Genomic DNA, 144,179 nt, shown 5'->3' with positions numbered 1-144,179 from the left:
GCTGATCACCGAAGAATTGATGCATTTGAACTGTGGTGTTGGAGAAGACTCTTGAGAGTCCCTTGGACTGCAAGGAGATCCAACCAGTCCATTCTAAAGGAGATCAATCCTGGGTGTTCATTGGAAGGACTGATGCTAAAGCTGAAACTGCAATACTTTGGCCACCTCATGCGACGAGTTGACTCACTGGAAAAGAGTCTGATGCTGGGAGGGATTGGGGGCCGGAGGAGAAGGGGACGACAGAGAATGAGATGGCTGGATGGCATCACCGACTCTGTGGACATGAGTTTGAGTGAACTCCGGGAGTTGGTGATGGACAGGGAGGCCTGGCGTGCTGTGATTCATGGGGTCACAGAGAGTCGGACACGACTGAGCGACTGAACTGAACTGAATCTCATGGCTGCAGTCACCATCTGCAGTTATTTTTGAGCCTCAAAAAGTAAAGTCAGCCACTGTTTCCACTGCTTTCCCATCTATTTGCTATGAAGTGATGGGACCAGATGCCATGATCTTAGTTTTCTGAATGTTGAGTTTTAAGCCAACTTTTTCTCTCTCCTCTTTCACTTTCATCAAGAGGCTCTATTTCTTCTTCACTTTCAGCCATGAACGTGGTGTCATCTGAGTACCTGAAGTTATTGAAAATAAATAAAAATTAAAAAGATAACCAAGAAAGGCTTAAGGTACAGCATGTGTCCCCCCCACCACTTGAGACCACCAAGCTTCAAGGATAAGATCTCACCTAGCCATCACCTTCTTACAATGGTCTTTAACTGAGCTCTAAAAACTTGCCCAGCATCCCATTTGACTCACTCCCATGTGGACCATCCCTGTCAGACACGCCAGGATGCTTGTAAATCACATCTTCCCTAATGTGGATGGGTGATCAGGACACCTCAATGGATTCTATTGATGTGAGGGTAAACCTCACCTTTGAGTTAACTGTAACTGTATAACACTATCTCAATATTTCCTACTGAGCTAGGAAAAATATTTCCCCTATTACACCCTGATTGCTATTACTACAGTAACTGCTGATTTTTTACAGGCTATGCTCCAGGCTCGCTATTTCATCTCAGAGCCATCCTTTGATGCAGATATATTTTCTTTCACGTGATTGATGAAAAAACTGAGTTGCAGAAAGGGTCAGTAATACAAGGATTGCACTGCTTATGAATGCAGAATTGGACTTGTGAAACCAGTGCCTGATGAACTATTAACAGCTCCAGGATACACAGCACAGTTCTCACTCTGGCTGCATTGTAAAGACAAGCAATGGAAGAGACACATTCAAAACTGAGCCAAAGCAGGTTAAGAATGGTTATCACGTTGTAGGAATAACAGTGATTAATCACCTCCTACAAGTTGTCCACTAAAATATGACATTATTAATCATCCTGGTGTTATTTTTACTCACTTTGATATGTGGCTGGAGTCTTGGGTTTCCGAGCAGGAGTATCAGATGCCCATTTGAACGTCGTAAGACCAATGGGCTTTGTTTGTGCCTTTCCTTGCTCACCAGAGCTATTAGGGCAGATTCATGCGCTGTCATTCCTTGTTCCCTTTACAACCTTTATCTTGATAATATGGCACAGTGTTGGAATTTTAATGGCTCATATATTCGGTGAAACATGATGGTAATAAACTGTAACGCTTTGACCTCAGCTTCTTACTCTCTGATGCATTGTCCATTCCCAAACCACCTACCTCCCTCCTTTCCTGATACTACTTAAATGGGGATGAGGTGGCATGGACCGTATGTCACTCAAGCAGAAAGCATTTACCAACTGGAATGTGTGTGTGCTCAATCGTGTCTGATTCTTTGAGACCTGGTGGATTGTAGCCCTGCCAGGCTCCTCTGTCCTTTGGATTTTCCAGGCAAGACTACTGGAAGGGTTTGCTATTTCCTTCTCCAGGGAATCTTCCGGATCCAGGGATTGAACCTGAGTCTCCTTCATTGGCAGGCGGATTCTTTACCACTGAGCCACCTGAGAATACACTTGTGTATAAGCCTCTTAAAAGTGTATAGCCCTTCATGTTCTATTTCGAAAAGAACAAATCACCACCTCTCCTCATGACAGAAAATGAAACCATAAAACTTGAACCAGCTCTTCTTTGAAAGATTATAGCAAGCACATAAAATGACACATTCAGCATCTATTCTGGGGATAATGGTTAAACTGAGAGCTTGAAGGCACTGTAGATGTGACTTCCTCCTCCCTGAGGTTGGCTGCATATACCTGTGGAAAAAGTAGAAAATATTAGAAGGTAAACCAAAGATAAATTCAACATTAAAGAACAGCCTCGTTGGTTATTTAGAACCCACATCGTGATTCACATATGACCCAGGAACTTCATGGAACCAGCCAAGAAGCACCTTTGCTGAAAATAGTCATTGAATCATATACATCACCGTTTGATCTGTTACTTGAGATCTCTCTATCTCTTTATCAGAGGGCTCAGAAGGCAAAGACTACAATTATTCTTGCAGCTTTCCATGAAAAATGAAGTGCAATGTTCTTCTGATACCAATTATGTGCCTGTCACTTTTCTACAAAGTGGTGATGTCAAAATGAAAAAGTTTGCCCCCTGAGAAGATATTGACGTTTAAAGGAAAGTCATTGGGGAAGTAGAGAGGGCTAGCAGAGTACAGCGTGTTATCTTGGAGTATTGACCATGCTTTGTGGTTTAACCCTCGGTTTACATATACCCAGAAACTCAATTTTGAATCCTCCAGAGTTTATCAGGCTCGAGTTGACTTAATCATGCAAGATGCTGCATGCTGCAGTATAAGCAGAATGCGAATTTATTCATTTATAAAGAGAAATATTGCTACATGCTGACTCCAAAGTTTAATTAATGGGATAACCTGAAGATGCACCCATCTGCACACCAGGGAATTCCTTCCAGAGATTAGCCAGGGCCCTTCTCTGCCCCAAGAGAATTATTAACCATTCTTCTTTAACTATATTCCTATGCTTTACTGTTGATCATTGTACTTTTCTTGATAGAAATCATTTTTACATTTTTTACTGCCTTGTACACTGGGTGGGCTTCCCTGGTGGCTTAGCAGTAAAGAATCCACCTGCCAATGCAGGAGATGCAGGTTTTGATCCCTGGGTTGGGAAGATCCCCTGGAGAAGGAAATGGCCACCCACTCCAGTGTTCTTGCCTGGGAAATCGTATTGACAGAGGAGCCTAGCAGGCTACAGTCCATGGGGTCGCAAAAGAGTTGGACACAGCTTAGGCACTAAACAACAAAAACAACATAAAACCATGGTTGATGTTTTCTTTTGTGAATTGTTACCCACCCTTGGAATGTTAGTGGTGTTCTTAAATGATTTCAAGAATTACTTATATACTAAGACTACTAAAACCATGTGCTTTATTTGTTATAAATATTACTCTGAGTTTTTACTTGCTTATTCAATATTTTTATCTCTTCCTTTAGGTGAATAATAGGGCTTCCCTGGTGGCTCAGTTGGTAAAGAATTCAACTGCAATATGGGAGACCTGGGTTTGGTCCCTGGGTTGGGAAAATCCCCTGGAGGCGGGAATGGCTACCCACTCCAGTATTATTGCCTGGAGAATGCCATGGAGAGAGAAACCTGATGGGCTACAGTCCATGGGGTCACAAAGAGTCAGACATGACTGAGCAACTAAGCACATTAAGTAAATGATTATTATTGTATTTTATATTTAACTCTTTCAAAGTAAAATAATATGCAAACGTGATCATGTCCCTCCCTTAGGGATAAATCTTCAGTGGCTTCCCCGGTGACTCAGTAATGATCTGTCCTTTCCAAACCCTCTTGACAGCCCTCCCTCTATCTGTATGGCTCATCAGCTTTTCTTTCGTTGTTTAAACAACAAACAAACCCAGGGAGCGAACTGGCATCTCTTGCATTGGCAAACAGATTCTTTACTACAAGCTACCTGGGAAGCCCATTAACTTTTCTCATTCCTGTTTATCAGTCACTAAGGCCATGTCTGACCCTTTGCAGCACTATGGACGGCAGCACACCAGGCTTCTCTGTCCTTCATTATCTGCAGGAGCTTGTTCAAACTCATGTCCATTGAGTTGGTGATGCCATCCAACCATCTCATCTTCTGTCATCCCCTTCTCCTTCTGCCTTCCTAGGAGGGATTCTGGGAATCTCTCCCAGTATCAGGGTCTTTTCCAGTGAGTCGGCACTTCCCATCAGGTGGCCAAAGTATTGGAGCTTCAGCTTCAGCCATCAGTCCTTCCAATGAATATTCAGGGCTAATTTCATTTAAGATTGACTGGTTTGATCTCCTTGCAGTCCAAGGGACTCTCAAGAGTTTTCTCCAGAACCACAGTTTGAAAGCATCAGTTCTTTGGTGCTTAGCATTGTTATGGTCCAACTCTTATACCTGTTCATGACTACCGGAAAACCATAGCTTTAACTATATGGACCTTTGCCAGTGAAGTAATGTCTCTGTTTTTTAACATGCTCTCTGGGTTTGTCTGGAGAAGGAAATAGCAACCCACTCCAGTGTTCTTGCCTGGAGAATCCCAGAGATGGGGGAGCCTGGTGGGCTGCCGTCTATGGGGTCGCACAGAGTCGGACACGACTGAAGCGACTTAGCAGCGGCAGCAGCAGCAGCTGGGTTTGTCATAGCTTTTCTTCCAAGGAGCAAGCATCTTTTAATTTCATGGCTGTAGTCAATAAGCTTTTCTTAGTTACGTGTAATTCTCTTTTTTTAAAAAAAAGGTCTGCCTCTCTTCTGACTGATTCATCCCTACCAAAAAATGTCCCACTCACCTCCCCACTGGGAAAGTCTCTCTCATCATTTAAGATTCAGTCCAAGTGGAATGTCTCCATTCTCTCTGTATAGCATCCTTTGCTGCCTCTGATGAAAAGTTCTGGCACTGTGTTTTAGTCACTCTCTCTCTCTTCCGCTGGTCTAAGAAAGCTGGGCTTTTCCTATATCTATTTTCTGAGTTCAGTGCATTTCCTGGCACATAGAAGACTTCGATAAGCATCTGCAGAATGAATAGATGAACTAGTGTGAATGAGTGTCCAGAAGGAAATATGACTAACTCTGCCTAGAAAGATAAAGAAGAGTTTTATAAGAGAAGGTGATATTTTCAATTCAAAAATATTGAAGCATGAGTTGAGAATTGTTAAAAAGATAAAGAAAAGGTGTTTAAAATATAGCCAGAAGTCAGAATCTACTAGTTACTTTTCTGCTAAATTGGAAGGAACATAGAAGAATTGGAAGGAATCTGGAAGTAAACTCTCTTAAGGCAAGTGTTTCTGGATTTCCCAGGTGGTTCAGTGGTGAAGGATCCACCTGCCAATGCAGGTTCAATCCCTGGTCCGAGAAGATTCCACATGCTGTGGAGCAACTGGGTCCATGCGCCACAATTACTGAGCCTGTGCCCTTAGAGCCCAGGAGCTGCAACTACTGAAGCCCAGGCGCCCTGGAGCCATGCTCTGTAACAAGCGAAGCCACCGCAATGAGAAACCCGTGCACCCCAACTACAGAGTAGCCCTCACTTACTGCAACTAAAGAAAAGCCCAAGCAGCAATGAAGACCCAGTACAGCTGAAAATGAATAAATAAATAATTTTTATTTAAGATAAATATTTTTAATGCAGATGTTTAGGTCCATGGTGCCATTCCATGATGAGAACAATTTTTTTTTTAAAGAAGCAGAAATATTAAAAACTGCATTCCCTCTAAAATGGAAAACATACCCACACAGGTCAGAGGTGCTAAAGGAACTCAGTGGAGGTAAGTTTAAAAGAATGAAAGACTTGACAGGCTGACAGAGTGATCCGATCAAGATCCCTTCTCATCATTTTAAATAACCATATGTAACATTTCAAGAAAGCAGTTTACTATTAACATCAAAGGAAATTTTGCCTTGAAGTGAGATGAGATGAATCAAGCAAGATTGGAAACTGGTCCAAGATAAATATTTTAGCATGATATGAAAATATTTGGGACATTTGGGGTAGGATGAAAAGGAATTAATGGCTTGCTGCTGAACTAAGGGCAAGTCAGCAAAGATATTAAAGAAAACGTCTTCAAGGAGCTGATTCTAAAAGGGATGTGATAAATGATTCTCGAGCATGATCGGAGAGCAGCGATGCAATACCAAGGTACAACATCGAGTAGTTTGGAGCGATGATTCTGTATGTATGTGCGAGTACTCAATGGCTCATATATATATGTGTATGAGTACTCATTGGGAATTGGCGATGGACAGAGAAGCCTGGCGTGCTGCAGTCCATGGAGTTGCAAAGAGTCGCACACGACTGAGCAACTGAACTGACTGACTGACTCACTGGCTGGCAGAAAATAAAGCATATGTTTCTGGTCTCTGTTTGATTTGGTTACATGGGGTGCCACGATCTGGGATAACCTGATGCAAAGAATGCATGACCTCATATGCTTTTTCTCCCCCTGTCCTGAAAATCCCTTAGCTTCTTGTTGTCATGCTTTCAGCCCCCATCAGCTTTCCCAACCCAGAGCCATCCGGACTCTGATAGAAATCACAGTATATCACCCAGATCTTTGCTACAGAAGTCATTCTGGGATTCACTGGCCAAAACTTCTGACACTGTTAACCTTTACCATCTTTTCTGGGGTTGCCCTCTGGGAGATGCTTCACTCAAGGTTATGCCCTCCGCTTGTGGTAATGTGAATCAAAGACCTAGCATACTATTTGAATTTGGGACAATCAGAAATGGCCAGCCCAGCTGCAGACTACCTCATGTTCTTTGCCAAGGTCTAATTTGAGTCTGTATCACAATCCAATTTCTGCTTTTACCCAAGTTTGGCTCCATTATTTTCTTACATATGTTATTTCTGAATATAATCCCCCATATATACCCTATACACAGATTTTCTTCTCAGACAATGCCCATCTTCAGAGATCTGTGACAAGAACTGTGTGGAGAGGTCCTAGAAAGCAGAGCTTAAAATAACATTTTTTTTTATGATAATGTGAACCCGTTCACCCTTGGTTTGTGATGTCCTCATAGGTTTGCTATATGCTATCAGCTGTGGTTGCCATGTAGCCATATGCTATAGCTGTACAATTTGTTAAGACTTTCATCAGAGGAGAACCGGAAGAGATACTGTTCGACAAGAAGATGCCAGCTGGTATACTACTTCATGTGCTTGAGAGATATAAGGGAAATAGTCATCATAAAGACGATGAAGCTGGGTGGCACTCACCAACTGCTGCCCACGTGTTGCAGAAAGACAATGGAAGGTTGCGAGTGAGTGTCATGGTATCTACTGCTCTGTAACCAGTCAGCGTAAAACTTCGTGACAACAATGACCATATTTATTTTGTTCACAAATCTGCAGTTGGGCTGGACCCAGAAAAGGCAGGACATCTCTCTTCCTCTCAGCGTCGAATGAAGTGGCTGAAATGTTAGAGATTGGAGTCATCCAGGGACTTGTCGAGTCATGGGTCTGGTAGTTGATGCCAGCTGTCAGTGGAGGAGCTATGTGTGGTCCTTCCTTCCATGTAGCTGCTTGGCTCACTCACAGCGTGGTAGCTGAGTTCCCAGGACAAAGATTCCAAGAGGGGAAATAGTTAAAGGAAGCTGTGTTGATTTTTTTTAAATTGTATTTATTTATTTGCTTACTTGCTTCCCTGGTGACTCAGATGGTAACAAATCTGCCTGCAGTGTGGGAGACCCAGATCGATCTCTGAGTTGGGAAGATCCCCTGGAGAAGGAACTGGCAACCCATTCCAGTATTCTTGCCTGGAGAATCCCATGGACAGAGGAGCCTGGTAGGATGGTATTCATGGGGTCGTAACATGGACATGCACACACACTTACTTACTTACCGATTTATTTGGTTGCATTTGGGTCTTGGCTGTGAATGGTAACCCGCTCCAGTATTCTTGCCAGGATAATTCCAGGGGCAGAGGAGCCTGACAGGCTACAGTTCATGTGATTGCAGAGAGTTGGACACGACTGAGCGACTGAGCACGTGGCACACAGGATCTTCGTTGCATCATTCAGGGTCTTTTGATATGATGCAAAGACTCTCAAATTGTGACACGCAGGCTCAATAGTTGCAGCACAGGCTTAGTCGCTCCCCAGCATTTGGGATCTTACTTTCCCGACCAGAGACCGAACCTGTGTCACCCACATTGCAGGGCAAATTATTCTTAACCACTGGACCACCAGGGAAGTCCCTGTATTGCTTTTTATGGCTTGGCTTCAGAGGTCAGGCAGCATCAATCTGACCGCATTTGATTTGTTAGAAAGGAATCACGAAGGCTGGCTGGTAAGTCAAAATGTGCTGATATGTTTAAAACCACCAGAGTGATTAATCACTGATATAAGGTGAATTGTAAAAGTCAGATGGCCTCATTTATGGCACATAAAAAGACTCTCATCTGCTCTACTGCTAGAGTATATAAAAAAAAAAAACACTTAGGAACAATCCTAGGGCTACAGAGATTATTAGATTCTCAACTCCAATAAGTCTGCTATGTCGAGGTCAGGGTCTTGATTAGGAAGAGGGGGCTGAGATTTGGGGTGGAGACGCCTGGGTCTACACTCAAGAACCTTGAAACCTCTGGTCATCTTGAACTCACTGGGCCTGCAGAAGTGGGCCATTCCTTCCTTTCAGAGTGTTGCTCCCCTCCTCACCCTACAAAGATGATGCAGAGGCATCTGCCCTGCAGCACTGACCCAGCTGGGAAAACATTGATCCTCATATACAGAAAACAGACCAGCCCTGAAGAAGCTCTAGGACCCCAGTGAACAAGAACACAGGATCTGGGACAGCACTGGGGACCAGATCCAGGGGAGGCAGAGTATCAATCATATAAGAGAATTTATCAGTGTGGGTATACTCTCCAGAGACACAGAACATGGCACTCTAGCAAAGAGCTCATGAGACAATGAAATTATGCTAGTACCGTCTAGTCAAGGCTATGGTTTTTCCAGTAGTCATGTATGGATGTGAAAGTTGGACTGTGAAGAAAGCTGAGCGCCGAAGAATTGATGCTTTTGAACTGTGGTGTTGGAGAAGACTCTTGAGAGTCACTTGGACTGCAAGGAGATCCAACCAGTCCATTCTAAAGGAGATCAGTCCTGGGTGTTCATTGGAAGGACTGATGCTAAAGCCGAAACTGCAATACTTTGGCCACCTCATGTGAAGAGTTGACTCACTGGAAGACTCTGATGCTCGGAGGGATTGGGGGTGGGAGGAGACAGGGACGACAGAGAAAGAGATGGCTGGATGGCATCACCGACTCAATGGGCATGAGTTTGAGTGAACTCCGGGAGTTGGTGATGGACAGGGAGGCCTGGCGTGCTGTGATTCATGGGGTCGCAAAGAGTCGGACACGACTGAACGACTGAACTGAACTGAACTGAATTTAGCTCTCGAAAGCTTTGGAGAAATGATGGCTTACACTAAATGAAGTAGAAATGCCAGAATGGTTTTGGCAAACAGTGGTAGAAGGAATCAAAAGACTCAGAGAAGTGGGTTTACTAGAAAGAATATACCATATAAAAGTGGAAACCACAACTGCCTACAGGCAAGGGGAGGACCAGAAGAAAACCAGCCTCACTGAGAAGCTCAGTGGTGTCTTTCGTCTACAGGCTTGGCTGATGGTAGGAGATGCTGTTACAGAACTCTGTCCCAGATAGCAATGGGGAGGATACGATACTGAAATAATGGAGGCCAGTTGATACTGCTTAACATCCAAAAGCAAGTGAATAAATGTATCATAATAAGTGCTCAGGTCATGTGGCAACCATGAAGGTGTGACCCAGAGAAAGCTCTGGAGATGGTTAATAGGAAATGGAATCCCTAAGGACAAGATGGATGGGCAGCCAACAAGTTTACTACTCAAGCTATAAAACCAAAAGAAATTGAAGAAAAAGATCAAGAGGCTGGGGCAGCTGCCCCCTTAAAAGTTATGATCCCTTGCCCAGTATCTAGACTTGAGCCAGAATCAGAGTGTATGAGTCAGGGGGTCCTGACCCCCATGTCATTCCTTGCTATTATATCACTGCCAATGTTTCAGCTCACATCTACTGCTGCATACGGGGGTCCCCAGCTGATAGAGGAAGAAAAAGGACCAGATTTGGCTTAAGAATGGGTAGTCTCATTACATGGGCTTCCCAGGTGGCTCAGTTGATAAAGAATCTGCCTGCAATGCAGGAGACCTGGGTTCGATTCCTGTGTCAGGAAGATCCCCTAGAGAAGGAAATGGCAACCCACTCCAGTATTTTTGCCTGGAGAATCCCACAGATAGAGGAGTCTGGCAAGCTACAGTACATGGGGTTGCAAGAGTCAGATAGGACGTAGTGACTAAACCACCACCACCAGTCTCATTACATAGGTCAAAGCCAAACATAAACCTTTGTTTTTATATAACACCACCCCCAAATGGTGCTGAAAGACACAGGTGATGGAAAATCCTCCCAATTACCAGAAATATGTGGGAAGGATCCCAGATTACCTGCTTTATGAAGAGAAAGGTTCTGCCATAAATACATACAAGTATTGATAAATATATTCAGTGGCGAATGGCTCAGTTTATAAGTTAGGGATCTAGGAGGGGAAAGACAGGTAGAAAGAGGTCTGGGAAGAGGCATGTGGATGCCACCTAGATGTGGGCACAAAATATGAAGACCTATATAGGCATCACAGGTTGGCACCCACCTGAGAGTGTTCGCCATCGTCAGTTAAGTCACTCAGTCATGTCTGACTCTTTGCGACCCCATGGACTGCAGCACATCAGGCTTCCCATCCGTCATCAACTCCCGAAGCTTGCTCAAACTCATGTCCATTGAGTCCTTGATGCCATCCAACCATCTTATGCTCTGTTGTCCCCTTCTCCCATCTTCAATTTTTCCCAGCATCAGGGTCTTTTCCAATGAGTCAGTTCTTCCCATCAAGTGGCCAAAGTATTGAAGTTTCACCATAGAAGAGGCACTGAACTACCAGGCAGACAGAATGCTCTGTCGGTTGATGTCTTCCCCCCCCCATTGCTGGCACAATACAGCCATGAAGTCAGAGAAGAAGGCTATACATGGTTCCAATAGCATGAGCTGTCACCGTAAGGTTGATGTGTTTCTGACTCTCTAAATGTCCAAACTGCCAGCAACATATTAGTAGATCAGTGCTCAGTCCTTGATATCCTATGCCTGGAGGAAACTACCCCTAGGTAGCACCATCCCTAGAAGGAACAAATCAGCCATTTGGCAAATTGGCTACATTGAACCTCTTTCATCCTAGAGGGGAGGTTGATTTATTTGGGCTGGAAATAGTAACATATTCGAGGTATGAGTCTGCCTTTCTTCTTCTGGGAGCCCCAGTGAGCACCAGTCCCTGAAAGCTTACAGAATTTTGATCTACTCATGTGAGAGAAATAAACTAATCCACTGTACTGTTTGCAGACTCTAGGGTGGTTCTGGTCGAGTTCAATGTCATATTTCCAGTTCTCAGTTCCTTGCGTGTCATAGATCCAAAGCACACAACGTCCCATCTTCATTTCTATTTCTAACCTGCTCCTCCTGCTTCACACTTCATATCTTTTTTGTTTGCTGACTTTACTCACAGTTCTTTATTTTTTATTGAGAGATAAGCAGTGCATAAGGTGAATTAATAATAATAACGCAGTTTGACGATTTCCACGCATGCATATATTTCTGTAATCAGCATGCTGATGAAGATATAGAACATCTCCAACACCCCACCAGTTCCTCTCATGTTCCTCCCCACTCTAGGTCTGTCTCCCACCCCCAAAGAGAACCACAGTTCTGAATTTTGTCATCATTGGTTAGTTTTGACACTTCTTGGACTTCAAATGAATGAAACCTCATAGGAGGTGACTTTTGGTGTCTGGCTTTTTTCAGTGAACTTAATTTCTGTGAGATACATTCATACTGAAGGATATTTCAGTATTTTGTCCTCTTCATCACTATGTAGTTTTCCACTGTGTGAATATGCTACTACTAATTCTTCATTTGCTGGGCACTTGAGTTATTTCTTTTTTTTTTTTTTCACTTTCTTTTATATATATAAATTTTTAATTTTTATTTAATAAATGGTACAAAGCACAATGCCATAAACATTAACAGTTAAAGTTTCACCAAATGAAAAAAATACTACAGAATCAGTTCAGTTCAGTCATGTCTGACTCTTTGTGACCCCATGAATCACAGCACGCCAGGCCGCCCTGTCCATCACCAACTCCCAGGGTTCACTCAAACTCACGTCCATAGAGTCGGTGATGCCATCCAGCCATCTCATTCTCTGTCGCCCCCTTCTCCTCCCGCCCCCAACCCTTCCCAGCATCAGAGTCTTTTCCAGTGAGTCAACTCATCGCATGAGGTGGCCAAAGTATTGCAGTTTCAGCTTTAGCATCAGTCCTTCCAATGAACACCCAGGATTGATCTCCTTTAGAATGGACTGGTTGGATCTCCTTGCAGTATAAGGGACTCTCAAGAGTCTTCTCCAGCACCACAGTTCAAAAGCATCAATTCTTCGGCGATCAGCTTTCTTCACAGTCCAACTCTCACATCCATACATGACCACGGGAAAAACCATTGCCTTGACTAGACGGACCTTTGTTGGCAAAGTAATGTCTCTGCTTTTTAATATACTATCAAGGTTGGTCATAACTTTCCTTCCAAGGAGTAAGCATCTTTTAATTTCATGGCTGCAATCAGCATCTGCAGTGATTTTGGAGCCCCCAAAAATAAAGTCTGACACTGTTTCCACTGTTTTTCCATCTATTTCCCATTAAGTGATAGTAATACACAGTTGCAAAAAACTACATTGTTATTTTACAACTGCCTCAAGCTGCAAAAAGAAAAAAAACCCAATGCCATACCTAAGTTATCCCTCTCTCAAAATAATGCCATTTATATTATAAACCACAAACTCCCCATCAAAAGACTGGAACTGCTTTTGTTAATTCATATATATATATATATGACTGTATCACTTTGCTATACACCTGAAACAAACATAACACTGTAAATAAAATATAGTACAATATAAAATAAAAATTAACACACATATATATAAAATTAACATATATATATGTTAATTCATATATATATATATATATGACTGTATCACTTTGCTATACACCTGAAACAAACATAACACTGTAAATAAAATATAGTACAATATAAAATAAAAATAAGTAACAGATCTTTGGGGCTTTACACTAAATTAGAGTTCCTATCAGAGGGATAACAGCACCACAGCCGCACTGGATCCTTATGAAAGAGGCACTCGAATGAATGGGTTACAAGAGTTACAGGAATGAGAGCTGCTCATTTCCCAGAAACTAGAGCTCACAGAAAACCAACAAAGGCACGAGATACAGACCACTCACTTATGAATGTGTAAAACTCAAGAAAGTCCACATCACTCCTACAACATGTTGAAAGTGCCTCAGAATTCACACAATACCAACTTTCTCATGGTTCTGGTTAAATTACACATACCATTTTATAACAAATGGCAAAATCTGTAACTCTGTTCAAAGTTTTAAAAGATTACTTAAGAATAGTTTCTTGTATTTCTATGCCACCTTTATAGTTCTGGTTTCTCATTTCTTAATTAGCAAATTCAGCGTGCAGGTTCTATCCCAGGCTACACTTCTGGAAGGAACGGCCTCTTAAATCCACAGAGTGTTGAGGTGGGGAGCCCCCAACCACGTCACATTCGTTTCACATATGATAATAAACATGTTTCAATCCATTCTCCCAAATTATCCCACCATCGCCCTCTCCCACAGAGTCCAAAAAACTGCCCTGCATATCCAAGTCTCTGCTGTTGTCTCGTATACAGGGTTATCGTTATCCTCTTGCTATATTCCGTATATATGTGTTAATATACTGTATTGGTGTTTTTGTTTCTGGCTTACTTTACTTTGTATAATAGGCTCCAGTTTCATCCACCTCACTGGAACTAATTCAAATGTATTCTTTTTAATCGCTAAGTAGTACTCCATTGTATAAATGTACCACAGTTTTCTTATCCATTCGTCTGCGGATGGACATCTAGGTTGCTTCCATGTCCTGGCTATAATAAACAGTGCTGCGATGAACATTGGGGTACATGTGTCTCTTTCAATTCTGGCTTCCTCGGTATGTATGCCCAGGAGTGGAATTGCTGGGTTGTATGGCAGTTCTCTTTCCAGTTTTTGAAGGAATCTCCACACTGTTCTTCATAGTGGCTGTACTAGTTTGCATTCCCATCAACAGTGTAAGAGGGTTCCCTTTTCTCCACACCCTCTCCAGCATTTATTGCTTGTAGACTTTTGGATAGCAGCCATTCTGACTGGTGTGAAATGGTATCTCATTGTGGTTTTAATTTGCATTTCTCTGATTATGAGTGATGTTGAGCATCTTTTCATGTGTTTGTTAGGCATCTGTATGTCTTCTTTGGAGAAATGTCTGTTTAGTTCTTTGGCCCATTTTTTGATTGGGTCGTTTATTTTTCTGGAATTGAGCTGCAGGAGTTGCTTGTATATTTTTGAGATTAATCCTTTATCCGTTGCTCCATTTGCTATTATTTTCTCCCATTCTGAAGGCTGTCTTTTCACCTTACTTATAGTTTCCTTTGCTGTGCAGATGCTTTTAATTTTAATTAGGTCCCATTTGTTTATTTTTGCTTTTATTTCCAATATTCTGGGAGGTCGGTCATGGAGGATCCTGCTGTGATTTATGTCAGAGAGTGTTTTGCCTATGTTCTCCTCTAGGAGTTTTATAGTTCCTGGTCTTACATTTAGATCTTTAATCCATTTTGAGTTTATTTTTGTGTATGGTGTTAGGGAGTGTTCTAGTTTCATTCTTTTACAAGTGGCTGACCAGTTTTCCCAGCACCACTTGTTAAAGAGATTGTCTTTTCTCCACTGAATATTCTTGCCTCCTTTGTCAAAGATAAGGTGTCCATAGGTGCATGGATTTATCTTTGGGCTTTCCATTTTGTTCCATTGATCTATATTTCTGTCTTTATGCCAGTACCATACTGTCTTGATGACTGTGGCTTTGTAGTAGAGTCTGAAGTCTGGCAGGTTGATTCCCCCAGTTCCATTCTTCTTTCACAAGATTGCTTTGGCTATGCAAGGCTTTTTGTATTTCCATACAAATTGTGAAATTATTTGTTCTAGCTCTGTGAAACAAGGGATTGCATTGAACTTATAAATTACTTTAGGTAATATATTCATTTTCACAATATTTATTCTTCCAATCCATGAACACGGTATGTTTCTCCATCTATTAGTGTCCTCTCTGATTTCTTTCACCAATGTTTTATAGTTTTCTATATATAGGCGCAACGAACCACGCAAAGAGGCGCGGCCGTGAGGAGCTACCCCACGCCTGAGGCCAGGGCCGGTGGACGAGAGGAGCTACCCCACGTCCAACAGGCGGTGGCTGCGCGGGCGCAGGAGGGCCGAGAGGAGCTACTCCACGTTCAAGGTCAGGAGGGGCAGCCTTGAGGAGATACCCCTCGTCCAAGGTAAGGTACAGTGGCTGCACTTTGCTGGAGCGGCTGTGAAGAGATTTTCCATGACCAAGATAAGAGAAACTCAAATAAGACGGTAGGTATTGTTAGGGGGCACCAGAGGGCAGACCAACTGAAATCATAATCACAGGAAAATAGTCGATCTGATCACATGGACCACAGCCAAATGTGTCCACTGGAGAAGGGAATGGCAAACCACTTCAGTATACTTGCCTTGAGAACCCCATGAATAGTAACAAAGGGCAAAATGATAGGATACTGAATGAGGAATTCCCCAGGTCAGTAGGTGCCCAATATGCTACTGGAGCTCAGTGGAGAAATAACTATAGAAGGAATAAAGGGATGGAGCAAAAGCAAAACAAATACCCAGTTGTGGATGTGACCAGTGATAGAAGCAAGGTCTGGTGCTGTAAAGAGCAATATTGCATACGAACCTGGAATGTTAGGTCCATGAATCAAGGCAAATTGGAAGTGGTCAAACAGGAGATGGCAAGAGTGAACGTCGACATTCTAGGAGTCAGTGAATTAAAATGGACTGGAATGGGTGAATTTAACTCGGATGACCATTATATCTACTACTGTGGGCAGGAATCCCTTAGAAGAAATGGAGTAGCCATCATGGTTAACAAAAGAGTCCAAAATGCAGTACTTGGATGCAATCTTAAAAATGACAGGATGATTTCTGTTCGTTTCCAAGGCAAACCATTCAATATTACAGGAATCCAGGCCTATGCCCCAACCAGTAATGCTGAAGAAGCCGAAGTTAATCGGTTCTATGAAGACCTACAAGACCTTTTAGAACTAACACCCAAAAAAGATGTCCTTTTCATTATAGGGGACTGGAATGCAAAAGTAGGAAGTCAAGAAACACCTGGAGTAACAGGCAAATTTGGCCTTGGAGCACGGAATGAAGCAGGGCAAAGGCTAATAGAGTTTTGTCAAGAGAATGCACTGGTCATAGCAAACACCCTCTTCCAACAACACAAGAGAAGACTCTACACATGGACATCACCAGATGGTCAACACCGAAATCAGATTGATTATATTCTTTGCAACCAAAGATGGAGAAGCTGTATACAGTTAGCGAAAACAAGACCAGGAACTGACTGTGGCTCAGATCATGAACTCCTTATTGCCAAATTCAGACTTAAATTGAAGAAAGTAGGGAAAACCACTAGACCATTCAGATATGACCTCAATCAAATCCCTTATGATTATACAGTGGAAGTGAGAAATAGATTTAAGGGACTAGATCTGATTGATAGAGTGCCTGATGAACTCTGGACGAAGGTTTGTGACGTTGTACAGGAAACAGGGACCAAGACCATCCCCATGGAAAAGAAATGCAAAAGAGCGAAATGGCTGTCTGAGGAGGCCTTACAAATAGCTGTGAAAAGAAGAGAGGTGAAAAGCAAAGGAGAAAAGGAAAGATATAAGCATCTGAATGCAGAGTTCCAAAGAATAGCAAGGAGAGATAAGAAAGCCTTCCTCAGAGATCAATGCAAATAAATAGAGGAAAACAACAGAATGGGAAAAACAAGAGATCTCTTCAAGAAAATTAGAGATTCCAAGGGAACATTTCATGCAAAGATGGGCTCGATAAAGGACAGAAATGGTATGGACCTAACAGAAGCAGAAGATATTAAGAAGAGATGGCAGGAATACACAGAAGAACTGTACAAAAAAGATCTTCACGACCAAGATAGTCACAATAACATGATCACTGACCTAGAGCCAGACATCTTGGAATGTGAAGTCAAGAGGGCCTTAGAAAGCATCACTACTAACAAAGCTAGTGGTGGTGATGGAATTTCAGTTGAGCTATTTCAAGTCTTGAAAGATGATGCTGTGAAAGTGCTGCACTCAATATGCCAGCAGATTTGGAAAACTCAGCAGTGGCCACAGGACTGGAAGAGGTCAGTCTTCATTCCAATCCCAAAGAAAGGCAATGCCAAAGAATGCTCAAACTACCACACAATTGCCCTCATCTCACACGCTAGTAAAGTCATGCTCAAAATTCTCCAAGCCAGGCTTCAGCAATATGTAAACCGTGAACTCCCAGATGTTCAAGCAGGTTTTAGAAAAGGCAGAGGCACCAGAGATCAAATTGCCAACATCCGCTGGATCATGGAGAAAGCAAGAGAGTTTCAGAAAAACATCTATTTCTGCTTCATTGACTATGCCAAAGCCTTTGACTGTGTCGATCACAATAAACTGTGGAACATTCTGAAAGAGATGGGAATCCCAGACCACCTGACCTGCCTCTTGAGAAACCTGTATGCAGGTCAGGAAGCAACAGTTAGAACTGGACATGGAACAACAGACTGGTTCCAATAGGAAAAGGTGTATGTCAAGGTTGTATATTGTCACCTTGCTTATTTAACTTATATGCAGAGTACATCATGAGGAACGCTGGGCTGGAAGAAGCACAAGCTGGAATCAAGATTGCCGGGAGAAATATCAATAACCTCAGATATGCAGATGACACCACCCTTATGGCAGAAAGTGAAGAGGAACTCAAAAGCCTCTTGATGAAAGTGAAAGAGGAGAGTGAAAATGTTGGCTTGAAGCTCAACATTCAGAAAACAAAGATCATGGCATCTGGTCCCATCACTTCATGGGAAATAGATGGAAAAACAGTGGAAACAGTGTCAGACTTTGTTTTTTTGGGCTCCAAAATCACTGCAGATGCTGATTGCAGCCATGAAATTAAAAGACGCTTGCTCCTTGGAAGGAAAGTTATGACCAACCTTGATAGTATATTAAAAAGCAGAGACATTACTTTGCCAACCAAGGTCCGTCTAGTCAAGGCAATGGTTTTTCCCGTGGTCATGTATGGATGTGAGAGTTGGACTGTGAAGAAGGCTGATCGCCGAAGAATCGATGCTTTTGAACTGTGGTGTTGGAGAAGACTCTTGAGAGTCCCTTGGACTGCAAGGAGATCCAACCAGTCCATTCTAGAGGAGATCAATCCTGGATGTTCATTGGAAGGACTGATGCTAAAGCTGAAACTGCAATACTTTGGCCACCTCATGCGACGAGTTGACTCACTGGAAAAGACTCTGATGTTGGGAAAGGTTGGGGGCGGGAGGAGAAGGGGACGACGGAGAATGAGATGGCTGGATGGCATCACCGACTCTGTGGACATGAGTTTGAGTGTACTCTGGGAGTTGGTGATGGACAGGGAGGCCTGGCGTGCTGTGATTCATGGGGTCACTGAGAGTTGGACACGACTGAGTGACTGAACTGAACTGAACTGATATATAGGTCTTTTGTTTCTTTAGGTAGATATATTCCTAGGTATTTTATTCTTTTCGTTGCAACGGTGAATGGAATTGTTTCCTTAATTTCTCTTTCTATTTTCTCATTATTAGTGTATAGGAATGCAAGGGATTTCTGTGTGTTGATTTTATATCCTGAAACTTTACTATATTCATTCATTAGCTCTAGTAATTTTCTGGTAGAGTCTTTAGGGTTTTCTGTGTAGAGGATCATGTCATCTGCAAACAGTGAGAGTTTTATTTCTTTTTTTCTATTTGAATTCCTCCTATGTCTTTTTCTGCTCTGATTGCTGTGGGCAAAACTTCCAAAACTATGTTGAATAGTAATGGTGAGAGTGGGCACCTTTGTCTTGTTTCTGACTTTAGGGGAAATGCTTTCAACTTTTCACCACTGAGGATAATGTTTGCTGTGGGTTTGTCATATATAGCTTTTATTACATTGAGGAATGTTCCTTCTATTCCCACTTTCTGGAGGGTTTTGATCATAAATGGATGTTGAATTTTGTCAAACGCTTTCTCTGCATCTATTGAAATAATCATATGATTTTTATTTTTCAATTTGTTAATGTGGTGTATTACATTGTTTGATTTGCGGATATTGAAGAATCCTTGCATTCCTGGGATAAAGCCCACTTGGTCATGATGTATGATCTTTTTTAATGTGTTGTTGGATTCTGATTGCTAGAATTTTGTTAAGGATTTTTGCATCTATGTTCATCAGTGATATTGGCCTGTAGTTCTCTTTTTTTGTGGCATCTTTTTCAGGTTTTGGTATTAGGGTGATGGTGGCCTCATAGAATGAGTTAGGAAGTTTACCTTCCTCTGCAATTTTCTGGAAGAGTTTGAGTAGGACAGGTGTTAGCTCTTCTCTGAATTTTTGGTAGAATTCAGCTGTGAAGCCATCTGGACCTGGGCTTTTGTTTGCTGAAAGATTTCTGATTACAGTTTCAATTTCCATGCTTGTGATGGGTCTGTTAAGATTTTCTATATCTTCCTGGTTCAGTTTTGGAAAGTTATACTTATCTAAGAATTTGTCCATTTCTTGCAAGTTGTCCATTTTATTGGCATATAATTGCTGATAATAGTCTCTTATGATCCTTTGTATCTCTGTATTGTCTGTTGTGATCTCTCCATTTTCATTTCTAATTTTATTGATTTGGTTTTTCTCCCTTTGTTTCTTGATGAGTCTGGCTAGTGGTTTGTCAATTTTATTTACCCTCTCAAAGAACTAACTTTTGGCTTTGTTGATTTTTGCTATGGTCTCTTTTGTTTCTTTTGTATTTATTTCTGCCCTAATTTTAAAAATCTCTTTCCTTCTGCTGATCCTAGGGTTCTTCATTTTTTCCTTTTCTAGTTGCTTTAGGTGTAGAGTTAGGTTATTTAGTTGGCTTTTCTCTTGTTTCTTGAGGTATGCCTGTATTGCTATGAACCTTCCCCTTAGCACTGCTTTTACAGTGTCCCAGAGGTTTTGGGTTGTGTTTTCATTTTCATTCATTTCTATGCATATTTTGATTTCTTTTTTGATTTCTTCAATGATTTGTTCATTATTCAGCAGTGTGTTGTTCAGTCTCCATATGTTGGAATTTTTAATAGTTTTTCTCCTGTAATTGAGATCCAGTCTTACTGCATTGTGGTCAGAAAAGATGCTTGGAATGATTTCAATTTTTTTGAATTTACCAAGGCTAGATTTATGGCCCAGGATGTGATCTATCCTGGAGAAGGTTCCATGTGTGCTTGAGAAGAAGGTGAAATTCATTATTTTGGGGTGAAATATCCTATAGATATCTATTAGGTCTAACTGGTCTATTGTATCATTTAACCTTTGTGTTTCCTTGTTAATTTTCTGTTTAGTTGATCTATCCATAGGTGTGAATGGGGTATTAAAGTCTCCCACTATTATTGTGTTATTGTTGATTTCCCCTTTCATACTTGCTAGTATTAGTCTTACATATTGCGGTGCTCCTATGTTGGGTGCATATATATTTATAATTGTTATATCTTCTTCTTGGATTGATCCTTTGATCATTATGTAGTGTCCTTCTTTGTCTCTTTTCACAGCCTTTGTCTTAAAGTCTATTTTATCTGATATGAGTATTGCTACTCCTGCTTTCTTTTGGTCTCTATTTGCGTGGAATATCTTTCTCCAGCTCTTCACTTTCAGTCTGTATGTGTCCCTCGTTTTGAGGTGGGTCTCTTGTAGACAACATATATGGGGTCTTGTTTTTGTATCCATTCAGCCAGCCTTTGTCTTTTGGTTGGGGCGTTCAACCCATTTACGTTTAAGGTAATTATTGATAAGTACGATCCTGTTGCCATTTACTTTATTGTTTGGGGTTCGAGTTTATACACTCATTCTGTGTTTCCTGTCTAGAGAAGATCCTTTAGCATTTGTTGGAGAGCTGGTTTGGTGATGCTGAATTCTCTCAGCTTTTGCCTGTCTGTAGAGCTTTTCATTTCGCCTTCATACTTGAATGAGATCCTTGCTGGGTACAGTAATCTGGGCTGTAGGTTATTTTCTTTCATCACTTTAAGTATGCCCTGCCATTCCCTCCTGGCCTGAAGAGTTTCTATTGAAAGGTCAGCTGTTATCCTTATGGGGATCCCCTTGTGTGTTATTTGTTGCTTTTCCCTTGCTGTTTTAATATTTGTTCTTTGTGTTTGATCTTTGTTAATTTGATTAATATGTGTCTTGGGGTATTTCACCTTGGGTTTATCCTGTTTGGGACTCTCTGGGATTCTTGGACTTGGGTGATTATTTCTTTCCCCATTTTAGGGAAATTTTCAACTATTGTCTCAAGTATTTTCTCATGGTCTTTATTCTTGTCTTCTTCTTCTGGGACTTCTATGATTCGGATATTGGAGCGTTTAAAATTGTCCCAGAGGTCTCTGAGATTGTCCTCATTTATTTTAATTCGTTTTTCTTTTTTCCTCTCTGCTTCATTTATTACTACCATTCTATCTTCTAACTCAGTTATTCTATCTTCTGCCTCCGTTATTCTACTGTTGGTTCCCTCCAGAGTGTTTTTGATCTCATCTATTGCATTATTCATTGTATATTGACTCTTTTTTATTTCTTCTAGATCCTTATTAAACCTTTCTTGCATCTTCTCAATCCTTGTCTCCAGATTATTTATCTGCAACTCCAAATTGCTTTCAAGATTTTGGATCAATTTCACTATCATTATTTGGAATTCTTTATCAGGTAGATTCCCTATCTCTTCCTCTTTTGTTTGGGTTGGTGGGCATTTATCCTGTTCCTTTATTTGCTGGGTATTTCTCTGCCTCTTCATCTTGCTTATATTGCTGTGTTTGGAGTGGCCTTTCCGTCTTCTGGCAGTTTGTGGAGTTCTCTTTATTGTGGAGTTTCCTTGCTATGGGTGAGGTTGGACGGGTGACTTGTCAAGGTTCCCTGGTTATGGAAGCTTGTGTCAGTGTTCTGATGGGTGGAGCTGGATTTCTTCTCTCTGGAGTGCAATGAAGTGACTAGTAATGAGTTATGAGATGTCAATAGGTTAGGAGTGACTTTGGACAACCTGTATAGTCACTGCCAAGGTGGTTCCCTCTGTTTCAGCTTCTGTTTGCTGGTCTCTTCAGTGTCTAATTTCCACCCTGATACTAGGAGGAGGTGGTGGACACTTTTTAAAGCTCACTTGTTCAGTCCTGTTCTGGGAAGGGAGGAACACTGCAGAGAAATATCTCTGGCGTCTGTGGGGAGTGCTCGCAGTGTCCCAGCCACACTGGGTTTGCCCCCACTCACAGCGTGTGTGCTGTCCCAGTCTACACTGCACAGGCTCTAAGTTGCTCTGCTGATAACTGTCTGAGGTCGGCGCTGGGTTGCATGCACGTCCCAGGTCTAAGCCACTCAGGTTCATGTACTCGGGTACTCCACAAAGGCGCAGACTTGGTTGGGCCTGCGTTTTGTGCCTTCCCCGGACTGAGCAGCTCAAGTGACCAGGTGTTTGGCGAGTGCAGTCACTGCGACTTATCACCTCCCTGGTCCCTCCCACTCGGTTTTCTGTGTATACAACCAACGCACCTTCTCAGGCGGATGTTAACCAGCCAGAAACCCAAAAAGTCTTGGTTAACACTGAAGCCTGCCTGCAGATTGGTATTGGATGCCTCTCTGGGACCGCGATTGCCCCTTCTGGCTCTGACTGCCCTCCCCTGCCTGTCTCGGCAAGGGATGGGCCATCCACAGCCGGCAAGTTCTGCTCAGTCTTTTGTTCTGTGAGCGGGGCTGGCAGAGTCTTAAGTTAGGGCTTTTCACCTTTTTGCAGGGTAGCTACCCCACAGTCTGCTCTGCTGTCTCCAGTCAGCTCCCCCAGACTGCCCTCAGCATTCAGGCCCTGTCCTCTCTCTAAGCAGTTCAGCTGGCTCCTCCCTGCCCAGGCCCCGCTTGTTAATGGCAGATGCGGGTGTCTGCTCTGCTTCTCCACTGGGAGTTACCTTTGGACTCGTAAGCTGTGAGGTTTAATTATTTATTTCTTTTACTCCCGGTTGTGTTGTTCTTTGAGGTTCCAAGGCTCGCCATAGACTCGCCTGTGAGAGTGTTTCCTGGTTTCAGAAACTTCTCTCTTTTTTTATGCCTCCCTTCCCGGGACGGAGCTCCGTCCCTACTTCTTTTGTCTCTCTTTTTATCTTTTATATTTTTTCCTACCTTCTTTTGAAGACAATGGGCTGCTTTTCTGGGTGCCTGATGTCCTCTGCCAGCATTCAGAAATTGTTTTATGGACTTTACTCAGTGTTCAAATGTTCTTTTGATGAATTTGTGGGGGAGAAAGTGGTCTCGCCGTCCTATTCCTCCACCGTCTTGTTTCCCCTTGAGTTATTTCTAATTTGAGTTTATGTATAAAACTTCTCTGAATATTCTCTTGCATGTATTTTTGTGGACAAACATATTTCTTTCTCTTGGTGTGAATCACTGGATCATAAGATGAACCTGTGTTAGCTTTAGTAGAAACTGTCAAGCAGTTTTCCACCGTGCTTGTGTTATTTGACATTCTAGCCAGCAATCTAAGAGAGTTCCTTTTGCTTCACTTCCCTGCTCACGGAAGTGGACTTGTTAGACTTTTAAATTTTTTGCCATCCTGATGTTTGTGCAGACATAATTTACTCTGGTTTTTCGTTTGCATTCCTCTGATGGCTAAAGAGGGTGTGCTTCTTTTCCTATGCTTAATGGCATTTGCATCATCTCTCTTCTTAAAAAAAATGTATTTATTGTCGAGGGTTGACTTTCCATAGATTGCAGTGATGCATAGTCCCTTCAGGGAGTTATCTTTGCCCATTTTTGTCATGCACTATTGTTCCTGATTGTTCCATATTTTGGCTGGAAGAGAATGGATTTAAATAATAATGTAAATAATCTAGAAAGGTCAGACTTCATCTCAACTAGAGGAGGAATTTTATAATGATTAGAGCCACCAGCTATGGATGGGTGATCTTGGGAAGCTATGGAAGTGGCCCAGATATCAGATGGATGGAAAGACAAATATGGACTTTGCAGCATTATAATCCTGTGACTTGAAAAGATCCAATAAATATTGGGACCCCCATATTGTATAATTTTACTTAAAGTTACTGTATGAGTGTTTTTGTGTTTCTCAGGAGTTGTCTATATTTTCATTTTCTCTCTATTGCTTAAAAATGCCTTAAATGCTTATTAGTTCACTAGCTTTCCTCTCTCAAAGTGTTAGTTGGTCAGTTGTGTCCAACTCTTTTACAAGAGTTGTGGCCCACTAGGCTCCCTGTCCATGGCATTCTCTTGGCAAGAATATTGGAGTGGGTAGCCATTCCCTTCTCCAGGGGACCTTCTTGACCCAGGGATTGAACCTGGGTCTCCTGCATTGGCAAGAGGATTCTTTACCCTCTGGGCCAAGAGGGAAGCCCTGCTTCCATCTCTACTCCTCTTTACCTACACCCTCTTGGAAGAGAAAAAGTATTACATTTGGTTACTGCAATCCTGCTCATTCTGCAATGGAGAAACTGAATCACAGTTTAAGTCTTCCAATTTATTACTGAGATCCACACAACTAGAATCCATACTTCCTGCCTTCCAACCTAAGTGAAAAGTGAAAGTGTTAGTTGCTCAGTAGTGCCTGATTCTTGCAACCCCATGGACTGTAGCCCACCAAGCTCCTCTGTCCATGGGATTTCCCAGGCAAGAATACTGGTGTAGGTTGCCATTTCCTTCTCCAGGACATCTTCTTGACCTAGGGATTGAACCTGTGACTCCTTCATTGGCAGGTAGATTCTTTACCACTGAGCCACCAGGGAAGCCCAGGAAAGAAGTTACAAAGCTAAATAAAATAGACTTAAAATCACCCCTGCAATTTTGAAAACTACTGCTGCTAAGCCACTTCAGTCGTGTCCGACTCTGTGTGACCCCACAGATGGAAGCCCACAAGGCTCCCCCGTCCCTGGGATTCTCCAAGCAAGAACACTGGATTGGGTTGCCATTTCATTCTCCTAGCTATGGGTAAAATCACTAAGGAGATCTCAGATACAAACACTGGCTTGAGAGGTGTTTTTCTAACAATGTATTAAAATACATTTTGAAGATTTGGAGTTTTAGAAGAATCCAACATGGAAAGCCTGCTAATTCCAAGATGGAGCCTTACAGTCCCTGGTGCCCCCATTACACACACAGGTTTTGCCTTCCTTAAGCTTCCTGTCAGCTTCTATTTTTTATTTCTGTTTAAGAGAGCAACAAGCTCCTTTCCCCAAAATGTTGGCAGGACAGAGGGAAATTAAATCTGCAACTGTTGGCAGGCCTGGCCAGCACTGGCATGCTCCTCCCCTATCCATTTAATTCATATTTGCCTCCCAGTGTTCTCTTAAACTTTTGAGAGCTGACTTTTCTTCGAAAATCTATGTTCCAAATCCAATTTGAAATTTAGCAAGTCAGCCTTATCTTTTGACAGGAAAAAAAACAAAACATAACAAGAAACTCTTCACTGTTTACATTCATTTGCCATATCTATCCTCCTCAGAGGAAAATTTAGAATGGAGACAGGTTCGTAAACCTCTTTCTAAAAGCAAACATGTCCAAATGTCTTTCTGGCATAATTTTTTTAAAGAAATCAAGTAAAAGATTTGAGTACTTTTAAAAAGTGATCTATTTAGGGTTAAGAAATATTCTTACTTTTAAATTGATCATCCTCCTGGGCTCACTTATCCCACCAGAGGAAGGAATGTTGTGTTCCCAAAGTACATACCACTTGGGATAAAAACATCCAGTGTGAATGTGTTCATCTCTCCCTTGCCTTGCACTGCACCTCCCAATGCGTGCGCACACAGACACACGTCATCATTCACAAGGGAAAACCCTATAATTAGACAGATGTGGCTTGTGCATGACATAATAATAACTAACATTGAACCTTGGCCATGTGCCAGGTACTTTACATAGACTCTTTCACTTAATTGATGGGGTAGGACCATTGTTATTTCCATGTGATGGAGACAGTTGATCCAGGGTAGCTGAGTCACTCGTCCGAGGTTAGCCAGCTGTGAAGGGGTGAAGCCGACATTCAAATTCAAACTACCTATTTCTAAAAGCAGCACAAACATTCTCTTAGCTCTCCTGCTTCTTAGCAGCCAGGGTCAGTTAACAGAGAGTTTTTTAATGCAAATCAAAAATGGGGTAAGCACATTTATTTATTTTGCTTAAAACTTTTGTTAATAGAGTTGATTTACAATGTTGTGTTAGTTTCTGCTGAAGAGCAAAGTGAACCAGTTGCATATGTACATATACCCACTCTTTTTTAGATTCTATACTCATATAGGTCATTACAGAATATTGAGATGAGTTCCAGGATATTGAGTAGGTCCTTATTAGTGTAAAAGTTTTTTAGCTGTTTTATTATAACGAGTGCTAAGTATTTAGTATTGGTTGTCAAAAGAAAAAGAGAAGTCAAAATTATATAATGGGGGACTTGTCTGGTGGTCCAGTGGTTCAGATGCTAGGCTTCCATTGCCAGGGGCGCAGGTTCAAATCCTGGTCAGGGAACTGAGACCCCACATGTTGCACAGCCAAAAGAAGTTACATGATAGGCAGAATATGAATTTTTCTGCACACTAGACGTTTTTGGCAGGAAATCAGTATGCACTGTGGTGTGATGCTTGACTGGATACTTAGGAGAGGAGTGGCTGCAGCCCAGAGTGGAAGCCTTCCCCATGTAACCCCATATGCCTACTGTCCTCCTCAGGACTGAAACTTACTTTACTGTTTATCCCCAGGGCTAGAAAGTCACGTCAACCAGAAACCACTCACACCTCTTGGTGACACGGCAGTAACTGGATGGAGGAGAACAGAGCCGGAATTCAACATCCTAGGTGGTAAAATGCATTAAATAGGAAGACTGTTGAGTCAGGGGACCCAAGTGAAACAGAGTGGGGATGCAGAAGCGGACGAAATAGGAGGGAGAAGGGGTTGAAGGAGAGGGCTTTGCAAGATGCAAGAAAAGAAGGAGAGAGCCAGGGGATCAGGGAGGTCTCCACGTGGGACTCTTGGTAAAAAGCCTAGACAGCAAACATTGCAGTTGTGCTACAAGAAAGCTACACCAAGGACACAAAACCCATGCTCTCTCCTGGAACCTAGCACTCATTTCCCCCTCCCCCAATGCTTTCAATAAACAGCCATCAATACACTATTGATACCATGGATGATTCCATGAGAATTTAGGACTCATTTCCATAAATAATGAGAACCTACAGCATAGCACAAGGACCTCTACTCAGTGCTCTGTGGTGACCTAAATGGGAAGGAAGTCCAAAAAAAGAGGGAATACATGTGTAAGTTGCTTCCCTGGTGGGTCAGTGGTAAAGAAACTTCCTGCAATGCAGGAGACGCAGGAGACAAGGGTTCGATCCCTGGGTCAGGAAGATCCCCTGGAGGAGGGCATGGCAGCACACTCCAGTATTCTTGCCTGGAGAATCCCATGGAGAGAGGAGCCTGGTGGGCCACATTCCATGGGGTCACAAAGAGTCACGTATGATTCAGTGACTAAACCACCAGCACCACCATAAGTATAGCTGATTCATTTTGCTGTATAGTGGAAATGAACACAACATTGTGAAGCAACTGTACTTCCAATAAAAATTAATTTAAAAAAAGAAAATCCTAAAAACAATCAACAGCTGCTAAACCCTCATGAGGAGCATGGGTATTCACTTAAGAAGAGGTCTGTGAAGAAGCTGTCCGCAACACTAAGCTCCAGGAGGGCTTCTAAAAATACATCCTGTGGACCAAAATGTAGGTGCTAACACAGGGCTCAAAAATATGTTCATTCTTTCCAGTACCACCACCATCACCATTCCTACTGCCTAACACTTCAGTCTTTTCAACTGTGAAATTTAGGACACATTTCAAAGAGTGAATAAGCTTATACATATATATTAAAGGGTTAAATTCACAGCAGATATTGACTGCAGCCATGAAATTAAAAGATGCTTGCTCCTTGGAAGAAAAGCTATGACCAACCTAGACAGCATATTAAAAAGCAGAGACATTATTTTGCCAGCAAAGGTCCATCTAGTCAAAGCTATGGTTTTTCCAGTAATCATGTATGGATGTGAAAGTTGGACTATAAAGAAAGCAGAACATCAAAGAACTGATGCTTTTGAATTGTGGTGTTGGAGAAGACTCTTGAGAGTCCCTTGGACTGCAAGGAGATCCAACCAGTCAATCTTAAAGGAAATCAGTCCTTGGAAGGACTGATGGTGAAGCTGAAACTCCAATACTTTGGCCACCTGATGTGAAGAACTGACTCATTGGAAAAGACCCTGATGCTGGGAAAGATGGAAGGCAGGAGGAGAAGGGGACGACAGAGGATGAGATGGTTGGATGGCATCACTGATGGAATGGATGAGTTTGAGTAGGCTCCAGGAGTTGGTGATGGACAGGGAAGCCTGGCGTGCTGCAGTCCACGGGTGGCAAAGAGTTGGACATGACTGAGCGACTGAACTGAACTGAACTGATTAAAGTGTAGCAGTAAATTGAATAGCCATAAAATCTCCAGACAATTCTTTTTTTATTTTTCATTGAAGACTATTACTTTATAATATTGTATTGGTCTCTGTCATACATCAACATGAATCAGCCAGAGGTATACATATGTCCCTTCCCTCTCGAACCTCCCTCCCTCCTCCCAACCCATCCCATCACTCTATGTTGTCACAGAGCCCCAGATTTGAGCTCCCTGTGTCATATAGCAAATTTCCATTTGCTCTATGGCTGTCTACTTTACATATGGTAATGTTTATGCTTCCCTGCTACTCTCACAATTCATCCTGCCAGACAACTCTTAAAAAATAAAAGACAACTAATACTTTGGATGCTGTGTTTGTGGCCGCCATGAATTCCTTCCCTCCCCTTCTCCATTCAAGCACTATTCTGAATTTTAAATAATCACTGTTACTTTTTTTTTTGTAGTTTAATCACTTGGATTATCCCTAACAATGTACTGTTGAGTTTTTAATCTTTGTATAAACAGAATGTATTAGAAGTTTTCTTCTAGAATTTCTTCTTTTATGCAGTAATATGTTTGAGGGCCATTCATGATGATCTGCGGAGAAGGCAATGGCAAGCCACTCCAATACGCTTGCCTAGAAAATCCCATGGATAGAGGAGCCTGGTAGACTGCAGTCCGTGGGGTCGCTAAGGGTCAGACACGATTGAGCGACTTCACTTTCACTTTTCACTTTCACACATTGGAGAAGGGAATGGCAACCCACTCCAGTGTTCTTGCCTGGAGAATCCCAGGGATGGGGGAGCCTGGTGGGCTTCCGTCTATGGGGTCACACAGTCGGACACGACTGAAGTGACTTAGCAGCAGCAGCAGCAGCAGCATAATGATCTGAGTAATTGCAGGTTATTGATTTTTTCACTAAAAGAGAAAAAGTCTTCTTGATTCAGTTGTTTTTGTTCCACTCTACTTGGATATTTCGAATTTATATCACAAACATGTTGCTATATACTTACCCATAAGCAACACTTCCATTGTGTTATAGCCCTAGTAATAAATGTTTAACCCAAAACATACATACTTGTTGAACTTCACCAACCAAAACTAAACTGTTTTCCAAAAGAGTTATTTCCATTGAGGCTAATATCAGCAGTATATGAGAACTAGTCCTTATAAATATTCTTTCCTGTCAGACTTTAATTTTCACTAATTGGATGAATACAAAATTATACCTTAATTGTTTTTTGTAAATTTCCATTTTGTTAGTTATATTTAACATTTAAGATATCACGTTTATAGGCTTTTTAGGTTTCTGTGAAATTCTTGCTATGGTTGCTCATTTATTTTTTCTTATGGATTCAGAGGAATTTATTATATGTTCCAAATAGCAAGTCTCTGTTGGGTACACTCGAAGCAAATACCTTCTTTTGGTTTTAGAAATCTCTTGATGATGTTTTTTGATGAACAGAATCCCTACTTTTAATGTAGTTGAATGTATGCAATATAGTTTATCAATTTGTGTGTTTGGTTATGGAAAATGTTTGACATTTTTTTTTTCACTGTACAGCATCTAACATACTTGCCCTCAAGTTTAACTGGGAAGCAGAGATTCAGAAAGGCAAAGGGTTTTCTCACACAGTGATGAGAACTGAAGTAAATGAAGTTTGCAGGATAGCACAAGTACTCATGATGGTGTCCTCTGACACTGGCCAAGCTCCAGGGCCAACAACAACAGCAGTACAAGCTATATAAGTTAGTAACAAGCTTAGATGTGTGCTTTAGGGACTTTTTTGCACATTGCTTACAGTTTTTTGGGTACTGTGTATTGTGGCTTTGTGTAAAGTCACAGTCTCTGGCCTTGTTGCTATTCTGTGAACTGCCCAGTGTCTTTTTAATAAATTTCATTTGTGCTTGAATCAATCAGAACAGCTCTCTTTTGCTTGTAAAAAAACAACTGGGCTAACATGGTCAATACGAGACTGTTTTGCATTATAAGCCATCTTTCTGTTTGGTATTTCCTTGCTCTACTCTCTGCAAAGGCTTAAGTATAATGAGTTCAGTGAAGGAGATAAAATAACTGGGAAAGTGATCAATAAAAAATATCATTCTCATTCTTGCTACCTAGTCCAGCCATTTTAAGCAGAAGCTTGGTTTCCTTCTTTGATTCTAATGTTTTCCTTATGTTGCTTGTCTCCTTCTTCTGCCACATCCCCTGTCTGTCTTGTGTTCTCAACAAGTCCCAGTTTGGAGGGTCATAATGAGACCCACTCATTTTCACGGTGATGTTTTCAGTTTACTTTCTCCTCAATGCATCGTCTGACAAGCATCATCATCATATGCTTATCAACATTCATTCACTCAACAAAATCACTGTGTGAGTTCCACGGCAATAACACTGGTAAATGTGAGAACGGCTAGTGAAAATGTTTTAAGGTGACAGATTGATGGCAGCTCTGCAAATAGATTCAGAAATTCTCCCTCAGACAGATTACTTGTGAAATGATATTTTTAAAGCCCTTCAGCACAGCTTTATTTCAGTTCAAGCCTTATAGAGAATTGGCACACAGACTATGTCATGGAATGAAAAGATTTTCATGGAGAGCCTTTTATGATCAGTTTAATGGATACAACAAATACATTCAAAAACGAGGCAATCTTGAGATAAATCGAATCACTTTAGGTCATGATTTAAAGCAACTGTCAGCAAGCTTGAGTTAATCAATTTTACTATTCAGAATATTGCTTAATATAATCAACTCTCCATTGAACAGACACTGTGATAAGTACTGAGAGGGCCTTGGTACAAGATGCAAGACAGAGCATGGAAGGTCCTGAAGTCTTCCCAGAAGTATAAGCAAAAACAGGAAAGACGGTAAGGAAGGTTGAGGGCATGGGGAGAGTTTTTTCACGTAGAGGAAAAAGCGCTGAAAAGAGACCAGCCTTTGAGCTGGTCAGTATAGCTGGAGAGTAAAGTGGATTTAAGGGGAAACATGCAGATGACACGGAGAAGGCAATGGCACCCCACTCCAGTACTCTTGCCTGGAAAATCCCATGGATGGAGGAGCCTGGTTGGTTGCAGTCCATGGGGTCGCTGAGAGTTGGACATGACTGAGCGACTTCACTTTCACTTTTCACTTTCATGCATTGGAGAAGGAAATGGCAACCCACTCCAGTGTTCTTGCCTGGAGAATCCCAGGGACAAGAGAGCCTGGTGGGCTGCCATCTATGGGGTCACACAGAGTTGGACATGACTGAAGTGACTTAGAAGCAGCAGCAGCAGCAGATGACAAGATACTTAAATATAGTCTATTAATGCACATATATGGGATCTAGGCAGAGAAGGCAATGGCAAGCCACTCCAGTACTCTTGCCTAGAAAATCCCATGGATGGAGAGGCCTGGTAGGCTGCAGTCCATGGGGTCACTCAGTCGGACACGACTGAGTGACCTCACTTTCACTTTTCACTTTCACGCATTGGAGTAGGAAATGGCAACCCACTCCAGTGTTCTTGCCTGGAGAATCCCAGGGATGGGGGAGCCTGGTGGGCTTCCGTCTATGGGGTCGCACAGAGTCGGACACAACTGAAGTGACTTAGCAGCAGCAGCAGCAGCATGGGATCTAGGAAAATGGTACTGATGAATCTATTTGCAGGGCAGGAATAGAGATTCAGACATAGAGAACGAACTTGTGGACACAGTGGGGGAAGGAGAGCCTGGGACAAACTGAGAGAGTAGCCTTGACATATATACACGACGATGTGTAAAATAGATAGCTAGTGGGAAGGTGCTGTACAGCACAAGGAGCTCAACTAGGTGCTCTGTGATGACCTAGAGGGGCGGGATGGGGTTGGGGGTGGAAGGGAAGATAAGAGGGAGGGGATATATGTGAGCATAGAGCTGATTCGTGTTGTTGTACAGCAGAGACTAACACAACAACGTAAAGCAATTATGTTCCAATTTAAAAAAGAAAAAAACTTAAATGGCATTTTGTGGTGAGTGTCATTCACCTCCTGGGTTAGGGTTAGTGTTCAGACATCGTTAGGATCAGATCTACAGGAGACTGTCCTGCTGAATCAAAATCCAGAGTCTCTGATCAAGTTTACTTGCTGATTCTACTGAAGTCCCAGTGTATCTTGAGGTCCAGCCCACAGTCATCCTGCAGCAATACTGTGCCTTAAAATTTAATTTCTAGGAGTTTAGAGCAAGTAATTACATTATTACTTTGTGAAATTAGAGTGATTAGAATCACACATTTCCTGACTAGGTAACTTGGATTCAATAGCTAGATCTACAGTGGTCCTGGGGAATCTGTAATTTTTTAAGTGCTGTAGGGACTTCCCTGGTGGTTCAGTAGTTAAGAATCTGCCTGCCAATGCAGGGGACACAGGTTGGATCCCTGGTCTGGGAAGATCACACATGCCAGGGAGTCACTAAGCCTGCATGCCATGACTACTGAGCCCTCACACCCTAGAGCCAGTGCTCCACAACAAGGAAAGAAGCTCACCCACAGCAACTAGAGAATAGCCCCCACTTGCTGCAATTAGAAAAAGCCCACATGTAGCAACCAAGACCCAGAACAGACTAAAATAGAAATAGATAAATAAAAATTTAAAAATAAAATACTGTAGATCAGCTTTCTGATGCATACCCCAGCTTACACATCACTGTTTTGGGTGTGAGTCCTATGGATTAGCAATTACAGAAGTAAAGGTGATTTAGGGAAGGAAGTTGGGTACCCAGGTTTCCAGACCATTTGAAGAAAACAATGGCTTTTTAAAAGAATATTTTATTTATTTTTAAACTGAGGTATAGTAACCCATTCCAGTATTCTTGCCTGGAGAATCCCATGGACAGAGAAGCCTGGTAGGCTACAGTCCACAGGGTCGCAAAGAGTCGGACACGACTGAGCAACGGAACGGAATGGATAGTTGCTTTACAAGGTTGTGTTCGTTTCTGCTGTACAATGAAGTGAACCAGCTGTCAGGATACATATGGCCCCTCTCTCTTGAGCCTCCCTCCCAGGCCCCATCCTTGCCCTCTAGGTCATCACAGAGCACTGAACTCAGTTCTCTGTGCTGGACAGAAGCTTCCCACTAGTCCAAGAGTTTGTCACAAAATAAAAGCAATGAACTTGTGATCACCACGGTCCTCTCCAACTTAGAAATTCTCAGGTGCAAGACAGAAAGCAGAGGTTTTCCATAACATCAGGATTCATGGTGAGGCAGGGAAATACAGAACCACAACTTTGGGGCCAGATAGATATGTTTGAATTCTGCCTTCGTCATTTATTACCTGTGGAACCATGACCAAATTAGAAACTTCTCGGAAACACAGTGTCTTGTTTGCAATACAGGGATAATGTTGACTCTCCTTTACATTTATTATAAGATTGGGTGCAATAAAATAGGGATAAAACTGGTGTGTACTTACTCTTTGGGGTTGATGGGACTTGTGAAGCAGTTTGCATTGTGTGTACACAAGTGTTTCTTCCTATTATTTTATGAGTATCTTAAAGATGCTGCACAATGTCAGGCACATATTAGATGCCCATAAACGTCAGCTCCTTTCTCTTTGCCAAACCCTTGGATATTTAATCTACTGAAGGACTTTAGGCAGAAAGGTCCTAAACTCAATGAAGGCACTAAATTGGTTTTAATGGGCTGAGTGATTTTGAACTCTTCTTTTTGTCTCTTCCAGTTGATTTGAATGACTGATTTCTACCCTCTGTTGCAAGTCCTCTTGACTCTGATCGGAGCATGATGAACCTCATGTGCCATTTAGTACGTAAACTCATCCACTGAGCGTTGTTCATCTGCTACCTTACAAGCTGGGTGCTTGCTGCTGTTTGTGTGGGGGGCATAATCAGCTTGCTTGTGAGAGATGACAGTTGTGGAACACCGATGAGTTATAATGTATGAATTAATATCAGCTATGGCCAAATTAGGGCTTCCCTTGTGGCTCAGTGGTGAAGAATCTGCCTGCAGGAAACAGGTTTGAGCCCTGGCTTGGGAAGATCCCCCAGGGGAGGAAATGGAAACCCACTGCAGTATTCTTGCCTAGGAAATCCCATGGACAGAAGAGCCTGGTGGGCTGCAGTCCATCGGATCACAAAAGAGTTGGACACGACTGAGCGACTGAACAACAATGACCAAATTGAGAGCGAAACCACAAAATATACTTCCTGAAGCACAAACAAAACAGTAAGAACCTTGACAATGGTGTTGGTATCAACCCAGGGAGAGTTACAGATGGCCAGTGACTCCTCTATTTGAATTGACTCGGCTACCTCTAGGAATGTGACTGCAGAGAGTATGAATGGATTTTCACCACTGTTTCCTAGGAGACTGACTGCTTGCCATGTCAACAAAACAGAGGCTTACCTGGATGCAACTGGCAGATATAAAATAGAAAGTCTTGACACTGGAAGAGCATCTGTTCCAACACTCATTTTAAAGACAAGGAGACTGAGGTCCACAGAAGTTGGATGTTCGCATGCCAATGAGTTATGGGGGCAAAACATTTTGTCTGCACAAAGGTAGATATAGGAAACTGGTGGTCGTTCAGTTGCTAAGTCGTGTTTGACTCTTGCGACCCCATGAACTGTAGCCCACCAGGCTCCTCTATCCATGGGATTTTCCAGGCAAGAATATTGGAGTGGGTTGCCATTTCCTTCTCCAGGGGATCTTCCTGACCCAAGGTTTGAGCCCGAATCTACTGTGTTTCCTGCATTTTCAGGTGGATTCTTTACCACTGAGCCACCTGGGGATCTTTAAGTACAGTTAATTTGCAATGTGGTGTTAGTTTCAAGTGTATAGCAAAGTGATCCAGTCATATACAGACACATACACTTACTTGTTTCAGATTTTTTTCCATTATAGATTATTACAAGATATTGACTATAATTGCCTGTGCTGTACAGTAGGTTCTTGTTGTTTACCTATTTTATATATAGTAGTATGTATTTGTTAATCCCAAACACCTAAATTATCCCTCCCTGATCCCTTCTCCTTTGGTAAACATAAATTCGTTTTCTATGTCTGTGAGTCTATTTCTGTTTGGTCAGTAAGTTCATTTGTATCATTTTTCTTTTAGATTCCACATGTGTGATATCATATGATATTTGTCTTTGCCTGATTTATTTCACTAAACACGGTAATCTTTAGGTCCATCCACATTGCTGATAGTGATATTCTTTTTCTCTCAGGCAGATTTCTTGATCTCTCTTCTCTATTCCCCCAAACACCTTGAGCAGTGATCACGCTGCTGCAAGTGGTAAATTACATTCCTTCTTTGTAAGACCCTGAGCAGAAAGGATTTCACTCATCCTTCAGGGCTGAGCAAACAGTAAATAGGTGGAAATATCTAGGGTAGGAAATAAAGGCCCACAAAGTCAAGTAGTAATGTGATAACTTACTTGAAAAAGTTAACTGAACTCTAATAGCAGGCAAGTGATTAAGACTTTGCCTTCAAATGCAGGGGGTGCAGTTTCGATCCCTAATCCTGGGAGCCAAAATCCCACATGACTAACGACCAAAAAACCAAAACATTAAAAAAATAAAGAAGAAGCAATATTTTAACAAATTTAGCAAAAACTTTTTAAATGGTCCACATCAAAAAAAAAAAAGACAATTCATTCTTTATTACAAAAGACCTGCCCATATTAAATCCAAGAAATAGATTTGACCATTTTAATTTTTAAAAAAACTTTGTTAGAAAGCATTTTTCCCAAACTCTTACGAATAGTATTTCTCCTTATTTTTTTAAAAGTTATTTTTGCTCTTTCATGTAAATGTAAGTCAATCTATGCATCTATTGGACTAAATTGTTCCTATTGTTCTGTCAGCCAGTTCAATTAAAACAACTGATCGTGGCAAGAAAATGTTCTTGTTTCTTTCTCTTCTAAAGAAGCATGCTGGTGATCATATAGCCATAATCTGTTTAAATAACATCTTTATATGAGATTTTAGAAAATGCTTATATTCATTTGCTAGGGCTTTCATAACAAAATACCATGGACTAGGCGGCTTAAACAACAGAAATTTATTTTTTCATATTTCTGGAGGCTGGAAGTCCAAGATCAAGTTCTAGATTCCAAGCTCTGGGTGAGAACAGGGTTATTTTTTCCGAGGCCTCTCCCTTGGCTTGTAGGTAGCTGTCTTCTCCTACCCTTATATGGTTTTCCCTATGAGTCTTAATTAAGTCAGTGTCCTAATTTCCTCTTCTGATAAGGACTAGGGCTCACTTTACTGACCTCATTTGAAATTAATCACTTCTTTAAAAAACCCTATCTCCAAACACATCACCTTTTGAGTAAGAGGCTGTGAACTAAAAATACTGCCTGCCATGTTAGCAAACAAAGGTTGCTACTACCAAGCCACCAGCCACTACCACTACCCACTCCTTATGGGGGTGGAGACAAACCAGTTGCCGAAGCTCTCAACCACTGCAGTCACCTCCAGCAGTGCACCCTGAGGGGACTCAGGCTGGCCCCAGATAGCTGAGATGTGGATCAAAGGAATGATTTCAGTGAGCCCAGATTCTTGCATCTTCCCCTTCAAGGAAAGGCATTAAATTCAGTAATTTGAGATGTGTGGTTTTCTTTGTGTGTGTGTGTGTGCTCAGTTGCATCCAACTCTTTGCGACCCCTTGGACTATAGCCCGCCAGGCTTCTCTGTGAATGGGATTACCCAGGTGAAATACTAGAGTGACTTGCCATTTCCTTCTCCAGGGGATCTTCCCAATCCAGGGATCAAATGTGCATCTCCTGCATTGGCAGGCAGATTCTTTACCATTGCACCACCTGGGAGGGCCTCAGTTTTCTTTAATTAACAGTAATCTTTTGAAGTTCAGACTACCTGGTTTTTGTTGCAAAACTCCTGTATATCCTGATTCATCCCTTACCTCTTCAGAGTAGTCCATTAGAATTATCTGAAAGGCTGTATCCCGGGCTTGGAACCCTCAACAAGTTCTACCAAATAAAATATAATTCTCAGATTTTAGGTTGTGCATTTTTCTTCATTTGAGGGGATTAAGAGCTTCAACATATGGATCTAGGGTGAGGTGGAGGGGTATTGGGCCCATAGCAGTGCATAATGCCATGTCTGCTGCTGACATTTCTTTTGAGAGATGACTCCTAAAAGAAGATGCTATGAACTAGGCTGATTGTCTCTGCTCAGCAGGGCAGACCCCACATCACCCACAATGCACCCCATATTAGTTTGGCTGAAGCCTGACTACCCCAAATCTAGTTCCATATTCTTATGAACTCAGGGATTTGGTGCTATAAGGGATCCTGTTCTTTTGTGAGTTGTTCTCCAAACTTATCCCAGTCTCTAGAGCATTGATGAATGTAATAAGCAAAAGGGTACCTAATAAGCTACTTTATCTTCTCAGAACTATGACAAAAAAAATAGATATCTGCTGAGTCAGGAGCCCTGTCCAGGAACTATTGGGCAGTAGTAATTGCCGTGGGGTTTGGCCTCTGCTTACAGATGCCAAGCCTCCCTGTGTACAGAGGAGCATGGTTCCCAAATGACAATTGATTTACCGCATCCGTGGAGGAGCGTCTCCAATTAGTGACCAGAGGTAGCCTGCAGTACTCTGAACGCCCCAGAAGAGGCCTGCTATGTAAAAGTGTCCCTCAAAATGATGGCATTGTCCTCTGTCTGTCGATTGGTGGTGTCATTAACTAGTCAGAATAAAACTCTTTTGACAGGTGTTTTTGTTTCACGACTGAGCTGATAGCTCTGTGAATCGCACTGTGTTTTTATGAGCACACATAACTCGTAGGAAGATGCGCTGCCTCTCCAACGAGGCACAGACTGCGGAGGTCAGGCCGAGATGGACACACACTTGCTTGAGTTTGCTTAAAGCCCTTGTGTCACTAAGACACTCCAACTGAAGAGAGAAAAGACACACTTAACCTTCCCGGCTGCCAACTGCTGTTAGCGGACGAGCGGGATAAGAAAACACACACTGGTAGTTACACAGTCTATGACAACCTCTTGTTCCAGCTTTTGAAAGGGTGAAATTGCTAATAAAATGATCAAAGGTGCTTTGATACATGCCGTTCTGGCTTCCACAGCTGACTCCTTTCACAGTTGCCGAGATGGTTGGAAGCCTGATAACTCTTAGATTCTATGGAGAGAGGCTCTCCAGAGGGAAATCGAATCTGAGAACTCTCTCAAATGTATTCTAAGTTTCAAAACCAAACAAGGTTTAGAACACACATTGACTGGGAAAAAACATTGACTGGGAAAATAAATAAATAAATTATCCTGAACACTGATTTTTCTCCCAAATTCATTTGCACATGGCTCAAATTTTTCGGGGGATGATGACAGAATTAGACTAATTTCCAAAAAATGCATACACTGAAGCCTATTTCTCACTCCTGCTTATGCTGCTTAAAAAGGGTATCAGGCTTCCATGATGGCTCAGTGTTAAAGGTAAAAATCCACCTGCCGATGCAAGAGACAAGGGTTAAATCCTTGATCCAGGAAGATCCCACATGCCTCGAAGCAACTAAGCCTGTGTGCCACAAATACTGAGCCTGTGCTCTGGAGCCTGGGAGCTGCAACTTCTGAGCCCAAGTGCCACAACTACTGAAGCCTGCGTGCCTCAGAGCTTGTGCTCCACAACAAGAGAAACCTCTGCAACGAGAAGCCCGAGCGCCTTAACTAGAGAGCAGCCCCTGCTGCCGCAACTAGAGGAAGCCCAGGTGCAGCGACGAAGACCTAGCACCGCCAAAAATAAATAAATAATAAATTATAAATACAAATAAAAAGTGTTTCACAGATGAACTAACTTTACTTCCGGGGGAATAGTTTTATCTCTTATATGCAAAAAGAAGAAAGAATATTTTTATTTCTAAATCAATAATAAATAAGATGCGTTTAGAATACAAAGCAAGCTTACATGCGGATTGGCTTATCAATAATTCTAAGTGCTGCTTTAAAATTAAGAATTAAATTGAATTGACCCTCCATACATTCAGTGTTTCAGGCTGCCCTGGTGGCTCAGTGGTAAAATCCACTTACAAGACAGGAGACATGGCAGGTCCATGGGTTCGATCCTTGGGTGAGGGAGATCCTCTGGAGAAGGAAATGGCAACCCACTCCAGTATTCCTGCCTGGGAAATCCCATGGACAGAGGAGCCTGGTAGGCTACAGTCCCTGGGTCACAAGAGTCGGACATGACTAAACCACCACCACCACCACATTCAGCCCTGCGGTTGAAAATTGTAAAAATCACTAAACCACCATACCCTGGAGTAGGGAATGGCAAGTGCTTTACTCACAGTAGTTCCTGAATGACGCTCAGGAGGGCAGCATCTGGAATAGGCCAGAACACCTGGTGTGAACGATTCACAGAGAATGACGGGAAGTCAACCATGCCAGATTTTTCTCTGCCCTTGTGACCTTAGGAAAGAGAACTGAACTATTCTGCCTCTTTCCCTCATTGATAATATTTTTCCCCATTTTTTATGATTCCCTCTATATCCAGAACAATGAAGTAACCTGAGGGGTAGACAATATCTCTAACATTTATATCTGGTGTAAACTTTCCCCTGCCTTACAGACCTTTTTTTTCTAGAGCCTATGAAGCAAGTCTATAAAAGAACCACAGGCATTCCCAAACCTGCATCTTCAGAACCAAACTCATTCTCTTCTCTCCCCTATAATTCGCTCTCCTTTGGTCTTAACCTAATAGCTCAACTGGGCTTCCAGTGGTAAAGAATCCACCTGGCAATGCAGGAAATGCAGGTTCAATCCCTGGGCTGAGAAGATCCACTGGCGAAAGAAATGGCAACCCACTCCGGTATTCTTGCCTGGGAAATCCCATGGACAGAGGAGCTTAGTAGGCTACAGTCCATGGGGCTGCAAAAGAGTTGAAAGCTACTTAGGGACTAAATGACAACTACAATAGGCCAATTCAGTTCAGTTCAGTTCAGTCGCTCAGTCATGTCCGACTCTCCGCGACCCCATGAATCACAGCACGCCAGGCCTCCCTGTCCATCACCGACTCCCGGAGTTCACTCAAACTCATGTCCACAGAGTCGGTGATGCCATCCAGCCATCTCATTCTCTGTCATCCCCTTCTCCTCCTGCCCCCAATCCCTCCCAGCATCAGAGTCTTTTCCAGTGAGTCAACTCGTCGCATAAGGTGGCCAAAGTATTAGACACTTCCAAAGCATCCTGTTTCTTCCTTCCCTCTCTTTCCTATATTCGGTCCCTGCATTTTCCTCAAACCCTTTCACTCTCTCTCATAAATACTGCTGCTGACTTGTTAAAGTCCTGAGTCCTTTATTTTGCTTGTCTTCTTATTTGTTGAAATTTTGTGAGGGTCAGGCACTAATATCAATAGATCTGCACCTTCATTAAAACCCTTAGTTGCCAAGTATGGCAGGAGCTGTGCTAAGCAATGATGATCCAAAGATTATAGATGCCAGGCTTGCTTACAGATGTAGAGAAATAGTTAAACCAGAGGAGGGCAGGGCAAAACAACACACGGTATTGAGTCTAATTCATAGAAGGCAACTGGAGGGGTTGCAGAACTAGGGAGGAGACTTTGATGTTGGTGTCTGAGTAGGGTTTTGAGAGCTAAATAGCTACCAGTGATGTAAAGAAGAAGGATATTACAAGCACAGGGAGTGGCATGGACAAAGGTGCAGCCATAGCAAAATTACACTGAGTCTATATGCCTATGAGAAGTTCAGACTTGAAGGATAAGGATATGAAGAAAATGGTATGAATATTGTAAAGTGCATGGAAGGATTTTAAAAGGTGTGATGGTTTTATGATGTGTCTTTGAGTTTCTTCAGAGACTTCCCCCCAAGTGAGTGAGGGAATGAATGTTGCGTGCTCGGTTGTGTCCAGCTGTCTGCAACCCCATGGACTACAGCCCACCGGGTTTCTCTGTCCATGGGATTTTCCAGGCAAGAACACTGGAGTGGGTTGCCACTTCCTTCTCCAGGGGATCTTCCTGACTCAGAGATCGAACCAGGATCTCCTGCATTGGCAGGCAATTTTTTTTTTTTTTACTGCTGAACCATCTAGGAAGGCCAGTCCTCTCCCCAAACAATGGCACGATTATCCTCCTTTCCCTTCTAACAAACAGAATGTGGCACAAAATGATGCTAATAACTTCTAAATCTAGGTCACAAAATGGGTCCCTTCTGCGTGGCTCTTTCTCTCCTGGATCACTTGTTGTAGGGGGAGGCAAGAGCCATGCTGTGAGGAGCTCAAGCAACCTGTGGAGAGGACCATGTGCGGAGGAACTGGAGCCTCCTACCAACAGCCAGCATCACCTAGCCAGCCACAGGAGACAGCCACCATGGAGACGGATCTGCCAGCCCCAGTCAAGCCTACATTTTGATAGTCATCTCTTGAAAGATCTTGAAACAGAAATACCCAGCTGAGCCATGTGTGATTCCCTAACCCACAGACACAGTGAGATTAATAAATTCTCATTGTTGTTTTAAGCTGCTATATTTTAAGATGATTTGTTAGGCAGCAAGAGATAAGTAATAAAAAAGGAGGAGTGATGCAATCCGACTAACAAAAAATGTAATGGCATTATGAATTACGGACAAATGATTGGCAAGGAGACAGAAGCAGACAGTCAAATAAATTAGGTGGCTGTTGCAGTAATTAAGTAGAGATGTGATAAAGACCTGTATTAAGGTTTGGGCCTTGGGGTTTAAGAGGAGGAAAAAATGTTGAGAGATTTAGGGAGGAAACAGCAACAAAATTTAGTGACTGATTAGCAGTGGGGCCGGAGAAGGCAATGGCAAGCCACTCCAGTACTCTTGCCTAGAAAATCCCATGGATGGAGGAGCCTGGTGGGCTGCAGTCTGTGCGGTCGCTCGAACATGACTGAGCGATTTCACTTTCACTTTTCACTTTCACACATTGGAGAAGGAAATGGCAACCCACTCCAGTGTTCTTGCCTGGAGAATCCCAGGGACGGGGGAGCCTGGTGGGCTTCCGTCTATGGGGTCACACAGAGTCGGACACGACTGAAGTGACTTAGCAGCAGCAGCAGCAGCAGTGGGGCATGAAGGAAAGAAAAGCATTAAGGGTTTAATTCAGGTCCTTTGCTCAGCAGCCAAGGAGATGATGGCATCATTCATGAAAATGGGGGATAAAGGAGGGGACACCGATTAATTGAGGAAGCAGAGCTTTCATTTTGAATGTGCTGAGTTTGAAGTGCCATGGAAAGTCCAATGAAGGTATCATGTTAGTTATATGGACACAAGAGTCTGGACTTCAGGAAAGGGAAAGAGACTGACATTAAATTTGAAATCAAAGGATAGTGAAGAATGAAACAGAAGATGGCTGATGGTAGAACACTGGATCATGTCAACATTTAATGACAGACACAAAGCAGATGGGGCAGGAATGTGAAAGATAAAACAACAGCAGCCAGAAAAACCTGGAGAGAAAGCAGAGCAACCAAAAGAGGAGAGACTTTTTAAAATTCAATTAATTTGCTTTGGGCTGTGCTGGGTCTCTGTTGCTGCGTTTTTTCTCTAGTTGCAGAAAGCAGGGGCTACTCTGGAGTGGCCGTGCACGGGCTTCTCATTGCAGTGGCTTCTCTGGTCGCACAACATGGGCTCTGGGTGCACAGGCTTCAGTACTTGAGGATCCCAGGCTCTAGATCACAGGCGCAATAGTTGAGGCGCATGGGCTTAGCTGTTCTGCAGTATGTGGGATATTTCCGGAACAAGGATTGAACCCATGTCTCTTGCATTGGCAGGCAGATTCTTTACCACTGAGCCACCAGGGAAGCCCAAAGAGAAAATTAAAAAAAGATTTTTTTTTCTAAAAATAAGTATAGTTAATTTCCAATACTGAGTTAGCTTCAGGTGTACAACAAAGTGATAAAGAATATATACATATATATTCTTTTTCAGATACTTTTCCCTTATAAGTTGTTACAAGGCATTGAATATACTTCCCTGTGCTGTGCAGTGGATTTTTGCTGTTTATTTTATACACAGTAGTGTGCATATGTTAATCCTAAATTCCTAATTTATCACCCTCTGCTGCCCCTTCATCCCCTTTGGTGACCATAAGTTTGTTCTCTATGTTTGTGAGTCTATTCTTGTTTAGTAAATAAATTCATTTATATCATTTTTTTAGATTCCACATACAAATGATACGATATTTATCTTTCTCTGTCTAACTTACTTCACTTAGTATGACTGTCTCTAGGTCCATCCACGTTGCTGTGCTAAGTTGCTTCAGTCATGTCTGACTGTTCATGATCCTGTGGATTAGAGCCTGCCAGGCTCCCCTGTTCATTGGATTCTCCAGGCAAAAATACTGGAGTGGGTTGCCATGCCCTCCTTCAGGGGATCATCCTGACCCACAGATCAAATCCACAGCTCCTGAGGCTCCTGCATTGCAGGTAGATTCTTTATGGCTGAGTCATCGGGGAAGCCCCATGTTGCTGTAAATAGCTCTATTTCATTCCTATTTATGACTGAGTAATATTCCTTGTATATATGTACCACATCTTCTTTACTCACTCCTCTGTCAAGGGATGCTTAGGTTGCTTCCATGTCTTGACTATTGTAAATAACGATGCTGTGAACATTGGTGCACGTATCTTTTCAAATGACAGTTTTCTCCAGATATACGCCCAGGAGTGGCATTGCTAGATCATATGGCAACTCCTTTTAATTTTTTAAGGACCTCCATACTGTTTTCCATAGCAGTTGCACCAATTTACATTCCTACCAACAGTGTGGGAGGGATCCCTTCTCTCCACACTGTGTCCAGCGTTTATTTATAGACTTTTTACTGATGACCATATGACTGGTGTGAGGTGATACGTCATTGTAGTTTTGATGCCTGGAGAATCTCAGGGACGGGGGAGCCTGGTGGGCTTCCATCTATGGGGTCGCACAGAGTTGGACACGACTGAAGCGACTTAGCAGCAGCAGCAGCAGTAGTAATTAGCAATACTGAGCATCTTTGCATGTGCCTCTCGGCCATCTCTGTGTCAGAGGAGGATAGACTTTAAAGAAAAGCTTGCAATGAAGAAACTGAGAGAAAGACTACTGGGTGTCTACTAAATTTGGTAACCAATTCTTGGTAAACTTGGCAAAAGGAGATTCACTTGGAGTGATGGTGACAGAAGCCAGACCAAGTGGATTAAAGAAAGTCCACAGGGGAAAAGGTAGAGGCAGTGAGTGCAGACTGCTCTCTAGCAGCTCGCTGTGAGCGAGAGAAGGGACAGCCTCCCAGCCACTCCTCCTGCCTTGGCTCTGCCTGTCTATTTCCACTTTCCTGGATACGCGGGGGATCCTGTCAACATCTAAATCTGCACAGGCTATTGATTCAACATGGTAGATGCACCTCACATCATGTTCTGGAAGCCTTCATAGGAGTTCATTTAAAATAAGGGTGAAGGAAAGAATGTAAAATAATTAGAGATCTCAGTGGATGAAAAATGCCAGTGCATCTTTAGAAGAAAGAAAGGCAAGAAAGAAGCGACCATGACTTGGAGACAGGAAAGCTCAAAGTCTAGAAGAATCTGGCTGAGTTACCCTCATGGGACCTCAGAAATTCTCAGGACTTGCATACATAAGGTGAGACAGAAGAGGCAGTGAAGTCCTTGGCTGAAAAAATCAAGAATTAATTAAAAGCTTGCTTATGCACTGGCTGGTCATCCAGGTGTGTTGAAGTTTATTTCCTATACAGACAGATCGCTGAGGTTCCAAAAGAGAATCCTTTCTATCCCAGAAGATTAAGAAAGTTCTTGAAAAAATGGGTAAGCCCTCAAGTGTTTTTGCAAGCTGACACACCAACTATCTGAGTGGAGAAGGTCAAACACAAAGTAAAGACCAGGTAGGGTCATCATATAATTCAGAGGAGAACTTTTCCACTCCTCTCTCCATGAACTCTTGCATTATCACTGTTCATTATGTGGATTAGGATACAGAAGCAACTCTTACTAAATTTTGGTTCTTAGAAACACAAATATATTTTCCACTTTTTGTGGATCATTTTTCAGGATAAAGTCTTAGTTCAAATTTTTCCCATGATTTATCCTGAAATGTTGGTTTTCTTTTAAGTCCTCTTCATGTGATCTTTTCCTGATACCCCTGATTATGCAGAAAAATGACCCCCTGGCTATCTATTAGCTTAAATCTCTCCATAATACAGTTTACTTCTTTACATGTTCATGGTTTCTGACAGACAAAATATCTATTTGCTGAAATTGTGTCTTTATCAGTCTTCCATTTCCAGAATCTAGTACAACACTTGGCATTTTAAATGTTCATTCAGAAAAAAAAAATGAAAGAAAAATGAGAAGGATGGATGAATGTGTCTTCTTTGGCTGTAAAAATAAACATCATGATAGCCTGGCTTCTGAACAATGAGCTTACCCTTTGGCTGGCCTGCAGTGGTGACCACAGGGCTAGAACAGTGGCCAGAACTGAGTTTTTATCATGAAGGGGCCCCCAACTTTCTGTTGTAAAGACCTCATCTCTAGGACACCTTGTGCTCAGAAGCACGACCCCACCCAGTTTAAACATGTGCCTTGCAATCTCTTTTCTCCCTTGTCCCAGGGTCTTCACTTGGAACAGTCCCTGGAGAAGTCAGTGTCCCACCTTTTCCTTGCATCAGGATGACTCCTCTGTGTGGCTGAGACAGTGACGCAGAGACGAGGCAAGGATGGGGCTCGTACAGGCAAGGGGAGAAACCGATAGCCCGGGATCGCAGGAAAACTTTGTTTCTCATCTCCGCAGTCAGAATTCTTTTACCTTTTAAACGAGGCTTATAGTTTGTTTCCAGGGTATTATCAATACAAAGTTCAGCCCTCACATTTTAGCAATTACAATCAGAGGGTAAACTTGTTTTCTAGGAATTATTAAGCAATTATCACTCTATTCTACTGATAGCCCATTCTGGATCTAAGTTCAGACAACATCACATTGAAATAGAACTTCACTTTCAACTGTTTGGAAAAACACTTATTGATTCCCTCCATCTTGACTCCTGGTCCTATTTTAAAGATCTTCAAATTCCTGATAATAACACACACTGGCATTTGCTCAAGGCTAATTTTAGCACGGTCTTTGTAAAGAGGCTGCTAAACACAGATCCCAGACACACCAAATCATTTGAGGATTTTATTTTTCCACATACTAAAAAAAGTCCACATGTTTGTGTTTGCATGATCCCCAAATGGTCTTTAAGAAGAGAGTAGGCAGGTCAGTTCTCTAAATCTATCACTGCTAGAGCCCCAGGGGCAGGCTGCGGTACTTGAGAGGTCCGCTGTCAGGGCAATATTCTTCAGGTGGACAAAACTTACGCTGCAAGATTGCTAACTCAGCAGGTGCGGGGAGAAGCATAGATGCTGGCAGGTGCTAAAAAAAAAAAAAAAAAAAAAACCTGGAGGAGAACAAAGGGAGCCTTCTCTGCACTCCTTCAAAAATGTCACCCACAGGAAGTCAGGCTTTGTCTGGGAGGCACGTGGGCTTCATCACGGCCCACTGGGCAGAACGAGATCAATGCTAGCCAATGTCCACAGTGGGCTCAATGCAGGCTATTGTGGCGGCTAGAAGGACTTGAGGGATGACAGCAGGATAAACTCCACCTGTTCCTACATCCTGAAATGCCCATATCATCAAGTGGGCTGCCGGCCGCCTTTCCCCTTCCCGTGTCTCAATCAGCGTCAACCTAACAATCTCCCAGGGTTACGCTGTCCTGTCTTAAGGATCGCCCAGCTTCTCCGTTTCTTACATGTTCTCTGATATTCTGAAGTTAGATCTGCACATAAACATGTGTGAGGGTCTGGGAGTGCAAAACAGAGCAGGCTGATTTCCAAGAGACTTACTGATTTAATTCTGTTCCCTCCTGCACCCCTGCCTGCCCTGATCATTGTTGTGCTTACAAATTAGACCAGGTCCGTTTTGGGGTTTCCCTATCTCCTCAGGCACACAGGTTTTGCATGGTATCTAGTTTTCTTAGGTTAAAAAGAATATAAGTCAGATAAGAAAGGGCACATTACAGGGAGAGGAAAAAATCAGATTTTTTTCCCCTACATATAATCAATGCAAAGAAATAGAGGAAAACAACAGAATAGGAAAAACAAGAGATCTCTTCAAGAATATTAGAGATTCCAAGGGAATATTTCATGCAAAGATGGGCTCAATAAAGGACAGAAATGGTATGGACCTAACAGAAGCAGAAGATATTAAGAAGAGGTGGCAGGAATACACAGAAGAACTGTACAAAAAAGATCTTCACGACCAAGATAGTCACGATAACGTGATCACTGACCTAGAGCCAGACATCTTGGAATGTGAAGTCAAGTGGGCCTTAGAAAGCATCACTACTAACAAAGCTAGTGGTGGTGATAGAATTCCAGTTGAGCTATTTCAAGTCTTGAAAGATGATGCTGTGAAAGTGCTGCACTCAATATGCCAGCAAATTTGGAAAACTCAGCAGTGGCCACAGGACTGGAAGAGGTCAGTCTTCATTCCAATCCCAAAGAAAGGCAATGCCAAAGAATGCTCAAACTACCGCACAATTGCACTCATCTCACACGCTAGCAAAGTGATGCTCAAAATTCTCCAAGCCAGGCTTCATCAGTATATAAACCGTGAACTCCCAGATGTTCAAGCAGGTTTTAGAAAAGGCAGAGGCACCAGAGATCAAATTGCCAACATCCGCTGGATCATGGAGAAAGCAAGAGAGTTTCAGAAAAACATCTATTTCTGCTTCATTGACTATGCCAAAGCCTTTGACTGTGTCGATCACAATAAACTGTGGAACATTCTGAAAGAGATGGGAATCCTAGAACACCTGACCTGCCTCTTGAGAAACCTGTATGCAGGTCAGGAAGCAACAGTCAGAACTGTACATGGAACAACAGACTGGTTCCAAATAGGAAAAGGAGTACGTCAAGGTTGTATATTGTCACCTTGCTTATTTAACTTATATGCAGAGTACATCATGAGGAACGCTGGGCTGGAAGAAGCACAAGCTGGAATCAAGATTGCCAGGAGAAATATCAATAACCTCAGATATGCAGATGACACTACCCTTATGGCAGAAAGTGAAGAGGAACTCAAAAGCCTCTTGATGAAAGTGAAAGAGGAGAGTGAAAATGTTGGCTTGAAGCTCAACATTCAGAAAACAAAGATCATGGCATCTGGTCCCATCACTTCATGGGAAATAGATGGAAAAACAGTGGAAACAGTGTCAGACTTTGTTTTTTTGGGCTCCAAAATCACTGCAGATGCTGATTGCAGCCATGAAATTAAAAGGCGCTTGCTCCTTGGTAGGAAAGTTATGACCAACCTAGATAGAATATTAAAAAGCAGAGACATTACTTTGCCAACCAAGGTCCGTCTAGTCAAGGCAATGGTTTTTCCCGTGGTCATGTATGGATGTGAGAGTTGGACTGTGAAGAAAGCTGATCACCAAAGAATCGATGCTTTTGAACTGTGGTGTTGGAGAAGACTCTTGAGAGTCCCTTGGACTGCAAGGAGATCCAACCAGTCCATTCTAAAGGAGATCAATCCTGGGTGTTCATTGGAAGGACTGATGCTAAAGCTGAAACTGCAATACTTTGGCCACCTCATGCAACGAGTTGACTCACTGGAAAAGACTCTGATGCTGGGAAAGGTTGGGGGCGGGAGGAGAAGGGGACGACTGAGAATAAAATGGCTGGATGGCATCACCGACTCTGTGGACATGAGTTTGAGTGTACTCCGGGAGTTGGTGATGGACAGGGAGGCCTGGCGAGCTGTGATTCATGGGGTCGCAGAGTCGGACACGACTGAGCGACTGAACTGAACTGAACTGAACATATAATACATGATGAAAGAAAAGCCTGATTATTGGAGCAGAAGAATTTATTCTTATATAAGACAGCCTCAACTCTGCAGGAAATATAGTCACCCTGCCTGCGTCATTTCTGCCTTTCCTAGCCCAATCTTCTGGCACTGTGATAACCAAAAAGAGCTCCTCTATATCTTCAAATACTCTCAGTTAAGATTCACCATGTAAGAGGAAAATGCTTGTGCTAGAACAATGGCAGTGGATGCAGTGAACGCCTATCAGATGTTGTTGTTTAGTTGCTAAGTCATGTCTGACTCTTTTGTGACCCCATAGACTGTATCCTGCCAGGCTCCTTCTGTCCATGGGATTCTCCAGACAAGAATACTGGAGCAGGTTGCCATTTCCTTCTCCAGGGGATCTTCCCCACCTAGGGATCAAATCTGCATCTCTTGCATTGGCAAGTGGATTCTTTATCACTGAGCTATCTGGGAAGTCCACCTGCCAGATACTAAACCACACATTATTGCCTCACACTTAACCCTGGATACACTAATCTCTAGTGAAAAAATTTCAGGCACTCGCCTGGGTGAATATTTGCAAGCAGATGAAACTTCCTGTTCTACTCAAATCACAGGAAGACAAACTGTTCATGGTTAGGTCAACCCTGACTGAGCCTCACTGTGGAAATCTCCATGAACTTCAACACCAAGCAGTTCTGCTCCATCCAGCCAATTACTTCAGCAGGAATGGCTTATCCATAGACTATGTAGTATTTCTTAGGGTTTGCTTGAGGACACAGCTGTACAGAACACAGTATAGCTATCTTATCTGCCACTGCCAAAATTTATTTATTACTACACTAACTTGTGTAGTTATAAATTTATGTAGAGGAAATGTTTAAGCAACTGTATTATAAATAGGGGAGAGCAACAAACTGTGGTGCTGGAGAAGACTCTTGAGAGTCCCTTGGACAGCAAGGAGATCAAATCAGTCAATCCTAAAGGAAATCAACCCTGAATATTCATTGGAAGGACTGATGCTTAAGCTGAAGCTCCAATACTTTGGCCACCTGATACAAAGAATCAATTCACTGGAAAAGACGGTGATGCTGGAAAAGTCTGAGGGCAGAAGGAGAAGGGGGAAACAGAGTATGAGATTGTTGGATGGCATCACTGACTCAATGGACATGAGTCTGAGCAAACTCCAGAAGACAGTGAAGGACAGGGAAACCTGGTTTGCTGAAGTTCATAGGGTTGCAAAGAATAGGACATGACTTAGCGGCTAAACAACAACAAAGGGATGTGGAGCTTCCCAGGTGATGCAGTGGTAAAGAACCCACCTGTCAATTAAGGAGACCTGGGTTCAATCACAGGGTCAGGAAGATCCCCTGGAGAAGGAAATGGCAACCCACTCTGGTATTCTCACCTGGAAAATCCCATGGACAGGGAGCGGAGCCTGGTGGGCTATAGTCCAGGGGTTCACAAAGAGTCAGACACGACTGAGAGACAGCATATGCATGCACACACACAAAGGGACATAAAGGGAAATAAATGAGGTCCTACACTACATTCACTGGAAAAGACTCTGATGTTGGGAAAGGTTGGGGGCGGGAGGAGAAGGGGACGACAGAGAATGAGATGGCTGGATGGCATCACTGACTCTGTGCACATGAGTTTGAGTGAACTCCAGGAGTTGGTGATGGACAGGGAGGCCTGGTGTGCTGTGATTCATGGGGTCGCAGAGAGTCAGACACGACTGAGTGACTGAACTGAACTGAACTGAACTGAACACTACATTCAAACAGTTAAACGAGAATACCAATGATCACTTAGCCAGTGATAAGATACACACACACACACACACACACACTCAAAGACACTACAGATAAACCAAAATAAAATACTTAAATGAAATTAAAAGACTCTTAGCTTTTTCACGCTATCATGAGGATAAGATGGAGGGAGAAGGGATTTTTTTATTGATTGAAACTTGAAATGATGGTATTTGCTTACAATTAACTAGATTGTTTTCTCTACATAGAGAATGTGGGCTTGAAATAAATATATATTAACATTTATTTGATACTTTTGAGTCAGATCCTGAAAACCAGTACAAATTGCATGTTTAGTAGCAAAACAATGAGATGACTGAGGTTTATTTTCTCCTGTGAATTTACAACATTCCTATAAGTAGCATCAGGCAGATAGCATTTAGAATCATCTTATAGGAGAAAAAATTATGTCTTCAAGAAGTTCAGTGACTCAGAAAATTGTAGATCTAAGATTAAAACCCAACTCATCTTATTTCAAGTACAGTAATCATGAAAAGGCATTAGTTGCATGAAAGAATGGATGGTGTCAATTTAACTTTCCACTTACATTTCAATAGCTTTCAGTTTGATTATCTTACTCGTAGCTGAGTCAGTGTAACTCAATTGTTTCACTTTTCCTCACCATTACTAGAAGTATTCATTCATTGGAAGGACTGATGCTGAAACTGAAACTCCAATACTTTGGCCACCTGATGTGAAGAACTGACTCATTGGAAAAGACCCTGATGCTAGGAAAGATTGAAGGCAGGAGGAGAAGGGGATGACAGAGGATGAGATAGTTGGATGGCATCACCGACTCAATGGACATGAGTTTGAGTAAGCAGAGTACATCATGTTAAATGTCGGGCTGGATGAAGCACAAGCTGGAATCAAGATTGCTTTGAGAAATATCAATAACCTCAGACACGCAGATGACACCACCCTCATGGCAGAAAGCGAAGAAGAACTAAAGAGCCTCTTGAAAGTGAGAGAGGAGAGTGAAAAAGTTGGCTTAAAACTCAACATTCAGAAAATGAATATAATGGCATCTGGTCCCATCACTTCATGGAAAATAGATGGGGAAACAATGAGAGACTTTCTTTTGGGGGGCTCCAAAATCACTGCAGATGGTTACTGAAGCCATGAAATTGAAAGACACTTGCTCCTTGAAAGAAAAGCTATGACCAACCTAGACAGCATATTTAAAAGCAGAGACATTACTCTGCCAACAAAGGTCCATCTAGTCAAAGCTATGGTTTTTCCTGTAGTCATATATGGATGTGAGAGTTGGACTATAGAGAAACCTGAGCACCGAAGAACTGATGCTTTTGAACTGTGGTATTGGAGAAGACTCTTGGGAGTCCCTTGGACTGCAAGGAGATCAAACCAGTCCATCGAAAGGAAATCCATCCTGAATATACATTGGAAGGACTGACGCTGAAGCTGAAACTTCAATTCTTTGGCCACTAGATGTGAAGAACCCACTCATTGGAAAAGACCCTGATACTGGGAAAAATGGAAGACAGGAGGAGAAGGGGACGACAGAGGATGAGATGGTTGGATGGCATCACTGATGGGATGGATATGAGTTTGAGTAGGCTCCGGGAGTTGGTGATGGACAGGGAAGCCTGGTGTGCTGCATGGGGTCCCAAAGAGCTGGACATGACTGAGTGACTGAACTGAACTTAACTAGAAGTGTCACTTCTGTCTCTTCTATTGTCCAGAGTTCCGTGGCTTCATTTTGACTCTAATACCGTGAACATTTGTCCTAAAATGTTTTCAGACATTTCTTCAGAGGTATTGCAAGAAAGAAATTATTTTATTATGTGATACTGAATGATATTTTTATCTAGAGCAGAGTTCATCTACTAAATAATTTTTAAAATGATACAAATATTTTGTTTTTGACTAACATGAATTTTTTGTTTATTTCCTTGGTGACTTGGTCATACAGGTGGATATGGCAAAACCCCACTCAGAGCCCAAAAGAACAGCACACAGTGAATCAAATGTGAGGAAAGGAGCCGACACTCCAGGTGGAGGGAAACACAGGGGCAATTTGGTGCAATGCTGCTAGATCCTGTTGGTTTAAAGTTAACCTTTTCATTCCCGTGCTGACATAAACTCTCCATCTTTTGCTGCACGTCTGCCTGTTCCATGCTGAAGCAGACCTCAGGGCTCTTGTAGCTGAGTAGTGTGTCTGTGATACACGTGGATGGTTTGAATCAAGAAGTTCATCAGAACCATGGAACTTACCTGCCCAACATAGGCCAACTCTGAGACAGACCGACACAGTTCCTTCTTCCTATGTAGTATATTAAAAATAATAAACTTGGAGTCAGAAAGCCTGATCTTGATATAGTGGACATCTATGGTTGCTCTTTGGAGAAGGAAATGGCAACCCACTCCAGTGTTCTTGCCTGGAGAATCCCAGGGATGGGGGAGTCTGGTGGGCTTCCGTCTATGGGGTCACACAGAGTCGGACAGGACTGAAGTGACTTAGCAGCAGCAGCAGCATGGTTGCTCTAATGTTGTCCATGTGGGAATTTAAAATATTTCAGTACAAAAACCAAGAGATGACTGGGTACAAATTAACCCTAATCTTTAGCACAATTAATTAGCATTTTGAGACTCTCTAATCAAGCCTCTACATGCCACTTTCAGAAGTGGTTACTCGCTTCACCTATCCTTGTGTGGAAAGTACACTAGAGGATCTACTGAGTAGCATAAAACACGTCAGTCATAATTTGTTGCTGGTGAAATGTGTGATGCTCAAATTGGGTGAGGGTGATTGGGAATGCTGTACAGTCATTTTCAGAAGTGAAGTGATAAAAATCTAGAAGGTCAGGTAGTTTTGCCATGTGCCAACTGGAAGACAAGAACATAAAAAACAACCAAATGCTTAGGAATACATTTAATGAAGGAGGTGAAAGATCTGTACAATAAGAATGACAAAACACTGATGAAAATAATTGAAAAGGATGCAAATAAATGAAAAGATATTCCACATTCATGTGCTGGAAGAATCAATATTGTTAAAATGCCCATACTACCCAAAGTGAGCTACAAGTTTAGTTCAATCTCTATAAAAATTCCAATGGAATTTTTCACAGAAATATTTAAAAAATCCCAAAATTCATATGAAATCACAAAGGATCTTGAATAGTAAAAACCATTTTGAGCAGGAAGAACAATTAGAGGCATCACACTTCCCAATTTCAAAATATATTACAAAGCTAGAGTAATGAAAACAGTATAATACCAGCGTTTAAAAAAAAGATGCATGAAAATGTGTTCAACATTACTAATCAAAACCTCTATGAGTCATCATCTTATACCTGTGAAATGGCTATCATCAAAAAGACAAAAGACAAGTATTGGTGAAGATGTGGAGAAAAGGGAATGTAAATTAGTACAGACATGGAAAATGGTATAGCAGTTCCAAAAAAAAAAAAAAAAAGAAACTACCACATGGCCCAGTAATCCCATTTCTGAGTATATCCAAAAGAAATAAAACCAGAACCTTGAAGAAATACCCGCACTCCTATGTTCAGTTCAGCGTTATTCACAATATCTCTGATATGGGAACAACCCAAGTGTCTATTGATGGATGAATGGATAAAGAATATGTGGTATAAATATATACACTTGAATTTTTTTTAAAGAAAGAAGGAAATCCTGTCATTTGTGACAACATGGATGAATCTGGGGGACATTAAGTGAAATAAATCACTCAGAGAACAACAAATACTGCATAATATGGCAAACATGGAATCTCCAAAAATTGGGTTCACAGACTCAGAGAGTAGAAAGGTGGTTGCCAGGGCTGGGGATGGGTAATGGGGAGATGACGGTCAAAGGGTACAGAGTTCATTATGGAGGATGAGTAAGTTCTGTCAATCTAATGTACATCATGGTGACTCCAGTTAATAACACTGCATTGTGGGACTCACCTGGAGGTCCACTGGTTAAGAATTTGCCTTGCAATGCAAGGGATGCATGTTCAATCCCTGGTCAGGGAACTAAGATCTCCCATGCCGTGGGGCGACTAAACCTACGTGCCACAACCAGAGAGCATGTGCACCACAACGAAAGATCCTGCATGATGCAACAAAGCCCCCACGAGCTGCGACTAAGACCCGATGCGGCCAGATGAAGAAGAATAATAATGCTGTACTGTGTACTTGTAATTTGCTAAGAGAGTGGGTCTTAAGTATTCTACCATTCACCCACACGCCCCCATCACACACACAAATGTTAACTCAGTGAGGTGATTGAAATGTTAATTAACTTGATTGTGGTAATCATTTCACAAATTATACTTGTATCAAAACATCACATTTACACCATAAATATACACAATTTTTATTTGTCAATTATACCTCAATCAAGCTGGGGTGAAAAGAAAGAGAGAGAGAGAGACCAAATTTAAAGTCAACATGATACCTGGAAAAATCGGTTTCTGCCTCTAGGCTCACAGTAGTTGCCTGTGTCTTACCTGTATTTCTCACCACTTTACTATGCTTATGACTCTACCTCTCTACCCCTTTGAGAGAAGATTTCAGCATCTGCAGTGATTTTGGAGCCCAAAAAAACAAAGTCTGACACTGTTTCCATTGTTTTTCCATCTATTTCCCATGAAGTGATGGGACCAGATGCCATGATCTTTGTTTTCTGAATGTTGAGCTTCAAGCCAACCTTTTCACTCTCCTCTTTCACTTTCATCAAGAGGCTTTTGAGTTCCTCTTCACTTTCTGCCATAAGGGTAGTGTCATCTGCATATCTAAGGTTATTGATATTTCTCCCAGCAATCTTGATTCCAGCTTGTGCTTCTTCCAGCCCAGCGTTCCTCATGATGTACTCTGCATATAAGTTAAATAAGCAAGGTGACAATATACAACCTTGACATACACCTTTTCCTATTTGGAACCAGTATGTTGTTCCATGACCGGTTCTAACTGTTGCTTCCTGACCTGCATACAGGTTTCTCAAGAGGCAGGTCAGGTGGTCTGGGATTCCCATCTCTTTCAGAATGTTCCACAGTTTATTGTGATCCACACAGTCAAAGGCTTTGGCATAGTCAATGAAGCAGAAATAGATGTTTTTCTGGAACTCTCTTGCTTTCTCCATGATCCAGCGGATGTTGGCAATTTGATCTCTGGTGCCTCTGCCTTTTCTAAAACCTGCTTGAACATCTGGGAGTTCACGGTTTACATACTGCTGAAGCCTGGCTTGGAGAATTTTGAGCATGACTTTACTAGCGTGTGAGATGAGTGCAATTGTGCGGTAGTTTGAGCATTCTTTGGCATTGCCTTTCTTTGGGATTGGAATGAAGACTGACCTCTTCCAGTCCTGTGGCCACTGCTGAGTTTTCCAAATCTGCTGGCATATTGAGTGCAGCACTTTCACAGCATCATCTTTCAAGACTTGAAATAGCTCAACTGGAATTCCATCACCTCCACTAGCTTTGTTCGTTTGGGCTCCAAAATCACTGCAGATGCTGATTGCAGCCATGAAATTAAAAGACGCTTGCTCCTTGGCAGGAAAGTTATGACCAACCTTGATAGTATATTAAAAAGCAGAGACATTACTTTGCCGACCAAGGTCCGTCTAGTCAAGGCAATGGTTTTTCCCGTGGTCATGTATGGATGTGAGAGTTGGACTGTGAAGAAAGCTGATCGCCGAAGAATCGATGCTTTTGAACTGTGGTGTTGGAGAAGACTCTTGAGAGTCCCTTATACTGCAAGGAGATCCAACCAGTCCATTCTAAAGGAGATCAATCCTGGATGTTCATTGGAGGGACTGATGCTAAAGCTGAAACTCGAATACTTTGGCCACCTCATGCGACGAGTTGACTCACTGGAAAAGACTCTGATGCTGGGAAAGGTTGGGGGCGGGAGGAGAAGGGGACGACGGAGAATGAGATGGCTGGATGGCATCACCGACTCTGTGGACATGAGTTTGAGTGTACTCCGGGAGTTGGTGTTGGACAGGGAGGCCTGGCGTGCTGTGATTCATGGGGTCGCGGAGAGTCGGACACGACTGAGCGACTGAACTGAACTGAACTGAAGGTCAAGGGACTACTGATCCCCAGCACCTGTTTGGCACATGGTTAGATGTGATACACGTGTCTGTAGGCATGAGAAATGAATGGTCTCTAAGCAGTGTAACAGGCATTCCTGGTAGCTCAGTGGTAAAGAAGCTGCCTGCCAGTGAAAGATATGCAGGTATAATCCCTGGGTTGGGAAGATCCCCCGCAGAGGGAAATGGCAACCCACTCTGGTATTCTTGCCTGGGAAATCCCATGGACAGAGGAGCCTGGCAGGCTACAATCCATGAGGTTGCAAAGAGTCGGACACAACTTAGCAACTGAGCAATGCATGCAAGCGGTATGGCACCTGGAAGAGAACGTTACTGCTGTCTGATGGTCCTACATCCAAAATCAGCCCAGCCACTCATATAACCTCTTTAGTCCACCTATTCATTTGTAATAATGGGTTACAGGCTTACGGGCTTATTATAATAACTTAAGTATCAATACTTTAACATTACACCTGGCAGTTATTAGCATGCACATTGCATATGACTGATTAGGACTAGTTTGTCTGCAATTCACACCTGAAAACCTGAGAATAAGTGGAAAAATGGAGAAATAATGTTCTTAATCCAGATAGATATATTGTCCATTTCTGACCCAGTCAATCTTAACCACATAATGTGAACTAAACTCATTGTTTAAAATTTCCTAGGGGAAGCAGCACAGCTGTCTCACGAGTATGCACATAGTAACCAGAGACCCACACGATGAGCATTTACACATGAAAAAAGTTTCTAAATATTGACCCAGAGGAACCAAAGAACACCAACACTTATGAACATTCTTATTTTTCTTATTCCTTAGGATTTTCTTACCTTTTTCTTTCATTTCCAAAGCAACATCTATGGGGACTTCCCTGGTGATCCAGTGGTTAAGAGTCCACACTTCCAATGTAGAGGATGTGCAGGTTCAATCCCTGGTCGGGTAACTAAGATCACTTATGTCTTATGGCATGGCAGGAAAAAGAAAGGAAGGAAGAAAGAAAGAGCAAGAAAAAAAGAAAAGTAAAGAAAAAAGAGAAATACACAAAAGCAAACACACTTTCTTCGCTTCTTCTCTCAAGCCAATTGCCATCTAGGAGTGAGGTGCAGTTCATGCTTCCTAAGCTTTTAAACTCTGGTAATGATTATTTTGGAGATTGTATTGGGTCCAGCAAACTGTTTTATCTACCTTGGAGAAACTGAAAATTTATGTGAAACTCAACAACTGAAAGGCTAGTCGTGTCATAAAATATGAGAAACGAAGACAGAGAGACAAAGGAAAACCATCTCTGGAAGCTTGAAAGTCGGACGTTTTTAACTGAAGAAGATTCGGGAGTGGTTGCTTTCAGAAGATATTAAGCCTGACCCCTGATTTCATCAGGACTGTGCTCCAAAGGGATCCTTCCCACTAGAAAGCTACAGACCAAGGAAACATGACAGAGATTGTCATTCTCCTTGTCACTCAGAAGAGCCATCTGCTCCTGAGTTAAAGTCATTTTCTATTAAATTCACCAGCATGCTAATTAAAGAATGGCTGGAGGATGCTGAAGCTGCCAGATGCTATGAAGATATATCACTGTCTTTTTATATGGTTAGGCAAACGTTTAATTAAACCTGCAGCTGCTGTGTGTCTGCTCAACCCACCAACACAGCTAAACCTCATTTACCTGAGAAAATCATTTCGTATTAGTGTCTTCCAAGAGGTAAAACAACTTAAAACAGACTTTGCTGAAATATTTAACGCCTTTGTACATGATTTAATTAAATGCATCAGTAATTACATCAGGGAAACTTGAACCTGACTTTCCCTGGGGTTCCTGTTGAGTCTTCTGATAGCTAATCAGATGTCTCCTCAATGGTACCCTTCTTTGGAGGAATAGAATTACAGGAAGTCTAAGTATAGGTGTGGATGCTCAGCCTGTCTCTATTACATTTTACTTGGGCATATGAGTTTTAATGCATTTAAAAGGCCTCTTTTGGAAGAAAATTAGAGAAATCCAAGAGGAGGTGGCAATGAAACACAGGACCAGGATTTTCTTGCTCTAGAATTCTTTCTTGTGACTAACAGAGTCATTAGCCAGCACTGTGGGCCTGTCCTGACCACTCTCTTTAAGAAAATTTGCAGTTATTTTCTTTGACCAAAAAATAAAGTTTTGTTTGCATTTTCAACTTATGCACATTCTTCTTTTTCACTGAGTACTATATTGTGATCATCAGTGGATTTTAGCTGGAAATCATGCTGCATATGACAAAATTCAAAACCAAATCTTAATTCATGATGGATCCTGACTTCAGGTCAAGAAGACCAGGTCTGAACTGAGAGTCTTGCAGACTGGATATAGTCTCTCTCTCTTTTTTCAAATTAATTTATTTAGTTGGCTGGGTCAAGTCTTAGTTCAGTCAGTCCAGTTGCTCAGTCATGTAGGACTCTTTGCAACCCTGTGGACTACAGCACACCAGGCCTCCCTGTCCATCACTAACTCCCGGAGCGTACTCAAACTCATGTCCATCACGTCGGTGATGAAATCCAACCATTTCATCCTCTGTCATCCCCTTCTCCTCCTCCCTTCAATCATTCCCAGCATCAGGGTCTTTTCCAGAGTCAGTTCTTTGCATCAGGTGGCCAAAGTATTGGAGTTTCAGCTTCAGCATCAGTCCTTCCAATGAATATTCGGGACTGATTTCCTTTAGGATGGACTGGTTGGATCTCCTTGCAGTCCAAGGGACTCTCAAGAGTCTTCTCCAACACCACAGTTCAAAAGCATCAATTCTTCGGCGCTCAGCTTTCTTTATAGTCTTAGTTGCAGCATACCAGATCTTCCACTGTGGAGCCCAGACTCTAGTTGTCGCGCAAGGCCTTAGTTGCTCTGAAGCTTGTGGGATCTTAGTTCCCTGAGCAGGGATTGAACCCATGTACCCTGCATTGCAAGGCAGGTTCTTGACCACTGGACCACTGGGAAGTCCCTGGATGTAGTCTCTTTCATCAATCGGTTTTTAAGGATCACACAGAGAGCAAAACAGGAAAGAAAGGGGTTAGAAACCTCGAAGTCTGCTGAGAGTCGAGCTTCAGCTACAGCCAGCTTTGTCTCCTTGCTTGGCCGGTCCTACAGTGCTAGAACAGCAAAGCTGGTGAGCTGGTTTGCCCAAAAGAAGCAGTGGCAGAATACAATAGCCAAAAAGGACCATCATCTGCCTGGAAGCCAACAAGTTTTGGATTCTATTGGCTCTCTCTTGCCAGTATGCTTGGTCTCCTATGAAAGACTAGCCAAGCACAACTGAACCAACAGTTTCCTTCAGACTTTCCAACACAGGCCATTTCCCTCCTGGAGGAGATGGGGAGAAACACTCAGGTACCACTTCGATGGGTCAGATTCTGGATGTGCCATTGATGGGGTGGCACATTGAAATTTGTGGTTTTCTTTCTTGCTAAGGAGCCTGAGGGAGTTTGTTTAGAGAAGATGTGTGACATCAGTAGTTTGATGCGGTAAATATTTTATCACTCAAGTAATGAGACACCTGGTGCCTCACCAACTACTCTGGACTAATACTTATTGTCTAGTCACTCAGTGGTGTCCAACTCTTTGCGACCCTATGGACCATAAGCCTGCCAGGCTCCTCTGTCCATGGGATTTTCCAGGCAAGAATACTGGAGTGGGTTGCCATGCGTTCCTCCAGGGGATCTTCCCAACCCAGGGATCCCCCAAATAAAAAGGAGCTCCTAAAGGTAAGAGCTGAGAATGCAGTAGCGGAGGCACATAGGGAGGCATGAGACAGTGGAGTAAGAGCCTAAAGACAGAGCACTGACTTGTGAGCCTGCAGCACCCTGGCACCGGTTTTGTCTCACTGTAATAGTGTCAAACTGCATGAGTCTGAAATCAGTGGAACTAGCCTTTTCCATTTTGAGTCTGTTGTTGCTGTTGCTTGCATTTGTTTTTAAGAGCAACATTCACCATCCTATAGCCAGGCTGGCTATGTACTGACAGCATGGACCACGACCATTAACCTACTGTTCTCCTCCTTATTCTTTATTTAGGAATAAGCGAGTGCAGTCGCGTATTAACACATATATGTGGAATGTAGAAAAATGGTACAGACGAGACTATTAGCAAAGCAGAAATAGAGACACAGAGGTAGAGAACAGACATGAATACCAAGTGGGGAAAGAATGGTGGGATGAATTTGGGAGATTGGGATCGATGTATACACATTATTGATACTATGGATAAAATAGGTCACGAATGAGAAACCTACTGTATGACACAGGGAGCTCTACTCAATGCTCTGTGGTGACCGAAATGGAAGGAAATCCAGAAAGGGGGATATATGTATACATATGGCTGATTCGCTTTGCTGTACAGCAGAAACTAACACGACACTGTAAACCAACTATGCCCCAATAAAAATGTTAGAATAAATAAATAAATGTAACTTTGTACTGCAAAAAAAAAAAAAAAGGAATAAACTTGTGCAGAAACTAAGAAGGCAAGACACACAGAATTAATGTGGGGTTTCCTTTAAGCAAGTTGATGGGGAAATGTTACAGAATCATTGCCTACTTGGTCAGTTTTAAATCAGTCTTCAAAGTGTCCTCCCTTCTGAATATTCAATTGATTCTCTGAATTAAAAGAATCAGACAACCAGTTAGGAGTTTACAACTTGACTTGGGCCTTTCTGGTTTCAAATTTACAATTTACTGCAACCTTCCCATTGGCAACAGCCCAAGAAAATGGTTCTGTGAATGCAGCTGCCTGGTGTCTCTGCCATGGACATATGCTGGACTTAACGATATTAAATCCAAGGCTCTAAATACAGATAGGTTTGCCACCTGTTCTTCTTCCATGGGGATCAACTGAGCCAGGTAAATTCTCTCTGGAGAGAAATTGAAAAGTGGAGAAAGGAAATATTCCTTCTAAAAACACACTAAGTAAACCGGTTTTTTTAGATTTGTGAAAACCTAATTCATTACAAAAATTAAGTTATCTGTGGTGACATAAATAAAGAGCTATTTACTATCCTGTGAGTCAACCAAAGAGGAAAAAAATTAGTTACCAACGTTAATAGTCAATTACAGGAAAGGAATTGCAAATATATCGTAACAATATTTTGCTCTTAATTTATAAACATGGCACTTATATATGTCTACTTTGGAGGAAATGGCCTTTGATTGATTTCACAGCAGTGGGGTTATTCAGTTTCACTTTTGTCACCTGACTGGTTGTGGCTAAGGATGAAATTTGTGACTTTGTACGATGACAGACTGATTGATCTTGGCCTTATTTGTGCCATACACTAAGAAGTTGAAATGTAGAGTCAAGAAAAGTCAAACTGTTATGTGTGTTTTCAGGGAGGTTCCCAGTCCCTGTTCTCAACTATATCCAGAAGTATTAATTAATTAGCTACTAGCTAGCAGGAGTGACTTCACTTTCACTTTTCACTTTTACACATTGGAGAAGGAAATGGCGACCCACTCCAGTGTTCTTGCCTGGAGAATCCTGGGGACGGCGGAGCCTGGTCGGCTGCCGTCTATGGGGTCGCACAGAGTCAGACACGACTGAAGCGACTTAGCAGCAGCAGCAGCAGCAGCATCAGGAGTCGTAAAAGACACGGGTTGGATCCCTGGGTTGGGAAGATCCCCCAGAGAAGGGCGTGGCAACAAACTCCAGTATTCTTGCCAGGAGAGTCCCAGGGAAAAAGGAGCCCGGTGGGCTACAGTCCATAGGGTCCCAAAGAGTCAGACATGCCTCAAGTAACTTAACACACACATTAATTAATTAGTTACTAATTAACTAGAAGTAGCTAGTTTAGATAGGATGTGTATTATTAATTTGCTGATGCTGCCATAACAAAATACCACAGACTGCTTGATTTCGACAACAAAAATTTGTTTTCTCACAGCTCTGGAGGCTGGGAAGTCCAAGATCAGGATCCCAGGATGATCGACGTCTGGTGAGAGCTCTTTTGCTAGTATTCAGATAGCTGATTCTGTGTTATAACACAGGAAAGAGAGAATCTTGTGTCTCTTTTATAAGGACATTGATCCCCACCATAAGAACCTCCCCTTATGACCTCATCTAAACCTGATTAACTCCCAAAGACCTCATCTCCTAATAGCATCACATTGAAGGTTAGAGCTTCAACACATGGATATTAGGGCAACACAACTCAGCCCATAGCAGTGAGAATAAGGGATTTATCAATGCACTCTCAACTCATTTGTGTTCTTACCTTTTAGCAATCATTCTTGAACACCATTATGAGCATACAGAGAATGTGTAAATGATTAAAGCACATGTTTCCTAATCGTGAATAGCGCATAACCTGGTGAAGAAGTTAGACATGGAAATGAAAAATTACAGTAGGATGTGACAACTGTTATAAGAAATGTAAAAGGGAATATGCAGGGCTCTATTCCAGTCCAGTAGATTGGCTCATCATTAGCCTCTCTGAATCGAACTGAGAGCCAGCTACATGGCAGGCAACGTCCTCAGCACTCAGAATATATTAATAAAGATAATAGACTATTAGTCCAGCCTGAAAGGTCCAGGGAAGATTTCTTGGAGAGACCGTGGTGTCTGTGCACCTTCGTGATGAGAAAGAATGATTCAACTTGCAAAGTGAGTGCTGGGCATTCCTGGCATGAGAAGAGGGTGTGCACATACAGTGGTGGATCACTGGGCACAGCTCACTGGACAAGGTGGGTGGATGACAAGACACAGGCGTGAGAATGGCTAATGCTGACCACACGGCGAGGAGGGAAGCGAGGTGACAAGAAATGGTCAGATTTCGGATCTGTTTTGAGATAGACTTATCCACTTGGACATCTAAGAGATGCGTCAAAGACAACCCAAAGATTTTTGTTCTGAGAAACTAGTAGAGTGGACTGATTATCTACATAAATAGTGGTTTGAAGCAAACACCCTCTTCGAACAACACAAGAGAAGACTCTACACATGGACATCACCAGATGGTCAACACCGAAATCAGATTGATTATATTCTTTGCAGCCAAAGATGGAGAAGCTGTACACAGTTAGCAAAAACAAGACCAGGAGCTGACTGTGGCTCAGATCATGAACTCCTTATTGCCAAATTCAGATTTAAATTGAAGAAAGTAGGGAAAACCATTAGACCATTCAGATACGACCTAAATCAAATCCCTTATGATTATACAGTGGAAGTGAGAAATAGATTTAAGGGACTAGATCTGATAGATAGAGTGCCTGATGAACTCTGGACGGAGGTTCGTGACATTGTACAGGAGACAGGGACCAAGACCATCCCCATGGAAAAGAAATGCAAAAAAGCAAAATGGCTGTCTGAGGAGGCCTTACAAATAGCTGTGAAAAGAAGAGAAGTGAAAAGCAAAGGAGAAAAGGAAAGATATAAGCATCTGAATGCAGAGTTCCAAAGAATAGCAAGGAGAGATAAAAAAGCCTTCCTCAGCGATCAATGCAAAGAAATAGAGGAAAACAACAGAATAGGAAAAACAAGAGACCTCTTCAAGAAAATTAGAGACATCAAGGGAAAATTTCATGGAAAGATGGGCTCGATAAAGGACAGAAATGGTATGGACCTAACAGAAGCAGAAGATATTAAGAAGAGGTGGCAAGAATACACAGAAGAACTGTACAAAAAAAGATCTTCATGACGAAGATAATCATGATGGTGTGATCACTCACCTGGAGCCAGACATCTTGGAATGTGAAGTCAAGTGGGCCTTAGAGAGCATCACTACGAACAAAGCTAGTGGAGGTGATGGAATTCCACTTGAGCTATTTCAAATCTTGAAAGATGATGCTGTGAAAGTGCTGCACTCAATATGCCTGCAAATTTGGAAACTCAGCAGTGGCCACAGGCCTGGAAAAGGTCAGTCTTCATTCCAATCACAAAGAAAAGGAATGCCAAAGAATGTTCAAACTACCGCACAATTGCACTCATCTCACATGCTAATAAAGTCATACTCAAAATTCTCCAAACCAGGCTTCAGCAATATGTGAACCGTGAACTTCCAGATGTTCAAGCAGGTTTTAGAAAAGGCAGAGGCACCAGAGATCAAATTGCCAACATCTGCTGGATCATGGAGAAAACAAGAGAGTTCCAGAAGAGCATCTATTTCTGCTTCATTGACTATGCCAAAGCCTTTGACTGTGTGGATCACAATAAACTGTGGAACATTCTGAAAGAGATGGGAATACCAGACCACCTGACCTGCCTCTTGAGAAACCTGTATGCAGGTCAGGAAGCAACAGTTAGAACTGGTCATGGAAGAACAGACTGGTTCCAAATAGGAAAAGGAGTGCGTCAAGGCTGTATATTGTCACCCTGCTTATTTAACTTATATGCAGAGTACATCATGAGGAACGCTGGGCTGGAAGAAGCACAAGCTGGAATCAAGACTGCCGGGAGAAATATAAATAACCTCAGATATGCAGATGACACTACCCTTATGGCAGAAAGTGAAGAGGAACTCAAAAGCCTCTTGATGAAAGTGAAAGAGGAGAGTGAAAAGGTTGGCTTGAAGCTCAACATTCAGAAAACAAAGATCATGGCATCTGGTCCCATCACTTCATGGGAAATAGATGGGCAAACAGTGGAAACAGTGTCAGAGTTTATTTTTTTGGGCTCCAAAATCACTGCAGATGCTGATTGCAGCCATGAAATTAAAAGACGCCTACTCCTTGGTAGGAAAGTTATGACCAACCTAGATAGCATATTGAAAAGCAGAGACATTACTTTGCCAACCAAGGTCCGTCTAGTCAAGGCTATGGTTTTTCCCGTGGTCATGTATGGATGTGAGAGTTGGACTGTGAAGAAAGCTGATTGCCGAAGAATTGATGCTTTTGAACTGTGGTGCTGGAGAAGACTCTTGAGAGTCCCTTGGACTGCAAGGAGATCCAACCAGTCCATTCTAAAGGAGATCAATCCTGGGTGTTCATTGGAAGGACTGATGCTAAAGCTGAAACTCCAATACTTTGGCCACCTCATGCGACGAGTTGACTCACTGGAAAAGTGTCTGATGCTAGAAGGGATTGAGGGTGGGAGGAGACGGTGACGACAGAGAATGAGATGGCTGGATGGCATCACCGACTCTATGGACATGAGTTTGAGTGAACTCTGGGAGTTGGTGATGGACAGGGAGGCCTGGTGTGCTGTGATTCATGGGGTCGCAAGGAGTCGGACACGACTGAGCAACTGAACTGAACTGAATGCTATTAATATTCTAGATTAAGCCTTTTGATGGCTATATGATAGGAATGGACTTATTGGATCATAAGACATGCCCATATTCAGCTTTACTTTTTCCACGTGGTAGTACCAGTTTACATTCAAGCAGCAATGTATGAGTTCCAGTTAAACTGAAAGCTTTCAGAGGAGTTGCAGTTGACTGTCTTCATTGAAAATAAAATGTACAAATCTCCAAACTAGGTAATACAATATTTTTTCATTTTAATTTTCCATTGGCTAAACAACTAGTGATGGCAATAAATCTGGTACAATGTGTATAATCTTTATTAATTTATTAGTAAACTTCAACCCCCTTGTCTTACACCTAAACTCTGACTTTCTCAAAGCCCAACTGAAAGTCATCCCCCAATTAACAATGATGTCATTCATGTAAACTCTTTTTCACTTTATACTGTTTATATTCCAACTCATATTTTGGTTATATCGTGTATCTTATCATCTCTGATTGATTACTGGTTTGAGGGCAGGGATTGTACTTGAAAAAAAATTGTCTACTCCATACGGGCTTTTGTTCATAAGGGGAGATTTTCACTTACTTGTTCAGTGAATAAATAATTTTCACGTTTATTATGATGAGTCCCACTCATTTATTTCTAACATTGCTCTGTGTCAGTATTGCTTTACCTTAGAGAACAAATGACTAAAGACTCGATTTCATAACATTTTAGTTTGAAGCTCATCTCCAACTAGCCCCAGGGAGCAGGGTGTGGGAAGGAACGTAGAGGGAAGGCAGAAAGTCAAGTAATTTTTATTGTTCAGAGGAATGCAGTGCAATATGCTCTCTCAGAGCTCTGGGAATTTAAGTATCAGAGGGATTGCTGGCAGCTTGGGTTTGCATATGCAGCCCTGTTGGGGAATGCTCATATGGTGTGCGATTGTGCGGTGCCTGGAACTGACAGCACCATCTGTTCCTTGCTTTATTGCACACTGAGACTTAGCCTCACTCTCCAAATGAGCACACTTGCATGTACACACACACACACACAGAACCCCAACCTCTACTCCAGCCTAAACAGAAAGCACTTGACTGACTTTCTATCGCAGGTTTCCATCTCAGCAGGAAATTCAGATGAGTCAGGTTCTGAATACAGCCAGAGTGGGGTCCTCTGATTTTTCATGGGGTCCTCCGGTTTTTCATGGGGAACTGCAAGGTCCAAGTGGCCAGGGAACCAGCAATCGCCTCAGGCAAAGCCACTCAGCATGGAAGATGAATTATAATGACAGATGGCACCAGTCAAAAAAAAATAAAAAGCTCTAGAGAAAGGAACATGCTGGAAGGGTATCAGTAGTAGGAGTATAGAAGTCAGACATGGGAGATGTAATAAAATCGCAGTAGGAGATTGTCAAAACGATTTTTAAGAATTGTTAAGGACAATTTTGTTGAGTATACTGTGTATCTATCCGTTGTTTAGAAATAGTAGTTATTCGCTCATATCATCATCATCAACTACAGAAAAACAGTGGAGCAACTGTGTTGTAGGAGATCACGTGCCCCAAACAGAAACACAGAAGGTGAGCAACGTGATTAATGAGCTGGGGGTGCAGAGAACACGTGTCCAGTATTTTCTGTGATTATCTCAATTTCAGGTAATCTTGTTTTTAAGAAATGACTGAAAGTGACAATATTTAATCACACAGTTTAATGTATATACAATGGCAATCTTTTTGTTTTTATTAATTTTTATTGGACCACAATTGCTTTACAATGTTGCGTTAGTCTCTGCTGTACAGCAGAGTGAATCAGCTACACGTATACATATATCCCCCCTCTTTTCTGGATTTCATTCCCAGTTAGGTCACCACAGAGCATTGAGTAGAGTTCCCTTGATGCATGGAATGTTTTATATGAAAAGTGTTACACAATTGTAAGTCTTTTCCCATAAAAAATTTTCACACATCAAAAGGAGTCCTTTTTGGTTTTTTTTTTTCAGAAGAGGACTCTTGGTTTTGGATTCCGTAAGTACAGCCACCACAATGATGATGAGATGATCCTTGAGAACATGGAGATGGATATCAGTGTCAGAGTACGTATGTGGGCAGAGCAAGGATCACTTTCAGCAGGATGTTCGATTATCAAAAAAATCTTTCGTTACGAAACACCAAGAAATAACGCACAGGACACAAGTACTCTTTCCAGTGTGTTCACTGAGCTTGTAAGACAGTAAGAAGCAATTCCTCTGTGACCAAAATGAAAAGGAAACTGAAAACCTCCGAGGGAAGCTTGTAAGCTGAACTGATGGAAGATCCTTTTTTGGAGGAAGGAGGAACTTTCAGAGCCTCTGGGCTTTTATGTCCCCAGAAGACTAGACCCTGGGTAGCCTGGAGAAATGTTTAAGTCCGAACAGGGTATCTGCATAGTTTCAAAGTGTCTCCCTACAAATATGTAGTAATTTACAAAGGGAAAAAGCAGTAAGTTTACAGAAGAGCTTCCTGGCAGGTGTCACCTTAGCCAAGTGATCATGGTTAATATGATGATAGCTCCATACTGACGTCAGGTACCCCCTGATAACAGTGCATTGGGGAAGGAATGTCGCTTCTGTCCAATCCTTCCCAACAAGGCAGGACTTCAGCATGAGAAAACATCGAACAAATCCAAAGTGCGGGACATTCCACAAAATAACTGTGCGTGAAAAGTATCAAAGTCATGAAAGACAAGGGAACAAAGAGGCACCGTCACACATTGGAGGTGACAGAGAAGATGCGACCACTACATGTAATGTGAGATCCTGGGTCACAGCCTGGGCAGAAAACACGACATGAATGGAAACCTTGGTGAATATGGTTGCATCTTATTTATTTTATTAACTTCAGTTAATAATATTATAGCAGGGTTAATTTCTTTCTTTTGATAAATGTACTGTGGTCACGAAAGATGTTCAGGTAAGGCAAAGGTGTACACGGTTGGGAAAGATGTTCATCTGAAGACATACAGCGTGTAAGAACACTGTACAGTTTTTATAATTCTTGAGAGCTAAAATTATCTCCAAAAAATTAACCGTTACAAAAGAAAAAAAAAAACACAGATATCAATGACCTAGTGTATCTCCTTGGGGTTATAAAGGGGATCAAGAGAAAAAACTGAAACAAGGAAGATGAGATGGGGAATAAAAGGCCGTTAAATTATGACTAGAAGAATTTATTAAATTCAACTCATCTGATGGGCTGGCAGGGCCCTTTTTGCTACTTCTTTGACTATGTAAGAAGGTGTGTGGACACAAAGCCCATTCACCCCTTCCCACTTGCTGGAGTCCCCCATTAAGTGACAAATCCTGCTAATGAAAAGGTAAACCTCCACAGACAGCTGTCAGAAAGCAGGCACCATCCAGTTCCGGGTGGCGTGAAATCTCCTAGAAGCAGCTCCTGCCTCCTTTAACAAAACTCTGCCCTGGGCATGGTGACTTTAATGGAACCATAAAAATAACAAGGCATTAAATGAGCCTCAGGCTAAAAAATCTGGAAAAGTGAAAGTGGGAGGAAATAGTCAAATTAATCCAATCCAACTAATGATACATTCAATCAATGGAAATCAATTACTCCAGGGTTTATGTTCTTTAATACCCCTGAGGCTCCTTTTTTTATAGTTTAGAGAGAATATAAGAAAATATCAAGCAAAATCTGATTGAAATACACAGAAAATAAACAAATTCATATTTCTCCCACTAATTAATAGCTCAAGGAGATGAAAAAAATTAAAGAAAATTCAAATAATGCAATTAGCAAGCTTTATCTAATGACAACAGAGAATTCTTACTCTTCAGAAGCATAAATGGAGCTTTACAACATTGACCATATACATGGGTAAAAACCCTGTCTGAATATACCAGATAGTCTGTATCAAACATATTACTTTCTCCGTCCATTACACAATTAAGTTAGAAATCAGAAATGCAAAGATAAAGTCCCTCATAATTATAAATTTAAGAATAGACTTCAAAGAAGAATAATTATGGAAATAAAGTATTTGGAACCAAATTATAATTAAAATACTACCTATGAAAATTTGGATGGAGATTCATACCATTATGCAATACAAGCAGAATATTAAAAGAATGAGCTAAGCATACACTTAAGAAGTTATGAAAAGGAGAAAATAAATCCAAAGAGAATGGGAAGAAAGAATAAGAGCCAAAATAGAAAAACCAAGGTATTACAAAAACAATGAATTAAGGTAAACATTGGTTCTTTGGAAAGAGAAATATAGCTCTGGACGTATTGATTTTTTTTGAGAAGGAAATTGCAAATAAGCAAGATAAGAAATGAAAAGAGAACATTACAGAAAGAATAATAGAACACATGTTGGGGGTTGCAGAGTATTGTTGCTATTGCTTAATCACTGAGTCGTGTCCGACTCTTTGTGACCCCATGAACTGTAGCTGCCAGGCTCCTCTGTCTATGGGATTTCCCAAGCAAGAATACTGGCGTGGGTTGCTATTTCCTTCTCCAGGGGATCTTCCCGACCTCGGGATTGAACCTGTGTCTCCTGCATTGCAGGCAGATTCTTTACCACTAAGCCACCTGGGAAGCCCTTGCAAGGGTATTAAGCAGCTCCTATTTTAGCCTCTTCGGGCTTTGGTTTTTCCCTTACCAGCTGCTTCTTTTTGTTTTGCTTCATTTGATAATTTCTTCTTCGATGCTGAATATGAATATTCCATTCTTCAGGTATAAGCTCACCTTGCAATCTACAGAGGCTCATGTTTGTGGAATCTGTACACCTCATCAGACAACAGGAATGTGGAAAAAGAAAGGCTGAAGTATTTAACCACAGAAGCTCAGAGGGAAGAAAACCCACCCAACCACAGTGCTCACGCATAACCAGATAGGTTGTCTGCCCCCAAGCCTCCTCAGACTCTTATAGCCAGAAAGAGATTACTTTTCCCAAGTCTATCTCTGTCCTCATCTCTAGGGTACCAATAACAGAACTGAATTTGAGCAGTTTGGGAGAATCTGGGGAAAATTTAAAAAAATTTTTACTTTGTGGTTCTCATGAGTGCCCAGGAGCTATAGCTATAAAACTCTAAAAATGATTTGAAACAGTGTCTGCAGAAATTCCCGTCCCACTGAAGAGGCATCCCACCTTTTCCAGGGGGGTTTAGAAGATAAGGGACACAGTTAGTAGATACCACAGATGCATTCTCAACCTAGGTGTGTTGGGTTCAAATACTGCCTCTTCTGTTACATCCTTTGAGGTTAAAATCTTGATTCCTGAGGTACATTGTGTCTATCTTTATGTGCTGTTTCTATTTCCCATGCTTTGTGTGACAACTTCCAAAATGATACCAACAGAGGTGTGTCTGAATAATTTTACACTTAGGAAGGGTATTAGTCTTTGATATATAAAATCCATAATGCACAGTGCCCTCATAAGGCTCTGCAGACATCTAAAACTTCCACAATGAGAACACATTTTCTCCATAGTGATCTGTCTCTTCACTTTGAGAAATGAGAAAAAGATGGTGAATTGGATGAAACATTAACTCGGCTCACTTGACTATAGGGCGGCATAGTACAGAAATAGACTTTAATTCCCTTCAGAAGTACCTCGATTAATACTCTCAAGGAGGACTTCCCTGGTGGCCCAATGGATAAGAATCTGCCTGCCAATGCAGGGGATGCATGTTCAATCCCTGCTCTGGGAAGATTCCACATGCCACGGGGCAACTAAAGCCTGTGTACCATGACTGCTGAGGCCATGCTCCAGAGCCCAGGAGCTGCAACCCTTGAGCCCCCACACTGAAGCTACCGAAGCCCCCATGCCCTAGAGCCCATGCTCTGCCACAGAGAAGCCACTGGAATGAGAAGCCCTTACACCACAACCAAGACCCAGTGCAGCCAATAAATACAGAAATAATTTTTAAAAAATACTCTCAAGGGTAACAGGAAAAAGTATGTTTGGGAACGATCACTGCCAATCTCTGTGATGCAGCAAAAAATAAAAAGTGCACTTTAAGGTCATTGAATGAACAGTAACTTCAATTCTACCTTGTTTTTGAGGCTAAGTCAATGCAGTTTTGTGTGCTTTGAATGAGAGATTTATACTAATCACCACCATACTTTTATTGACAATACTTTTATCAAGCTACCACATAAAACACCACAAAATCTGTGTGCCTATGAAATGTATGTCTTCAAAGGGTACTTAAGGGAGAGCAAGTGGGATGGAGTCACTTTAATAAAGTGGGAAGATACAGGTGGGGAGATAAGAAAAAAGAAAATTTCCCTTCTTCTATGGTACGGTGTCTTGTTTTCCCCAAATGACTGGAAGGAGATGAAACCATAAGGAAAACTAGGGTAAATCCCACTCCCCATTCCAGACTCCCTTCTCTTCCTGGATCAATTATCCTTTCACAGAATTTCAAACTCTGTCTTCCTCTCAGCAAATCTATACTATTCTCTCATGTCGAAACCAGACACATATGTGCATTCAAGTCTGTATCTTTTCACCGTATGTCTCTACTCTTTTGAGGCAAACTTCTTAAAAAAGTAATTGCTCCTTCCTTATCTCTTCTTCACTTCCAGTTGATTTCTCAACCCACAGCAAACTGACTCCAGTTTTTCCTAATTGTTAAACTGAAATTGCTGTCACCAAAGTTGCTAATACCCTTCTCTTTGCTCACCAAATGGTCATTTCATCTGATGTGTCTTAAGTGTGTTTTTAGGTGCTGACCGCATCCTCTTCGTGAAGCTATTCTTTTGCCTCCTGTAACTTTGGTCATGTTGCTCTCTCTTGGATTTCCTCCCATCTGATCCTTTTCCGTGTCCTTTGCTAACTCTTCTTAATCTCCTCTTAAAATTTGACTCTTAGACTTTGGTTCTGTCTTCTGTTGCTCTTTCCACTCTGAGTGACATCACCTACAGGGATCGCTGGTTGGGCGTGTTCGTGTTCATTACGTTGATTTGATGGTAGCCATGGAAGAGAAAGAGAAATGTGTATTTTTTAAAAGTTACTACTAGAGGATTCTAATGCACAGCCAGGTTGGAAACTCTTAGAGGAAGACGCCAAACCAAATTCCATGGTTGAAAGGAAATGAAGCACTCTGCAGGATCCACTCGTACCGACAGGAACATGACTCCCACTGTACTTTGTATCTTTCAGGGCTGTGGAGAGCTTCCGATTAAGAGAATCAAGTCAACACTTAGCAAGCAGACACAGAGTTCCCTGGTGTCAGGGACTATTACCTGGTCCCTGACTTAATTCTCTGTGCAATCTCCCACCATCTCAAAAAATCTTTTGTTCCAGCCATACTAAGCTATTTATGACCCCCTAGATTTGTAGGCTGCCCACGTGTTGCAGTAGTAAAAGAATCTGCCTGCCAATGAACAAGAGACCCAGGTTCCATCCCTGGGTCGGGAAGAGTCCCTTGAGAAGGAGATGGCAATCCACTCCAGTATTCTTGCCTGGAAAATCCCATGGACAGAGGAGCTGGTGGGCTACAATCCATGGGGTCGCAAAAAGTCAGACACAACTGAGCACCCATGAAGTTTTGTTATGTGATTTTGTCCCTATATATTTTTGCAGATTCTTTCCTTGATTCTGCAATGTCTTTCTCTTCTTTTTCTACCTGGAGAACTCCTACTCATCCTTTAGACCAATTTCAAGCTTCTTTACTAAATTCTCCTAGACTCGGGAAATCAGAGCTAAACATTGCCAATGTATGCCCATATTCTGCTTGAATATATTCCTATAATTGCATTTAACTGCATTTAACTCTTTCCTTACATGTTTCTATTATCCATTAGCCTGTGATAGCCTTAAAGAGAGAGTGTCTTCAACATTTTTGAGCCCCTGTATATCTGAAATAATATATTTGTTGAAGGAATGAATTCCTCCAAAGAAAATCCCAAAAGATTAAGTACTTAAATGTTAGAAAAATAGAGCTAAATGGCAACGATTAGACTTTGATCTAAATAAGCTCCAATAAGGCAAAACTTGATTAACATCAACCACTAGTTTTTCTGGGTCTAACTCTTTCAAGGTGAATGTTCTGGTTCGTGGATCATTTGACAAAGGACATAGATATTTATCTGGGTGAGACACTTTTGAGCCTAATGTTTGCAGTGTTTATTTTTCAAAGGATAGAATAAACAAAAACAACTATGCTTTGCCAGGCATTGTTCCTAGATTTTGGGTATACAAAGGTGAAAGAAATACAATTGAATTGTGCCTCAACTCTTAATGTGCAAAGAAATATTTGATTAATTCTGCTTGAAAGACTACATCCAGTCTGATTCTTCAAATGTTAGCTTTTGGAAGTCAAAAGATGATTTCTTAGGTAACGGTTATGGTTCACAAAAGAAATTGTACAAACAAGATGAACAACAACGCATTTACTCATAGCAACCCTCTATTTATGACAGGACAAGTCCTGATAGATGTCCCAGTGATTACCGCAAAAAGCGGTGATGAGGACATTAGTGGAGCTCGCCCTATACACAGTCATTTATTGATAGGTTTGACCAAGATAGGCTGTATGCCTTATTTACATTTAGGGACTGGTAGAAGTATTGATGGTATTTCCTGTTTATGACTTTATTATGGAGTGGCTTAATTGAAATTGTCTTGATTTTGGGGGGCAAGTGTTTTATAAGAGAGAAAAAGTGTTGCTATGCTGAGGGAGGCTTAGTCCAGTGTTTTTTCAACTCCTGTTTGTGATTCCCTGATAGGTAATGAGAATGATTTAGTGACTGCAGTTAACATTCTGAAAAAATTGAAATAGAAGAGAATAAAACAGACTGTGTTGTACATGTCAAGATTAAGTACTGTATTGTAGACCTTTTGGTTATTTATATATAGTGTATACTGTGTGCACTGTAAAATTTTTATAATGGGGGCTTTGGAATCAGCCAGCTTTGATTTCCAGTTTAGCTACTTAACGTCACCATCACATACTTATTTGGAGAAGGCAATGGCAAGCCACTCCAGTACTATTGCCTAGAAAATCCCATGGATGGATGAGCCTGGTAGGCTGCAGTCCCTGGGGTCGCTAAGGGTCGGACATGACTGAGCGACTTCGCTTTCACTTTTCACTTTCACACATTGGAGAAGGAGATGGCAACCCACTCCAGTGTTCTTGCCTGGAGAATCCCAGGGACGGGGGAGCCTGGTGGGCTTCCGTCTATGGGGTCACACAGAGTCGGACACGACTGAAGTGACTTAGCAGCAGCAGCAGCAGAAGTATTGACTGAGCCCAGGTTACCCATGTAAATGGTGAAATCACAATGTACTTTCTTCATCAATGGACCATGTGGGCTTAAAAGAAGGCAGGATTTCACACAATCATATTCTCATGGGAAATATTCCATACAAAAGGAATCTGAAACCCCAGAGAAACGAATAAATGATTCAAAATCACGGATGGGCAGTCAACTTTATTTCAGACTCCAAACACAGTTCTCTTCTCACCACACCCAACACTGAATTACAGTAATTGACTAGATTTATAACACGTGTAAACTGCCACTGGATTCACTTAACCGACAGACCTTTACTGTCTTAGCGGTGCTGTGGCCCAGCAAATGGCAGACCAATACAAAGAAGGGCATCCCGCCACCACTGTCAGAAGCTTTTTACTTGAACAAACAAGTAACTCAGGAAGAATAGTTATTTTTTAAGAGAGCGTCAGGAAGACAAAAGCTAGGGTTTAAAGTTTCAGGCAGCTTCAAGTGAAATTTCTCATTGTGATTTTTGTCTTCACACGGTAGAGCCTCTGACCTGAAAGGTGGAGCAAATGGCAAGAATTCTCTGAGCAGCGATGAGGCACCTATATCAATAGCAGGACCAGCAAGGCTCTTGAGGCACATAGATCTTGGGTGAAACCAGGTCTGGTTGCTTTCTACTCTTCTACACTGACACTCGGTTCCTTAGATAAACCATTATGATTAATAGCCGCCTTGGGGAGTAATTGTAGATGAAATAATGCATGAAAAGGAGTCTGGTCTGGGACATTCTTAGTGAGGCTTCCTCTGTCTCTCTTTCGTGAGTCCCCAGGACTATTCCTCAGGCTCCGATCGGTTTTCCAGTCTCTTTTCTCCCCAAAATTCAGATGAGGGTGAGGTGAGTGAGGCCCTCTGCTTGGACACAAAATTTAAGGGGGTGCCCAAAATATGGTAATCAAGGTAAGTAATATTTTTATACAACGTTCTAAAACTCAAAGCTAATGCAAAAAATGAAGACAATATCAACATTTTAAAGTAGGATCTAGGGACTTCCTTGGAGGTCTGGGCTTTCACTGCTGGGCTATCAGGTTTAACACAAAGTAAATAAACTAGGTGCAACAAAAAAATAAACTAGGGACTTCCCTGGTGTCCAGTGGTTAAGACTCTATGCTTTCACTGTTGAGGGAACAGATTCCATCCTTGGTGGGGGAACTGGGATCCCACAGGCTATGTGGCACGGCCAAGAACTTAAAAAAAAAAAAAAAGAAATGATCTAAGGAAAGTTATGACCAACCTAGATAGCATATTAAAAAGCAGAGACATTACTTTGCCAATCAAGGTCTGTCTAGTCAAGGCTATGGTTTTTCCCATGGTCATGTATGGATGTGAGAGTTGGACTGTGAAGAAAGTTGATCACAGAAGAATTGATGCTTTTGAACTGTGGTGCTGGAGAAGACTCTTGAGAGTCCCTTGGACTGCAAGGAGATCCAACTAGTCCATTCTAGAGGAGACCAATCCTGGGTGTTCATTGGAAGGACTGATGCTAAAGCTGAAACTCCAATACTTTGGCCACCTCATGCGACGAGTTGACTCACTGGAAAAGACTCTGATGCTGGGACGGATTGGGGGTGGGAGGAGACGGGGACAACAGAGAATGAGATGGCTGGATGGCATCACCGACTCAATGGACGTGAGTTTGAGTGAACTCCGGGAGTTGGTGATGGACAGGGAGGCCTGGCGTGTTGTGATTCATGGGGTCACAAAGAGTCGGACACAACTGAGCGACTGAACTGAACTGAACTGAACCCTCCACTTGCATAACGTGGCCTCCGTTGCCTCAACCTCATACGTATTTTGTCGAATCCTGTCTTTATTTTAAAGTCTGATACTTTCTTCATCAGAGATTTTTTTGTGTTCATTTTGATTTTTTAAAAATACTGCCTTAAAATATCATTTATCTTGATGAGTATTTTGGTGAGCCTTAAATTTCACACCCAAGCCCAGCAGCTCACTCATTCCCTGGCTGGTCTTCCAGGTTCTGGAAGTCTACTGATAGGGGAGGACAGAACACAGGTGACCTGGGTAGCTCACGCCTTTATCACACCTCTGTGTCCCTTGTTAGTCTTCTCATGATGAGAAAAGTTTGGGGAAAAGTTTTTCTTAAAAACAGATTTCTTCCTTTGTATCAGATGAAAATTACATATTCATGGCTCGTTCTCTGCTATGGCTACAAGAAAGCTTAGAATTAACTCACTGCTTAATTGCTGTACCCATTATTAATCTAGGTTTTGAATAAATTTACTTTCCTCACTTCACACAATTTTTGACATTGTATTAACATATTTAAAACATTTTATTGTGAAGAAACTCAAATTCCTTTTGGAAATGGGTGGAAGTATATATAAAGAAGTATATATAAATGGAACTCTACTGCCCTCTTTTTTTCAAGAATAAAATCCCAAGCAAGAAATGATGAGAAAGTAAGGTTTTTTCCTAACAATAAATGTGGAAAATACTATAACTTTAATTAACATATTGTAAACATTAATCCCAAAAACCATTTTATAAAACCAAGTATTTTTAATAAAATTCCAAGATGGGATTCCCTGGTATTAAGACTCAGTGCTTTCCCTGCAGTGGCCTAGGTTCAACCCCTGGTGGAGAAACTAAAATCCTGTGCCCTCCTCCTCAAAAGAAAAATCCAAGACATTGAAAAACCTAATTATTAAAATTATCAAAACTTAATGGCAAATACTGTATCAATTGGTGAAGTACCATTTCCATTAAAACCAGAAATAAGGATATTCCGTATCATGACTATCATTCAACATTATTTTAAACAGTGCATCTAATGCAATAAAAGTTTAAAAATCAAACAAGCAGTAAAAATATTAAAAGATGTATGCTGCTGCTGCTGCTAAGTTGCTTTAGTCGTGTCCGACTCTGTGTGACCCCATAGACGGCAACCCACCAGGCTCCCCCATCCCTGGGATTCTCCAGGCAAGAACACTGGAGTGGGTTGCCATTGCCTTCTCCAATGCATGAAAGTGAAAATTGAAAGTGAAGTCACTCAGTCGTGTCCGACTCTTTGCGACTTACCCTTATTTTCAGAGTGGTATACCCAGAATATATGAATATCTCCAATAGCTAATTAAGATGAGTAAGACTTAAAAAGGTGAGTAGATACATGTAAAAAGAATTGATACTTTTTCTCTATATCACCAAAAACTAATCAGAAATGGGGGAAAAATCCTACTATAGTAACTACTATTAATAAATGCATAGGATAAATTTGACACAAGAATCAAAATGTGTCTCAAAAGAAAGGTCCAGGATGTGTATTTAAAAAAAAAACAAAAACACCAATACAATCTTATGAAAGGACATAAGACACAAAAGCAGAGTGACTTCTTTTCTTAGATACAGACCCTTAAAACCATAAAAAATATCCACCCTTCCCAAATTAATACAGGTTAACTCAACACTGAATTTCTTAGGAATAATTTAATCTGCAAGAAAATATTCAACTAACAGAGGCTTCAGTTCAGTTCAGTTGCTCAGTCGTGTCTAGTCAAGGCTATGGTTTTTCCAGTGGTCATGTATGGATGTGAGAGTTGGGACTGTGAAGAAAGCTGATCACCAAAGAATTGATGCTTTTGAACTGTGGTGCTGGAGAAGACTCTTTAGAGTCCCTTGGACTGCAAGGAGATCCAACCAGTCCACTCTAAAAGAGAGCAGTCCTGGGTGTTCATTGGAAGGACTGATGCTAAAGCTGAAACTCCAATACTTTGGCCACCTCATGCGAAGAGCTGACTCAATGGAAAAGACTCTGATGCTGGGAGGGATTGGGGGCAGGAGAAGGGGATGACAGAGGATGAGATGGCTGGATGGAATCACTGACTCGATGGACATGAGTTTGAGTGAACTCCGGGAGTTGGTGATGGACAGGGAGGTCTGGCGTGATGACCAACCTAGATAGCATATTTAAAAAAAAGCAGAGACATTACTTTGCCAACAAAGGCTTAAGTAACTAAAATATTTGTCTCACATCATAAGTCTGGAGAAAGGAACTAGAAGACCAGTTCGGTAGTTTCCCAATCATCCCAAAGCTGGCTCCTTCCAGCTTTCTGCCTTCCTTAAGAATGTTGGTCTGTTGGTTTATAGTTCCAAAAGGGCTGCTGTCACTCCAGGCATCACATTTATGTTCAAGACAGAAGATGGTGCTAAAGATACATTTTTCTAAGTCAAAGAAACCAGATATGTTCCAGAAGTCCCAGGACCGCACTGGCCAGACCATACCACATCATGTGTTTACCTCTAGATGCCGCAAAGCTGAGGAAGCACGCACCTAGCTCTTCCAGTATCTTAGGCGGTAGAAGGTAAAGGAGAAGATTGGGAATGGGTGTTTATTTAGCCAATCAAGCACTAATATGCACCACAAATTCTAATCAGTGCCTCATTGTTCCATTCAAACTGCTCTGTCCCCCACAAGCACAACGTAAATTCCAGAAAATTTACCCTGCATATCACTGGATTCCTGGTTTCTGGCACATACGTATCTGATGGTTTGATAAATCGCTTTAATGTAAACTGAAAAATCTGTTTTTTAAAAAATAGCATTTCTATGTGATAGGTACCTTAGTCTATCACAACTATACATTTAGTTCTCAATACTGTGACTAAACACAAGAGTCATAAATAGGGAGGGTCCTCTTCCCAGTGTAAGGGTCCAAGGTGGCATGGCTGCCCATCTCTGGCTTAAATACTGCAGGAGACTCTCTCCAGGCTTGGTAAGTACTTCCTGTGTGTTGGGAACTGAGCATAATGCTCTCCAAGCATGATCTTATTTGTATTCATGAGAATCCTATGAGGAAAATACTATTATTTCCATTTCACAAATCAGAAAAATGAAACAGAGAGCCTCAAAATACAGTAAGTGGCAGGGCCTGGATCAGAACTCAGGTCGAACTAACTCCAGGTTTCAAGTTCTGTACCAATGAGATTTACCACTTGCAGTATTAACACAGTCCATTGCACTGCTAAGGGCTTCCCTCATAGCTCAGTTGATAAAGAATCTGGAAACCCCTGTCCGATACCTGGGTCAGGAAGATTCACTGGAAAGGGGATAGGCTACCCATTCCAGTATTCTTGGGCTACCCTTGTGGCTCAGCTGGTAAGAATCTGCCTGCAATGTGGGTAGACCTGGGTTTGATCCCTGGGTTGGGAAGATTCCCTGGAGAAGGGAAAGACTACCCACTCCAGGATTCTGGCATGGAGAATTCCACGGACTGTATATAGTACATGGGGTCACAAAGAGTCGGACACAACAGAGTGACTTTCATTTCACTTTCATTGCAGCTCTTTGCTAGAAGGTTCTCTCACTGGGCTGGGCCAATTGGCTACTCTGCTATTTCTGTTCATTGTCTTCGTTGTAGAGGAAAGATCACTGAGTCCTTTACTACTACAGGATCACCTTAGAAGGTCTCAAAATTACTGAGATTGCAACAAATTGTTTCCTAAGAAGGCTTGTAATACTTTTGGCCAACAAACCTTTCAAATCTTTTTTAGACAATTTGTTGCCAAATAAGGCTTTCCTCCATGAGTCTTTAATTGTATATAACTTGCATTTTGCCACAGTAATTTGCAATTAATTTTTTTGATACAGTTGTTTTGACCTATTTGGGCATAATGCTCTTTACACATTTATTTAAACATACACACACACACATACACAGAAAACACAAAGAAAAAAACTAGATAAAACTTTAAAATTAGGGATCAAAACCAAATGTATACATAGTTCTTATAACCCTTTAGTTAATTAAAAATTAGTATTTAAATACAGGCGTGCTGTGATTCATGGGGTCGCGGAGAGTCGGACAAGACTGAGCGACTGAACTGAACTGAAACATCAAATCATTAAAATACTCTTGTACATTTAAAGAAAAATGTTACATAAACTTCAGTGATTGTGGCCATTTGTATGTAAAAGTCCTATGGGGAAAAAATTTAACACATTATAGTATTTTAACACATCGATTTTAATATTGATTCTGGTAAAGAATAAATCTGAGATTTAGACCATGCTACTACCATTTTCTTTCTTGAGAATGAAGTGGCTGAAAACTGAGGAGCAAGTTTAGGATATGACACTGTCATAACACATTACAAAGATATTTAATCTACCTTTTAAAAGATTTTATTCAAAAGATTCCACTTAACAAGATGCTCATTTCAAAACATGCTAGTTTCATGTGTTATATCATATCTTTTCTTTACAAATATCTCAGAAGCAGAACTAAATCATAACAGTATCACTTCACTGGTTACAATGGAAGAAACAAAAGTTCTGAAGAGTGCTATTTTTCATTGTTCAAATTCCACTCAGTTCTTACATACAAAGAGAGTATCTATATTAAATGTCATTAAATGTTCAGAGGATTGATTAACTTATTAATAAACTCAGGAATTCTATGGGTAAGTGCATAGTGGATAAATGACTGGGCCTCTCTATAAAATAATCCATCTTTCTTATCGTAAGAGTCAGCAACCACATGGCAAAACTGTTAAACACAACAGCAAAGCTAGTAGGAAGAAGAATAACTCCCTGGTTTGAGTGAACTCCAGGAGTTGGTGATGGACAGAGAGGCCTGGCGTGCTGTGATTCATGGGGTCGCAGAGAGTCGGACACAATTGAGCGACTGAACTGAACTGAACAGATACATTTTCTGTACTAAATATGCCTTCGGGTTACAATTTTAAATGTTTAAAATGAGTTATTCACTTCTGGTTATTAGTTTGAATTACTGAAAAGATTTAACCCTTTTTTTTCTTAAGCATGGAAACATCCAATAAAGCAGTAAATATTTCCAACAACCCTTGGAAAACATGTCATCTATAAACCAATTTCCTCAAGATGCAAATAAGCTGAAGAAAAATTAAAAGTATGGTTAACACTATAGCCTCAGATTTTAAAAAATCAGAAATATAAAGAAGGTCATATATAGGTCAAGTATAAAGATGCCCACTTTGATGTCAAGAAATGCGTATCATAAGCAGGACTCTGCTGCCCTCTTGTGTATCAAGAATGTAACGTAAGTGTCAAATAACCCCTTCCAGAAAAGCTGAAAAGCAGGCATGCCTTGTTTTCCAAACTAGGTAGCTCGAAGAGCTAGGGCAGAGGATACTCATCTAAGTGTCATTTGTGCATTGTTTTGAACATTTTTGTTGAATAAATAAACTTGATTTATTTTGACTCTCTACAAAAGACTTTGATTTGGATTTATTCTCCTGTTTCTAGTTTTAATGTTGGCTATCCAATCGATCCCGTTTTAAAATCCAGTAGTGTTTAAAATCAACAAAGGCAAAATGGAAGTTGAGCCTTGATTGCTTTTGACCTAGCAGCCTCATTGCTTGAAGTTGTTCTCTAATACGGCCTGAGCTTTACAAAGTATATAGGTCTCCTTAGCTTTTCATCAGACTGCACGTATGTTTTGATGGACAAACATTCCAATCTAAAGGCTCAATGCTTTAGTGGAGGTTAAGAAAGATTACCTGTAGCCTTGGTTTTCTTTTTTTTTTAGCCTTGGTTTTCTAACCTTACCCCTCTCTCCCAGAACAGATCTAGATGGTGGAGGCATAAAGAGATTCCATTTCTAATGCAAAAAACAGAGTTAGCTAGTTACCACTATCATTTGTACCCACTCACCATCTTAAAGCCACAACCTCTCCCAATATTTACCCACTTCAGCCCTCACTTCACATGTGAATGAAATCATATATGATTTCATGATCGCTGAAATTATTCAATGGCATAATTATAGACTGCCTTTATAACAACAAAATCAAACGTTAATTGGAAAACCAGACAATACTGCATTTTCTTTGCAAATTTTTTATTTAACAGAAAATACAACGCATCTCTCAATTAATTTAACCAATTAATCCAGAGAAAAAAGGTGAAATACCATGATTACAAGCATGCTATTAAACACTTTCAGCAAGGTCCATGGAAATAATACTTTCGGCAAGTTGAATAAGAATCTGGCATAAAACAAAGTTAAATACAACATTTTTGAAATGACAAAAATCTAACCTATATTCCAAAGAGACATTTGCACTTCTCGAGCTGACTTAAAAGCAAAACAAACAAAACCTCAAATTACTTCTCTTCATCCAAGTAGATTTATTATTTGGCTAACTGCATAAATTTATGGCATTTTGATAAATGCAAAATTAAGGCAAAACTGATAGCTGGTATCAGGTAAACAGCACATTTAGAAGGACCTTTTCTAACAAGGCGCCTTCAATGTACTTGGAACTACAGAATCCAAAGGGCACATCTGTCCCTATTGCATATCCAAACCTCACAGCCTTCCTGAAGGAGGAAACACAATGACAGTCCAACTTTACTGAAGAGAAAATGAAGGTGACTCGCTCAGGTCACACAGCTTCATCAGTGGCACAAGCACACTTATTAATGGGCTTGGAGCACAGGACAGAGTTCTGCTGGTAGATTACTGTAAAGCACTGGGATTTAGAGGCTTCCCTGGCAGCTCAGACATTAAAGAATCTGCCTGCAATGCAGGAGACTTGGGTTCAATCCCTGGGTCGGGAAGATCCCCTGGAGAAGGGAATGGCAACTTGCCTGGAGAATCCCATGGACAGAGGAACCTGGTGGGCTACAGTCCATGGGGTCACAAAGAGCTGGACATGACTGAGTGACTAACACACATGACACATGATTAGGATAAAGAGGGAGGCTGATATGAGAAAAGGCAAAGAATGATGTGAAAGACTGTAATATGGCAAGTTTCCTTCCAACCCAAGAATAAACTAGAACAAACTGAAAAAATGGTCTTAACTGGGAGGCTAATATTCAGAACGGGTTAAAAAAAAGATGCAGAAAGAAAAAAGCAGGAAATTATTCATCTTAATAGCTCCAAGTGTTTGGCACACACCCTCATATAAATAAATCTAAAACTTCTTTGAGGCAGACAAAAGTTAGGAATGGACAGAGTTCATGTAAAAAAAAAAGAAAAGAGGCACTGAGAAGAACTATTTTTCTTGCTACCTTTAAAAACAGTCTAGTTATTTTTTGCCAGGAGCCAGCAAGGGAAATCCTACCCATGGCAAAGGTCAATTGGGGAAGAGGCCTGATGGGCAAAGGCTAATCAGGACTCGAGGAACCCCCTGGACTTACCCGAGCATCTACCCCAAAGAAAACTGGAGTCTGACTGCCTTACTATCTTACGCCTCTTACCAAGTCCTCTAATACTTACGGGGGCTTCCCCCAAACCTCCTTTCTCTGAAAACATTAATTCAGAGCTGTAGTTTAAAAGTTCTCCTTGGCTTAATAGGAGTGTTGCAATCCAAGCCCCTCTGATAGCTTTCTAACTTGCCTGACAAGTTTGTCTGGGCTCTTACAACTACGAGTGTGACTGTTTACAGCCTCCCAGCCATGCAAGGACAGAAAGCCTAATATTCTAAAATACAGGAATTTGTTGAAGAAGTTAAAATTATCAGAATAGTACTAAAAAAGATTTCATTGTTGAATCAATGCTTGCTGCAAAGTTTATCTATTGTATCCTTGGAAATATATTAATCACATATAGAGAAAATAAGTAGTAGCCTTTGATTTAACCACATCAGATCTAAAGTTAATAAATTCCTTTCTTGTAGCTCACTACACCCTTCCTTATAGGAATGTAACTTTGTCATGTGTCTTTGGAGAATAGCACCTGACTTTAGGAAAATCACCTTAAAAGAATAGAAGCCTTTTTCTAGCTAACTAACCTTTGTTAGGAGAGAGGGCCATAAACTATTAGCAGGCCTCCTGGCCAGAAGATGATGTAAACCACCTAAAACTTTTGTATATCATGAGACATACAAAAATAAGCCCTGATCCTGATAAGGGTCAAGATTGCTGACCCCGCGTGATTTTGGTGTGACTCTATACCTCCCTTTCTCTATTTTTTTATGTGCACAACTTAGGGTATAAAAGCAGCACTGGAAAATAAAGTTTTGGGCCTTGCTCACTGAAGCTTGGTCTCCCCGTGTCGTTCTTTCTCTTTTCCGTCCTTTTCTCTATTCTCCTTTTTCTGGTTGAGATCCTTGGAGCGCTGGGCCCTCTGTGTTAACTTATCTGCCTGGGCTTCTAAGACCCACTCAAGGGGGTGCCCTGGTGGGGTGCCTCCAGTGATTCGAGAGGGCGCCTGCGGCCTACGTAAACAGAGCAAACCCCGTGTGGGGTTTTATTGGTTTCCAGCGTAAACCAAGGAATCATCAGCCCCTGTCTCTCTCTCTCGCTGACGCCGTTCATCCCGAGGATACCCTGGGCCATATCGAGGCAGGTCCCCGATAATTTTTAAGATCCCTTTTGGTAAATGGCTTAGACACCAGCCACTTTATTCCTATGTTTAAGGATTGAAACTAAGCATCTACAGCAGCGGTCCCCAACCTTTCTGGCACCAGGGCCTAATTTCGTGGAAGACAATTTTTCCACAGACCGGGCGGTGCGGAGGATGGCTTCAGGGTGAATCAAGTGCATTACATTCATTTGCGTACTTTATTTCTAATCTAATGCTGCTGCTGATCTGACAGGCGGTACCAACCTGTCCATAGCCCAAAGATTGCGGACCCCGGAACTAAACAACCAAAGCCAAGTCGGGCCTTTGAAAGAAAGCCTGCTGAGGTTCACACAAGGGTGCAATTTTTCATAACCTCTCTACCTGAACCACATGGTTTTCTCCTCAGTTTTTCAAGTTGGAGCTGAAACTGATTCCCCTGCAAAGACTCCTCAACTCAGACCTGTCGCTCTCCTTCCAGAAGTCCAATCGCACGTGTCACTGTCGCCACGTCATGTGGACTGCAAGCTACTCAAAAGCACACAGACAATCCTGCCTCTTCACGTCTGCATCTTCAGGGCCCGGCACCCCGTGGGTTCTTATTAATCAAGATCCCATCTCTCAAGCAGTTCATTGTTTATGAAGCAAATAAAGAGAAAGTTTGTGCTGCTTATATGAAATTCAATAAATTATGCTGCAAACCCATGTTACTTTCTCTGCTTCCCCTCCAGGGCAAATAAGTCTAGAGGGCACAGTACTGGGTTACTACCTTAGTTCCTCTTTCCCATTCTATTCTTCATTAGTTACATTTCTTTAAAACATCCTTGTGTACTTTCAAGTGGAACTAAATCACAAGAATGCCCCACAACCTGGTTCATAATGATATAAAAACATGTATCTCTCTGACAATACAATACAATAAGGGGTCAGGCAAAAATAAAGAAACAAATCCTGTGCCTCAACATCAGTTGAGAGTATCTAACAGCAAATTCGAGAATCTGAGGATCTGAACTTCCAACTAAAAAACCTCCAGAAAAAACAAAACAAAAACCCAACAGTTATGAACTGAATAAAGAGAAATACCTATTCACAGGGATGTATTTTTGCACTTGCTTTGCGCCAATTTCAGCTACGTAGACTGCTCCAGTCTCCCTGCTGACTGCTAAGAGATGCGGGGAGACTTGATCGGCCAGCTGGATCGTGCTGACCACAGAGCAGTCGCCGATGTTTCCGACCGGGGGCGCCGCCAGGATTAAGAGCCGGCTCAGATTCAGCTGGGCCACGACCACGTATTTACCATCAGGAGTAAACCTGAGGAGGAGATATCACACCATCAATCGTGCAAAACTAACATAAATGTTCATTTTTCCAATACACGTACGTATCCCTACAATATTATATCTTGTACAATACGTTGTACAAGGACCTGCCTGTTGAAGGGTTCTTTTAAAGGACATTTAAAATTGATCTGACTCTGCCCCTAAGGGAACAAAGAGATTTGTGATGATGTGTGTGTGTGTGTTAGTCGCTCAGTCGTGTCTGACTCTCTGCGACTCCATGGTCTGTAGCCTGCCAGGCTTCTCTGTCCATGGAATTCTCTAGGCAAGAATACTGGAGTGGATTGCCATTCCCTTCTCCAGTTGTGATGACAGACTTAGCCAAAAATGATTGGCTTACTACTTTTTTTAACTTTTTATTTTACACTGAAGTATAGCCGATTAGTTTCAGGTGGGCAGAGAAGGGATTCAGCCATTCATATCCATGTATCCATTCTCCCCCAGACTACCCTTCCATCCAGGTTGCCACATAACATTGAGCAGAGTATTAAAAATAACACACAAATAAACTAATGGAGAACTGGTGTCAAGCTGGGTCTGAAACTACAGACTCTAGGTTTTACTTTGTATTCTGTGTTTAAAAATACACTGCACCTCAAAGGCAGAGGCTGCAAGAAGGGCCAGCCTTTATTATCTCAAACACACGGGAGTTTAACCACTTGCACTCTGCCTGGGCGGGGGTGGGGGTGCACGGCGTGCGGTTCCTAGATGGCGCTAGTGCTAAAGAACCTGCCTGCCAATGAAGGAACTGTCAGAGACAAGGGTTCTATCCCTGGGTCAGGAAGATCCCCTGCAAGGAGGGCATGGCAACCCGCTCCTATATGCTTGCCTGCATGGACAGAGGAGCCTGGTGGCTACAGTCCATAGGGTCACAAAGAGTCAGACACGACTGAAGCGACTGAGCACTCTGCCTGAGTCTGAAACGTGATTACATATTCTCTGAGTACTTCTTTCCTCCCCCCTTTTCCCTGCTTAAAATTCACAACAAACATTTTAAGCTTTCAGCTAGCTCTTCAGGGAAACTAACAGAAACCAAATCAAACAAGCATTTAAAGACAAAAAGAAACGATTACCTGACTGCAGAAGGCCCCTCTTCTGAGAAACAGCTACTCCACTCTCCCAGCCAATCCCCGGTGTCTTTATCAAACACCTGAAGCCTTCTGTTGCCTCGGTCAGCCACCCACACCTGCAAACGCAGAAAGACGGTGACTGGACACTGTCCACATCGTGACGAAAAGGAAGAGAAGAGAGGGAGAGAATGACTGTCTATTTTCAGCAGTTTCATAAGCACTCCCGTCGAGGACTTGGAGGACCCCAAAGAAGAGCATGTTAAAGCCCCATTTTCAGGTAAGAAATTCAACTGCAGAAAGGTTAAATACTTTGGAGTGAGCTTACAATAGGTGGGAAAGCCACATGTGGCCTTAACCCAAAGCCTAGCGTGTTCTGGCTGCTATGCTAAACACCTGGCTAACTAAACCAGCTGGAGTACTCCACTGTCATGCAGCGAATCAGGAGACACCGAGAAGCACTCACTCACTCACTCCTCTAACAAGCATTCACTGAGTCCCTCCAACCTCTCGGTTCCTGGGTCAGCCAACAAGACCAAGATGTGGAAAAGCAGGCCGTGTCCTTAGGGGCTGAGGCCAGTGGGAAGCCAGCTGTTCACTCATACCACATCCTTAAACTTCCACCCTATTTACGAGGGTTTATCCAAAGTGCCAAAGCACTTAAAGAGGAAGCTTGAGAGATTTCAGTGACATATCAAGCATGATAACAGTAGGTTTCATTTAGGTTTGCGACAGGCTGTCTTGAGTTCTTCAGGGAACTGTTACTGTAATACAGGAAGGCAGACTGGCTCTAAGTGACATTGGGTGTACTGGGTTTGATGGATACAACCCACGGCATACATACAGCGAAATGGATTTTGTTTTTTGGGTTTGTTTTCTTCTTCATCTTTTGGCTGCCCCAAACAGCATGCGGGATCTCAATTCCCCAACCAGGGATTGAACCTGTACCCCCTGTATTGGAGGCATGGAGGCTAACCGATGGATGGCCAGGGAAGTCTCAGTGAAATGGTTTTAATGACGTGTGACCAGGGCTGCAGAGGTATGTAAGAGAGTACGTGGGTATACCCCGCCCTGGAGGAACTGCCCAGACACCCTGAGATACACAGTCACTAGCATACACACACATCCAGGTGTGCAGACAGGCACATGTACACCAAGATCCATATATACTGATGCATGCCCCGACCCCATATAATCAGACAGTGCAGACACAGAGGTCAGACCATATATTTACCCGACCAGTGGAATCCAGTGTAACACTGTGGGGTATGTTGAACTTAGCAGGCCCTGTTCCATTTTCTCCATGCAGCCAAAGGATCATGAAATCTACAAATGGTAAACACATCTGGTCGGTACATGTAGAATACCTTATGCATTAGTATGTTATATTGTATATCATGAGTTACAAACTATTCAATACACCCTGAGCTGATTATGCCTTCCTGGCTTTCTGTTTATGTAAATTTGTCTAATCTATATACTTTAAAAAAAAAATTCCTTCTCTGTTTCAAGCAATTAATCTGCTTCTTCAATGGCTTTCTCCACTTAAATTTTTCATAACCCAAATATCATTGTTTAGGGTTCTCTCCTTCAAACTGGTTCCCCCTCATAATCAATGTTATTTGGTATTACCTTGTCTCTGAGCTTACAAATTACGGTTTCATAGGTGGCCATTTTTAATGCCCCTGTATCGTGCTGAAGGTGTCCTTCTCACCCACACCCCCCCCCCAAAAAAGAGACACGCCCAAGTCTCAAATTGCCAAAGCTGTGAATGTGACCTTACTGGAAACCGGGCCTTTGCAGATACAGTTGAGGATCCTAAGGTGGAGATTACTGGGTTGAGAGTGGACCCAGTGACCAGTGTCCTTAGAAGAGAAAGGAGAGGAGGTGTGCAGACACAGAGACACACAGAGAAGGAAATGTGGAGACAGAGGCACTGACTGGAGTTCTGCTCAGTATCAGACAAATGAGACCCAACTCACTGAGTGATTCTCTTAGAACACCACACAAAGCCAAGCCACGCACCTTGCGACAATTTGATCAACCTGTTATTCAATCCTCCATCTCCATCCACAATGTAAATATCTCCCGTGTCTTCTACGTGTAATTCCGCAGGGTTATCAAACTGCAGGGGGTTCAAACCAGTGCCTTTTTTGCCTGGGGTCCCCAAAACTTGAACAAGATCACCAAAGGAATTGTATTTTTTAATAGTATGACCATAGAACCCTATAAAGACAAACATGCATATTTCACAAATATAACCACTGCACATTTACATTTTTCAAGTAAGCTGAGAGCAAAAAATTTGACAAAATTAAACAGCAATAAAAAGTTTAAATGCTAATAACTGAATATATTATATTTGACAAGCAACAAAGCTTCATTTGTTACAGGCAAACCTATTCACAGATTAGAATCTCATGTACTCCAAAATAAGTAGATTCTAAATAAAATAAATACAGCCAAAGAGAACTGACTCCTAAAACAGAAGGCTCAAGATATAAAAGTATTGGTACATCGCTTTCTTTTTTTATCTTATGACTTTCAATAAACATTATTTGGACAACAAAATCAAGATACATCTTACATATAACTGAATCACTTTGTTGCACACCTGAAACTAACAGAATATTGTTAATCAACTATACTCAGGTGCAAAATTTAAAAAGAAAAAGGAATCATAAGAAAATCAAGAAGAACTTGAACAACTTATATGTGAAAACTGTTATTTCAGTTACTCATGGGCACATATCCAGTTTCAGCAGCTCAATGAAAAAGTTCTTTATAATACAGACACATATATCTATTTTCGTGTTAATTTTTTAAAGTTTTTTTTAATTGAAATAACATTGGCTTATAATACTGACTTTTTTTAAGCCACATCTTCTCCAAGTGGAAACAAATACAAAATTTAACCCATTAGCTTTTCTTTCCTAAATAAGGAATAAATCTTTCCATAGAGTTAAAATTATCTAACAAGCAAAGCATAAACTGGAATATTAATAAACAAGGAAAAACCATAATGCAGTTTACAGAAACCAACTTGAAGCATATCAAGACCAACTAACTGGTAGGCATTCAAATGATAAACGGGAAACAAAGTGAATCAGCTTGCATTACATCCTATCTTGACAATTTATTATTATACTTGTTTTGGAGACTTGAGCTAAACTTTGTAGCAATAATTGAGAGCAAAACAGTAAAGAAAACAAACTTCAAAGTCTCTAAGGAATTGTAAAAAGGATACCAGTAAATAGTGGTTTTGTTTTTTTTAATGGCTAACATGCAGCCATGTTTTAACTAAAGAGCATTTATTCTTTGAAATACAGGAAGAAATAGAAAAACTGTCTTCAGATCTGTGCATGGAAAAACAAGCTATAATGGAAAGAATGAAAGCAAAATGTGTGTTCTGTTTATTTCTGGGAACCAGTGAAATACTTTATAAAAAAGGATCACATGAATGGAAGGAAGTAAAAAGTAAAGGCCTCCTTTTAACCGTGAATCCCAAAAAGGGAAAAAACAAAAAGAAGCAAAAATAGTCAAACTTCAGTAAGGTCTAACAATGAGCTCAGAAGTAACCTAGATTTTCTCATTTAACCAAAATCTTACCATCCAAAATATAGCTTGAAATAAAGGACTCACGGACTGAGGCTCAGAAATCTTCTGGGTACTGAGAACAGATATGGTTACTGCACTTTTCACAAAACCTGCTGCTGCTAAGTCACTTCAGTCGTGTCCGACTCTGTGTGACCCCATAGACGGAAGCCCACCAGGCTCCCCCGTCCCTGGGATTCTCCAGGCAAGAACACTGGAATGGGTTGCCATTTCCTTCTCCAATGTGTGAAAGTGAAAAGTGAAAGTGAAGTCGCTCAGTCGTGTCCGACCCTTAGCGACCCCACGGACTGCAGCCTACCAGGCTCCTGCATCCATGGGATTTTCTAGGCAATAGTACTGGAGTGGCTTGCCATTGCCTTCTCCTCACAAAACCTGAGACCTCTTTAATTCCAAAATGGTATCGGAATTAACCCAAAATGGGGAACAGAATGACCTTCAAGCCATGAACTTATCTGGCACAAGACTAGAAATATTTTCTTTAAGATCTCTTTCTTTCCTGAGATCCTGAAATAATAATACCAGGTTATCTCTTGAATTATCCTATCTTAAATCACAAGCACAGGCAAACAGCCATCTCTGAACACTTATCTAACAGCTGTAACTTCACCTGTGCTTACTCTGGCAGCATGCGTGTGTCCTAGGTCACTTCAGTCATGTCTGACTCTCTGCGACTCTATGGACTGTAGCTCGCCAGGCTCCCTGGTCCATGGGATTCTCTGGACAAGAATACTGGAGTGGATTGCCATGCCCTCCCCCAGGGGATCTTCCCATCTTACAGATCAAACCCGAGTCTCTTATGTCTCCGTCATTGACAAGGTTCTTTATCACTAGCACCGCCTGCACACTCTACTAAAATTATTTAATGGAAAGGTTTCAGACATGCTAGTCAGTAGGACTTCAGCAGCATTCACACCACCATCAGTTTCTGCAAATCTTGCACTCTGGGAAGGAAGCAATTCTGGTTTCTCAGCAAAAGCTCTCAGACAAGTGGTAAAAGAAAACAACAGGCAAAGATCCCATTTATTAGCTTTTAGAGAAGACCATTTTATTTGGCTTCACAGAAGGAGTCTAAGAAGAGCAACTGATATTTTAACACGCAAAAGTCCCATGACAAGTTAAAGGAAAGATCACAATAATGATAGCCTCCTTGTTAAATGTCTCAATTATACATAATATAAAAATTTAGAAAGGCGATTTCACAAATTTACAAATAGGTTCAGCCACTCTGATTTTAAAGTGGACAAGCAAGAACACGGGCAAAGAGGAGGTTTCTAGCAAGATAATTTAAGAGATATTACTACACATACCACTTCCTACATCCGTGATCCAGACAGATTTTTCCTGTGGTGTACTGGCTGCAAATATACCATGAGGTGTGTCAACTGTATAATTCCAGGCTCGTAGGAAATATCCATCCTCTGTGAACACTAATACCTTTGGGATGTTATCCCCTCTCTGAAGGTATACAAAAATAACTGCTTAGATAGGATCGATTTTAAGGAAGCAATCATTATTTTCACAACGAGAAACAGAAGTCAAAGGTTAACCAAGAAATGATGTAATGTTTACAAAACCAAACAATATTAACCTTTATCAAGCTCAAAACCAAACCACTAACTTAAAAAAACAAATTCCACAATTGGCGTAACATAAACATAGATAGTACAGTAACATAGGAAAGCTGTTTTCTTTGCGTTCATAACGTTAAAAACAAAAATCCCTCTTTTGCTTACCTGGGCTACATAAACCAATCCGTTGAGGGAGTCAACTGCAACACAAAATGTTGCCCCAGTGAAGTATTCTGAATACATCGGCCAATCCACATCCAGCCGGTAAAGAATCTCCTCAGCTCTCCAGGAAATTTTAAAAGCCAAGTGCAGATGTGGTGGGAGCTGGGGAGGAAGAGGAAATAAGGAAACTGACAGTGTACTTCCCTTGTGGCTCAGACAGTAAAGAATCTGTCTGCAATGCAGGAAACCAAGGTTCTCTCCCTGGGTGGGGAAGATCCCCTGCAGGATGGCATGGCAACCCACTCCAGTATTCTTGCCTGGAGAATCCCATGGACGGAGGAGCCCAGCTGGCTACAGTCCATGAAGTCTCAAAGAGTGAGACCCGACCGAACACACACACCACATTACAAACTTTTTAACGCTAAGGAGCAACACGTCGGCGGTTCCGCCTCAGGTGCAGTTTTGAGGCGAGCCAGTGAAAGAACCAGTTCCATCTGCATCCCGAGACCACCTCCCAAGAATGCTGCTACCCGAGAAGTCATTTCCTAACCACCCAGCTCACCCGAGAGGCACAGAACCGCGAATGCAAAACCAGAAGCGCTAGGAAGCAGCCCGCGCCGGCTATGCAGACCCAGAATCTCGTCATGACCGGAAGGGAAGACTGGCGAGGGAGGACTGGCAGGCGGCTGGGGGCCGGAGGACAGTCTCAGGCAGTCCGTCGCCGCAGTGAGCTCTGAGCTCCAAAGCGCCTACCCTGGATGCCCGAGGTTTCAGAACCAAAGAGCACCGGACACCAGCGCGAAACACAGTCCCCACTGGGATTCCGCACTCCCGGCGCGTTCCCTCCCCGCCTCCGTCACAAGCCCCGGGCTTACCACGTGACCGCCCTTCCGCCCATCCAAGCTGTGGACCTCTCCAGTCCACCAAAGTCGGGGTGCCGGTGGATATGCCTTAACCACTCGACGTACATTCTTTTAAATTCGGACTTACCAATCAAAAACGAGCACGATCAAACTCTAGAATTAAGGGCGTGACCCTCCAAAAATAACTTTCAGGCTTTGGGAAGGACTTCTGCCGCATCCAATTCCGAGAGGTACAGGCATCTAACAGGGACACCTACATTCCCACACCAGGACCCCTTCTTGGGCTCTCAGGATAGAGGGGCCTAACCTGGCGGCGCAGAGTTGAGTTGACTCGGGCGCGACGGGCTCCATCGAAGGTCCCCAGCGAGCCGGGGGAAGCCGTGGGGGTAACCAGGAAGCGCTCCCGGCGCTGTTGGCGCTGCGGTGTTCGGGAGCCCCCCTACCCGAGACCGTGACCCCCTTCGCCCGGCTCCCGGTGCTCGCCGGCAGCTGGCCCGCTCCCGGAAGCGGTGGCAGCTGGTAACAAAGAGCCGGCCAGGCCGCCACTAGCCCGGGCTGCGGGACCCAGGAGTCCGGCGGTAGCTGCGGGGAGTGAGCGAGAGCCGGGCCATGAGGCCAGCTGCGCGGCGGTGAGCGGCAGCCGAGGCGCTGGTGCGGGCCGAGAAGCCGGCGCCTCCCTCCTCGCCGGCCGCAGGATTCGGGGCGCGGGTGCCTCTGCTTCTCCGGCCGCTACACCCGGGAAGGCGGCTTCCCCGATCTTCCTCCGGCGGCGCCTGGCCTTGCGCTGCGGGGACGGACGCTCTGGCTTGGGCTGCCGAACGCCGGGTTTTCTCTGCGGGACTCAGAGAACCCGGCTCCTCCCCGAGTGGTCCTGAAGCTTTGTGGAAAGAAGCCGGGGAAGCCTGACGGGTTTTATTTTGTTTTTGTTTTTTTAATAAAAAGTTTTTATAAGTCCCCATTTTTAGACATTTTTGCAGACTTTGAAGTCCTCTACCTCTTGCGCATCCTCCCTCCTGCTCCTTGAGTCTTTTTCCTTAGCGGGAAACATTTTTTACTCTCGGGGCGGACCGGGGATGAACGTTTTGTAATTGAAACTGTAACTGTTAAAACCTCGTCGAGATCGTAGTCAAGATGGACAAAAAGTCCTTTGAAATGGTGCTGGATGAAATTAGAAAGGTAATTGCACTTAATTCCTTCAACCTATGAGTTACGAATTCTCATGATTTGTTCTCTTTGGGGGACTGCGAGCAGATTGTGTAAAATATGGATTTAAGGATTGCAAAACTGGTTGGAATTTTAACGTCTAGTGTAGGAGTTTATATCTTGATATATTTCACGATACGAAACGGAGATTTTTGCTAACTCCAAACTGCTCGAGAATCAGACCGGTATTGCGGAGCTTATATTCAGAGCCCTCGGTTCCCAAGCCCGCCCTACAAATCTTGAATCACTGTATTTTTGGATAAGTAATTTCGTATTTCTGAACCGATTTCCTCATCTTTCAGTAAGATTGACTGAAAACTACAAATACGTAGAAAGTTTCTTAACGGTGGCTATGATGACAGGATTTTTGAGTGTAAGCAGACTTTATTTGTTGCCTCGGCGGGACAAAGTTAGTATCCTAATAAAAAGTGTGGTATTAAGCGTAAAGGCAAGTTCTTAGGAATGGGCTTCAATAACTCGCATTTCAAAACTTTTTTGCTTCTGCTTGCTACGTTTTTGCTTCGTTTTAAGACTATTGTAGGTAGCCTACATGCCACTAGACAACAAAAAATTAAAAAAATTGGAATGTAGCCTTGAGGCTTAACAGTATTTTAAGCGCAAATTTAAGCCTTTACAAAATTAAACCTGAAAAGACTGACTAACCATTCGTGTGTTAATACAGGGTCCTTTGCTTAGAATTTCACGGCTGTTTCCTTGCCATTTTCATATTTTCAAGACCCTTGATTGAGGGGGAAAGACTTGTTACCTTGTACACTCGTGATTATTATTATTTCAGCTTATGAAACTATTAATAAAATTGCCTGTTTTTCATTCTTTATAAAGCAAAATGCTGTTTTCCTTCATAAATTTTTATTTTCAAATTTGCATGTTAGGTTACATTTGTAATGCTATTGAGTATTCTTTCTTTGAATCAAAATAAAATTTCTGCTTTTGCAAATCCAATTTGCCCAATGAAAATCTGCAATAAGATGTTAGCCTGCTGAGTACATACTTAGAATTTGCCACAATTTGTTAATGTTGATGTTAAACTACTATTTATGAGAAAACAATTTGTTCAGGGAGAGGAGTCTATTTCTTTTGGAAGCTCTGCTGCTGCTGCTGCTGCTGCTGCTGCTGCTAAGTCACTTCAGTCATGTCCGACTCTGTGTGACCCCATAGACGGCAGCCCACCAGGCTCCCCCGTCCCTGGGATTCTCCAGGCAAGAACGCTGGAGTGGGTTGCCATTTCCTTCTCCAATGTGTGAAAGTGAAAAGTGAAAGTGAAGTCACTCGGTCATGTCCGACTCGTAGCGACCCCATGGACCGTAGCCCACCAGGCTTCTCGGTCCATGGGATTTTCTAGGCAAGAGCACTGGAGTGGCTTGCCATTGCCTTCTCCGTTGGAAGCTCTACGGTGTCGGTTTGTATATTCTCTCCCTGACAAATTGTGGAAAGATGACGTGGTAAATACTAATGAAAGGAATAGGAACTTTTCTAGAGATTAAAGTCAGATTCATAATATAAGTCCCTTATTTCTGGTCTGAAATCAAGATGTATCTTTTTCTGCCTGTGCCAAATAATTAGATACATCAACATAGTACTAGGTTATTAAAATAGGATAAATATATAGTGCATCTAAGTATGAGAGTTACTGTTGGCTTTTCAAAATTGCTCTCAGACTTTGTAAATGTAAGTCAGTTTAAACCAGGTAACCTCTTCCTGAGTGTTACCATTCTGTCTGTAGGTAATACTAGCTGTCACTATTGTCATTTAAAAACAAAGGCATGTAAGATGACACTAGAAAAATAGGAAGAAGAAAGGAGGGGGAAAGGCAATATGTAACCTGCTTTCTAAGAAGAGGCTAATAATAATATTCACTATTGAGCACTTAGAGTGTGCCTGTTCTAAGCACTTTCTCCAGGCGTTGTTTGGTTTAATCTGCCTTCTATACCCCTCATTTTACAGATGGCACGTCTAGTCTCTGGAGGTTAACTAGCCAGCTCAAAATTACCCAGCTGATAAGGGAGGGGGTTCAGTGTTCAAGGTCAGGGCTTCTGACTCCAGCTATGGTGGTGTGCCTGGGGATACGGCTAGGCCTCTCAGTGCTGATGAAAGAATTAAGACATGACTTGGCAGCAACACAGTCCAGGATTGGGGCCAAAAACTTGCTTTTGATTGTGTCCAATAATGGCAATAATAAACTCCCAAGAGTACATTATCCAGAATCCCATTCCCTTCCCTTTTTCATGAAAATTCAACTACTGAGCTCCCTGCATGTTTCTCTGTTGACTGGTCGTGGTGTTCTAGCAGCATGATGCATGTAGAAAGTACAATTATGATTGTTCTGTAATGAATGCAGAGGGATTAGTTGATTTTTTGGCGGGAGGCGGGTGGGTGGAGTATGATTGACCATATTTCTATACTAGAAAGTACTATATACTGCTGCTGCTGCTAAGTCGCTTCAGTCGTGTTTGTCTCTGTGTGACCCCATAGACGGCAGCCCACCAGGCTCCGCCATCCCTGGGATTCTCCAGGCAAGAACACTGGAGTGGGTTGCCATTTCCTTCTCCAATGCATGATAGTGAAAAGTGAAAGTGAAGTCGCTCAGTTGTGTCCGACTCTTCGCGACCCCATGGACTGCAGCCTACCAGGCTCCCCCGTCCTATACTAGTACTGTCCATATTTCTACATACTAGAAAGTGACCCCTACAGTAAGTCTAGTTAAGATCTGGCACCATACAAAGGGGATTAGTGGATTTTTACTGAGTGGTTGTTACCAGATTGTGATAGTCTGGTATTTCCATCTCTGAGCTTAGCATGTAGTTGCCAGGAGAATCATACGTGATTTCCTGTGGCTCTAGATGGTGCTGGGTCAAGGCCACGAACTTCTCTCTGAACTTGTGTCACATTTACTCTTGACTATTTTAATCCTCAGGTAGATAGTGATTGGTGTTCCCTTTTGTGGATGAAGAGGCTCTCAGGGCAATTAAAGTACCTCCCAGAGACCACACTGCTAGTTAGTGGCAGGCACACAGATTGGCCGGTTCCTATCTCAGTAGAAATACTGAGAGCCTGGACTAGACCTTGTTTTACCCATGTTTCTCTACCAGTTAGTGCATATAGGTGCGCCGTAAATAATTATCTGCTGAATGAGTAATGGCTAGTACATTTAACCTTAAAAATGATGGTTTGGTTGAATTTGGGGTGATTTAAAACTTCAATCACTTTTACAGGAATACTTAATTTCTATTAATGTAGAATTTTATCTATTACAATTCTATTCCCTTTGTAGGAGTGAGTAGGGAGGCCAGGGGTTTTTCCTGGTGTCTAATTGTATCCCTAATAGCATGGAACCCCAAAGGTGGAATGTCACATCACCATGGTGACTTTATCAGCCTCCTTGTCTCTGGGCTACAGCAGGTCTGCCGCTGTTTGAGTTGCATAGGCAATTTTCATGTATGCATATTGCTGTTCTGCTCACATATATTTATTCTGTTTTTCTGTGTTTTTAGGCTGTTTTGACAGAGTACAAATTAAAAGCGATTGAATATGTACACGGATATTTCTCTAGTGAACAGGTATTCTTTTGTTTATTTAAGCAAAAGCTTTTTTTTTTAAACAGTGATGTTCTGATTAGTGCCTTTACTTATTTACCTTCTGATCAAGTTCAGAATTGCTTTTACTTTGTTGCTCTGTTCAGGAACTTTAGAAGCTTTCAGTTTTAACAGAAAACTTTACATTATTTATAGTTGGCATATTTTATAAGCATACCCACTTTCATCACGATATCATATGCTAAAATGATTTTAAAATGCAGTGTCTGAAAAACACAGTTCAAAGTGTTTATATTCTGGGCGCAGTATCATATGTCTGTAAACTTCTAATAGTTAACATACCCAAATTTGTACGGTGTTTATGAGTCAGTAATTGCAGAATTCACTACAGCTTATACAACTTGGAACAAATGGTGATATATGTTCTTATGTGAAGCCACGAATAAGAAAAAAAATAGTGTCTAATAAGTAGTTCCTGTATCTTCTAGAAGACTGATATTATCAGTGGGATTGTTTAGTGGAAACTTTCACCCAGCTTTAGGAGGAGTTTGCTGATTTTGAAAAATAGGTTTGCGTGTATATACACACATGCAGAGACAGCTGGATTTCCAAGGAATACTTGGAAAATACTTGACAGAGATATGAAGCAGAAATAGAAATGTACCTCTGGAGAACAGTTCTGGGAAATGGGAACATGAGTAAGGTAGACAGACAGTGGATGAAACTATAGATTGAGCTGGTAAGTAAATGCCCCAACTTTTCATCTCTTTCTCAAGACTTTCAAAACTGGAAGAACATTAAGCCTGTAGTTCTGCCTCCTAAATTCCTGAGAGCTACTCTGTGATTTGCACATGTTGCTACCTGTTTAATGAGTGGTTTCCACATGTCCCATAACTTTTCACAATGCTTTATTTTTAAAACTTAAATGTTTCAGGAAGATTTGTAATTTCACATAGCTGATAGCTTTTCTTTCCTTCTCTTGTATGTGTTTCTATGTATACATGTGAAATTTTGTAGAAAACTTCCCAGAGTAGGAATTTAATGACTTTGCTACAGTCATTAAAAATTTTATCGAGCTACTTCCTAAGTGTGATCTTATAAGCCTACTTATTATAATGAATATCTCCCATCCTATATCATACATGATAGTTTATGAAGCTTTATGGTTGGTGTAGTCCCAGGTAGCATTCACTGTGTATTGTAAAAACATTATTCCCATAAAAGTAAGGACATACTGTCTTCCCAAGTTGTATAGAAAGTACACACAATAACTGTTTGCTACTTACGTATCTCTCAGTGAGGAGTGAGAAGTCTTTTTACTCTTCTTTACATACCCCCCCGTTTTCTAGTGTTAACTTTGCTTTGTGGAATAATTGAACCCGTAACATTTTGAGGAACTCAGAGTGAAATAATTCATTAACCCAGGTTTTATTATCCTCTCATCCTGAGTCTTTTGTTGTTGTTGTCCCTTTTGGGCTCTCCTTGGAGGCAGTGGACCCGGAGACTGCAGTGTTGTGGTTTCTGCTCACCTCTCCCTGGCCATGGCACAGTGTCTCCCTCATTCACCTGAACTTGGCTGGTGGTGGTAGGAGAGAGCCTGGCTGGCTGTGCTCTCAAAGTGACTTACTGTTTAGAAGCTGCTGGCGTGATGGGTAATTCTCACCTTTTTAGAGAATAGATCTGTGGTCTAAATCAGAATAGTATGCCCTCCACATCTGCGTTAGACAGTAGAAGTTAGTGGACCACCACTAAACCACACCACTGGAGACCTTTTTCTATGATTAAAACTGTCATTCTCCACTAAATGTTTTAAAGCTTTCCATTCATACTATATCTTTATATTCCTAAGAGAACAGTTTATGTCCATCTAGTACTTTTCCAACTTTCTTTTTTTCCAGGTTCTTTCCCTACCTTATACATTCCTTTATTTCTAGACCAGTGCTGTCCAAGACTTTCTGTAACGGTGGCAGTCTCTCTCTGTACTAACCATGGTGGTAGCTACCAGCTTCACACAGCTGTTGAGCTCTCCCTTACCATGTGGCTTATGCCAGTAAGGAACTGAGTTTTCTCTTTGATTTGGTTTCAGTTGATTTAAATGTAAGCAGCTGCACGTGGCTACTCCACCTCACAGTCTAAATTCTGGTGTCATGCTTATGCCTCGTCATCTGGACCCCGGCAGCACACTTTGACTAGCAATTCAGAGTATGGAAATAAATCTTGTAGAAATGTTTGCAAACACGTTGTTGGTAGAGCTAAATTTAGTTATTTGCTTTTCAGGTGGTTGATTTACTGAGATATTTCTCCTGGGCTGAGCCTCAGTTGAAGGCAATGAAAGCATTACAGCACGTAAGTAATTTACTTTTCCTTAGAATGTAGAATTTTAAGTATTTTGAGTTCTCCCCTGATTTTCTGTCATTCATCTCAAGTTGCAATTTGTTTACTTTAGTTGCAGACACTAACTTCCATTATACTTTATTCAAAAATAACTATGTTAAAAACATTAAAGCTTCCCAAATTGTAAATTTCAATCACATGTACTGTACTATTAAATTGTACAGAGTTCTAATTGGCAGATTGGGGTAGAAAATATTTATAGGCAAGCAAAACATAGGATTCAAATTCGTAAGTATTTTTATTTACTTCCGTTTTTGTGTGTCTTCACCTTCCTGTATTTAGTCTTAGAACATTCAGACTGATCTATGCCTACATATTTTGAGACCATTGCTGTCCAAGTGCCCTTTCAGTGACAACACAGATGTTTTGTATCTGCTCTATCCAATATGGTAACCACTGGCTACATGTGGGTTTTGTGCACTTAAAATGTGTCATCTGCCTGAGGAGTGGTATTTTTAAGGTGTTGTTTGATTTTAATATAAGCAAGCAACATGTCTAGTGGCCCATACAGATGGCACAGTGCTAGAGCCTAAATTTTCAGAGGCTCTGAAGTCAAATGATACAGAGGATTTTCCTGGGAGTATGAGGCACTGATAGCTGTAAAGAAATCTGCTGATCTTGAGGGCTTCCCAGTGGCTTAGTGGTAAAGAATCCATGTGCCAGTGCAGGAGAAGCTGGTTTGGTTCCTGGGTTGAAAGATCCCCTGGAGGAGGGCATGGCAACTCACTCCAGTATTTTTGCCTGGAAAATCCCATGGACAGAAGGGCCTGGAGGGCTGCAGTCCATGGGGTCGCAAAGAGTCAGCACAACTGAGCGAGCACATGCACAGACAGACCCTTACCTTCCTAAACTAATTTGCGTAAGAAAGTGTCTGGGTCTGTTAGTGCTTCTTCTCTTTAACAATTGCTTTTTTTCTGCTTTAAAAAAAGAAAAGATTGTCTCACTCATTCACCTATCAGCAGGGGTTGAAAAATTTTCTCTAAGGACCAAAGAAAAGGAGAGCAAAGCAGAGAGCTTCTGTAAAAAATGCTGTTGGGGACCTTGGCTTATTTTATCAGAACAGCAAACTCATGACAAAGCTCTGAAGCTAGCTTGACTATCCACCCACCTTAGAATTAAAACTCAGAAGTGAGAAGGCTGCACAGGCACACCTTCATGTACTTAAAGACAAAATAAGTCTGATTTTACTGTGTCATACCGAAGACTGACTTTGACGATTAGGTTACATTATGGACATTTTCATAAACGAGCTACAGCAGTAGATCCAAGGTCTTCAGAAATATATAATAAACTTACATATAAGGAAATCAATCTTTTGCAGACATGTAACCTTCCGATAGAACTTTTAGATGTCCATTTACAGACATGTAAGGGGGCATGCAGTTTTACCAATTCTTTTGGTGATACAGGTTAATAGTGTTTAAAAACAACTTTGGTTGATCAGTTGATTCTAACTAATCTCCTTATATTGACTTTGATTTTTAATTTCCTCCACTGCTAACATAAATATATAAATTGACCTGCTTTTCAAAAACATAGGTATCCTAGACAAATATTAAATTACGTAACAGTCCATATAATCATCAAGTGTCACAGTGCACATTAACTTTCTTAGAAGTTCTGCAGTAAAAGAACCTGTTAATGTTTAACCCATCTTTCCCCTAACCATGTGATTGGAGCACCTTTTTTTAATAACACTATTCAGCACCATGGACTTCACTAGAAGTGCTGATTGTGACATAACCTAGCACTCCAAATGAGGAAATCACGATTTTTTTTCTAACTTTTCGAGCAATGTGTCTCCCTTATTTGTAAATAGCCTCTTTTTATATAGCCTTTCTGAGGAAAGTAGAATATGTAATTTTTTTTTATAGATGAACATATTGAGAAATGTGGATAAGAAAGAGCGCATAGGGGAACTTAGTTCTTCAATTAAAGTAGTTACATTGAAAAAGCCTAGTTTTAATCCGCATAGTTGTTAGAGCTTACTTTTGATTAAGCAGCTTTCATCTCACATATTTATATTAAGAACATTTAATTACACTACCCCCCACCCCAAAAGGCAGATTCTGGCATGAAAATTTCTCATGTTGAAAGTAAAATTATTTTTTTTATTAATAGAAAATGGTGGCTGTTCACCCAGGAGAAGTGGTCAATATACTCAACTGTTTCACCTTCAGTAAAGACAAACTAGTTGCTCTTGAACTGTTAGCTTCGTAAGTATTTCTTCTTCTTTTTACTCAGAGAAAAATTTGGAAAACTTCTCAAACATCTTTTTAACTCATTAGTGTATGTTAATGTGTCAGAATTATATTGGTAAATGGAACTAATAAAATGTAGGAAAGCATAGAGCTGAATTCTTATGTCTGAGTAACTAGTGTGCTCATTACACGTGATTATAAACTTGTAAAATTAGTGGGGCTTATTGAGTTTAATTATTTTGATTTGGCTGCATATTGGTGACTTGCTTTGCCTTCCCTCTCAGAACAGCTTGAAAGGCTTGTTGATAAATCCATAGATTTATGGTTAGATGGGTTTTCTACATTCTGACAGTATATATTTTTTTGCTTCATATACACTTATTCTCTCTAGATCTTGTTTTCCTCAATTGTGAAAATAAGGATCTTATCTACCTGGTAGGGATGCAGATTTTAAATACGAGAAGATTTAAAACACCCAGCACAGCATTTGAGAAATGATTGTGAAATAAATTTGAGAAATGAATGTTAGAGAAAAGGAACCTACTCTATAATGTATTTATGAGAGTGTATAAATTGCTATTTATTTCCAGCACATGCAGTTTTTAAGTCCCTAATATATTTATAAATGACCACAAAAACACAAATTTAAAATAAAACATAAGATAAAACTTCATTTTTAGATCAACCTTGATTTTTATGCATTTAGCACAGAGGTTTGTTTTATTGCCAATAGCTCTCCTGACACGGACAGGGTAGATTTGCAAGAATCTCAAAATAGTGATTATTTTTTTTTAATTTGAAATATTACTTTGTTACTTTCAAGTAGCCAGGTAAACATCATTCAGTCACTATATTTACCATATTTATATAAACATGTTATTAATTACACTCGTCAATCAAAACTGAATAATCATACTCTTCTTGTTACATCATGGAAAAAAGGTTACTCAGATATATTTGTGTATTAAATGTGTATGTCCATGTTCTTAAATGAAGAGCTAAATTGTATTTCCTTGGTAGAAACATTGTTGATGCACAGAATTCTCGTCCCATTGAAGATTTGTTCAGGATAAATATGTCTGAGAAGAAACGGTGTAAGAGGGTGCTTGAACAGGTAATTTCCTCAAGATTGCTGTATAAACGGCACATGGTTTTCGTGGATGCTGATGAAGAAAACAGTACCGATCTTATTACTATGCTAACTGTTGATGAATAACCTGACTGCTCTTCTGTGATGGGTTAATAATGACAGCCCTGCAGTCTGTGGCGGGGAACTAGAGCTTTTAGGGGTGAGAGGGGGACACTGGGGAAGGAAGAGATGGCTTGAGAGTGAGAAGCCAGTGGCGCCTCAGTATGAGCCTCATGGGGTGTTTATTCTCACTCCCTTAGTAGCTCTGCCATGTCTCCAAGCTTTTGTCTTTAACTTTACATGTTTAGGAGGAACTGACTCAGACGGTAAAGAATCTGCCTGCAGTGCAGGAGGCCTGAGTTCCATCCCTGGGTCTAGAGGATCCCTTGGAGAAGGAAATGGCAAACCCATTCCAATATTCCTGCCTGGAAAAATCCCATGGACAGAGGAGCCTGGCGGGCTACCGTCCATGGGGTCACAAGAGTCAGACACGACTCAGCAACTAAACCACCACCAGGGACTTGACTTATTTGTCATCAGGCTTATTTTCATCAAACTCATAAAAGATGAATAACTATAAGGCTAAATTCCGGTTTGTTCATTTAAAATATCTAAGAGTGGGAGAAGTCGTACTTGTCCAAGTCTAGAAAACTTGATTTGTCATTCAAGGTAGTTATTTCTTAGGATTTTGACAGGTGGAAACTGGATTAGTGGTTAGAAACCTGCTCGAGGAGGGCATGGACTGCTCCCCTAGGAGCTGCAGCCCAGTCGTGTTTAGTTCTCGCACACAATTTACAGAATCCATCGTGGAGAGATCTTTGGGTAGGAGTCTACTAGTTGCGACGTTAAAAACATTCCATTACCATTTAAATAATTTCATTTAAGTGAAGTGATTTTACTTACTAACTTTAGTCATGTTCACTAGCGAAAGTGCTGACTGATGTATGAACAGATTGAATGTGGTGCTCTTCCTTAATCCATCCTATTTAGCAGGGCTTCCCAATATCCAGAACACTAAATTTTGTGAGTTTATTGGATTTTTTTTTTTTTTTAACAATCCTCCTCTTTGTTATGTTACAGGCTTTCAAAGGGGGCTGCAAAGCTCCTCATGCAATGATATCTTCTTGTGGAACAATCCCAGGAAATCCATATCCCAAAGGAAAACCTAGTCGCATCAATGGAATTTTCCCAGTAAGCGTACTTGTGCTACATGTGCAACTTCTTTGTATAAAATTGAACACAGTTATGGAATTTAAAGAAAATGCCAGTTGATGATGCTTCTACAAAGTAAAGGAATTGTACTATGTCAGCAACATAATTCATAGATTCACCACTGAATGAAAGCTCATACATAAGCTATATTAAAATATTTCTATAAAATATATAGAACAACAGCCAGACTGAAAAGAGAGTGATTTGGTTTTTACTTGTTTTGGTAAGTATTTTAGAAGCACTGATTTACATGTAATAAAGGACTATTTCTCAGATTCTCAGTATTCTTCAAACAGTTTCACACGTAAGTGTTTGGGAAATCCTGCATGCAGTGTCTTTTTTGGAGAATCACATTGCATAATAAAGGCTCTGAGAAGTCCCACAAGAAAGACACTTATTTTTACATCACCCAGTGTTCCTCAGATTTCTTTGTGAAATAATTTTTTCAAAGAATGGTCTATTTTTAATGCAATGTGACAAATAGCCTTAAAACTTAGTGGATTGAAGCAATAAACATTTAGTGTCTCATGTAGTTTCTCTGAATCAGGAGTCTAGGAATAGCTTAGTTTGTTTGGTTCTGGCTCAGGGTTTCTCATGAGGCTGCAGTCATCTGCTTGCTTGATTGGGGAGAGAGCATGAGCTTCCAAGGTGAGTCATGTACCTAGCAAATTACTGGTGAGGTTGGCAGGTGGGGGGTCTTTGATCCTGGGCATAAAGACATTTCCATAGTGCTGCTTGAATACCTCTTGACACGACAGCTGACTTCCACCAAAGCAGATGGTCCTGGAGACGGCCAGTGGAGGCCACGTTGTCTGTTATGGCTCAGCCTTGGCAGTCAAGTGCCCTCAGTTCTGGAACATCGTGTTTGTTACATGGGTCAATCCTGTTCATGTAGGGGGCTGCACAAGGACACGTAAGAGCTGAGGATCACTGGGGGCCACCTTGGAAACTAGCTCCAAACTAGTATGTACCACTTAGAACACAAACTATTAGGGGGACACATTGTAAGAGGGAGTCAGCTTATTTTCATTTGTTAATTAGAGCAGTACGTCAAGGCTGTATATTGTCACCCTGCTTATTTAACTTATATGCAGAGTACACCATGAGGAACGCTGGGCTGGAAGTGAAAGAGGAGAGTGAAAAGGTTGGCTTGAAGCTCAACATTCAGAAAACAAAGATCATGGCGTCTGGTCCCATCACTTCATGGGAAATAGATGGAAAAACAGTGGAAACAGTGTCAGACTTTATTTTTAAGGGCTCAAAAATCACTGCGGATGGTGATTGCAGCCATGAAATTAAAAGACGCTTACTCCTTGGAAGAAAAGTTATGACCAACCTTGATAGTTATTAAAAAGCAGAGACATTACTTTGCCAATCAAGGTCCGTCTAGTCAAGGCTATGGTTTTTCCCGTGGTCATGTATGGATGTGAGAGTTGGACTGTGAAGAAAGCTGATCGCCGAAGAATTGATGCTTTTGAACTGTGGTGCTGGAGAAGACTCTTGAGAGTCCCTTGGACTGCAAGGAGATCCAACCAGTCCATTCTAAAGGAGATCAATCCTGGGTGTTCATTGGAAGGACTGATGCTAAAGCTGAAACTGCAATACTTTGGCCACCTCATGCGACGAGTTGACTCACTGGAAAAGACTCTGATGCTGGGAAAGGTTGGGGTCGGGAGGAGAAGGGGACGACAGAGAATGAGATGGCTGGATGGCATCACTGACTCTGTGCACATGAGTTTGAGTGAACTCCAGGAGTTGGTGATGGACAGGGAGGCCTGGAGTGCTGTGATTCATGGGGTTGCGGAGAGTTGGACACGAGTGAGCGACTGAACTGAACTGAATTAGAGCAGTCTCGAGTGAGGTCAATGTGAGCGATCACAGTTAATACAGAGAACACCATTTCTTATTACTTATTTTCAACTCTAAGTACTGTTTTTGATTCTTAGAGCATCAGATACTGTAGCACTGGAGCTGTCTCTGGCTGCTCCTACTGTGCAGTGAAAAATTAGAACATACTTTCTCCTCCTGTCTCCCTGTGTGTATTGTGTGTTTCCTAGAACCTCTGCACGTGTTATGAGGACTGCATCAGGATCATGAGCCAGGGCAGGACTGGGGCTGTGGTCCCTCCTTACGCTCCTGTCAAGTTATGTCCTTTCTTCAGAGTAGCACAGCAAGGGTCTGGGTTTGTTTTGTTTTTGCTTTGGGGTTTGTATGGGTTTTGTTTCGTTTTTAATCTCAATTCTCTTTCCTTCTTTTTTTTGAAATAGGGAACCCCTTTGAAGAAAGATGGTGAGGACTGTACCAATGAAGGCAAAGGAATAGCCGCACGGATTCTCGGACCATCCAAACCAGTATGTTTAGAAAATAAGTGACAGAACAAGTCTTGATGCTTATATATGGTTTTCTGTCTATTCAAAGTATAAATTTCATTTTTTGTTGAGCAGTCTAAAGTGAAATAGAAACTCTAGGAAAGTGAATGGGTTCCTAAGGAAATACACTACAATTAGTTAACAGTGTTAAAGGCCCCTTTGAGGATTAATGGCGTATTTTAACAGTAGACCAGTTGAACTGCTGTTACTGTTTTTTTCTGCAGCTATATTCAGCAGTTCGCTTGAAGACGTGGAGAGTGGAGAGCACACTTTAACTAAGGTTGACCTACAAGATACAAGACCTTTTAGAACTAACACCCAAAAAAGATGTCCTTTTCATTATAGGGGACTGGAATGCAAAAGTAGGAAGTCAAGAAACACCTGGAGTAACAGGCAAATTTGGCCTTGGAGCACGGAATGAAGCAGGACAAAGGCTAATAGAGTTTTGCCAAGAGAACGCACTGGTCATAGCAAACACCCTCTTCCAACAACACAAGAGAAGACTCTACACATGGACATCACCAGATGGTCAACACCAAAATCAGATTGATTATATTCTTTGCAGCCAAAGATGGAGAAACTATATACAGTCAGCAAAAACAAGACCAGGTGCTGACTGTGGCTCAGATCATGAATTCCTTATTGCCAAATTCAGACTGAAATTGAAGAAAGTAGGGAAAACCACTAGACCATTCAGGTATGATCTAAATCAAATCCCTTATGATTATACAGTGGGAGTGAGAAATAGATTTAAGGGACTAGATCTGATCGACAGAGTGCCTAATGAACTATGGATGGAGGTTCGTGACATTGTACAGGAGACAGGGATCAAGACCATCCCCATGGAAAAGAAATGCAAAAAAGCAAAATGGCTGTCTGAGGAGGCCTTACAAATAGCTGTGAAAAGAAGTGATAAGGAAAGATGTGAGCATCTGAATGCAGAGTTCCAAAGAATAGCAAGGAAAGCTAAGAAAGCCTCCCTCAGTAATGAATGCAAAGAAATAAAGGAAAACAACAGAATGGGAAAGACTAGAGATCTCTTCAAGAAAATTAGAGATACCAAGGGAACATTTCATGCAAAGATGGACTTGATAAAGGACAGAAATGGTATGGACCTAACAGAAGCAGAAGATATTAAGAAGAGGTGGCAAGAATACACAGAAGAACTGTACAAAAAGCTTCACAACCCAGATAATCACGATGGTGTGATCACTCACCTAGAGCCAGACATCCTGGAATGTGAAGTCAAGTGGGCCTTAGAAAGCATACTACGAACAAAGCTAGTGGAAGTGATGGAATTCCAGTTGAGCTATTTCCAATCCTGAAAGGTGATGCTGTGAAAGTGCTGCACTCAATATGCCAACAAATTTGGAAAACTCAGCAGTGGCCATAGGACTGGAAAAGGTCAGTTTTCCTTCCAATCCCAAAGAAAGGCAATGCCAAAGAACGCTCAGACTACTGCACAATTGCACTCATCTCACATGCTAGTAAAGTCATGCTCAAAATTCTCCAAGCCAGGCTTCAGCCATATGTGAACCGTGAATTTCCAGATGTTCAAGCAGGTTTTAGAAAAGGCAGAGGAACCAGAGATCAAATTGCCAACATCTGCTGGACCATCGAAAAAGCAAGAGAGTTCCAGAAAAACATCTATTTCTGCTTTATTGACTATGCCAAAGCCTTTGACTGTGTGGATCACAATAAACCGGAGAATTCTGAAAGAGATGGGAATTCCAGACCACCTGACCTGCCTCTTGAGAAACCTGTATGCAGGTCAGGAAGCAACAGTTAGAAGTGGACATGGAACAACAGACTGGTTCCAAATAGGAAAAGGAATACGTCAAGGCTGTATATTGTCACCCTGCTTATTTAACTTATATGCAGAGTACATCATGAGGAACGCTGGGCTGGAAGAAGCACAAGCTGGAATCAAGATTGCCGGGAGAAATATCAATAACCTCAGATATGCAGATGACACCACCCTTATGGCAGAAAGTGAAGAGGAACTCAAAAGCCTCTTGATGAAAGTGAAAGAGGAGAGTGAAAAGTTGGCTTAAAGCTCGACATTCAGAAAACTAAGGTCATAGCATCTGGTCCCATCACTTCATGGGAAATAGATAGACAGACAGTGGAAACAGTGTCAGACTTTATTTTTTTTTGGGCTCCAAAATCACTGCAGCTTCTGATTGCAGCCATGAAATTAAAAGACGCTTACTCCTTGGAAGGAAAGTTATGACCAACCTAGAGAGCATATTAAAAAGCAGAGACATTACTTTGCCAACAAAGGTCTGTCTAGTCAAGGCGATGGTTTTTCCAGTGGTCACGAATGGATGTGAGAGTTGGACTGTGAAGAAAGCTGATCGCCGAAGAATTGATGCTTTTGAACTGTGGTGTTGGAGAAGACTCTTCAGAGTCCCTTGGACTGCAACTAGATCCAACCAGTCCATTCTAAAGGAGATCAGTCCTGGGTGTTCATTGGAAGGACTGATGCTAAAGCTGGAACTCCAATACTTTGGCCACCTCATGCGAAGAGTTGACTCATTGGAAAAGACTCTGATGCTGGGAGGGATTGGGGGCAGGAGGAGAAGGGGACGACAGAGAATGAGATGGCTGGATGGCATCACCGACTGGATGGACATGAGTTTGAGTGAACTCCAAGTTGTTGATGGATAGGGAGGCCTGGCGTGCTGTGGATTCATGGGGTCGCAAAGAGTCGGACACGACTGAGCAACTGAACTGAACTGAACTGAAGGTTGAGGTATGATGGCTGGATTAATGTTAGTTTTAGTGAAGTGAGAATGGAGCCAGGAGGTGGAGCGTATTTTCAAGGGAGTGATTGGAATATAAACTGAGCAGAAGACAACCTCGTGAGTTGAAGGATTGTACTACGAGAGGCCAACACACAGCCGCCTTGCAGTCCTGACTGCCCACCTGACAAGAACTTGTGTGGCTGTTGTTTACAGTAAAATAGTCACAGATCATAGTCCTTGCACAGAACTAGCACATTATCCAGGGCTGCCATTAAGAGTGCTGGAGGGGGTCTAGTTTCCTCACTCCAGGGCATCCCGTCTGCTCCAGGATGTGGGTGCCAGCCCCCTCGAGGGGCTGTGTGCGCTCTCTCATCCTCTGCATCTCTGTGGTTACGATTGCAGCGTGTGTCCTGGCTTTGCTTACCTCTGGTCCTCTGGAGACCAGCTCTTTGAATGTTCTTTCATACCTAAGTCCTGTGGACTCTAACATGGAAGATTTGTAGATTTCAAAAGGTAAAAAGACTAAGCTACTGAATTCATAATTCCAGTCTGCATTCTACTGGAGTTGTCAGAATGCCGAATGCCAAATGCCAAAGGAAACAGCGCTTGTTTCTTTCAAAAAGAGAAAAGGGGTAAGAATAAGAAGATGACTTTCCAAAGGGATGTGTGGGAAGCTCTTGAGTAGTTGAGATTCCAAAGCCTGGTGGGTTTCTTGTGCTCCGTGGGAGGAGACAGGAGTCCTTGATTAACCTAGGCTGGGTCAGAGAAGAGTTTGCTGTTCAAGATGAGGGTGGGCTTGTGTTGGAGATGATCTGCAGCTGAAATAAAAAATGTAACACCTGTGCAGCAGACCAAATGGAGTTGAGTTTGAGCACACTCCAGGAGATGGTGAAGGGCAGGGAAGCCTGGCGGGTCGCAGTCCATGGGGTCGCAAGTCGCACATGACTGAGCGACTGAACAGCAGCAACAGCAGCAGCAGTCTTTGGCAGGATCTCTCTTTGGACTTTAATAGGAGCCACATTTATTAAAGCAAAGAAATTTCCCTCCTTTGTGCATTTGTTAGTGCAGCGGCAATTGATATGCTGGGGCATTTTTGGCCTCTTAGGCCTAAATGTTTTGAAACACAGGTTGTATTTTGTTTTGCCAGGAGACAGCTTCCTTGACGTTCTGCTAACTGCTGTACTTTCCCCTCTCGTTCTAGCCTCCTTCAACATACAATCCACACAAACCTGTTCCTTACCCGATACCTCCATGCCGACCACACGCAACTATTGCACCAAGTAAGGAGCTCTTTCAGAGTTCACTTTTTTTCTTTTTGCTCATTATTTATTAACTTGAAAGTAAAAGTTGGTACATATACTCTGGAAATCTGGAGCACTCATGAAATATGCTATGCTGAGCTTTCCTTTGCCCACACTTGGTTACTCCAGGGTGTTGGTCTGCAACAGTGCAAAAGACTAAGAGTCTCATTTAGGATGTTTTCCTTTTGATAAATTAATTATAGACTTTCTTCATTGTTAATTATTTATATAAGCGTTTGTTTATGGGCAAATCATCTTGAATCCCTTTTTTGATAGTTGGTATTCAAAGACATCATCGGTGCATTTAACTTGAAAGGGCCAAGTGTGTGTGCTTAACGGAAAAGGCAAATCATACAAGTCTGGCAGGTTCTGCCCATCGTGCCCTTCAGTGAGTTAGGCCTGGAGTGAGCCCGCACTGGGAAATAGAAGTCTCTGCTTGTCTCATTCGATTTCACTCTTCCCCCAAGCCTCCATGTAAAACGCAACTGCACTAGATAAACACAGTTTTAGAAAAAAAGTAGGTAGCTGTGTCAATACGGCTTGAATTCAGAATGATGCTAAATTGTACATTTTTTTTTCTATTTTTATTTTAGGTGCTTATAACAATGCAGGTCTGGTACCGTTAGCCAACGTCATAGCTCCAGGAGTGCCCCCGCCACCTCCATACACTCCTAATCCAGTAGCAGCAGGTAAAATCAGGTTGTTATGGGGTGTTAAAAGTCAGTAACTTTCTCACCTTACATTCAGAGGGACAGATGTGTGGTGTGGGGTTTTCCTAACAGGGAGCACAGCCCCCAAGCCTGCTGATGGAGCCAAGTGTGACATCCAGTCTCCACTAGAGCGGTCTTGGCCCACATGCAACAGGTTTCTGTGTGCTAATTTTGTAGCCTGCAGCTTTACCAAATTCATTGATGAGTTCTGGTAGTCTTCTGGTAGCATCTTTAGGATCAGCATCTATTTAGGGTCTTCTGTGTGTAGTAAGTATCATGTCATCTGCAGTCAGTGACAATTTAACAACTTCTTTTCCAATTGGGATTCCCTTTACTTCTTTTTCTTCTCTGATTGCCATGGCAAGGACTTCCGAAACTGTGTTAAATAAAAGTGGAGAGAGTGGACATCTTCGTCTTGTTCCATCTTAGAGGAAATGGTTTCAACTTTTCACCGTGGAGTATGAGGTTAGCTGTAGGTCTGTAGCATACGGCCTTTATTATTACATTGAGGTGAGTGTGAACACGAGCAGGCTGCAGAAGCGGGAACCACGTCTCCTGAGCAGGACATTGACAGGCAGTGGGAAGCGCCACTGGCCTAGCAAGTATCGCTGTAGGGCACCTTCTGTCTGCCGTGGGGAGGAAAGGCTTGTTGGAAGGTGCTCAGAAGCACTGAACCTGCCCATACACTTTCCAGGTCAGCCTTTCCTTTGGGCCCATTGGGAACTCAGGATATGACGTGTAAATGTTTTTTTTTTTATCTTGTCAAATTGTTCCCCCAAAAGACTGCACCTGTCTATACCAGCCAGTGATGGTATATGAGCATACCATTTCTTCACACCCTTTCAAAATGGAATGATAACAGGTTTTTTGTTCTACTTTTGCCAATCTGATACACTCATTCAGCTGATACCTTCTTTTGTCTGTCTTTTAAAAGTTTATTTCATTCAGCTATTTGACTCCCCTGAATTTTGTCTTGTTTAGGAAACCCTTCCCCAGCCCAGCAGTGCAGCAATGTCTGTATTCTCTAATTACTGCTGTAATGATTGTTTTTAAGTGTATAGCTTTTCATTGACTTGCCATTTATTTCTGTATGTGTGTAGGGTAGGGCTAGAACTGAAATTAAGTTCTGTCTTAATTTACTTTTGCCCTTCCCCAAGATTCAGAGTTACTTACTAATGTTTAATAAATTCTTTTTTTTCTACTCAGAATGGCTCTGGCGTTTGCCGCTGAGTACTCTGACTGATTAAAGTTGCGAAATCTTTTTTCTAAAATCTATCATTTTATTTCTTGCCCTTATTCACAGTATGTTTTAACCTTAGAGTTTACATTTTTGTGTAGACAGAGGTTGTGAAAGAAAAGCTGGAACCATGTTACCTTAGTTCAGGTATTCTTAACCCTAAGTAGTTAGGCCAGCTAGTCTGGGGGTCTTTTAAGATTCCTACTCCATCTGGAACTTATTTTCATGTGGGGTGAAGTAGAGGGTTATCTTAATTTTTTTTTCCAGACAGTAGTCGGTCCATCCATGCCAGCACTCTTTATTAACTAATCTGTTTTCCCTGCTGCTTTGAAATAACATGTTTATCTTAAGTTTTCATTTACACACATGGCTCTAATTCTGGGCTCTTTATTCTGTTCCAATCTAGTTACTTTATGTTGCAATGATACCATATTGATGTAATTAGCAGATTTACAGTGTATTCTGGCATCTGATAAGGCTAGCTTTCTCTCACTGTATTTTCGTATCTTTCTTATCCACTTTTGGAAATTGACTCTTCCATGTGAAGTTTTAAGATCACCTTATGCAATTAGAAAAGAGTTGAATTTATGTATTTATAGTTATATAGTAATTTGGAGTGATGACTTTTTTATATTAACTTTCTACCATTTAATTATATCTATATATCCTTACGGAGAAGGCAATGGCAAGCCACTCCAGTACTATTGCCTAGAAAATCCCATGGATGGAGGAGCCTGGTAGGCTGCAGTCCGTGGGGTCGCTAAGGGTCGGACACGACTGAGCGACTTCACTTTCACTTTTCACTTTCCACTTTTACACATTGGAGAAGGAAATGGCAACCCACTCCAGTGTTCTTGCCTGGAGAATCCCAGGGACGGGGGAGCCTGGTGGGCTTCCATCTATGGGGTCACACAGAGTCGGACACGACTGAAGTGACTTAGCAGCAGCAGCAGCAGCATATATCCTTAAATCGTGGCAAGTGGTAGTGTATTTCCAGGCCTTACGTTATTGCTTGCAATAAGTGTTTTTTGCGGGTGGGGGAGGTTTATTTGAGTTATAGCTGATTTACAATGTGTTAATTTCTGCTTCTTTCAAGATTTTGTAGTTTTCTTCATATAGGTTTTTTTGCCTTAGGTTTGTATCTAGGAATTTTAGAGGAATTTTTTTGTTACAATTATAAATGGATATTTCATTTGTAGGTACTTGTTACTGATTTCCTATTTTAGGTTTTTTGTTTTTTTTTTTTCTTTGAAAGTCTCTTTTTCTGGGTATAAAATGTCAGCTGACTTATACTTTACCAAGTATAAGTAAGCCACCTGCCCTTCCCCCACCGCCATCCCGCCCACCCCAGCCTTATTGGGTATTGACCCTCATTGGGTCCACACTTCTTTTTTGTTTTCGTTTTTCAGAAGTCTTTTGCCTGTATCTTTATTTTTAATATTTTTTTAGGGTTTTGTTTGTTTGGTAAGTTAGTTGTTTTGTAAATTATGAATAGCTAGAATCTGACTTTTGTAAACCAGTGGGGAAGAGACTTGATAGGAGTTTCAGATTATCATAAAAATCGCTTATTTGTTCTTCAGTTCAGTCGCTCAGTCGTGTCCAACTCTTTGCGACCCCATGAATCACAGCTTCCATTTTATTTTTATGCTCATTATTATTCTTTTATCCCAGTTTTTCATTTTTCTTATTTTTGTTTACTTGAATTCATTCAAATTGCTTTAAGATTTTTTAACAACTTTTCTTTTCTTGCTCCTACTCAAATTAGAATTTCTGTCTTTAAATATCACTAGTGATCATCTTCATATTCTTAGTGGTTGTCAGTGTACAGAAAGTAAAAACAGTTGTCCTGCATCCCACCATTGACTTCCATACTCCCTCTCCTTGATCATCAGTTTGTGTCTCTTGATGGAATACATTTTTCTTTCTGTGCCTCTGAACTCATGGCTTCTTAACTTTGTGACTTCTCTTTGATGCCCTGTCCCCATATACTCATTCTAATTTTCTTCTAGTAGAAAATTTCTCTAATGAGCTTTTTCAAAAAGGGTAGAGGTGTAGGATTATAGATGAGAAACCCAATTCTCACTGATTTTCTTTATTAGAACCTTAGTCTCTTTCTATAAACTTACAAAGAAGACATTCCTTATCTTTAGAGTTCACAAATGTCTTTAGTCTTGGAGTTCAGATATTTCACCAGGATATTTATGTGTGGATCTTATGGTTAATCCTTCCTAGAACTCTGTAAGCCCTTCAGATGTGAAAAGTCAAGTCTTTAAAGCTTTGGAAATTTTTGTCTTTATATTCCTTTAATTAATGATATTTCATCTGTTTTTTCTCCTTCTAGTACTCTTATTTTTCAGTGTATTTGTTCTAAGTTTCTTAGGTAATCATTCAGTACCTTAAAAAAATTTTTTTTTTCCCATTTTAAATGGAACTTTTAATTTCAACTATGTAATTTAGCTTTCAGTAGTATTATTTCTAATCTTCACCATTCTTTCCATTTATTAACTTGGAGTAGATTTTTATATCTAAAGTCTTCAGCTTCTCTGCTCATTTTCTTACAGTATTATGTGTGTATATATTCTTCATTTGCATTACAGGATTTTAAAGTTCTTTTTCTTTCATTAAATCTCTGGATAGACACTGTCTAAGTTTATTTGTACTCAAGTCCCTGAAACAGGCTTGATCTTTTTTACTCACTGTGTCAGGGCTTGTGGGTTCCCTTTTGCACTTTATGCCTATCACATTGATGCTTTCTTGGGCAGTTACTGTCAAGCCACGAGAGGTCATTTGTTTGCCACTGTATCTCTGACTAATGGCTTGGTAAGATGGGTCCTTTCCCATGGGGCTGGAGAGGAGTGTGCTCTAGGCTGTTGGTCTCATGGGCCTCAAGTCGGCCTCAGCTCAGGCAGTTCCCCCTGACATCTTCTAGCATGGGGCCTTTTCTAGAACTGAGTATAGCGGTGGACAGAGCCACTTTCTCTCAGTTTGCTTGGTGATGCACCCACCTTGTGAGATTGGCCTCTCAGGCGGCAGTGGGTTCTGCCCTCAGCATCCACCTCCCACTTCCAGGTCTCCCCTGCATTGTAGGCAGTGGTGCCCAGCAGTGCTTGTCAGCTTAGCTGGTGACAGTGGCTCCTGTCGGCACTCCTACTGCACTCTCTCCTAAAAGACACACCTGGCCTTCCACCATCTTTCCTAAAAGCCTTCTTAAATGAATCTATAAAATAACAGTGTCTGCTTAAAGCCCAATAAGGAGAAGTGGTGGGGACAATTGCTCATAATCCTTGCAGTCTTTGTATAGTTACTACTATGATTTTTATTTCCTTTTTTTTTTTCCCTATAGGCATATGTTGTTTTTCCTAACACAGTATACACACATATTCTGGATTTTTTTTCTTTTACCCCAGTCTCTGATTATTATGATGGTGAATAATTTGATTAAAGCTGGAAATCAACTTTTATTTATTTTCTCATAGAGAATGAAGACCTCTCCAGTCAGTCAAAACCTACACAGAATCAAGGTAAGCACCAAATTTGATGTCTGTCCTGGCTGCCTGCTCTGTTTTTCACTGAGATCAATTTGAGTTGAGTGTATTTGAAATCTTTTATGCTTTAGGGAAAGTTCCTGGTTAAAAAATTTAATTAATCGATGCTTACTAAAAGTGACTTAAGATTGATACATTTTATTTAAAAATAAAATTTTAATGGTGGTACATTTTACACACATAGCATGCAATGTATAAAATATAATCTATAAAATGTCTGTCTTATAGAATCATCTAAGAAAGCTTTTAAATCCATATTAACTGGATTTAAAAATAACCATATATCTCTGTGTGCTGTTTGTAAAACTTTGAAGCCGTCTCAGTGCTATGTGGCATTGTATCTGCATTCACTTTACATTATATGATGTTCGAAGCCTCATTTTCTTAAATATATAAACAACATTTCTTTTTGATAAAATCCCTTTTTTGACAAATGCTGTGTCAGATAGATCTTTTAGACTTAATTATTTCAATACGTATTCGGAGTAGTGTAATTTAACGTAAGGAAAGAAGAAAGAGTTGAAGAAGGGGCAGCAGAGCAGGAAGCGGGATCAGCAGGTGACGGTGAGGCGAGCCTTCCACGTGGGCGCAGCTCTGTGACATTTTCCCCTCCCCGTAGTGGAGGATGTGTGTGGTCAGGAAAGAGATGCTCTCTGCTGTGAGACAAAACCGGGGCCAGTTCTTATGTAGCAGAAGTAGCACATGAATCTGATCATCACAGTGCTCGGGTAGGAATCTTGGTGGGAGAACTCCATTCCCCGAGAATGTGTGGAAACAGTGCTTTTTAGCTGGTGATTTCTAAGGTGGTAGCACAGCAGGGAGGAAAGAACCCTAAGTGAGACGTCAGGACATAACAGTGTTTGATCCTGGCTCTGGCACCACCCGGCTTTGTAACCTTGAGTTGCTGATTTAGCTTCTAGCAAAGGGAGATTAAGGAAACCTCAGCCTTTATGCTCAGCTTTGTTAATAGATCTGTTTTTGAAGAGAATAAACAGATTAAGTATCATCAGCACCTTTGTTAGGAAGAGCACACTTTGCTTTTCCTTTGCTGTGTTATCTTAGCATGCTTAAGATTGTGTTTCCTTTTTGAACCATATTAAGAAACAAAATACAAACAAGTATAGTGCTTAAGAACACAAGTATGACAGACCTTGCTGAAGTCTTGGTTCTGTCACTTCACAGCTGCATGACCTTTTTATCATCATCATTATTGTTATCACTGTGGTAAGATCTCTTATTGAGATCTACCCTTGTAACCAATTTTAACTACACAGTATAGTATTGTTCGGAGAAGGAAATGGCAAACCACTCCAGTACTCTTGCCTGGAGAATTCCATGGATGGAGGAGGAGCCTGGTAGTCTATAGTCCATGGGATCGCAAAGAGTTGGACATGACTGAGCAACTTCATTCATTCATAGTATTGTTAACTGGAGGCATGGTGTTGTACAGCTGATTTCTAGAACTCACTCATCTTGCATAATTGAAACTTTATGTCCTTTGAACACCACTCAATAGCTGCATGATCTTTTAACAAATTACTTAATCACACTAAGCCTGAGATTGCCCATCTGTAAAATGGGGGTATTTAGTGCCTGTCTCAGGGTTATGTGAGGACAAATGAAATGATGGGTGTAAAGTACTTAGCACAGTATCTGACACATCGTGTTTTGGTTAACAACCAAATTAGATGACAGGAAAGTGGTATTTACCATGGTATGGTTTTGGGGGGAGGGGAGGTTCATTTTTCTGTTCTATTTCTGTAGGCACTGTGATTAATAGTGCATGGCTTTTGTGTCATTATACGTAAAGATCTCCAACAGAGGTCGCTATAAAGAACACTGTGGGACAGCTTGGCTTTCCCTTGTCATTAACTACATGGTCCTCAGCATGAAGTTAAATAAGACAGGGAATTCTCAGATGTTTTCCCCACCAGATGTTTCCCAACCAATATTAACCTAAATCATTTTTTGGTACATTATTTACAAACACAAAATTAGGCATATATTCCTTGTGCTTTTTTAGTTCTTATAAAACAAATGAAATACAGAGCTACAAACCTATTTTCATATGTACTCTCAATTTAAAATGATAGTGATTTTCTTGAAACTAAATTACTGCTCATGATATGAATATGGTATGAACTACAGACCTTTTGAGTTTGATGTTTATATATTGTGTTTTACTTTGTCAATTCTCCTCCCATATTGATTATCTAAAACAGCTGTCGAATTTGTTCAGCCCAAGGTAGCACCCTTTGGCCATCACTTAGTACAAATGTATTACGTGGATGTGGGCTTCCTCTATTCTTTTCCTATGGTCCCTTCTCCATTTGTGATTAACACAGTGCATCACTTTATGGACCATGTCAGCTTCCTTACCAGAGTCTTTATTATGCATAGATTTAAAAATTTAAGTCTTAGTCCATGAAAAGGTCTTTCAGTTGATTATCACTGCAAAGGGAACATCTCTGTTTACAACTGAAACAGACTTCAGTGTGAATATAGCATGGATGGTAGTTGTCATTATGGCATTATCTACCTAAGTCTTGCATTCCGTTTGGCACCAACAAGATCAGAAGCTAATGTTTTTATTAATTGATTCAGGAGGGAATCCCAGGCATTCCCAAAATGCTTGTATTATTTGTAGAGTTTATCAGAATAAAAGTACTGTAGCAAACTCTAGAAGTTTTGAGAATAAGTCCTTGGGTGGGTTTGAGAACTGTAGGTGGGGTAATCGTGAGGTACACGTGCAGCAAACACTTACTAAACACGTAAATGCCAGGCACTGGGCTAGGTGTGAAGAGTGAAGCCTAGGACAAGCCAAGTAAGAGGAGTCAGTATGAGAAAGTGCTTGGGGGAAAATCTGTAGAGATTGGTAATCAACTCACAGAGTGGCAACCAAGAATACTGCAGAGATGGCCTGAGTATACTCGATAACCTTGTGTGCCTCTAGAGGGGATGATGTCCTGAGAGCTCTTCAGAGAGGAAGTGCCTTGTAATACTACTCTAGACAAGCAGCCTGAAAGAATGAGTACACCAAAACTAATCACAAAATAAATTCTTTGATATTTTTTTTTAAACTGGGAAGCTATGAAAGGAAAGTTTTATTTGCTCACTTGTCAAGGCTTCCTCACTGTGAACAGGAAGGCTGTGCTGATCAGAGTCCAGAACTCTGCAGGATCTAACCGAGGCTGCCTGGTGAAAATGGAATCCAGCAATGTGTACACTGCAGTAGCCTCTTAAACCTGTCATTGATTTTTCTTTGATATCTGTTAAATATTACATAAGCTTTTATCCATTTTCTTTTGAGTTAACATTTGAACTCTCAGCCATGATGATAACCTCTTGCCTCTCCTGCTCTCCCACCGCAGCATTCTCCACCCCGGCCAGTCAGCTCTTTCCCCCGCATGGCTCCAATCCCTCGACACCCGCTGCAACTCCGGTTCCTACCGCTTCCCCGGTCAAGGCAGGAACTCATCCGTCAGCGTCGGCCACCGCCAGCCTCCCAGGGATGAACCTGCCGAATACCGTCCTTCCTGTGTTCCCGGGGCAGGTCTCCGCCGTTCACCCGCCTCAGCCGATGACGCCGAACCCCACGGTGATCAGGACGCCTTCGCTGCCGGCCGCCGCAGTGACCTCTGTCCACAGCACCACGGCCACGCCCGTTCCTGCCGTGTTTTCTGGCCTCGTCCCCCTGCCGGGCCCTCCCGCCCTCCCGGCCCCGGCCCCAGCCCCTCAGGCCACGGCTGCGCCCCGGGCCTCCCCGGCTTCCAGTGAGACGTTCACCAGCCTCCCCTTCGCCGCCGCCTCTACCACCGCCACCAACAACCTCAACTCCGCTTCGCTGTCGTCGGTTTTCGCAGGGCTCCCGTTGACCCTGACGCCGGCGTCCCAAGGCGTGTCCAACCCGACCCCCTCCGTCCTCGCCGGGGGCTCGGCTCCCGGTGTCGCCTGTCCCCTGGGTGTGAACAGCCCGCTCCTGTCCGCCCTGAAAGGCTTCCTGACGTCCAGCGATACCAGCCTCATCAGCTCCTCCGCCCTGCCCTCCGCGGTGACCAGCGGGCTGGCCTCGCTCTCCTCCCTGGCCAACCAGGGCGCCGACCCCGCAGGCTCGGCCCCGAACAAGGGCTACCGGCCGCCGCAGGCGCCCACGCCGGGCCTGGCGCTGTTCCCCGGGCTGCCCTCGCCCGTGGCCAGCGCGGCGGCCTCCACGCCCCCCGCCCTGCCCGTGCCCGCCGCCCCCTCCTCAGCCTCCTCAGGGCCGGCCGCCCACCCGCACGGCCCCGCGGCCCCCGCCGTCACCACCCTGCCCGTGGTGGTCAAGACGGAGCCCACCAGCCCCACGCCTTCGGCCTTCAAGGGCCCGGCCCCCGCCACCGCGGGCGCGCTGGGCCTTCCTGGGGCGCTGGGCCGGGCGTACCCCGCGGCCTCGGTGCCCATCAGCCTGCCGTCCTGCCTTAACCCCGCGCTGCCGGGCCTCCCGGGGCTGAGCGCGCCCCTGACGGGCTCGAGCGCCCTGCCCGCCCTCCCCCTGGCCCCGCACGGCTCCTCCACACCCATCACCCCCGTCTTCACCGCCCTGCCTCCGTTCACGTCCCTGACCAGCAGCTTCCCCCTAGCTGCCACCCCAGCCCTCAACCCCCCGGCCTCTGCGCCCGCCGCCCCCGCCTCCACCTCGGCGGCGCCTCCGCACCCCGGCTCTGCGGCGCCCGTGCTCCCCGGACTCTCGGCCCCAGCGCCCGCCTCGGCGGCCGCGGCCTTCCCTCTCAGCCTGCCGGCCGCCGTGCCCTCACTCTTCTCGGTGGCACAGGGCCCACTGCCGGCCTCGGCACCCTCTTACCCCGGCTTCTCCGTCTCCAGCGCCCCTGGGGCCCCCGCGCTGCCCGCCTTCCCAGGGCTGCAGCCGCCCGCCACCGGTGCCGCCACCGCCCCGTCGCCAGCGCCCGTCCTCCCGGGCTTCGCCTCTGCCTTTAGTTCCAATTTCAACTCGGCTCTGGTTGCGCAGGCCGGGTACGTGCATGGTCTGGAGAGAGGGGAGGTGGTTCTTCACACGATATATCGTGTGTGATCTTGAAGTCCTTCAAATGAATCAGAAGTGAATTGTTGGCGCAAAATTATCTTTTTCTGGGCCGACACTTAAAAGGGCTTGAAATGTTTGTCTTAACATGTTTCTTTTTAAGATAAATGTATAAACTATCAATGCCTTCTCAGATAATAAGCAGGGATTCCCTGGTGGCTCAGACGGTAAAGAGTGTAATGCGGGAGACCCGGGTTCGATCCCTGGGTTAGGCAGATCCCCTGGAGAAGGAAACGGCAACCCACTCCAGTATTCTTGCCTGGAGATCCCATGGACAGAGGAGCCTGGCCCAGTAAAGTACATGGGTCACAGAGAGTCGGACACGGCTGAGTGACTTCACTTTCACTTTCTTTCAGATAACTTTAAGATTTGCATTTGGTGATTTATGTTGAAACAGCAAAACATAAACTCACTGAATTCAGAATAATAGACTTGATAATGGAAAGTAGATTTTATGTCTGCGTAAAACCTATTTATAGTTCCTTACAATAAAGACTTTCTAGGATGTTTTTTAACATCTCCAGATAGTATTTGACAGATGTAGAAGCAATCGCTTTTATGTATGTCTTGCATGTTGACCCGTTCTCTCTCTGTTTCAGCTTATCATCTGGACTTCAAGCTGCAGGCAGTTCAGTTTTTCCAGGCCTCCTGTCCCTCCCAGGCATCCCGGGATTTTCCCAGAATCCCTCACAGTCATCCCTGCAGGAATTGCAGCATAATGCAGCCACACAGTCAGCATTGTTACAGCAGGTGAGCAGCCCAGCCTGGAGCAAGTAAGGATGGGTGGCTCAGAGGTTAACGAGTCTGCCTCCAATGCGGGAGACCCGGGTTCGATCCCTGGGTCGTGGAAGATCCCCTGGAGAAGGAAATGGTAACCCACTCCAGTATTCTTGCCTGGAGAATCCCATGGATGGAGAAGCCTGGTAGGCTACAGTCCACGGGATCGCAAAGAGTCGGACACGACTGAGTGACTGAACAGAACAGAACAGGTGAAACATAGCTTCTGTAGTGATAACCTTGCAATACAGATAGTGGTACTCCAGCAGTGACCCAGAATGGCTGGAGATTTGATGATTAATTCTCTCCCCCAAATCTACAAATGATCCTTGTTTTCCTTCAGGAGAGTAACAAAGGTAGTAGAGTATATTCATCTGTGTGTTTTTTCTGCTTAGAGACTTTTAAATCTCAGTCTGGAGATTTTTACATACAGAATCTTTAGATGTAACAGGTAAATTTTAGCTTGTCTTCTTTAGTTAAAGTAGTGGACTGTTGAGGCAAATATTCTTCAGAAAACCTATTCTTTTTTTAAAGGATGTTAAACATTTTAAAGGCATTTCTATGCACTTCTACCAACTGAAGAAGTCTGAATGTTTCTTAAAAATTTCAGGAGACTGAACAGACTTACCTTGCCCCAGAATTTTTTTTTTTTTTCTTTTAAAAAAAGAAAAATGTGGGACTGGCAAAAGCCTGCACAGGCCTGATGGAATTTGGCACTCTGCTCACCTGTGCGTTCTTTCCATCAGGTCCACTCAGCATCGGCTCTGGAAAGCTACGCAGCTCAGCAGGATGGGTTTCCTAGTTACCCTTCGGCACCAGGAACACCATTTTCACTGCAGCCAGGCCTGTCCCAGAGTGGGTGGCAGTGAATATATTTTAACACATATCCTCCTGCAGAGCAACGTCAGACTTGCCTGAAGACCGCAGTGAACTCTCTGACAAATGTGTAGTTGGCCAGAAGTCAGGAAATGAGGCTAAGGATGATCCTGGGGAAACTGTGAAAAGAGTTTTAAAAAAAAACACAGTTGCATTCTTTAAACATGTGTTTAAGTGTGAGCACTCCCCTATGTAAATATACTGATGACAAATTGTACAGAGAATAATATTTTTAGAAGTGTTTGGGGACTTTCCACCTGCACCCTAGGACATTTTGAACGGTGTGTGTGAGTGGTGTAGGGGGACTACTGAAGAGGAGGTTGAACTCTCTATAGCCGAACACAGCCTTAATGCTGCCTGTACAGCATCCACTGACAGAAGTAATGGTCGTGCCTCAGACTTACGGGTTGCATATGGCCCTGGGGGAGTTACCACCCTTAATGCGCTTGAGTGGTTCCTATTAGCATCGCTGGAACTCAGTATCCATACTCCAGATATATCCACAAAAGGGAACTTGAGACCCACCATTATTTTTAACCCCTGACATTAACAAGCATACATGTACTGCTGAATTTAACCCAGTGTATTTCAGGTGAGTGAAAATGGTGCTTCATATAGTCCTTAGAATGACTTTCAGGTGTTTTCAACTAAAAACATATATATCCAGAACTACTTTCTTACAGAAATACAAGTAAGGCCTGTGATAATTTGCCTTCAGAACAAGTTTCTTAATCTCAGCAGTATCCAAATGTGAGTGAGGAACAGTGGACTGACCCTTGGGCCGCCTCTATCACGCATTGTACTCTGGAAGCTCTTGGTGAATGTTTACAATCATGGGATGTAGTCTTTCTATTTGTATTTAGAATCAAATGCTTATCTAAAATAATGATGTGACAACAGATAGAGAAGACTTTGCTCTGTTAGTAAATATGCAGTGTGTACTCTATTTAAGGACCTGTGGTAGTATAACACGATTGAATGTCATTAAGCATAATGACTGCCACATTCAGGGGGATCGGGGGAATAGCAAGAATGATTTCCAATCCTGTGATTAAAAGTATAAACTATAGAATCTACTGTAGTACATTTCAGCATCTAGAAGTTTTACTTTTTATAAAGACAGTGTCTAGAAGATGTTGCTAATGTATTTTCCTTCAACACGGGGAACAAACTTTTTAAGTATATTAATATTCCTGTATGGTCAGTTTTTAACAATTTTTTAAAATAAACTTTATGGATACAACATGTTTTATGTGTTTTATTCAGCGCTTGGATAGGTATTTTAAGTTTTTGTCTTGGAGCTAATATATAGGACATTTTTGTCTGAATTTAGTTGGTAGTCAACGTCTACTACTGATGCTCACTTAAATAACGCCTCGTGTGAAAGTTGAAGCACAACCAACACTTGAAACAGACTCTGTGCCTTTAAGCATCTTCCAACCCAAACTGGAAGTTGTAATTTGTTCTTCTTGAGTCTACACTTTGTGTGTGTGTGTGCGCGCTCAGTCACTCAGTAGTGTCTGACTCTACACTATGGACTGTAGCCCGCCAGGCTCCCCTGTCCGTGGGATTTTCCAGACAAGAATACTGGAGTGGATTGCCATTTCTTCCTCCAGGGGGTCTTCCCAACCCAAGGATCAAACGTGTGTCCTGCATTGGCAAGTGGATTCTTTACCACAGGCCACTGGGAAACCCTCATATAATTGATGAAGTTTAATCTTAAGCTTTACACTTTCCTAGATGGGTCTCTGCCTTTATAGTCTTTATAAACCTGTATTTGTAAAGTAATGTCACAGAATTTTAGAAAAGACTTAACACCAAATCAAGTTTAATGAGCCTTTTTTGTTTTTAAAGGTAACACAATAGTAGTAAACAATGTCGAACTTGGTTCAGTTAACGTATGAAATAATGGGCAATATTAGGGAAGTTGAGAAAAATGATCAAAATTAACATATCCCCAGGGTCCTTGTACTCATGAGGGACTTTATGATAAATTTTAAACTTTATGCCCAATAAAATTTTATGTTAAGGGTTAAAAGTTGTGTTTTTAATTCCTAATTGGTGAGGAGGAGAAAATAGAAAAAGTCATCCAGAAAGAAAGCACAGAAAAGTGAAAGAAATAAGCGCACATGCAAGGAGATCCAACCAGTCCATTCTAAAGGAGATCAATCTTGGGTGTTCATTGGAAGGACTGATGCTGAAGCTGCAACTCCAATACTTTGGCCACCTCATGCAAAGAGTTGACTCACTGGAAAAGACTCTGATGCTGGGAAGGATTAGGGGTGGAAGGAGAAGGGGACAACAGAGAATGAGATGGCTGGATGGCATCACCGACTCGATGGACATGAGTTTGAGTGAACTCCGGGAGTTGGTGATGGACAGGGAGGCCTGGCGTGCTGTGATTCATGGGGTCGCAAAGAGTCGGACACGACTGAGCGACTGAACTGAACTGAAGGTGTTAGCTTGATTGCCTGTGTGCTGGTTCCACAACAGTGGAGATGGAAAGGAAGAAGCAAGCTCAGATGGTTTTTCATGCAGGTTCAACTGAACAGACTCTTCCAAGAAAATAGAAAAACACTCCTCAACACATTCTTATAGACCATTATAACCTTGAAACAAAAGCTGAGGCTAGAATAGTATGAAAGAAAAATGTAAGTCAACCTTTTTCAAGAAAAGAGTAAAACATCAAAACGTGCTACATATGAAAAAGAAAGTGAAGTCACTCAGTCGTGTACGACTCTGCGATCCCGTGAACTGTAGCCCACCAGGCTCCTCCGTCCATGGAATTTCCCTGGCAAGAATCTGGAGTGGGTTGCCATTTCCTTCTCCAGGGGATCTTTGGACCCAGAGGTCAAACCCAAGTCTCCCACATTGCAGGCATACTCTTTACTGTCTGAGCCAGCAGGGAAGCCCCATGAGCCTCATAGATCATTATTCTTAAACAGTATGATACACTACAATCAAGTTGCATTTACATGAGGAGTGCAAGCGTAAAGTAACATAAATCTAAAAGTGTGGGACTTCCTAGTCGTTAGTGGCTGATAAGACTCCACACTCCCAGTGCAGGGGTGGGTTTGATCCCTGGTCAGGGAACTAGATCCCAGATGCCACAACTACAGATCTGGCGTGTCGCAATGAAGACTGACAACCCCAAGGGCTACAACTAAGACCTGGGGCAGCCAAACAGATATTTTAAAAAAGAAATCTAAAACTGCAATTCAACACATTAGCAAGTAGAGAAAAAAATTTCTCAGTCTCTCTTAAAAAAAAAAAAATCTGATAAAACTTAATCACCATAATGTTTCTTTTTTTTTTTTTGGTAATTAATTTATTTTTTATTGGAGGCAAATTATTTTATAATATTATATTGGTTGGTTTTGCCATACATTGACATGAATTCGCCCCGGGTTTATATAAGTTCCCCCTCCTGAACCCCCCTCCCACCTCCCTCCTCCCTCCATCCTCCCTCTGGGTCATCCCCGCATGCCAGCCCTGAGCATCCTATAACATGCATCAACCCTGAACTAGCGATTCGCTTCACATGTGACAACATACATGTTTCAATGCCATTCTCCCAAATCATCCCATCCTCACCCTCTCCCACAGAGTCCCAAAGTCTGTTCTATACATCTGTGTCTCTTTTGCTGTCTCTCATACAGGGCTATCATTTGCATCTTTCTAAATTCCATATATATGTGTCAGTATACTGTATTGGTGTTTCTCTTTCTGGCTTACTCCACTCTGCACAATAGGCTCCAGTTTCATCCACCTCATTAGAACTGATTCAAATGCATTCTTTTTAATTGCTGAATAATACTCCATTGTGTAAATGTACCAAAGCTTTCTTATCCATTCATCTGCAGATGGACATCTAGGTTGCTTCCATGTCCTGCCTATTATAAACAGTGCTGCAATGAACATTGGAGTACATGTGTCTCTTTCAATTCTGGTTTCCTCGGTATGTATGCCCAGGAGTGCGATTGCTGGATCATATGGCAGTTCTATTTCCAGTTTTTTGAGGAATCTCCACACTGTTCTCCATAGTGGCTGTACTAGTTTGCATTCCCACCAACAGTGTAAGAGATAAATCCACACACCTATGGATCTTTGACAAAGGAGGCAAGAATATAAAATGGAGAAAAGACAGTCTCTTTAACAAGTGGTGCTGGGAAAACTGGTCAGCCACTTGTAAAAGAATGAAACTAGAACACTTCCTAACACCATGCACAAAAATAAACTCAAAATGGATTAAAGATCTACATGTAAGACCAGAAACTATAAAACTCCTAGAGGAGAACGTAGGCAAAACACTCTCCGACATAAATCACAGCAGGATCCTCCATGACCCACCTCCCAGAATATTGGAAATAAAAGCAAAAATAAACAAATGGGACCTAATTAAAATCAAAAGCTTCTGCACAGCAAAGGAAACTATAAGCAAGGTGAAAAGACAGCCGTCAGAATGGGAGAAAATAATAGCAAATGAAGCAACTGATAAAGGATTAATCTCCAAAATATACAAGCAGCTCCTGCAGCTCAATTCCAGAAAAATAAATGACCCACTCAAAAAATGGGCCAAAGAACTAAACAGAGATTTCTCCAAAGAAGACATAAAGATGGTTAACAAACACATGAAAAAATGCTCAACATCCCTCATAATCAGAGAGATGCAAATCAAAACCACAATGAGATACCATTTCACACCAGTCAGAATGGCTGCTATCCAAAAGTCTACATGCAATAAATGCTGGAGAGGGTGTGGAGAGAAAGGAACCCTCTTACACCATAATGTTTCACATACACAAGGCAAACTAGGAAAAGGAGGAGACTATCAGGTAAAGGAATTATAAAAGTATAACACACACTTTTTAATTATGCAGTTTAGAAATATCCTTTTACAATCAGAGACTGATCAAGTAAAATGCATTTCCTCATTTTTCTAGCATTGTAGCTAGCATAGAAAGGTACAGAAAAAGAAGCAAAAGGTGTAATTATTGTAAAGAAAAATATGCTTGGTGAGATTTACAGATTGTTATATTCAAAAGTGACTCGCAGTTTCAAATATGAGCAACAGCAGAAAATCACTGGATCTCCAAAGAAGTCCTATATGTATACTATTTCAAAAACTTTAAAAGTAAGAGAACACAATTACGGATTGTGGTTATAGGGAGGTGGAGTGAGACTTAGGAAAGAACATTCAAATAGCTTATGATGTTTTGGTAATGTTATAGTTCTAAGGTTGGATAGTATATTCATTGTTCATTTTATTCAATAAATATACACATACATGCATGATATATAATTGTGTATATTATTGTAATAATACTGTATGTATTATTTCACATGCATCATAAAATTTTCATAATTAAAATGTCTATCCAATAGAATAGTTTCTAATGGGTAGACTAATCTGTGGGCTGGGTGTTCAGGTAGATCCCTTTCGTGCTCCAAGATGAATGTTCAGGGAAAATAAAATTTACTGCTTCAGGGTACATCATGCTGTCTGTCAAGAACAGGAATAGAGATAAGACTTTTAAAAACTTAGCTGTCCTACGCAGGGAATATTGCCAATATTTTGAAATAACTGTAAATGAGAAAGTAGCCTCTAAAGGTTGTATAAAAATTTTAAAATTTTAATTAAAAAAGTGAAGTATATAGCTGTGCTACATGTTTTCACATGTAGTGCCAATTTTTATAATAATTATAAATGGGAAGTAACTTTTAAAAATTGTATTAGCAATTAAAATGTCTTTAATTTTTTTAAAAAAATTGCTGTTCTCATTTCAGGGCTTTCCCTAGCTAAGGAATTGACAGAATGAAAGTTGAGAACCACAGAAAAATCATCAGAAGTATGTTACTGCAATTCTCAATCTGCTTTATCCACAGGCCCCAACTCTACCATGATGAAGGAGAGAAAATTCCAAGAACTGGCACACAATGGTTTCTATTTTAAGCAAAGGAAGAGGAAACATTGCAAATGGGCTTATGTTTCATTCATTTCCTGACACTCTTGGTTAGGGACTCAGTTTGTCCTAAATGTTTCTTAGTTGTTAAAATCATTCTTGCTTTCCAGGCTGAGATATTTGAAACATTTTGCAGGAAGAAGAAAAACAGTTGCTTAGTCATCTTCCAAGGGCGATGTGTTTGCCCTAAGTACTCTGGAGGCTCTTTAGAGCTCCCACCAGGGAATAATTATTGTTACACTTGTTTTGAACCTTGCACCTCAGTGACTGGCGGTGCTGGCGTAAGTGCTCAGTTCAGTTCAGTTCAGTCACTCAGTTGTGACCAACTCTTTGCGACCCCATGAAGCACAGCACGCCAGGCCTCCCTGTCCATCACCAACTCCCGGAGTTCACTCAAACACATGTCCATCGAGTCGGTGATGCCATCCAGCCATCTCATTCTCTGTCGTCCCCTTCTCCTCCCACCCCCAATCCTTCCCAGCATCAGAGTCTTTTCCAGTGAGTCAACTCTTCACATGAGGTGGCCAAAGTATTGGAGTTTCAGTGTGCTATTTGGCCAATGTTAAGGGAGAATCGTGGTCATGTATGGATGTGAGAGTTGGACTGTGAAGAAAGCTGAGCACCGAAGAATTGATGCTTTTGAACTGTGGTGCTGGAGAAGACTCTTGAGAGTCCCTTGGACTGCAAGGAAATCCAACCAGTCCGTTCTAAATGAGATCAGTCCTGGGTGTTCATTGGAAGGACTGATGCTGAAGCTGAAACTTTCAAATGTGCAGCAAACTGGAAAAGCATTAGACAAAGACAAGAAGAGAGGAGATAAATGTTTGAACACACCTATCAATCAAGTGCTTCCCAGGTGGCGCTAGTGGTAAAGAACCCACCTGGCAATGCAGGAGAAGAAAAGCAGTTCTGTCCCTGGATGAGGAAGGAAGTAGGAAATGGCAACCCGCTCCAGAATTCTTGTGTGGGAAATCCCGTGGACAGAGGAGCCTGGTGGGCTACAGTCCATGGGGCCACAGAAAGTTGAACACGATTGAGCACAGCACAGCAATCAATGACTCAGCAATCTTCTATCCAGACGATGCTGTGAAAATTAACCCAAAATTCCCATTTTAGAAAGAAGACAGCTGAGTCTGGAGAAATACAGCTCAGTTCTCACTCATGGGAATAATAGTTATCATGTATTAATGCAAGTTATTATTCTGATTTTCTTCTTTTTTTTTTTGGTCTGTGAATCATGTGGGATCTTAGTTCCCCAATCAGTTCCCCCACCAGTGATTGAACCCATGTCCCTGCATTGGAAGCATGGAATTCTAACCACTGGACTGCCAGGGAAATCCCTATTCTGAGTATTCTCCATGTACTATTTCATATATTTCTCACACAGATGACCCTGGTAAAGACAATCTGCATGCCCATTTTACAGATGGGGGAGAAAAACACGAAGGAGTGAAGTTACTCAGTGTCACACAGTTAGTACATGGTAGAACCAGGATTTCTTTAAATCTAGGCAACAGGAGTGCAGAACCTATTTCTTAACCTACTATAACTGTAGCATCATTTCCACATCGAGCCATAACCCAGGATGTACGAGGAGCATGCAGAGGACAGGAGTCTAAAGCAGAATGTCTCTGACTGTGTGTGTGCTTGTGTGTCTGTTTTAATCTGTTTCTGGTCCCCAGCCGCCTTTTCTTAAGTTCTAATATTACATATTAATTCTTATAATTACAGTCTGTGGATGACAGCCCTGCCTGGTTATTATTTGTTGAGAAGGCAATTATGATTATCAGTTCAGTTCAGTTCAGTTCATTCGCTCAGTCGTGTCCGACTCTTTGCGACCCCATGAATCACAGCACACCAGGCCTCCCTGTCCATCACCAACTCCCGGAGTTCACTCAAACTCATGTCCATAGAGTCGGTGATGCCATCCAGCCATCTCATTCTCTGTCATCCCCTTCTCCTCCTGCCCCCAATCCTTCCCAGCATCAGACTCTTTTCCAGTGAGTCAGCTCATCCCATGAGGTGGCCAAAGTATTGGAGTTTCAGCTTTAGCATCAGTCCTTCCAATGAACACCCAGGATCGATTTCCTTTAGAATGGACTGGTTGGATCTCCTTGCAGTCCAAGGGACTCTCAAGAGTCTTCTCCAGCACCACAGTTCAAAAGCATCAATTCTTTGGCGCTCAGCTTTCTTCACAGTCCAACTCTCACATCCATACATGACCACGGGAAAAACCATAGCCTTGACTAGACGGACCTTTGTTGGCAAAGTAATGTCTCTGCTTTTTAATATACTATCAAGGTTGGTCATAACTTTCCTTCCAAGGAGTAAGCGTCTTTTAATTTCATGGCTGCAATCAGCATCTGCAGTGATTTTGGGATTATGATTATCAAGCAGTTGGCAAAAGTAACCCACAATCTGGGAGGTTTTTTCATATGAAGTTGCTAAGAAGAAAATATGTTTGGGAAGAAAAAAGACCAGGAAAGTTGCAATGAGCTGAGAAATCTCAGAAGTTGTTTTGTATTGTTTTGTTTCCACAAACAAAATATCATTTGGAATATTGGTATGAAAAAGATGAACATCAGAAAATTAGAAGATTAGTGTTTTCGATATTGGAATGAGTGTAAAATTGCCGTTGTTTCCAAGTCATATGATGAAAGAAGGACTCCTGGGGTAGGAGCCCGGGGATCTGGATTCAAGAAAGAGCTTCACAATTTGGGAGCTATTATCTTTGATAAGGGCTCCCTGATGGCTCAGTGGTAGAGAATCCACCTGCAATGCAGGAGAGGTGGGTTTGATCCCTGGGTCAGGAAGATCCCTTGGAGAAGAAAATGGCAACCCACTCTAGTATTCTTGCTTGGGAAATCCCACAGACAGAGGAACATGGCAGGCTACAGTCCATGGGGTCACAAGACTCGGACATGTCTTAGCAACTAAACCACCACCACCACCGTCTTTGATAAATTACTTATTCATTCATACAACAAGTGTCTGTTGGATGATAGCTATGTGCCTGCATTGTTCTAAATGCTAGAGGTGCCATGGCAGAAAAAAAAAGACTCAGCTATTCCCTCACAGAAGTTACAGTGTACAGGTCAGGAATCAACATTTTCTGTAAAGGGATAAACACTAAATATGTTAGATTGTGCAGGCTATACAGTCTCTAAAAAGCAACCACTCAACTATGTTATGGCTGTTTAGTCGCTAAGTGATGTCCAACTCTTTTGCAACCCCACGGACTGTAGCCCACCAGGCTCCTCTGTCCATGGAATTTCCCAGGCTAGAATTATAGAGTAGGTTGTCATTCCTTCTCCATGGGATCTTCCTGACCTGGGGCTTGAACCCATGTCTCCTGCATTGACAAGCAGATTCTTTACCACTGAGCCACCAGGGAAGCCCCAAAGTGACCAAAAACAACATAGAAACAAAAAGACATGGCCATGTTCCAGTAACAGTTTATTTACAAAAAATCAGTGGTAGGGCAAATTTGCCCAGCTGACTGAAATTAGCCAACTCCTGATCTAGAGGAAGAAACAAACATTAACTAAATAATTATATGTATGGTAACATGTGCAAAGGCCCTGTGGCACAGAGGACACATATAGTTTAGTAGGGCTTATCGAGGCCAATGGGGCTATTGCTAAATGAGTGAGGCTGGAAAGGAGGAGAGGCAGACCATCAGTTCTTTTAGGACACATATGATTTTCATCTTTACATATTAGCCATTCACAATCACCGGATTATTTTAAGCAGGATGGAGATATCAAATTCGAGTGTCAGAAGATCACTCACTGCAGTGTGTATAATGCATTGGATGAAATTTCCACATCGGAAAATTGAGGGTGGAGATACATGCCCTGTAGATTGGACAGTTCATTATGATAAGCAAATTACATGTGGTATAGATGTGTTTTATAAGATATCAGTGATATAGAAAACTACACAGGGATAATCTACAAGAAGCAATACAGTCAGAAGGTCCTATACATACCTTTGAATTTTCTCTATGAACAGTGGCAGTCTGAACTCAGGAAGGAGATCGTTTTGTTTATGTTAGCAGACTTCCTTCACCAGGGTAACTAATCCTTAGGGTAACTCACGAAAGAAGAGGAACTTCTCTCACTCACTCACTCTGCCTCTCTGCTCTTCCTTCTCCCAAGCACATCTGGGTGCTTCCTGGAGCCTAGGTTTGGCTCCAAACCCATGAAAATTTGCCAAGTATAAAAGCTTCTCAAGAATGAGATGGATCCCGGGGCATCCTCCCCAGAGAAGCTGGATAAAGAGAACTTAGTGGGTAAGTCCATTTTTCCTGCCTTAAGTTTATTTTATGTATATTACAGAAAATGAGAGTTGTATTGTTGCAGAGAGTGAGCGCAAAGTGGATTAATCCGTATTGAAATTGGCTTCAATTTCACTGAGAGCCCAGAATTTTGAAGTCATGGCTTATTGTGGTTTTTATTTGCTTCTTGAAGACCAGTCTATAACTTGTCCTTTTCCTTAAGTGTTAGATAGAATTTGTGTTTATCTTTATATTCATTTCTTGGCATTAGCTAGCAAAGTTATGTTGAGCAGGCTAACATTTATTCATTCTCAAATATCATCTGATGATGCTTTGATTAAATAGAAAAGTTGGTTTGAGCTGCACCATGTTTGATATACTGATCTCTCAAGTTGAGGAAAATAGAACAACCTGTGAATATGAAGTGTAGCTTGAATACTAATATTCTTCTGTATTGCAGAGCATTTTGCTTGCTTTATTTTAAATCTTAGGATATTTCTAAAGTAGATTCTTTTATAACTTCATTTTATGGTGGAAAAAACTGAGCCTTCGAGAGTTTGAAACCTTGGAGGTCCAGAAAGTGGTGATGGTGACGATGGCGATGATGTTGGTATGTGTGTGTGTGTGAGTCCTAACCTGTGCTCCATAACACAAGTTAGAAACACGGGACACATTTGGTATGATCAGTGTGTAAAAGAAAATATACATTTAGAGACACCCACCTGAATTGGAAAGGAGACTTTTATGTTGAAGTAGACCTAACAACACAGATATACTGAAGACCATGTACATCATTTGGAAGGTGCCTGTGGGAGGACTCTTCCGGTGAACCCTTGATTATTTTTTTAAGTAAGAGGCAGTTTATGAGGTGCAACGTTGGTCCTTCTCTGAGATGTGTGGGATATGTTTGCCCTTGCCCTCCTGCATCTTGGACACATTGACAAAACAACACCATTTGGCCTTTCAAGCTGTATAGGAAATTCCACACACACTGTTGAGAGAGTTAAAGGAATAACTGAGCCCTAGTTATCACCCCCAGGAGGAGCCCTCTGCAGAATGTGCCTCAGGCTTGTCTCAAATTTCGAAAGCCACAAGGGTACATTTCTTCTTGACTCCAAGTTCCATGACGTCCCAAGGATAAATCAGAATGTACAGAACGATATAAATTAGGGCTTTCCCTCCCCACCCAGGGACCTCATTAGCACTTCTCATTAGCCTTGGACTGAAAACTCTACCCCTTCCTTTTTTTCCTTCTTGTTTTTCTTTAAGAGGTAAAGTGAAGTTAGTTGGCATCTCGATCATCTCCATCTTAGAAATTCTTCTCAACGTCAATGTGCAAAAGAATCTTCCTGGGGATTGTTTCTAAAACTGGTCCTCACCGCTAGAAGTTTTCATCCTTCTCAGACCTTCTGAGTCTGAGATGGAATTAGAAGTTTGCCTCCAAGTAAATTCCTAAGCTAGTGAGGTTGCCAGATTAAGATCACACTTTGAGTGATTTAATTTAAATTTAGTTTCTTAAATTTAGCAATTCTGCATTTTTCCTTAAGAGAAAAAAAAAGGTCTTGATACAATCTGTGTGCATATTTGAGAGAAAAAGGGAGGAGGACAGACAAATTGCAGGTGATGAAAAGATAGTGTTTACCTGTTGGGTTTCGCTTTAGATTTTAATGTTCAGTACTTAAAATCCTTGTTTCACTAGAGAAAGGACCAGGAAGTTGCTGAGACTCTGTTTTACTGGCTATATCTCCCCAGGATCGGAAGTGAAGAGAAAAGGGGAAAGAATCTGTGACACTCTTTGCCAAGCCCAGAGAAAGTGCTTCTTCTTGTTCCACGTACATTTTATTCCCCACCCAGCAAGAAGCCGGAGAAGGCAATGGCAAGCCACTCCAGTACTCTTGCCTAGAAAATCCCACGGATGGAGGAGCCTGGTGGGCTGCAGTCTGTGGGGTCGCTAAGGGTCGGACACGCCTGAGCGACTTCACTTTCACTTTTCACTTTCACACATTGGAGAAGGAAATGGCAACCCACTCCAGTGTTCTTGCCCGGAGAATCCCAGGGATGGGGGAGCCTGGTGGGCTTCCGTCTATGGGGTCGCACAGAGTTGGACACGACTGAAGTGACTTAGCAGCAGCAGCAAGAAGCATCTGGTCTTTCCTGCTCTGAAAACACACAGGACTGTTTTTCACTTGACTTGAGTAGTTTTTTTGCATAGAGAGTCCCATGGACAGAGGACCCTGGTGGGCTAAAGTCCATAGGGTTGCACACAGTCAGACACGACTGAAGAGACTTACCATGCAGATGGGTAGATTTTTATTTCTAAAGTGCTTTTTAAAATTGTAATGGTAGTAAAAAATAAGAAAATTCTGAGCAGTATAAACCAGTCATACTTCCATCACTCAGAATTAACCACTGTTAATATTTTGGTTAATTTTCATCCAATATAGTTGTGTTTTTTTGTTTGTTTGTTTAATGTGGACCATTTTTAAAGCTTTTACTGATTTTGTTACAATACTGCTTCTGTTTTATGTTTTGGTTTTTTTGCCCACAAGGCATGTGGGATTTTAGCTCTCCCTGCTCCCAGCATTAGAAGGTGAAGTCTTAACCACTGGACCACCAGGAAGTCCCCATCCAATATTTTTTCTAAGCATACTTTTTTACTAAGAAGGATTATACTGTCCATATAATTTTGCATCTTACTTTTTTTTATTTCAACAATATACCACAGCAATTTTCAGCTTCCCTGGTGGCTCAGATGGTAAAGAATCTGCCTGCAATGCCAGAGACTCAGGTTCGATCCCTGGGTTGTGAAGATCCCCTGGAGAAGGGAATGGCAACCCACTCCAGTATTCTTGCCTGGAGAATTCCATGGACAGAGGAGTCTGGCAGGATACAGTCCATGGGGTTGCAGAGTCGGACACGACTGAGTGACTTACACAAATAGCAATTTTTTCATGTTTTTGTAACTTAAAAAATCTTTGTGGTTTTGTAGCGATACGTCATGGTTCACTTAATTATCCCTCCATTGTACTTTCAGGGTGTTTTTATTTACTGCTCTTATAAATAACACTATCATGAGAATGTTTCATCATAAATCTAAGGACAAAGTATTTGTATTTATTATGGGTAGTTATTTCAGACAGAAAAAGGAAAGGGAGAGATGAGAATGATTTTAAGGAAAATGTTTTCTCTTTATTTTCTTCCTATAATGGTGGGAGTTGAGAGATAACACCTATGAAGGAGGAAACGAGGATGTGTGGTTCTTGGGTTAATTGACTCTCTTGAGAGCAAACAGAATCTCCTCTGATGGATCATTATTGCCAAACAAGAAACTTCAAACTTATCAATACATCTATCCATCCTGTTGCTGAGCCCCCTTTTTGATAGTCCAAAGTGTTGAACGCACTTCATTCATTCAGTAAATGAATCCAGAAGCCACTGTGTTTCAGGATATGGAGATGTCAAAATAAAATGCCTGCTGTCAGAGCAGTAAAAATCCACAGGAAAGTTAACTGAAAATTACGATGTACTATGAAAAGTGATGTTAGAGGGTGTTGTAGAAGCTCAGAAGAGGAGCCCCTGCAGGTGAAGGTAAGATTGGAAGGTCTTCCTAGAAAAGAAAATGAGAGAAAGGAAAATGTAGGGTGTGCTGGGGGTCTAGGGAACACAGAAGCCCACATAAAGCACAAAAACACGCGAGGACTTCGGTGTTTTCTCTACAAAAGGGGATGTTTCTGTGCTGTTAGCGTGTGATCTAGTCACCTAGGTCCAGCAGTGAGAGACTGGGAGTTCCCTGGAGATCCAGTCGTTAAGACTCTGCACTTCTAATGCAGGGGGTGTGGGTTCGATCCCTCATCGAGGAACTGAAAGCCCAATTGTTGTGCAGCAAGGTCACAAAACTAAAACAAACAAAACCCGAAAAACAAACAACTCCCTCCCCCAAAATAAAAAAAAAAAAAAAAAAACAGAAGTGAGGAAAGAAGGCACTGCCACTTGAAAAACTGGATCGAAGATGCTCTAAGAGCCCATGTGTCAAGCCTGGTCTCAGAGCAGCAGGCGTGGGAGCGGCTACTGCGTTTGACCGATGGCGATGGGTGGACTCCCGTTGGAGGCTGCGTGCCAAGCTGCCCCTGGGTGGGAGAAGGTCATATAAAGAGCCGCAAGCCAGCAGGGCTTTGTGTGGGCGACGCTTACATTCTTGGGCTGAAAGGGAGCGTGCACAGTACTAAAAACATTATTTTTACGCCTTTTTGAACATTCCATTTCAAAATATATCTTAACTCTTTCTTAAAAAGACCAAATGGTTAAAAAGAAACTTAGCGTTAATATAAATGTGTCATGAAGTTTGTGTCTGTAGTTGAGATGTAAATTTCAGTTTAGAAAACTCGGGGTTACGGCATTTTGTAGCCCGAGGACTAGCGATGATGATAAAAATCATCGCGAAATGGCAATCCACTCCAGTGTTCTTGCCTTGAGAATCCCAGGGATAGGGAAGCCTGGTGGGCTCCCGTCTATGGGGTCGCGTAGAGTCGGACACGACTGTCGCGACTTAGCAGCAGCAGCAGCAGCACACTGATTTGGAAGTTTTACAGCAAAGATCTGGCTGTCTCTCTCAGCGTCGCTGTGTCTTTCTGTCTCCTCCTCTTTCTGAAGGTTCTAAAAGTGATAAAAAGTTATAAAGAACTTATAAAGTTAGTGACCAAGTCACTTTAGGAGGTAGAAACCTGCAGGAGTTAGGGTTCTACTGTATGTCCTCTTCAAAAATATAGTTTCTGCACATGGAGAAGAGCCATCCACTGGATGGGCCAGAATATCCACAGCTGATAGAATTCTATGGTAAAAATAAATAAATTAAGAAAACTATGGATACACGTATATGGATGGCTGAGTCCGTTCACTGTTCGCCTGAAACTACCACAACGTTGTTAGATGACTATACCCCAATACAAAATAAAAAGTTTAACGTTTGGGGGAAGAAAAAGAAAACAACAAATGTCAGTTGTCAAAGCACACATTGACCTGGACAAAATTAAATAGGCAAAAAAGGAAAACCTTACTCAAGCCCATTGCCGTCGAGGAGAGAGGTCAAAACTCGATCTGAACTAGCACCACCGAGACGAAGACATGTAGGATTTTTCCTGTTTGTTTTTGTAAAATTTTGGTTGTGGTTGTTTGGCTTGCGGGATCTTAGTTCCCCAACCACAGATGGAACTCAGGCCCGGGAAGTGAAACTGCCCCGTCTTATCCACTAGACCACCTGGAAATTCCCCAGGGTGTGGGGTTTTTAAAGGCTGGAGCGCACTAGTGGAAAAGTATGAAGAACTTTGCAGGGTGGTCATACACCATCTGGGTTTGGTTTGCTAATAAACTTCCCACATCTTTATGACAGGCGGAATATTTTACAACTTGCAGCGCGGTGTCTACTGAAGTCAGTCTCCTACCGCCCACAGAGACTGGAGAAGAGTGCTGTCTTCATAGCGATTGCATTTCAAGAGAAGGTCTCCCAGGTCCTTGAGAAAGATAGTCCCAGATTGTAAAAACTGGCAAGAGGTTTTGAAAAAGGCTTACATCTCAAAGGGGCAGAGAAAGAAGTTACAAAGATAAATGTTCTAAAGGAAATGCTCATGGAAAAGGGAAATCAGGGACCTTGAGTCAAGAAGAATCTCTTTAAAGGTTCATCAAGCTGAAGAAAATGTTCAGAACTCGAGGAAATTCCTAGGCAGTGGCCTGGCTCACTAGGGGGCTTCCTAATAAGGTTAATAATTTCTTTGTGTGCTTGTGTGCTCAGTCACTTCAGTGGTGTCCGACTCTGCAACCCCATGGACTGGAGCCTGTCAGGTTCCTCTGTCCATGGGATTTTTCAGGCAAGAATACTGGGGTGGGTTGCCAGGCCCTCCTCCAGGGCATCGTCCCAACCCAGGGATCGAACCCACATCTCCTGTGTCCCCTTCGCTCCAGGCAGATCATTTACCACTAAGTCACTGGGGAAGCCTTATTAATTCCTTTACATGTAATTTATTTACTCCTCGAGGCTAGCTATTATTGTGCTAACAGAGAAGGAAACTGAGACCCCAGCAGGCTGAGTAACTCGGAAAACGTCATCTGGCTTTCGTGTGGCAGTGTCTCAATTAGAACGCAGGGTCACGGGACCTGGGACCTACAGTTTCCATCCCTGTAAGCACTGTCCACAGGCTGGTTGTGCTAAAGCTCTTCCATTCTCTCCATCCTCTTTTTTTTTCTGAGTTTGCAGAGCAAGCAGTGAGCTTTCCATCCTCAATACTAGCCTGCTCATGGGTATCCTGTGGTCTCTATGTGAATCATTTTTTATGTGGTATGAGATACATATAATCAGTGCATAAGTCTTAAGCCCTTGGCTTGAGAGACTGAATACACAAACAGACAAAAGGCTGGACAAAAGGCTGGACTGTATCTAAAAATAGGACTCTGACCACCAACCTGCAGCAACCAGGCCAGAAAACCAACCCTTTATCTATAATAACCAGCCCAGGAAGCCAGCCTGATAGACGGCAGATTTGCAGGAAGTCAGATTTGCAGGAAGTCAGATTGTTATCTCTGATAACAATTCAGGAAGCTGAACAATTACTTCTGTAACCATTAACCCCCAGTGGTCAGGACTTGATTAATAACTGACAGCTCTCCGCTTTTCTGTCTCTGATCGCAACTTAGGATCATCAGAAGAAAACCACATGGTACTCCTAAGTGATGGTACTCCTAGACCATCACATAGGATGCTCTGCCTCTAGTTTGTCCATCTGTAGCATCACCACGGCGACAGCCTCCAATCAGGGCACACCTGGAACCTTCCATTTTTTTCCACTATAAAGCTTTCCCACTCCTCTATCTACCTTTGAGTCTCTGCCAAAATGCTAACGATAGAAATTGACTCTTTTGTGATAGCAAGCCCTGAATAAATAGCCTTTGCTTTTCTCTTTGCTGGCTGGTTTTTATTCCCACAGGCTCAATATGTGTAAGTCGATGTAATCACCACCCAGATCAAGATACAGAACATTTCCAGCACCCCAAAGAGCTCTCTCATCTCTTCCCAGATAATACCCAACTGCCCAAACTCCACTACCCAGAGACAGTCTACTCTGACTTCAAACATAATAGATGAGTTTTGCCTCTTCTTGAATTAAATGATACAATACGAGATCATGCAGTACGTGTATTCTTATGCTGTTGTCGCTAAGTCGTGTCTGACTCTTTGAGACCCCATGGACTATAGCCCGCCAGGCTCCTCTGTCCATGGGATTTCCCAGGCAAGAATACTGGAGTGGGTTGCCATTTCCTTCTCCAGAGAATCTTCCTGACCCAGGGATCAAACCTGCAATTCCTGCACTGGCAGGCAGATTCTTTACCGCTGAACCACCAGGGAAGCTCATATATTCTTATACATGGAATCAGAAAGTATGTACTCTTATGTCTAGCTTATTTTGCCCAATATTTTGTCTATGAGAATCATTCATATTTTGAATATTTTGAATTCATAGTTTGAATGCTATAGGAGTATAGCTTTTGTCTTTTTTCCTGAGTTATCTTTTATATGAACATAACACAACTTTATTCATTCTGCTGTTGATGGGTCTGGGTGGTTCTTTGTTTCTTGGATTTTATGAATAAAATTGCAATCAACATTCATGAATATGCTTTTCTCCATAATCAGCCTTCATTTCTCTGAGATATTACTTAGAAGTTGAATACTGAGTCATAAAGTAAGTGTGTGTTTGGCTTTAATAGATACTTCCAAATAGTTTTTCAAGGTGATTTTATCAATTTCCATCTATGAGACCTCCGATTGCCCCACAACCTTGATAAAATGTGGCGTTATCAGTCTTTAATTGCTTGCCATTCTGGAAACTGTGTTTTATTATCTAATTGTGGTTTTCATTTCACTGATGTATACTGTACATCATTGTTTTGGTGTTTTTAAACAATGTCATTACCTAAATGGCTGTTTCTGCTTAGAGAGGAAATTACTATGTATAGTAACACAGATCTGTGGGCTTGAATTGTATATAGGACTGATCTAATATTTACTATTGATCAAGACAAAATTGAGAAATAAGCAAGCAGTCATCTACACTATTTGATTTCCTAAAATTTGTTTCTACTTATAATGCCATCTAAGTGGGGTTAGTGATCTAGAATATTCCTCCCCTACTTCCTAGCCTCATAGGAGTTAAAATCTTGCCTTGAGTGTTTACACTTAGTCCTGGAGGGTATTTAAGTCTCCTCTGGTGCTATGGGCTGCATCTAAGCTTCAGGAACAAAGCCCTAGAGGCAGGCATCTACAACTTGAAGCTTGGTTTTACCTCACTGCCAAAGATTGTGGAACTTGTGGGTACCATTTTACTTAAACGGAGATTAAGGTGATGGTGACAGTGCTAACCAGGATGCTTTCTGGCTGCAAAATGAAGAGTTGGCCTCAGTTATCCCTAAATCCCTTCCAGCTAAAGTCCCAGAGTCCTTCTCCCGAGTCAGCAGTGCTGGGACTCAGGTTTCTGTGCCATATGGGACATCTTTTACTTTGCCAATTGAGGGAAAAATGTTCGCTAGACATTGTGCTGTTCTTCATCCACACTTAACTTCACCAGTTGTGGATATCTGAGGAAAGTGCAGCAGAGCAGGGACCCTGTTATCACACCTGTCCTGTTGTCGATTTCCCTGTTAGATGTGAACTCTTATTGGAAAGTTTCCCAGCTTATTCTCTTGTATCTGAAGCTCTAGCACAGCGTGCCCAACATATAACTGCTGCTGCTGCTGCTAAGTCACTTCAGTCGTATCC

The 144,179-nt window shown here is 41.9% G+C and overlaps 2 protein-coding genes across 2 annotated transcripts; one reads left to right on the top strand and one right to left on the bottom strand.

The window, feature by feature from the left end:
- Window positions 1-83,722: 83,722 nt before the first annotated feature.
- NHLRC3 (NHL repeat containing 3) lies at window positions 83,723-94,800 on the bottom strand. Its single transcript, XM_055426204.2, has 7 exons — window positions 94,502-94,800; window positions 93,943-94,101; window positions 93,517-93,664; window positions 90,620-90,820; window positions 89,829-89,920; window positions 88,601-88,713; window positions 83,723-87,501 (listed from the first exon to the last, which is right to left on the bottom strand). The coding sequence occupies exons 1-7, from the start codon at window positions 94,583-94,585 to the stop codon at window positions 87,249-87,251; spliced, it is 1,050 nt and encodes a 349-aa protein (XP_055282179.2). The 5' UTR covers window positions 94,586-94,800; the 3' UTR covers window positions 83,723-87,248.
- Window positions 94,801-95,089: 289 nt separating this feature from the next.
- Window positions 95,090-126,379, top strand: PROSER1 (proline and serine rich 1). Its single transcript, XM_055426205.2, has 13 exons — window positions 95,090-95,978; window positions 99,518-99,583; window positions 101,837-101,905; window positions 104,075-104,169; window positions 105,175-105,268; window positions 106,364-106,474; window positions 108,763-108,846; window positions 112,813-112,891; window positions 113,506-113,601; window positions 118,336-118,380; window positions 121,776-123,414; window positions 124,081-124,231; window positions 125,005-126,379. The coding sequence occupies exons 1-13, from the start codon at window positions 95,934-95,936 to the stop codon at window positions 125,125-125,127; spliced, it is 2,697 nt and encodes an 898-aa protein (XP_055282180.2). The 5' UTR covers window positions 95,090-95,933; the 3' UTR covers window positions 125,128-126,379.
- The last annotated feature ends 17,800 nt before the right edge of the window (window positions 126,380-144,179 follow it).

The sequence above is a fragment of the Moschus berezovskii genome, chromosome 13, assembly GCF_049115385.1.
Source record: "Moschus berezovskii isolate FMDL1 chromosome 13, NW_MosBer_1.0, whole genome shotgun sequence".
NCBI lineage: Eukaryota > Metazoa > Chordata > Mammalia > Artiodactyla > Moschidae > Moschus > Moschus berezovskii.
This window is presented reverse-complemented; position numbering and strand designations above follow the sequence as displayed.

Coding starts and splice junctions, on each gene's coding strand:
- PROSER1 (XM_055426205.2), top strand. CDS start 95,934: ATGGACAAAAAGTCCTTTGAAATGGTGCTGGATGAAATTAGAAAG. Junction 106,475..108,762: donor GCATCAATGGAATTTTCCCA/GTAAGCGTACTT, acceptor TTTTTGAAATAG/GGAACCCCTTTGAAGAAAGA. Junction 124,232..125,004: donor AGTCAGCATTGTTACAGCAG/GTGAGCAGCCCA, acceptor TCTTTCCATCAG/GTCCACTCAGCATCGGCTCT.
- NHLRC3 (XM_055426204.2), bottom strand. CDS start 94,585: ATGACGAGATTCTGGGTCTGCATAGCCGGCGCGGGCTGCTTCCTAGCG. Junction 89,921..90,619: donor GTTGATCAAATTGTCGCAAG/GTGCGTGGCTTG, acceptor TACCATTTGTAG/ATTTCATGATCCTTTGGCTG. Junction 87,502..88,600: donor GAGGGGCCTTCTGCAGTCAG/GTAATCGTTTCT, acceptor TCTCCTCCTCAG/GTTTACTCCTGATGGTAAAT.